Source organism: Cryptomeria japonica, chromosome 10 (genome assembly GCF_030272615.1).
Source record: "Cryptomeria japonica chromosome 10, Sugi_1.0, whole genome shotgun sequence".
In the NCBI taxonomy this organism is placed as follows: domain Eukaryota; kingdom Viridiplantae; phylum Streptophyta; class Pinopsida; order Cupressales; family Cupressaceae; genus Cryptomeria; species Cryptomeria japonica.
In genome coordinates, this window is record NC_081414.1 from 855,082,135 (window position 1) to 855,226,313 (window position 144,179).

General features: G+C 37.3%; 1 protein-coding gene across 5 annotated transcripts; it reads left to right on the forward strand.

Moving 5' to 3' along the window:
• The first annotated feature begins 53,795 nt into the window (after window positions 1-53,795).
• On the forward strand, window positions 53,796-115,222 carry LOC131065184 (putative pentatricopeptide repeat-containing protein At1g13630). 5 transcript variants are annotated; one of them, XM_057999631.2, is made up of 8 exons: window positions 53,796-54,297; window positions 55,999-57,987; window positions 58,083-58,202; window positions 58,637-58,744; window positions 97,848-98,452; window positions 98,557-98,855; window positions 98,953-99,349; window positions 114,611-115,222. In XM_057999631.2, exons 1-3 carry the CDS (start codon window positions 53,889-53,891, stop codon window positions 58,100-58,102), a joined length of 2,418 nt encoding a protein of 805 aa, XP_057855614.2. In that variant the 5' UTR covers window positions 53,796-53,888; the 3' UTR covers window positions 58,103-58,202; window positions 58,637-58,744; window positions 97,848-98,452; window positions 98,557-98,855; window positions 98,953-99,349; window positions 114,611-115,222. The 5 variants fall into 5 exon arrangements, with proteins under 5 accessions (XP_057855614.2, XP_059069091.1, XP_057855615.2 ...); XM_059213108.1 differs by having other exon boundaries at window positions 98,574-98,855; XM_057999632.2 differs by lacking the exon at window positions 98,953-99,349.
• The last annotated feature ends 28,957 nt before the right edge of the window (window positions 115,223-144,179 follow it).

A 144,179-nucleotide genomic window follows, 5' to 3' on the forward strand; every position in this document is an offset into this window, starting at 1 on the left:
CTCCTTCAATCTTCAAATAAATATTGTTGTCCTCACTGATTCTTTGAAATCCTATCTTTATCAAATATGCATAACTTTCAAACCATTCCCTTGGTGCTTGTTTTAATCCATATAATGCTTTATGCGGTTTGCATACCATATCCTTATCTTTTGACAATGCAAACCCATCTAGTTGTTCAATATACACCTCTTCTTCAAGAATACCATTTAGAAATGTTGACTTTGCATCCATTTGATAAACTTTTAAACCTTTAAATGTTGTAAATACAAGTAGTATCCTAACTCCTTCAAGTCTAGCAATTGGTGCAAAGGTCTCTCCATAATCTTCACCTTCTTTTTGTGCATACCCTTTGCAAACTAGTATTGAATTGTTTCTAACCACTTCACCATTTTCATTAAGTTTGTTTCTAAATACCCACTTTGTGCCAATCACATTTTTATCATCAGGTCTATGAACAAGTGACCAAGTGTTTTTTTCCTCAATCTGATCAAGTTCTTTATTCATTTCCTTTATCCAATCATCATCCTTAAGATCTTCTCTCACTGTCTTCGGTTCAACACTGGAAATCAAACAAGAGCTTTCTCTGATTTTTCTTCTAGTCTGCACTCCAACATTCTTGTCACCTATTATCTGGTCTTCAAAATTATTTAACCTTACATGCCTAGGTATAACATGTTCTGGTACAATAACCTCTTATTGTTCTTCATCTTCTTCCAGTTGAGCATCTTCATCTGCACTATTTTGCTCAACATCTTTCTGTACTTCCAGTTCAATAATCACAAGTTTTTGTTCATCATCTGTTGGATCATATTTGCTGGTATCATTAGGTTTATCAAAGAACTCATCAAATTTTACATTCACACTCTCCACAATCTTCTTTGTCCTTTTGTTAAAACACTTGAAAGCTTTGCTCTTAGTAGAGTGGCCAAGGAATGTTCCTTCATCACTTTTAGGGTCAAAGTTACTAGTATATTCATCTCTTGTTATAAAACACATGTTGCCAAAAACTTTGAAGTAACTGACATTAGGAGTTTTACCATACCATAACTCATAGGGTGTCTTTTTTAGGTCCCAGAGAAAACTGAGAGGTGGGGGGGAGGGGGTGTGAATCAATTGTCAAATAAATTCAAACCAAAACAACTTAACCAAGTTCAATATGTCGGTAGACAGATTTAACAGTTAATTGCTATACCGGTAAGGATTAGTGCATGAAACATAAAGACAAAGTCATCCACAACACATAACACCAATATTTGTACGTGGAAACCCTATAAGGGGAAAAACCATGGTGGGAAACCTTACCCACAATCAGATGATACTACTGCAAATAGTAAGTGTACATAAATGGGTCTGCACATGCTGAAAGGCCAAGCGCCTAAAGCTCACTACTCAATCACAAAATGGGAGTCACATTGACTACAGTTGGATGGTTAAATCCAATAAGAATGTATTGCACAAAATAGCATCTTCATATGCTGGATTCAATACCGGTGTAGTTCTGATTGTCTTCACAAAAACCCTCCTTCAATCTTCAAATGATGTCTGCATGTATAGATCTGCTTATTCTCGCATATACCTTCACACAATCCTTTTTCGCATTTTTTTTATCTTACAAATAAGATCTTACATTTATACCATAACCTAAGACCAATTTTAGTAGGTCAGCTCTACAAGATATTTACAATAAAAACATTTTACAAACAAAACAATATCCGATGCAATAACCAATTGAACATGTCGGCTTAATGCATTTACAACAATAATTAATCATCTCCAAAGCATGCCATACTAATCTGGAAAAGATAAACCTACCGGTGTATACCCTGGACTTATTTGCCGGTAATAGGAAATATGCAAATGTGAATATACCAATAACCAATTCTCCAAAATAAGATGTCAAAATGATGTTTTCAACATTACCAAGTGTTTTCCACGCCATTCCAAGTGCCGATGATCATTATATCCTGTCGGTGTACCATATACCGGTGACTGAGCAAAAGTTACTTGCTTGCCCGTGAATGTTGCTGGATCTCCAAAGTGTTAGAGTTTTAGTAGGTGTTGACATCAATGACAAAACCATACCAAAATACAAACAGTCTTGTCATTACCTTTCTTTACTAGCACCCAATTCAATGTGTATACTCAATGCTGACTACTTCTCTCCAAAACATCTTAGGTGCATCTCCCTGTATCATCATAGTCCTTGTTGTTTCAACAATGGTTTTTTTTCTCCTTTTTGCAATTCCATTCTGTTGTGGTGTCCTTGGAGTAGATAACTGCCTCTTTATTCCATTTTCATCACAATATCTCACAAACTCATCTAATGTAAACTCTCCACCCAGGTCATATCTCGAGCACTTAAGATTCTTACCAGTTTCCTTTTCTATTAAGGCCTTGAATGCCTTGAACTTGCTGAAAGCTTCTGTCTTTTCCTTTAGAAAAGTAACCCACATCATTATAGAAAAATCATCAGTAAATAACATGAAATACTTGTCACCATAAAAACTTCTAGTCCTCATAGGACCACATAAGTCAGTGTGCACCAAATCTAGAACATGCTCAGAAGAAAAATATTTTCTCTTAAAAGAAGATGTAGTCATCTTACCCAACTAACATTCTTTACACATCACATTGTCTGGTTTAACAAGCTATGGCATACCTCTCACCATACTAGACCTGCTAACCTTAAACACATTATCAAAGTTCACATGATAAAACCTTCTATGTCATAACCAACTATCTTCAACCTTAGCAACCAAACAATTGTTTACACTATTGATCAGATGGAATAAGTTACCTTTAGTTTGTTTACCAGTAGCAATTAATTCTCCTTTGCATCCTAAGATCCTGCACACTCTATTCTTAAACTCAAGATGATAACCTTTGTCATTCAACCAAACAACACTCAACAAGTTATGTTTCCACTCAACAAGTTATGTTTCAAACCTTCAACCCAACATACATCATCAGCATTACTTTTACCATTCAAAGAGATAGAACCTTTACCTTTTACCATAAAAGGTGAATTGTTCCCGTAGTCACATAAATTTGTCCACCTAATTAAATAAATATTTACTATTTATTTGATTATTTAACCATCAATAACTAGTTAATTAAATTGAATATTTAATTGATTTATCCTCAAACTCTTCTTCTATTAACTAAATAGATTATTCAATTTATTTAAAATAATTCATTAAACCACACTCTAAAAATCAATTAAATGAATTAAACATATTTATTTAATTTAACCCTCTTTCCTCATTTAAATAAACAATCAAATATTTATTTAAATCCCTAAACCCCCCCACTTACATTCTCCTACAAATGCAAGTTGCACCTATTTGATTGAAATAAATGAATTTTATTTTAATTAAAATCCTATTTTCTCTCACCCACCAAACCCACTTGTTCTTCTAATCCCTTTCTAGACTCTTCTAATCCCCTTTTGGACTCTTATAACCATTCCTAATTAGCCTAACCCATCCCCTAATTATTGTCACATTCCTAAGCAACTTGAAGTCGCATCTCAAAGCCTCCAAAACCTTTGAAAAGCATTAAATGCTTTATGTCTCCAACAAGTTAACCCCTAAAGTCTTCCAAACCACTTATGGCTCTTACATAACCATTAATGGTTAATTCCACTTCCCACATGGTTAGAGACTTTCCCTCTAACTCAACCCCCATCTAACTCATGTGCCTCCTCAAGAATTCATTGCTTTGACCATGGTTATCCCCACTAACTCTTGCACATGAGTTTGTCCATTGGATAAAGGCATTATTCATTGGATAAAGGCTTTATTCATTCAACTCAAGCCTAACCTTACCTCCCAAGCTAACCTTCATGTCATCTCAAGCATTTAATGCTTCTTCCCTCTCCTCTCAAGCCATCTCATGATGACATTTGTCACTCTGAGATTGGGTTGAAAACCCTCACATGGATCATAAACCCATCAATCCTGGCCCTTGTTGAGATTACTCAATCTCAACCATCCATTTCTCTATTTTTCCTATAAATAGAGCCCATTTCCTTCATATCCAGATCCAGAAATTTTGTATGCATCTAACTTATAGTGAAATTTGAGAGAGCATTTAGGAGCAAATAATCTTTGTTATTTTGGTTAATATTTACATAGATTAATTAAGTACTTTCTCTTATTTAGCTTATTTGCATTTGCATATCTTTTTAGTTTCATTATTCATAATCTTGAATCTCCATAAGACTTCCATAGTAGTGCAAAAAGATGAGGGCTACACTCATGTGGAACTTGGAGAGGAGAGGAACAAGGGAGGAGCAACTATGAGCATGTTGGCAAGCATTTGGGAGTGTTTTGTGTCTTTTCTTCGTTTTTGTATGCTTTCCATAATATGTTTGATATCTCTCTTGATATGCATGCTTAGGATTGTACTTTCATTTCTATTTCGTTTATGATTGATACTACTAACACTAATGAATGATTTGTCTTGTGTGTTCCTAACAACATCCTTTTTGCAGTGCATCATTTGGTGAACCCAACGTGATCGAATGTTAGAGAGTGATTCAAAGACAAACTCACATGACTAGGAATTTGATTCAGTGAATCTAAATACTTCAAACGAGGAAGACACATCACCTCCACCACCTCATAAAGATATACCTGTACATGGATAAGCATAGATAAAAACTTTCTAGAAACTCGAGCTAGCAGACACTTCCATGGGCTCTACATCGAATCCCACACCCGCATCTGACAAGGAGAGTACCATCGACGAACTTCACTCATCTATATTAATCGTCAATGATGCCTCCTCTGAACTCAACTTAATCGATGAGGTCATTCCCATCATCCACCCCGAACTCATCGACTGGAACCAACCCAATCCCCCATGCCTTGTTCACTTCCAAAACGATGAGGCGCTCATAGACTTTTTAGAAAGATGAGATCATATACCAAGTGGGGATCATAAAGATGGATTTTCCATCGAACTTAATAGCGCAGCGTACTTTGGGGCAGATACCAAACCTTTCAGCTGCAAAAACATCACAATAAAACATGGATCTTCTAGTGAAAACCACACAGTGGCACTTATTGATCCCCAAAAAGTAAAAATAAAGAGTGTATCCAATGGTGAAAACCTCTCTGAGGCGCCTATGAATGAAAGGTTTGGCATCCTCCCCTCTAGTACAAATTAGGAGAGATCAATCATCCTAATCAAAGAAACAAAAGAATTCAATGTGGGGACCCCTGAGACTCCTTTACATTTGGCATCTCTATTAACTCTAGAGGAACAACCAAAATTTGCAAAATTCTTCCATAAGCATCAAATCAACTTTGCATGGTCTTATGCAAACATGCCTGGCTTAGATCCTGATTTGGTCATGCATCACCTAATCGTGGTAGAAGGAGCTAAACCTGTTAAACAAAAGCTCAGAAAGATGCACCCGCAGATTGCTATTCTCGTCAAAGCTTAACTCAAAAAGCTCTTGGATGTTGGTTTCATTAAACCGATCGATTATGCAGATTGGATCTCCAATATTGTACCTATCGGCAAACCTAATAGGGGCATTCGTATATGTACAGACTTCAGAGATTTGAACAAAGCATGCCCTAAAGATGACTTCCCATTGCCAAACATCACCATGATTGTTGATATAACGATGGTCATGCAATGCTTTCTCTTATGGATGACTTTTCAGGGTACAACAAGATCAAGATTGCTCCAGAGCATCAACACAAAACTGCTTTCACATGCCCGTGGGGAACATACTGTTGGAATGTGATGCCTTTTGGTCTAAAGAATGTGGGGGCAACCTATCAAAGAGCTATGACTACCATATTTCATGATATGATACGTACCATAATGGAAGATTATGTCAATGATTTACTAGCTAAATCCTTAACAAGAGAAGGTCATCTTGAAATGTTGGGTCAAATCTTTGATAGATTAGAGCAATATCATGTCCGTCTTAATCCAAAGAAACGTGTCTTTGGAGTAACCTCTGGGAAGCTCCTAGGATAAATTCTCTCAAGCAAAGGCATTGAAGTAGATCTGATGAAAGTCAAAACAATCATGGACATGTCACCTCCCAAGAACATCAGTTAGTTAAGGACTCTACAAGGGCTTCTACAATCAATTCAGAGATTCATTGCATAATTGGCTGATAAGTGTCATCCCTTCACACATCTGTTGCACAAGAATATCCCCTTTCAATGGGATACAAAGTGCCAGCAAACATTCTAAATGCTTAAAGACTACCTAATGAATACACCCTTGTTGATCCCACCAGATCCAAGTTGACCTCTATTGATATGAACTCAATTACACACCTATTGAGTGAGCTTGCCTAGCAGTTATCTTGGCAGCCACCAAATTGAGGCACTACATGTTAACACATGAGGTACAACTCATTGCTAAAATCGATCCACTCAAGTACCTACTTAGCAAGGCAGCATTGACAGGCCGCTTGGCCAAATGGGTTATGATTCTGAGTGAATTTGACATTGAGTAAGTGGATCACAAGGCTATCAAAGGGCAAGTTATTGCAGATCAGTTGGTTGATGCACCACTCACAGGTGACCATCCTCTTGTTTCTAAATTTTCAGATGAAGAACTCTTCATGATTACAACCACACAACCCTGGAAGTTTTATATTTTGATGGCTCCTACACTAGACACGGCTCGGGGGTAGGTATTCTTTTCATCACACCTCAAGGTGACAGCATCCCAAAGTCATACAGGCTCACTTTTCCATGTATCAATAATATAGCAGAATATGAGGCCTTAATCACAGGACTCAGATTGGCTATACAATGGCATCTTAAAGAGCTACAGGCATATGGATATTCCCAGCTGCTCATCCGACAAGTCATCAATGAATACCAGACAAAGGATGACAAACTCATACCATATAAAAGGATGGTAGATAGTTACAAAGCATTATTTACAACTATCACATTTGAGAAAGTACCTAGAGATCATAATTGAGTTACCGATGCAATGGCTACAATTGCATCTCTCCTGGATCTTCCACAAAATTCAACACGCTACGAGTTCTTGGTAGAACAACTTTGGATCCCTGCTTATGATATCCCCAAAATAGAAATGATATTTTGCCTCGTTGGTTCTGAATCCCCATGGTATGGTGAGTTCTTTACTTACCTCCATGATCACACACTTCCTCCCAACCAATCCAATAACCAACGCAAAAGCTTTATCTGCCAAACTGCTCGATACACCATCATTGTCGACACCCTATACTGGCAAAGTCTTGATGGTACTCTCCTTCGATGTTTGGAACAAGATGAGATAACAAAGGCCTTGGAAGAGGTACACGAAGGAATTTGTGGGGCTCACTCAAGCGGTCCTTCGCTAGCAAAGAAAATCATGCGAGTCAGATACTATTGGCCCACCATGGAAAAATACTCCTACTATTTTGTCAGAAAATGCAAGAAGTGTCAAGTTCACGGAGACCTAATACATGCACCAGCACAAGAATTACAACCAATCACAACACCATGGCCCTTTTGTCAATGGGGACTTGACCTTGTGGGTAAAATCCATCCATCTTCATCCAACGACCACAAATTTATCATTATCGCCACCAAATACTTCACAAAGTGGATCGAAGTCGTTCCACTTACCCAAGTCATCGACAAGAAAATCACCTAATTCATCCTTAATTACATCATCTGTCGGTATGGTGTAGCCATGTCCATCATCACAGATAACGACCTTCCTTTAAAAAATAAGGATGTTCATGAGCTCTGTGAGATTTCATATCCAACATCGCTTTTCCACCCCTATTACCCACAAGGTAATGGTCGGGACAAAGCATCAAATGATAACATATTAAGGATCCTTAAAAAGACAATCAATGATGTTGGTCGTGAATGACACATTCCATTAAATCCAACACTATGGGCGTATCGAACTAGCATTCAAACCCTTACAGGGGCAACTCCCTACTCACTGGTTTATGGAGCAGAAGCTATATTGCCTACTGAGGTTGAGATACCATCTCTATGGGTTTCCTTGCATAATCTGATAGATGGTGAAGCATATCGAGTCTCACATCTTCAAGACTTGGAACTACTTGATGAAAGGTGACAAGCTGCATACAACCACCTAAAAGCCTATCAGCAGAGCATGAGCAGAAGCTATAATCATCGGGTTAAACCTCATACATTTGAGGTAGGTGATCTTGTTCTCAAAGAGAATCCTCGTAATCAACCAAACAAAGAACATCAGGGGAAGTTTGAATCAAATTGGTTGGGTCTGTATGTCATCACTGCTATCTTCGGGTCTAGGGCATATCAGTTGGCAACTTCAGAAGGAGAACCACTAGCAGATCCGATCAACAACATGCACCTCAAACGGTTTCATACATAAGTTGTACAAAGCATCAAGCTCCACCATATACCAAAAAAACACGAAAAACATTCAAAAAAATATCCTGAAGAAAATACAAAAAATCAAAATGGTAAAGAAAAATCATACATCCAAATGGTGAAAATCACTCTAGTGGCACCTTGGGTAAGTACGATGGTGAAAACCTGGCAAAAAGGAACCATTTGTAAAAGGCTATGGCTCCATTGTCTTTCAATCTCATTGCGATCACATCCATTGCATCCATTACATCCATTTAGTTATCATTCAAACCATGGCTTGTTATTGATCTGTAACTAGGGTTATTACTTCATGTGTACTGCATCCCACTTTCATAGCGACATCTAACTGGGGACAATGCTCTTAAAACTACTAATGGAAGTAGATTCTACATTGCGTGTGATTCATTGAGTTCCTTATTCAAAAATGTCTTAAAATAAATACCCAAAAACATTCATAAAAACTCAGAAAATACCCAAAACATCCAAAAACATTCATAAAAATCCAAAAAACATGATAAACATAAAAAATCAATCAAAAACATTACAACATATAATATTCTTTGTACATACGCATTGCAACAGACATGAAAACAAATATTTTGAGCTACTCAAACGATGATCACCTAACAAATCAACCAATCAAAACATTTACACACAAATTGTCTTCACAAGGATGCATCCTTCCTTACAAAACAAAGACATGGTAACATTTTCTTTGACAAGAAAATTTTGTTTAAGCTGATAAGCACTTGGTCGATTTGTTATTTCTTTGTTTATTTATTCATATCAGGTTCTTACGCTACTCCAGGATATCCACAAGTGATTATAGTAGTCGAGATGGTTCCTAATATCTTTTTCTTTGTTTGTTGTCTGCAGATTGTTCCAATGGTGTTTATTGACTACAACGTATACCTCGACCATTTTCACATGAACCACAATGGAGGGTGACTTTCCTTGTCTATGATGCTTGCTTACAAGTGAAATTCTCAAACTTGGTTCTTTCTACCTTGGCCAAGAATGATACTACCATGCTCGATGATGAAAATAAAGCATTGTAAATAATCTATAGATCATCATTTCATCTCATATGTATATATTGCATTACGTTGCATTCCATCCATCCATAAATCCATATAGCTGCATATCATTCATACATAGTCATGACAATGCATACTCTCTTTTGTTGATCCTCTTCCACAGGAATGAATCCTAGGTCCTCCATACCTTCTATCTAACATTGAATCCCCCCTCCCCCTCCCCATCTTGATAATCAACATCACATACCCTATATTGTGTCCCATCAACCCAATCAAGCCACATTCATCGTCGTCCATCTCTAACAGGAGGGGTTGTGTTTCCCATCCTAAGTCATCCTATAAGAAAAGCAAGTTACTCTATCTGCACAGGTACATCGACTCACACACACCTAGACTATCAATGGATACTTTGATCAAGTATCTTCAGGTCTCAACAGGTAATCGATCATGGTAATCCTAGACCACATCAGGCATTTATCACAATGACCTTAGTCTCAACGGGGCTGCTATGATTCACCACAAACAACCTACAATGCAAACACTATCAATTGATTAACCAATCAAACACAATCAAAATGGGCAATTACATCAATTGTCTAAGTCTCAACAAGTATTTTTGCTTCAGATACCTTGACTTCATCGGGCAATTACATCAATTATCTAAGTCACAATAGGTCACTTTGATTCACTTACTCAGACTTTATCCTATCCAAACAAACAACTGACATTAACTGTCACGCTTTGACTCAACCGAGGCAATTTAATCGATTGCACTAGATTGTCCAAACCAAGTTTGATCAATTGTATAGCATCAATCAAAAGCACATACTACCTTTGCACTGTATCTCTTACATGACCTAAGGGTACTCGTTGGCTTGCCCTTTCTCTGTATTCACTCCATCTTCTCCCATTCTTTCGCCATTATTTCTTCTATTCTACCTACCCCCAACTTCTTTCTCTTTTTTGAGAGATCGCTCAATTTTTTTGAAATTTTTCGATACATCTATCGAGGGGGCATACCACCCACTAAATTAACATTTATGGGGCATATTTCTTCACACCTATTTTTCTTTCTTTGAAACGATTTGATAAACCGCACCATCTTAAGGAGAAGCAAATGTAGTCACATAAATCTATCCACCTAATTAAATGAATATTTACTATTTATTTGATTATTTAACCATCAATAAATAGTTAATTAAATTGAATATTTAATTAATTTATCCTCAAACTCTTCTTCTATTAACTAAATAATTTATTCAATTTATTTAAATTAATTCATTAAACCGCACTCTAAAAATCAATTAAATGAATTAAACATATTTATTTAATTTAACCCTCTTTCCTCATTTAAATAAACAATCAAATATTTATTTAAATCCCTAAACCCCCCCACTTGCATTCTCCTACAAATGCAAGTTGCACCTATTTGATTGAAATAAATGAATTTTATTTTAATTGAAATCCTATTTTCTCTCACCCACCAAACCCACTTGTTCTTTTAATCCCCTTCTAGACTCTTCTAACCATTCCTAATTAGCCTAACCCATCCCCTAATTATTGTCACATTGCTAAGCAACTTGAAGTTGCATCTCAAAGCCTCCAAAACCTTTGAAAAGCATTAAATGCTTTATGTCTCCAACAAGTTAACCCCTAAAGTCTTCCAAACCACTTATGGCTCTTACATAACCATTAATGGTTAATTCCACTTGCCCACATGGTTGGAGACTTTCCCTCTAACTCAACCCCCATCTAACTCATGTGCCTCCTCAATAATTCATTGCTTTGACCATGGTTAGCCCCACAAACTCTTGCACAAGAGTTTGTCCATTGGATAAAGGCATTATTCATTAGATAAAGGCTTTATTCATTCAACTCAAGCCTAACCTTACCTCCCAAGCTAACCTTTATGTCATCTCAAGCATTTAATGCTTCTTCCCTCTCCTCTCAAGCCATCTCATGATGACATTTGTCACTCTGAGATTGGGTTGAAAACCCTCGCATGGATCATAAACCCATCAATCCCGACCCTTGTTGAGATTACTCAATCTCAACCATCCATTTCTCTATTTTTCCTATAAATAGAGCCCATTTCCTTCATATCCAGATCCAAATTTTTTGTATGCATCTAACTTATAGTGAAATTTGAGAGAGCATTTAGGAGCAAATAATCTTTGTTATTTTGGTTAAAATTTACATAGATTAATTAAGTGCTTTCTCTTATTTAGCTTGTTTGCATTTGCATATCTTTTTAGCTTCATTATTCATAATCTTGAATCTCCATGAGACTTCCATAGTAGTGAAAAAGTTGAGGGCTACACTCATGTGGAACTTGGAGAGGAGAGGAACAAGGGAGGAGCAACTATGAGCATGTTGGCAAGCATTTGAGAGTATTTTGTGTCTTTTCTCCTTTTTTGTATGCTTTCCATAATATGTTTGATATCTCTCTTGATATGCATACTTAGGATTTTAGTTTCCTTTCTATTTTGTTTATGATTGATATTACTAACACTAATGAATGATTTGTCTTGTGTGTTCCTAACAACATCCTTTTTGCAGTGCATCAGTTCCCAAATCTTACTACACCACCATCAAATTCTTTAAGAGAAATAAACTTGCTCTTATCACCGGTCATGTGGTGTGAGCAACCACTGTCAATAATCCATTCATCATTGTTGTCAATGTGAGATACTAAAGCCTTCTTGTTAGACAGATCTTCCTTAACAACAACAAAAACAATCTCCTCATTGTCTTAATCCTCAGATTCTTCATCAGTAGCACCTTCATCCACTGCAACATAACATTGTTTCTTTCCTTTTCCCTTATATTTTCTAAACTTTTCCTTTTGATCACTATTATGACAGTTTGCAGCTATATGTCCTATCTTGTTACAAGAGAAACACTTAAGAGGAAGCTTGCCTTTGTACTTACCAGTGCCTCTAGGAAGTCTTTTTGCTAATAGAGCTTCAAATTCTATCAGATTATCTTCATCATCCACATCAACTTTTCTACCGACATGATTACTTGACCTCCATTCATGATTATGACAAATATATTTCCCTTTTCTCACTTGTACACTATATACAAATGCTTTGAAAGCAGATTTTGTCTTAGGTACATTGTTATCAAAACTATTCAACACAAAAGCAGTAAGCTTACCAATCAAAGAATCAACATTAACCTTATCATTACTGACTGAAATCAACTCTTGAATAACAAACACTCTAATGGCATAAGCAGGCAATAGGCTTCTAAGCATTTTACTCACCATAGTATATTCATATATAGTACCACCAGCACTTTTAATTCCACCGACAACTTTGTTTATCCTCTGTCCATACTAAGTGATATTTTCTCCTTCCATCATTATCATATCATCAAATTTTCCTCTAAGGCTTTCCTCTTTAGCCTTTTGCACGTGCTTATGACCACCATATATTAATTCTAACTTCTCCCAAACTTCAAAAGTAGTTTCTAAACCATGGACATCAATATATTTAGTATCAAAAAGTGTACCTACAATGGCTAACTATGCTTGAATGCTTTCCTATTGCTCCTTGAGTTGATCTGCTGTCAGAGGACCGGTAGGAGGTACATACTTAGTAATAGCATGCTGCCAAAACTGAGCACCCATACCTTTGATGTAAATCTTTATTCTATCACTCCATATTTTAGAGTTGTCCTTAATGAATTTGGGACCCTCCTTCTTCATCAGCTTCTTGGATCTTTACCTCGAGCGGTTAAGCTTCTCCACAAAGAGGAACTAATGCTCTGATACCAATTGTTATTGTGAGGATTTAGTTATTACTGAGAGGTGGGGGGGGGGGGGGGTGAATCAGTAATAGAAAGAAACTAAAATCTTTTATCAATCTGAAAACACTTCTCAAAAACAATTCATAACCAGTACCGGTAACTTCTCAATCAATCACTTAAAGCGGATTTACCAAACTACTCATTTATGTGTTCATCAACATGTAAGAAATGTAATGGTATCAAATCCACACATAAACAAATCAACCACCATATGAACACATAGATTTTTAACGTGGAAACCCAAATGGGAAAAACCAAGGTGGGAATTGGTAACCACAAAATTTGCACTCTTTCAGAATGCGCCTTGTTAAAGGCCTAGCCTAGTTAGGAGTTTTACAATAATGTCTGATTAAGAGTAGATCCTGTTAGGAGTCACTTGGTGAGGGGATTTTAACCTCAACCCTATTAGGAGCTCTACCCTGTTAGGAGTAACCTTGCCAAAGGATTTAAACCCAAATTAATGAGACACCCAGTGAAGGGATTTACAATATCAGGCCTATTAGGACCTACCCGGTTAAGGTATTTTAATACTATTATAACTGTTAGGAAATAATAGGTAAATGATCTGATCAATGTACTCTCTGCTTGCTAGTACAAATCCATTTCAGCTCCAATATGCTTCACACATGTAAACATCTCAATCTGGTTCGACACACTCTCCTTCTTTGATCAACGACACAAAATCTCTTCTCAAACTTGACCTAAATATATTTTTCAAGTAGGTCGGTTACATAACCCTAGAAAAATTCAAAATATATTGAATTTACATTTCATGTCATTACAACAAATTTCAAGACAATTACAACCGTTGAATGATCATAACACATCACCGCACATTCTGCTAAGCACTTCATTGTTTCCCAAGAAATTTGCTCCTTTATCATGCTCAAATAGCATCTTAAAGGATCATGAAAAGATTCACCGCCAAACCCTAAAACATCACTCGTTAAAGATCTTGTTACCGTTTCTCAAACCTACACTGAATATACAACAATCAATTACAAACATGACTTTCGATTCTCCAAACATAATGCAATTCCAGACATAGACTCATTATAATGTCATAAGCATACATTCCAAACTGCAACACCTAACACAACATGGGTCACTATCGCAATCATCTCCATCTATGTTCTTACTTATCGATTGACAGCAACTTAGATAATGTAGATGATATACCAAACATAAACAAACATGGTTGCCATCAATGACAATAAAAATAACTGATCATAAAGCATCATATCACAATTATATCGTCACCAACAATCCATCAATATCCTCATATTAACATCATCCTTTACCAGTACATCATCATCTCCATCAGTTATGCCAACATTCACTACTTCAAACATGTAAGCTAGGAATTGAACCCATTTCACAACATCGCATTGAGGTAAATGAGATTTGATAGTTCAATCTCAAAACCTATTAGGAAAGGGGATGAACACGGATCGGAATTCACTCACCGATTTGAGTTGAAAATGATTTTGGAATGATATGAATTGAATGCAAGAACTAGGGTTGATGATGAAAATTTGGCAATGATCAATGTACGCAAACAATTTCAAAACATATATGCAAACTTGAAGCATAGATATGTAAATGGGAAGTAGAGAGGAACCTGTGGCTAAAATCTAGGCTTGAAATTTGGGACAAAGATGCTAGGCGACCTTGACCCAACACAAATAGTTTTAGAATCAAGATGTCGCTTTGAGTATCTCCTTGAAATATTTTAGGAAAAGTATCGTCACTAATGCTAGGTAGCCTTGACCTAGTTTTTGTTGCTTCTTTGAAATTTGGTCATATATTTCTTAGCTTGCGCTTTTCAGATGTATATTCATTTTCTTCAAAACCTATCACCTACACATAAGAGGGAAAATTGTTGTCGGGTTTGCCTAGGTCAAACCCCGACTATGGAATTAACCATATGACGAATTGAATTATGAAGGAAATTGTGCCTTGATAAGGTAAAGGATAGATATGCAATTGAAATGTTATACCTTTATGAATATTATTTGTATTGTAGTCTTCATGAAAAGGTTGATCTTGTCATGTATGAATTCATGGATGTCTTCATAGGAACTTGATCGTGGATGTCATCATGAATGCTTGAAATCCAGATATTTGACCTCTCCTTCACTACTCTAATGTCGCTCGATTGCTTGCTTGCTTGAATTTTTCTTGATATGAATTGAATTTAAAAACTGAGAGATATGTTTCAAATGAGGGGATAAGACTTACTTTTACACCTATCCTCATGAAATGTATTGAAAAATACAAAGAAGGTCAACTTAGGAAATAGGTTCCTACTGAAAGTGTTTCAGTCGTTAGAGGGTTCAAAAATGGGCCCTTTGGTTTGGACAAGGTTACTAGGCATCCTTGACTAGGAGGTCAAGGACGTTAGGTTCCCTTGACTAGTTCATTCGGGTTGAATCAAAAGTAAATAATTAGAGCAGAGAATGAGGGGTGTAGATTTGTAACTAGTGTGAGTAAAATCAAGCATAATTAGGGCATATAAGGTAGAAAAACAAAAGTGAGGCCCAAGTGAGTATGAAATTATATAAAGATACAATTTATGATACTACAATCATATGCAAAAAAAATTTGCATGATCTCGAGGAAGTCTATTCCTTCTCCTTGTGTGCAATTTGTGTGGCAATATAGATCCAAAAAGAGTTTCACATTCATGTCGTAAGATTTTTCCTTATGTTGTTTATCATTATAATTTTTATTTATTTTGTCTTTTTCCCTCGAGAGCACACACTCTTTGTCATCACCATTGTTGTTATGGAGGTGAGAACACTAATATGGAGTGTGATGGAGACAAGCTCCTAAATAATGCAACTATTTTTCCGATTGCCATTTTTGTAGGTGTCTTGGTTGTTGTTGTGGAAGGAGGATTTTACATTCCAAGCCTTTTAGAGACTCTTAAATCCTATTTCTGGTCTTTCCTTGTTTATCACAAAGAGATTAGGTTATTCTAATTATTCATGTATATTCATATGTTGACTACTTACATGTGTTTAGTACATGTAAAATCCATACACGAAAACAACCCTAATTTCTACATCTTCAAGACTATAATGCAACGCATTAGTCTTAATACAACACTCTAGTATCCTCAATAGGTTTCCTTGATTGTTGATGTTATGTTCTTCTCTATGTCATCTTTTCAAATATGTTTTATGTTTCTGTGTATTTGCTCTATATTGTCTACATTTTGTTAGTTTAGTCAAATGTTTATTATTAATCTACTTCATTGCATTGTCCACCAATCCTTGTCATTACAAGAAAGGAACAAAACCAACTAAAACCATGATTAGCTCTTTCTCGAGGATTGTAGACAAGCACAAACCCCTTGGTTGATTTTGTGTGTTCCAATGTTTGATGTTAAAGATTGACTTAGATTAGTCTATTAGCCTATACCCCACCCTTTCATTTCCCATCCATCATAAAAACCTTCAATATATGAACCATAATTTAAAACTCCCTAGCAATGATGTCATTCATTCACACTAAATCATATATCTCCATAAATCCTAAAGACTTGCACCAAAAACTAAGGTTAGGGGGATAATATTGGTAGAGGTAATGAGAAAGACTTATGCTTAGATAGGGACATGAATGGACTGATTATTATGACTGGATAGGATCACCTTTATCTTTGATCATAGCTAAATTTATGAGGGTATTTCCTCAGTATACTATTAGTATAACATATAACAAACAATGGTGGATAAGTATATGTGAATTCTAATTCTGAAAGTGTCTCTCTCAATGAGATTCAAGTAGCCTTTTATTAGGTTTTCATCTATTTCTTGAAGGAGCAAAAATTCTTCTCTCTCATGGTGTCATTCGTCTGGTAGGGCAGCGTCTTACTACTTTTATTCTCAAAGACAAGGGAGGCCCTGTGACTTGGCTACAATGGCTAAGGTTGATTCAATCAAGGAGGGTTTGCAATGCAAGGGCTCACTACAACTCCTTTGTTCAATGATGACTTGTTCAAGTGAAAATGTTGTGTGGGTGGAAGAGTGGGATATTAGGTGAACAGAACAAGGAGAGGTGAAGTAGAGGAGCATGCAACTTGCATGGGGCTAAAAGAATGAGGGCAAAATCTTAGAGGAATCAATATTTATTAGGCCCATAGTATGTTTTGATCAATATATAGCAAATGAAGTTATAGCTAATGAAAAGCATTTTGCCTCTTTGGGTTTGATAGAAATATTCAAAGGTTTTTGGCCAAGCTCAGGAGAGCTCAACAAATGGATTACTAAGTTACGGTGCCCTATTCTAGAAGGGGATGCTCAATTTTTTTATGGGGCTCAAGGTTTTTTGTTATAGTTTTTGAAAATATTCAAAATAAAAATAATATTCTATGTGAATATCAATGGAGCTAGGAGGATAAGCATTTTCAATATTTGAAACAATGGCATCCAGCTTTTAATCCTATTTCAAAATCCTTCAAAAAGATTCTAATGTGGGTAAGACTCCCAAATCTCCCATTGCAATATTGGTTTGAATCTTGTTTTGAGGCCTTAGGAGATATATTGGGCAAATTTTTGGGGCTAGATGAGGACTCTTTAGGTTTTCTTCACACCACATATACTCGGATTTTGGTTGAGATGGATACGAAGAAAAGATTTCCTGCAATTTTTTGTTTGAAGGCTACGATAGGTTTTTGGGTGCAATATGTGGATTATGAAAGCATACATTTCAGATGTCATATATGTTTTCAAACATGGCATACTATTGCAAAATGTGCTAAGAGAAAGATGAACAAACATGCCACTTGGTGGAAGGAATTTTCCCCTCAGCATTATTTGGTTGAAAAGGGAGAAAAGAGTCAAGATGACTCCTTAAAGGACACTAGAAAAGAATCTGAAAAGGAAAAGAAGGGTAAAGTTTCAACTATGGGAAGAGTGGAACCTTCAAAGAAGGATAGTGGTAATATTGCCGAAATATCCCTAGCCAAATTTGGTCCAATTTTTCTGATTTTTGGTAATTTTCATTTTCACTTCTAGATTGTCTTTAACCAACAAATGAAGGAATTTACATTTGTTTGTTTTTGTGTTTTCTAATTTTTAATATGTTTCGTTTGATTTTCAATGCTTGTTGTTTGATTTTCAATGCTCAATGAATTGAATGCAAATAGATATATGACTAGAAATTATTGAAAATAATAATTAGGAACCAACAACTCAAACTTATATATTTTATTTATGATCAAGGGTCGGTTACATACCCTTTTATCACCATACAATGTAATTTTAAAGTTAATCCAAAAATCTCAGATTATTAATAGTGTAATCTGCCCCTCTAATGGCCCCAAAACCCTAACACCAAGAAGAGAGTGACTGCCATGAGATGGAAAGTGGTACGAAAAGGGTATGGGTAGGAGACTATGATAAAAATGTTGTCCACAACTCCTAATATGCAATCTAGTAATACAAATATGCTCCTAGAAGATCTTTCCCAAGAAACCCTACCCAAGAATTGATGCAAACTAAGATTTATAGCTGATCTATGATTCAATATGTCACCAAGAGAGTTGGAATAAGGCTGGAAATGTGTCAAATGGTGCCTAGTCCTATTGTCCACTTCCAGGCATACCATGAACCACTGCTAATGACTGAGAATAAGCCACCCAAGGACCTAAATTCAACTTTTCCTACATTCCATGATGAAAAAATGATGCAGAAAGATTGGGGTTTTGTCCAATCTCCATTTTCCAAGGGAGTTTTCATTCCCAAGACTTGATTTCTACTACAACTCATGCTCCAGAGATCTGATTTATAATTTATAGTTAAAAGAAATGAATCATGAATGAGCAAATGGTTACCCCCATGTTACTTTATTCTCTCAAACCCTAATTTGATTTTAGGGCTGTCTTTCCATTATTATCATTCTTTAATGTCTTTATTTCATTTTTAATCAAATTATTTCCTCCTCTAGGTTGATCGTACCTTTTATCCTAGGCTTCATTTTATTATTTTAAGTTGTTTAAAAACAACTTAAGTCATGTCCTCTAGCCATCATAGCCCAAGGTGGTCCCCTATATTATAATATTAAGATAATTTATTAAATCATTGTAAAGTGATATTATAAGAACTTAACTTTATTTCTTTTATTAAATATTAAATTCAAACTATAACATTTAATTTATGCAAATTCCATCACTTGGCCTCCCCCAAACTAAAAATTGATAAGGCACGTGCCATCCTAGTGATGTCCAAATATAGTAGGTGAAATGGCAATGTCCTCCTAGGAAATAAGGATTCTCCTAAAAGTTAGGAGACTGCCTCCAATCAATTGAAAATACACACAAGGGCTCCTGCTCCTCTCCCCAATCCTCTAGGTGGTCAACCAGTCAACTGGCAGCCCCCCTTAAAAAATGGGAGCCCTCCTAAAAAATAGGAGATGGTCTCAAATCATTTGAAATGGTTTGTATACACACCAAAACCAACTCTTAGTCATTCCCTAAAAAATAGGGATCCCTCCTAAAAAATAGGAACTGCCTTTGAACATCCAAAATGACTTATAAAGCCCTTGTGCAACTCCACAAGCGTCAGAATGGGTTCCCTCTTCACTCTATTGGTCTATAGAAACATGATGATAGGCCAATCCCTACTCAACTATTTGTCATTTAGGAAAGGGACATTACAGTCCTCCCTTCCTCGAATTGCTTGCCCACAAGTAATACATCACTGTATCACTAGGATCCTACACTAACCATAGGTAGAAAACTGTATGCTTCCGCTGCTTTGTTCTAATATAAATGCCATATAACCTCAATACCTGAAGCAATTCACCATGATCTTGAAGTGCTAATGCATCATTGAAGCCAATTCTTGAATCCCAAACCAAAATATTGAACTTACAGAATGAGATGAGGTAGAAATATGTAAACCAAACACCATGAAACAACCACCCATGGGAGTAGACCAATAAGAGAATGTGAGCATGAACTCCCACAATCCAATAAACCAATACAATTGGCCACCTAACATCATTGTTGTAACTCAAACCAACAATCTGAATTATATCATGTGTCATGATACCAATGCAAACCTCAAAAAACCCATCTCATACTCCATGTCCATGCAATAAACATATTTCCATACACTCCCAAGTAACTGAATAGCTTATGTGTAGTATCTATGAAGAATAAATCACCACTCAACAAGTAGATCACTACCATATCATTAGAAATTAGTGTCATGACCAAAGATGAGTTATGGATGTATCCAATGTCTATTATAGACAACTCTTGAGTGGTTGATCCACTATGAGTGTCATCAAAACAATAGTGAAAGAATATTCACAATAATTGTGAAAATGATCAACAACAATGAGGAAATGTTCAACAAGGAAAGTGTGATGGAAACCTCTCCAAAACCTCTGATCTGTGGCTGCAACTTGTCCAATTTCTCCACAAGTTAGTATGTCTTCATTAGAGGATGATAAGTAAATATTTTTTTTAGCCATGCACCAAATGAAGTCCCTTACATGTTGATCTTCATAGCCCACTATCAAATCTAAGAAAACTAAGTCACCAATCAATAAGTACATCATTGCCCTATCATATGAAAGAGGTGACAAGTCCATGAATGGATAGTAGATATTTATATTTTGCATCATAGACAAGCCTTTAGCGGTTGGTCCATCATGAATGCCACCCAATATCTCATTGAATCTAGGTAGGAAGGAATCAAGTTCACACCTCCATCCCTACTTGGATGTTCTCAATGCAAGGTTTCAAATTTGACTCATGAGATGAAAGAGAATTGTTGATCAAATTCAGAAAATCAGACTCATGCTTATACCTCTACAATACATCTTTGTTGTCCTCTTCTTTCCTCTGAAGAAATACAGACCTAATGGATGATTCTCTTTGTTTCCTTGCATCATCTAGTTGATTGCAATGTTATTGGACTCTTTGGAGGTGTTTTCTTGCTTGGGTAGCTCTATGTAACCAATCTTCATTCAACTTTTGTCAATGCTTTATATCTACTGCCTCAAAGTACACAAAATTTGATTTATGATGGGTTGTATCATTCACATCATCATAACCCATGCTTGCACCATGTGCACCCTCAAATTTAGAATGAAAATTATTGTTCTCTTATTGAATAAAGGCTGCCATATCTTGAGGAAGAGAAGTTATGTCATTGTTGTTATGAACCTCGAAATTATGGTCATACCTTGGTGACATATCTTCAATTAATGCAAGCACCTTTTTCTTGTAAACTTCATGCCCAACCTTTATATCTTGAATGACAATTCTAGAGGTCTCTTCTTTATTGATTAACCCATGTGTCAAATCTACAGACTCGTGAAAACGAGGAAAGGAACCTCTATTGTCTAAATTCAGAACTTGGGACTTTTCTCCCCTGCTATCTTCAGATTCACTACACACCACTAAATTTCAATTTTCCTCATAGTATTCCCAATTGAGAAGAAGAGGTAGTGTGTCAAATGAATCCAAGCTCTCACTATCCATATCAACCTCATGTTCTTCATCAATTGTTGATTCAAAATCAGTCTTTGAGCAATCTGAATACTCATCCAACCTCTCATGAATGACCTCACTAAAAGGTCCATGTGATGACAAAGAACTGTTGTTCAAACTCATAAAATAAAAATCGTGTTCAACAATAATCTCTCCATGGGTTGTTGCACCTTGCATATTGCTTGAAGTTACAAACTCTTCCTTCACATATTCCTCCATGAATGATGGGACAGTGTTGTCACCAACCAAAGAGACACCAATTGGACCTATGCCTCCATTGATCAAGATCTCTAGTTCACCCACCAAAATTCTTTTGCATTCCTTGCCACTAGGGTGAAGTGGTAGAGAGGTAATCCTATGCTCAAGTAATGGATCATTACAAGAATTCATACCTTCACGTGGCTGATTACCAAGAAGCAATTCTTCATTTAACCCCTGGACATCTTCAACATGCTTTCCTTCAAGGGCAGTTTTAGAACTTTGTTCTCCTATAGAATCCACTTGTGAAACTTCTTGAAAAGATGGGGAAGCCTCATGTGAGTCACTCCTTAATGTTATCCATTTGTCCTCATAACCTGAATATGCTCGTTTATCAAATTCTTCATATAGATTTTTGCAAACCTTACTTGTAGCCTTCATATCTTCTACTTTTCCAATGTTTTCCTTGCTATATTCTGATTTTTCTTTCAGCAAATATGAACTAGTGGATACCAAATCATCATCTTCACTTGGTATACCCATAAATTGTGCGAAGGAAAGGAGGTCACATATCTCCTTACGAAGGGTGCAATACTTATGGTGGTTGTTCATAATTGCATCATTGAATGCCTTGGCATGAAGCCTCTAACTTGTACTTGTTGATGGAGATGAAATGTTAGAGTGCCCAGTTTTTCTTGAATGCAAAATATCCAAACGTTGCAGTTCCTGATTGTTCTGAGGTTGAGTTTCTCTTAACTTTGTAGGATCCTCCATTATTTTTTCCCATCTAGGTACCTTTTCATTAATTAGTGGATGAAGGATGGTAGGTAATAATCTTCCACCTTTAATTTTGGCCATTGATGTACTAAAAAACTGAAGCAAACTAATTTCTACCCCCAGGATGGCAGAATCAAGGCTCTGATACCACTGAAAGATCCCTAGGCAAATCTGGTCCAATTTTTCTGATTTTTGGTAATTTTGATCTTTATTTCCAAATTGTCTTTGACCAATGAATGAAGGAATTTGTAATTATTTGTTTTTTTGTTTTCTAAATTTAAATATGTTTGTTTGATTTTCAATGCTTGTTGTTTGATTTTCAATGCTTGTTGTTTGATTTTCAATCCTTGATGAATTGAATGCAAACAAACATATGACTGGAAATAGATGAAAATTAAAAATTAAGAACCAACAGTTGAATCTTATATATTTTTTTAATGATCAATGGTTGGTTACATACCCTTTTATTAGCATACAACATAATTTTGAAGTCTGATTTGGATATCTTAGACTATAAACAGTCTGATTTACACCTCTAATGACCCCAAAACCCTAACGCCAAGAAGAGAGTAGTTGCTATGCATTGGAAGTTGTTACGACAAGGGTAGGTAGGGGAGTATGATAAAAATATTGTCCACAACCCATCTAGAACCTGATAATACAAATCTGCTCCTAGAAGATCTCTCCCAAGAAACCCTACCCAAGAATCAATGCAAATTGAGATTTCTAGCTAATCTATGATTCAATATGTCACTGAGAGAGCTGGAACAAGGATGGAAATGTGTCAAATAGTGTCCAGATCTGCTATCCACTTCCAGACATACCCTAAACCACTACTAATCATTGAGAATAAGCCACCCAATGATCTGAATTCAACTTTCTTTGCATTCCATGATTACAAAATAATGTAGAAAGATTGGGGTTTTGTCTAATCTCCAATTTCCAAGGGAATTTCCATTCCCTAGGCTTGATCTCTGTTGCAATTCATGTTCCAGAGCTTTGATTTGCAATTTGTTGTTGAAAGAAATGAGTCATGAATGAGCAAATGGTTGCACCCCATGTTACCTTATTCTCTCAAAACCCAAATTTGATTTTAGGGTTGCCTTTCCATTATTAACATTCTTTGATAAAGTCTTTATTTGATTTTTAATCAAATTATTTCCTCCTTTAGGCTGACTAGACCTTTTCTCATAGGTTTCATTTTATTATTTTAAGTTGTTCAAAAACAACTTAAGACATGTCCCCTAGCCATCATGTCCCAAGGTGGTCCCCTTTATTATAATATTAAGATACTTTATTAAATCACTATAAAGTGATATTATAATCACTTAACTTTATTTCTTTTATTAAATATTAAATTCAAACTGTAATATTTAATTTAGTGCAACCACGAATATGAGGATCCCCAAAGAGGAAGTCAGGTCCGTGCAACACGATCAAAATAACACAATACAACACAAAAGATAGAGAGAATGCTAGATCGGGCGTGGATCAATTCACTGGTTGAAATGCAACTGTCGATAACATTCAGCTTACATGCAGACAACTGCTTTATTACAAAAATACATCCATATGCATCAATCCGAAAGCAAACATCAGATTCAAATTACAATCTATTGTTCTATATCTTGAATGTTGAATTTGCTACGATCAAATACATCATTATATAGCATCCGAGAAGATTTAGGTCGACCATGAAAGTACACATTCCCCAAAGAAAGGAAAAATGAAACGTGTAGATAGGTTAGCCCAAAGATGAGATGAAAATCCTTCGAAAAAAAGTCACCACGAAGCATGGACCAACAAGAGGGTCAGCCAGGCATCGAAGATCATCCCACACATGATAAGTCAGCTCCACAAATTAGGTAACCGCTTCACAAGATATGGGAACACCAACTAGTTGTTAAGCTCAAGCATCCAAAGAAACAAAAAATTGCCAGCCAATCCAGAAGCGATAACTTGTCAGAAAGAGATCCAAATGAAATGCAAATCCAGAATAAGAAAAATGAATAAGTATGAAGTTAAAATCCAGCTCCGCAAGAGAAATGATCAATGCCAAGGTATTCAGTAACTCTTAGAAACAAAACTGCTAAAAAGAACAAGAAGTTGAAAGGATTTTTTTTACTTTTTTGGGGGTGATGCAAGATTGCTAAGAACCAGGGATGCTCTTGTATCATAATTTATTCAAATTCCATCACTTAGCCTCTCCCAAACTAAAAATTGATGATGCAACTGCCATCTTGGTGATGTCCAAATATTGCAGGTGAATTGATAGTGTCCTCCTAGGAAATAGGGATTCTCCTAAAAGTTAGGAGACTATCTCCAATCAACTAAAAATGCACGTAAGGGCTCCTGCTCCGCTCCCTAGTCCTCAAGATGGTCAACCAGTTAACTGGTAGTCCCCACTAAAAATAGGAGCCCTCCTTAAAAATAGGGGATGGTCGTTGATGAGTCTTAGTTATGACTTTATTTGCAGTTGTTTTATGATACTTAAGATTTTTATATAATATGTTATACTTTAACTGTCTTTTTGAGCCTAGGTACTAGTCATGTTATCCTAAGTCTGAGACCTTTTGTTGTGATGAAATCGTAAGCTTTATGAATGCAAATATAAGTATTAATATTATCTTTGTGTAATGATGAATATGTTGCAATGAATGATCATGAATGTGAATAGATGCCTTTGTGCCAACCCTAGTGATGCAATCATGCAATAAGACTTTTATTATAAAACATGGCTTGATTATGAGAAGGATGGCAATCATGGATAGGACTGGACAACGAGGCAAGAAACGGTCAAAGATTGTTATAACTTGGACACCGGATATCCAAGGATGTTAAAGAGCCTTCAAGACCAGTCATAAGCTATTGATGTCTTTTATTAATGACCATGCTTGATGTTAGAGCAAATCTAAGAAAGATTGTACAAGTGTTAAAGGATGGAACATAGTCTTATTTTTCTTAGCCTTCTTAGACTTTATATTTTAAATAAAGCCTTTACCTAGATAGTAGGAGTGGATCGGTTATTATGGAAAACTGTTATGGGGATGAATATTATAAATCCTTCTCAAGTTTCTTGATTTAGTTAGTTGCTATTATAATATTAGACTATGTTATGTTGTCGAGTCATTTCTAAATAAAGAAGCAGACTTACTGTTTGAGCAATTTATGGTGTTTGAATTAGTTATGTGACTTTTGTAGTTAATCTCTGTTGTAGCTTGTCATCTAGAAGACTCACTCAAGGGGGCCCACTTGGTGAGGATTCTATACATTTACTTTTACACATAATTACTTTTCAAAGTTGTTTAATTATGTTATGTTAAACTATTCGTTTCTTGCTCTTGCAACCACTAGATTGTTATTCTGTGTCTATTCCTACAGCCAGGGCAAAACAAAACAATTATTTATGTATAGGTTAGATAAGATTATATTTTGTTGATATAAGTTAGCATAGCTTTCCTGTGTTATAATTTGGAAGCAAGTTATTTCTTTATAAATGTTTATTCAACATTTCATTTGTTTAGAGTTAGGATATACTTGTTCCTCAAAAGCTCTTAGTGCATATATTTTATTGTCCCAATTCAAGATGTACGTCCTCGAGTTGATAAGATAAATGAACCAAGATAATGGGGATTTTAATAGTTTCTCAGTTAGGAACTCTTGCCTCTAAGCTTGAGTATAATGTTGTGTTTAACACCTATTGTTTTGGACCAACATTTTTGGCGTCATTGCTAGGGATGGTGTCAAACTGAGAGTTTATAGGAATATAGAATTTGCTTTGTCAGCCATTGTTATAACAGTTTTACTTCTTGCAATAGATTAAGTTATTTTTGTCATTCATGTAGGTTTAATTTTAGTTTCCAAATACCTGTATGCATAGAAGAAGAGATCCCCTTGGAAGATTCCTTCCTAACCACAATCAACTTGAAAAACCAAAATATCGAGCCAGAAATAAATCCTTTTGCACAACTCTTTGCAGATGAAGATAATAACGGCCTAGACAATCTCATTCCTCCACCAAAGCCACCTTTTATAGAAAATCCCTTTGCTATATTGGTAGTTTACCAAGGCAATATGGTAGGCCTTAATGGTGGTGGTGGTGGAGGTGGTGGTAACAATCCACCCCCATCTCCTGAATTGACCTTTAAGTTTCATATTCTAGCACAAAGAGCCAATGCTAATCTAAAGAACATTCCTCCTATGACTCTTCCTTATTTTTATGGCCTTGTTACAAAGGACCCAAATACCTTCCTTTTTTGAGTTTGATGTGCTATGCAAAAGTTATGATTATACCACAGATGCACACAAAATTAAGTTGTTTCCCTCCACCCTGAAGCATTCTACTCTCCATTGGTTTGTCCTTAGAAGAAGATTATATAGCTGATTGGGACACCATGAAGGAAGAGTTCCTTAAAAAATCTAAGGAATATTGCAGAGGAAGTGATATGAGGGGAGATGATATATTTTCACATGCAACATAAAGATGAGGAATCTCTAGAAGACTATACAAAAAGGTTTCTCTTTGGCTTAAAGAAGTCAAAGCATAATCAGTTAAGTGCAGATTCTCAAAAGCTAGTCTTTTTTAGAGGAATCAATGGGGAATGTATTGATGCTCTAAACCTCATGGGAGGTGGTGACATTACTCAAGAAACTTGGAATGATATACAAGAACTCTGCCAAAATTATTCTAGAGTTGCATTAAAGAGGCTGAGAGGATACAAGTACACACCAAACAAATTCAACTCTTGGTTATCAAGTACATAGTTCACTACTTTGTTCAAGGATCTTCAACGGGATATTATTAATAACATGGTAACACAAATAGATACTCTTTAGGCAAAACAAAAACATGAGGCTGTAGGGGGCATGCTTGCTGGATTTTTTCCTCATAGTAGATAGAGGAAGAATAACTATAGATGCAAGAAGTTGGCAAGTATTGAAAGCAAATCTAATCAACTAGATTTTCATCTAGTAGAAGATGATGATGGCCAATTTTTTTGTGTAGCACAAAGGAAACCATGGGTTCTAAGACAAGGTATGCCACCCGATCCTTTATCTTTCAATGGTCAATATTCTTATGCACCTAATAATCTATGGCAACCACAATATCCACAAAATTTTGGTAATTATATCAATTGACAATGGAACTATCAACCAAATTCTTGATCTGGACCTCAAGCTTAATGGCATCCACCTCTTGGCAATTGGAAGCCACAACAACCCAATTGGCCACAATCACAACCATGGAGAGGATAACAATGGCCTAACCATCCAATTGGATACCTCCAACCCAACCAATATGCTATCCAGCCGACTACTATGCCACCTGCATCTACCAATGTGCCACCAAGACCTACTCAATTATCAACTCATCTTGCTCCTAATCCCAATAATAAACCACAACCACAACAATAACCAATGTATTCAGTAGAGTTTAATCAATACCCTACATATGCAGTCAACATTAGTGATGTACACCTTCGGTCAGGAAAAACCTTACCTCCTCCTGTTACTCTTGTTATAACAGAACTATCTAGTGAAAAAGAGGAACATGTAAATACTAATCATGCCTTACCAAATGCAGATCTTAAAAACCCAGATCCTCCATTTCCTTGAAGATTAGGTCAATCAAATCCAATATCTGAACCAACATTTGATTTGCATATGCACCTTAAGCTAACAAGAATATAATATCCCAAAAATGGACTTAGTTAACAATTTGTACACAAGTATAGGGTGGAGGAACGTGTGACATGATTCTATAACAATCTTAACATTTTGTACTCACTTGGAATAATCTTTAAGTAATGTAGGACACTAATCTATTCATAAATTATAAAGGAAATAGATGATTAGAAGAAAGATGTTTGTCCTCTCACTAATTTGATAAGCACCCACTCAATAAGCAATAGAGTTATCATCTATAATGAAAAAGGTGATACACCTATAAAGAATAAATGAAAATAGATGTGTACATGCATATAAATAAAAAAATAATATACTTTATGTAACTAGACATGCCCAATAATCCATCATATTATTTCAAATACCCACATGAAAACAAGGATATATAATTACAAATGATTTGAAATGTATTAGAAGTTCTCACACATTCCTCTAACCCCTATTACATTCGTACCAATGATTGTGACAAGAGAAGATCCACAACTAGGTTTGAGAACCCCCCTAAACAATTACAAATTGCCATGTAGACATTTATTCTAACATCCTTCCCATGATTTAGAAAGTATATTATATCCCCTTACAAAACATACTTGCATTGCTTGATTCCCTCAAACATGATGAAGACACTAGTAGTAATTTTTTTGGCCTGATAACCAATTATTACAATATTTCATATTTGTAATTTGTTTATCTAGGTAGCTTTTTGAGGTTGTAATATTTCTTTTCTAGTTAAAGAATATCACATCTAGCATAATAATCTACATGAAAAATATTCCTTGGATCTTGTGCTAGATATTTTAGGGTAGCCAAAATATTTTTTCTTGCACTTAGAAGAGTAGCCTAGTTGCATTATCTTGGACATGCCTATAAGAAGAGTTTGTATTTATGGTGTTAAAACTTATACCCATTGTTGTCATACTTACACAACTTTGTGACTAGACATGTGTTGGCATATGCACACTCCAATGAGACATTGTATGTGATTGAAGGTTTTGTCATTGATGGCAACCTTACAATCCTATTACATCGTCAATGCATTACACCGACAAGATAGTTCACCGACATCAATAGTTCACACTCTACATCGGCACAGAGAAAGGAAACATACCAACACAGAGGCCGACAGGATTTTTGTTATATTATATTTTGTTTATTATTGTAAAAACTTTGTAAGTTGACTTGGCAAGTTGTAAGATGACTCTTATATACAAGAGAGATCATTGTAGACATTTTGTAAGTGAGAGAAGCGAAGAAAAAGAAGATATTAGGCAGACCTATTATGCGAAATATAGGTTAAAGGTTTTATGTAAAGAACAGAGCAAACCGGTACTAGATCAGGCATTATAGATGCTATTGTAAAGCAGTACAAGATATTGGATTTGTATAATCCACATTGTAAGTCAGTGAGACTTCCCATTGAGCAGTGAGCTCTAGGCAATTGGCCTTCTTGCATGTGCAGGCCCCTCTTGTAAGTAATATTCTCTTATTGGCTAGTAAGTGGATATTGTGGGTCACAAATCCCACTGAGGTTTTTCCCACACCGGGTTTCCTCGTTAAATCCTTGTGTCATGGTGTGCTTTTCATGTGGATGTTTTTAATTCTGTTTATTACATTATTTCTTGCATACCGGTACACTGTTATAATATGTTCTGCATGTTTTAAATTGAGAAATTCTAATTACTAGTTAGATACTAATTCACCCCCCTCTCAATATCTGTGGGATTCCTAACAATTGGTATCAGAGCTTGGTCCTCTATTTTGAGAAGCCTAACAACTTGAGGAAGATCTTGACACCGGTAAAGATGGAAAATCTGATGAAGCAACTTGAAGCAGCTCTCTCAAACTATGATACAGAAAAATTGAAAAATATCAAACTAGAAGATGATCTAAAAGTAGCTCAGGATATCATTCAAGCATTTCAAGAGAATCTTACTATTGCAAGAAACAAGAGAAGAGAACTATGTGAAAAGATGCAAAATGAGAATGATGAAAAGGAATCACTTAATGATATGTTAAGTAAGTTGAAACTAGAGAACATAACTACAAAGAATGAGATGCATGATATGACTATGAGATTTTGTAAAGAGATTGAAGATAGGAAGAAGAATGAAGAAGAATTGACCAGAAGACTAAGTGATGCAGCAAATGAGAACACAAGACTTAGCTATGAAAATAATTTATTAAAGACAGAAAAAGGTATTTATCATCATGGCATCCACCTCTGCACTTGAATATATAGCAAACCCTACTGTAGTCGAGGTGATAAAATGCCCTAGGCCCGTATTTCAACTAGTTCCCAAAGTAGCAAAGAAAGATGAAAATATAGGTTCTTTCTCACTAATACCAAAAGGAGTTGTTTATGCTGAAGACCCCAGAATTTACATTCACTGCAACATAGAGGAATTGGGAGATGAAGAGATCAAAACTATGTATAAAACTATCATATGTGATAATTCCAAAAATTTGAAACCGGAACATAAAATCATTGAAACCCTAGGATTTAATGAAATCCTTTGCATTCCTGAATTTCCCAAGGATGTGATTAGGATAGTCTTAAGCAGGGTACACGGTGAATTTTTCTGGTTAGACGCAATTCACAAAATCACCAAGGAAGCTGTGAAAGCTGTCACAGGGTTACTGACCACTAGTAAAAGCGCAGATAAAACCAAGAAGGTCTCAAATGACCTAGTTACTAAGCTAACCGGTGCTACATCTGATAAAAGGTCCTTAAGAGTCAATGATGTAACCGACATCAATGTAAGGTTTATCAACATGATATTAGGGTATAAGGCAACTCATGCAATTAGACTCAATTCAATTTCAAGTTTATGCATTAAGAGTGCTTATGACATGATCATAGATAATGTAAAGATTGATATATGTGAGTGGTTGAAGGATGAGTTAATTAACAACCTAGGCAAGATTAAGAAGGATGAGAAAGGAACTTTTAGGTTTGAAAATTTGCTAGTATGTTTGATGCTACATATAACCAAACAAGTTCCCGGTATAGGCTACAAAGAACTTGGATTTGATATACTTGTAGGTAAAGAACTAACAGAACTATTCAACAGTATGGGAGAAGATAAGGAAAACAATATCCATGATTACTTTCAAGCACTTAAGACCAAAATGAAGAAGAGAATCAGATTATCACAAAAGATTGTTGATAAATATAAGGATGAAATATGTTTTGTAATAAAAAAGGATGAAATTTGGATGGAAGCAGTCATCCCAAGAACAATCTGGGTAACAGAGATGGGGTATGAGACAGATGATGATATAATTGAGACTTATGCTAAAGCACTTCTGGAAGAACCAAACGAACCAAAGGAATAAGTATTTGGTAGTGCTGAGACTATAGAAAAACAAATACAATCTAAGAAGAGAGTGAAAAAGGTTGAGGCAGTTGTGAGAAGAGGCTCTAGACAGGCAAAGGCTATTAAAGAAGATGTGTTAAAGCAAACCGGTATCACTAAGGATGAGCTAGGAACTCTACAGCCTGAGACTCATCTATCACCGATAGGCACTTCTTCAAAAAGTGACATGCCTGCAACTTTCAAAAGAGTTGTAAGGAAAAGAGATCCCCCACCGGCAACCACACCCTCACCTAGGAGGACAAGACAGAAACAACAAGCAATGAGATCTCTGGTTAAGAAGACTACACCAAAGAAGAGACTAACACCCAAGAAGAGGAAGAGAACAAAAAAAAACCTGGCTCCTCTTGACATACTATTGAATGAAATTACAAAGGAAGGGAAAATGAAGAATATAGAGAAATTGTATAACACTCTGACTACAGATGAAAAAGAACAAGTAGAAAATAGTGTTATATTGCATATGGACATGTATAAGAAATTTTTGATGGAAGTTGTAGATGAAGTACCAGATGAACTATTCAAAAGACTGGAAGCAAGGAGACAAGCAGTAATAGAACTTGACAAGAAAATCAAGATAGAAAAGCTACTTGTTGTGTACCTAGTGAACTCACCTAAAGAAATTGATGATTTAATTGTTGAAGCAAACCGGTCAGTATTCTCTACTGCACATTAGCACATTGCATTAATGGTTGGAAGAGTTGATGAGGTGACTAAAGAAACAAAAAATGGATGGGATATATTCCTAGTTGAAAAAGAAAAATAGGAAGAATATAGGAACCCCAAACCAATAAAGGTATATCAGAAAGAAAGAGACAAAGGAAAAGGAAAGGTTGGTGGACCTCCGAGTATCAAAGTAAAAGACAACTTACCCCCACCTCCTTTTAAATCACCGGTAACAACAACTATAGAAGATCAACCGACAGTTGAAAGTATGGATGTAGAGGATGTCAATCCTAATCCTGAAGTCTTATACACAGTAGATGTTGATACACAAAAGATCAACATTATGGTAGACAAAGATACAACTGATAAGACTGAAATGGCTAGTGAGCCACTGGTAGCTGAGCAAACTGATAAAACACAAGAGAAACCGACAGATGATAAAGAACAACAGACTGAGATAGTGCAACAAGAAGAGCAACGACAACAGGAACAGGCTCCGGAATAGAAACAGGAATAGGTTCATGAGGAAATAGTGCAACTAGCAACTGGAGAAGTACACAAACCATTGCTTAAAGAAATGCAAACACAAGCAGACCTACCAAAGGTCACAACAAGCTTGGTTACTTCTTCCACCAACATAATTCAGAATGTTGGTTCCTCCTCAGCAGGCCACAAATCAACAAATGTAACTGAAGTACTTTTGGATTCAATCAAAAGGATAACAGATTGTAGTTCACAGGCTTATAAAGCCATAGATGACACAATCCCAATTTTGAAGGTAATTGCTCCTAACTGTAATATAGACAATAAATATTCTTTAGGACAACTTGATACTTTGTGTAAATACATCACTAAGAACATTGAGAAAATAAAGGAAGAGACATTGAAGGGCAAGGTAGAAATTGAAAAGCAAAAATTCTTTGAAGATCAAATAAAGAAGATACTGGAACTGTGCAACTTATTAAAGGAATACAAAACTCTGTACAAAGACACTTGCAAGACAAACTTTTTGACAGTAGACATAGATAAGAAAATAAGCAAGGTATAGGATGAAATCAATAAACTTGCTGATAATTTTGTTAACTCACCTGATACATTATCAGTTTTTGAGCAAAGGATAACAAATTTTGAGGAAGAGTTACTTAAATTAGAAAGAGAAAAGGAGAGAATAGTGAATAAGGCAAAGCATTTGAGATTAAAACTAAGTCCAAGATTGGATTATCTAGCATCATTGCGGAAGGAAATATCTGAGGCACTGATACAGGGACAGAAAACACCGGAAGAGCACATGCAACACCTCATCGGTATAGTTAGAAGAACAGAGACAACAATAAGAGAAAATAAAAAGTTTATGGAGAGTATAAACTTGATTTTGGCAGATCTATTTCAAATTGTAACTACCCAGTTACAAGGTTGAAACTACAAACTCTACTAACATCTTGACAACCTTTGTCATTGATGCCAAAGGGGGAGTAGTGGTATGAGAAAATTCAATATCACAAGAATCATATGCTCAGGGGGAGCATACATTTTTGGTAACATTTTTGACTTCACATTTTTGGATACACTTTTGAAATTTCTCATGAGTGCTGCCATCAATGCCAAAGGGGGAGATTGTTGGCATATGCACACTCCAATGAGACATTGTATGTGATTGAAGGTTTTTTCATTGATGGCAACCTTATAATCCTATTACACCGGCAAGTCATTACACCGACAAGATAGTTCACTAGCATCAACAGATCACACTCTACACCGACACTCAGACCACTGACACCGGCACAGAGAAAGGAAGCATACCGGCACAGAGGCCGACAAGATTTTTGTTATATTATATTTTGTTTCTTATTGTAAAAACTTTGTAAGCTGACTTGGCAAGAAGTAAGATGACTCTTATATAAGAGAGATCATTGAAGACATTTTGTAAGTGAGAGAAGAGAAGAAAAATAAGATATTAGGCAGACCTATTATGCGAAATATAGGTTAAAGGTTTTATGTAAAGAACAGAGTAGAAACCGGTACTAGATCAGGCATTATAGATGCTATTGTAAAGCAATACAAGATATTGGATTTGTATAATCCACATTGTAAGTCAGCGAGACTTCCCATTGAGCAGTGAGCTCTAGGCAATTGGCCTTCCTGCATGTGCAGGCCCCTCTTATAAGTAATATTCTCTTATTGGCTAGTAAGTGGATATTGTGGGTCATAAATCCCACCGAGGTTTTTCCCACACCGAGTTCCCTCGTTAAATCCTTGTGTCATGGTGTGCTTTTCATGTGGATGTTTTTAATTCTATTTATTACATTATTTCTTGCATACCGGTACACTGTTATAATATGTTCTGCATGTTTTAAATTGAAAAATTCTAATTACCGGTTAGATACTGATTCACCCCCCCTCTTAGTATCTGTGGGATTCCTAACAACATGTCCCTTGAGGAGTAGATGAAATTTTATTGGGATCCAAGTGATTGTACAACTCTATCATAGTTAATACTACAAATTAATGGCAAACTAAGAATTACAAGAACTACTAGGTGGATACTAGCATCCAAACGGTAAGAGTTAGGGGAATCATATGTCTAAAGGATGAGTAATTGTGGAAGGGGGTTGAAGAATTGAGAGTTACAATATTGTGATGCTAGATTAATGAGGAAGCAAAGGTATGTAATTAAAAATTATAGAGGTTTGAGAGAGGGAGGCATGATAGGAGGTGGGAGTCTAGAAAATGGCATAGTAAGTATTAAAAGAGGGAGAATGAGGAGGGAAGGGAAGTTTTAAAAACTTTCAAGGAAAAGGCAGCAAGAAAGTGAGGAAGTAGACGTTGGGATGCCAAGATGTAGGGATGTAAAGTAAAAAAGTTTGAAAACTTGCTTAAGTGTTTATGTTGAGAGGGTTTAGGGTTTTAGGACAATCACTACTATTGTCATCTCATTCTCCCACTAGTTCCCATTGATTATAGCTGATATGAGAAGATGTTAATGGGTCCTTCCTTAGTGATGCAAGAGCATCCTCGGTTCTTGGCAATCTTCCATCAACCCCAAAAATATTTCTTTTTTGTTTGTTTTTTGTTTTGCAGTTTCAACATTTCTTTCTGTATTCTCTTACATTGGCTCACTGGATCTTGCAGAGTTGGATTTTGCTTGAGGACATGATCATCTTCCTTATTCCTAAACCGCGAAGCATTTGGATCATTTTCTGGCAAGTTATCGATTCTGGATTCCGAGACAACTTTCTGGCACTGGAACCACTTGGACCTATTTGCATTGGTGAATCTACCGAATCCTTTTCGTAGCTTGTAGAGCCCAGTTCGTTGATTTTGATGTTCCTTGGCATGTGGCCGACCTTCCCTTTGATCCACACTTCATCCTTTGGATTTTCTGGAGGAATCTCTTTAGTGGAAGTTGACTTGTTGATTTTACACGTTTGATCTTGTTCTTCGACATTTGATCCCTTTAGACTGACCGGATCCCCTTGGACCATATAAATCATTATAATTTAGCATTAGAATTCATTCTAGAAAGAAAATTCAGATAGAATATAAAGGATATATCTTAGATTTAGAGATCTGAAGTTGACATGTTATGTAATTGAGCATGTATGTGGTAGGCCAGTGACCCAAATATTGTAACCCAGATGTTTTCTTGTAATCAGTTTTCATGATCTAATTCATTCAGTTCTACATTGCCTCCATCATATCCTCCCATTTCCGTTGTGTTTAGTCTTGCTGCTTGATTCAAATTGATCTCTTTGAGGTCCCTCCTAAATGGTGACTACCCCAAGTGGTATTAGAGCGAGATTTCATTCTAGAGATTGCGTTGTCCTGAAATTTTTGTTGTGGGGTGGTGGATTGTGGATCCAATTTGTAGCTGCAAAGGACTGGCGTAAAGATGGCATAAAGATGGCGCAGAGAGGAAATAGGAATGGTGGAGCGTGTGGGAATGCAAACCCTGCTGTGATGGAAATCCCAGTTTGAAGCTGTTGAGATAGCCTAAAGAAGAGGCTGACATATTGAATATGTGAGCGAAGATGAAGAAGAAGAAGCACCTATAGAACAAGTACAAAATCCACTGACGATCAATCCAGAAGAAGAAAGGTTCTCGAGGGCTATGAATAGGGCAAACGCTAAACCACATTGTACCCCACCAAAGTATAATGGAAAGTTGGATTCAGATGAATTAATGGATTGGATCTCATATATGGAGAAATATTTTGATTTTGAGAACACTGCAGAAGAAAGAAAGGTGAAATATGCTTATACCCAGTTGAAAGGTCATGCATCTATTTGGTGGGAACATTTGTAGGTTGATAGACAGAGAAGAGGTAAATAGAAGATCAAAACATGGGAGCGGATGGTTGCCAAGTTAAAATCAAATTTTATGTCAGTTGATTATCAAGTAAATTTGTTTCGGAAGTTGCAGAACTTGAAGCATAAGGAATCTAGTGTGAAGGAGTATACCGAAGCATTCTACAAGTTGGATATCAGATCCAGACATGTCGATGATGAGTTTGAACAAGTTGCGAGATATTTGAATGGAATGCGGATGTCTATACAAGATGAACTCAGTTTGATCAAGTTGCAGAGTGTTGAAGAAGCTTATCAGTATGCCTTGAAAGCAGAAGAGAAGTTGAACAAAAGACATGATCAGAGACAAAGAAGTAGAGGTGGAAGGTTTTTTGGAGTAAGATGAACCTGTATGAATCAGAACAAGGACAAGGAAGTAAGAAAAGAAGGTAATCCATACCGGAAGGATGACATAAATTTCTATTGAATGAGAGAACTTGATGACTACCGAAATGAAAATTTTGGAAAAGATGATAGAAGAAAAGACAAGAGAGTGTTTATAGGTACTTTATTTAAGTGTGGAGGAGAAGGACATCATGCTTTCGAATGTAAGAAGACAAAGAACACTGGGAGAACAATATTGGTAGAAGAAAGCCCCACTGGATCAGCTAACAAACCGAAAGATGGAGAACTATTGATGATGAGGAGAGCTTTGTGTCATATTGAAGAAGATGAAGAACCCTTGCAGAGGAGAAATTTGTTCAAGACCAGATGTAAGGTATTTGGTAAGTGATGTAAAGTTGTTATTGATAGTGGTAGTTTGGATAATCTTGTTTCAGAAGAAATAGTGAATAAATTGAAGTTGGAAAGATTGAAACACCCTAAGCCTTATCAAATAGCATGGATTAAGGATGATCATAAGTTGTTAGTAAGTGATTAGTGTTTGGTAAAACTAAAAATTGGGAATTATCATGATGAAGTCTTGTGTGATATTATGCCTATGGACATTTGTCACCTTTTGTTGGGTAGACCTTGGCAGTTTGATAGATAGGCATTACATGATGGGAGAAAGAACATATACACTATTGTAGCAAATGGGATGAGAAAAACCTTGTTACCCTTGGAGGAGCCTTTGAAGAGTGAAGTCTGTATGAATTATAGAATATGTTTGGTGGATGGATGGAAGTTCTTGGATGGAATGAGACACGAGAATGTGTGTTTTGCCTTAGTTCCTAATAAGATTGAGAACCTAGAGCACGAAGAAGAACAACCGAAGAGATAAAGGAGTTGTTGACAGAGTATGAAGACATCATTTCAGATAATGTGCCTGATGGATTACCACCTATGAGGAGCATCAGTCATTGCATGGACCTGATTCCTAGAGCTAGTTTTCCTAACAAAGCTGCACACCAGATGACACTAACAGAGAATGAAGAGGTGAATAGACAAGTGCAGGAATTGCTGAAGAAAGGTTTGATCAGAGAAAGTCCGAGTCCTTGTACAATGCTAGCCGTGTTAGCACCTAAAAAGAATGGAGAATGGAGGATGTGTACCAATTCTAGAGCAATAAACAAGATCATAGTAAAATAACCATTTCCTTTACATAGGATGATGACATAATGGACTGTTAAAGTGGAGCCAAATACTACACAAAGATAGACTTGAAGAGTGGATATCATCATATCAGAATCAGGGAAGGAGATGAGTGGAAGACAAAATTCAAGACAAATAAAGGATTGTATGAATGATTGGTAATGCCTTTTGGGTTGACTAATGCACCAAGTACTTTCATGAGGTTGATGAACGAGGTATTGAAGAAATTATTGGGTAAGTTTGTTATTGTATATTTGGATTACATTCTAATTTTCAATGAGACAAAAGAGGAGCATTTGTTGCATTTAAGACAAGTTTTACAGAAGTTGAGGGAAGAAAAGTTGTTGATAAATCTTAAGAAGAGTACTTTCACGAAGGAAGAGTTGGTCTATTTGAAATTTGTAATATCTACGGATGGATTAAAGATGGACCCTGAAAAGGTAAAAGCAATTGTTGAATGGGCTACACCGGAAAGCATTGGAGAGGTAAGATCATTTCACGGATTGGCTAGTTTCTACCAGAAGTTTATCAGAAATTTCAGTTCACTTTGTAACCCTATGACTGAGACAATGAGAGGGGATAGGAAAGAATTCTAGTGGACAACTAGAGCAAACAAAAGTTTTGAATTATTGAAGCAGAAAGTGACTGAGCAGCCTGTGTTAGCTTTACCAGATTTCAACAAAGTATTTCAAGTAGATTGTGATGCAAGTGGAACTGTAATTGGAGCCGTATTGAGTCAGGAAGGGAGATCAATAGCTTATTTTAGTGAGAAGTTGAATGATTCCAAGAGGAGATATTCAATGTATGACCAGGAATTTTATGTCATAGTTCAAGCCTTGAAGAAATGGAGACATTACCTGTTGCCTAAGGAGTTTGTGTTGTATAATGATTGTCAAGCCTTGCAGTATTTGAATAGTCGGAGTAAGTTGAATAAGAGACATATGAGATGGGTATAATTCCAGCATAGTTATACCTTTGTGTTGAAGCATAGAAGTGGGAAATCTAACAAAGTTTTTGATGCATTGAGCAGGGGGAGGAATTTGCTGACAGAGATGAGAGTGACAATATTAGGATTTGAGGAATTGAAGAACTTGTATGATGATGACTCGGATTTTGTAGAACATTGGAGAGAATGTAGAGAACCGATTATGATAGATAGAAGAAAATGGTTGGATTAATTCATATAGGATGGGATGTTATTCAAAGGAGTTCAGTTGTGTATACCTAAGAGTTCTATGAGGGAGAATCTGATAAAAGAGAAGCATAGTGGAGGATTAGCCAGGCACTTTGGTGTTGACAAATAGTGTAGTGTCCTAAAATTGCGACACTTGCAATTTCGACCGCATTTGGGTCTTCACGACAACGATGCAACACTGAACCTGAATGGAGACCCCGAAACTTGTTCACGACATCAAAAATTGCATTTTTCAGCACCCTGGCCTGATCCTCCTTGCACCCTGTTTTCCCTGGAGGTGGGACCATGGCGCCCAGCTCCCCCAGGACCATGGCGCCCAGCGCCCTGGTCCCTGGCCCTATTTTTGGGCCCAGTCTCTTTTGGGTCTCGGGTCTTTATGTTTGCAAATTGGAAAATAATCTTCCTAGGTCGGCCTAAGGTCGGAAAAATCAGTCTTTTAACCCTTATTGACAAGTATATAAACTACATTTCCTCTCCCATTTTGGTAGATGGAAAAAAGGCGGAAACAACATTCAAGCATTCCTTCAAGCAATTGATCATTCTAAGTCTCCATTCAAGGCTAAGTGTTGCATTCAAGACAAGGATTCAACCATTGAAGAGGAGATCACATACAACGTACAACATACAACAACATTTACACCTTCGCATGTAAGAATACAAACATTCTTACAACAAGGTATTGGTACTTTATTACATTACAATCATTTACATTTACAGCATTTCTCATTTCTTGGTTAATTCCAAAATCGGGGTTTGACCTAAGGGCAAACCCCTAATCCCTAACCCCCCAATCATCCTCTCTTTTCTGTGTGTAGGTTGTAGGTACGCGGCTGTAATTGAAGATTTGGAATCCTTGTGCAGAGACGAACAGATCCCCCTTCGTTTCGCGGATTTTCCGGAGGACCGTGTGCACGTCGGGTGCCATCGTCCCGTCAACTTTCACTCAAATTTGCAGGACAACACCATCTCGACATTTTACTGCTAATTCCAGGTCTGCAGCTTCATCCTATATTCCTATCTCTGTTTATAGGTGAATCTTTCTCACTTTACATGCATTCCTAGTTCAATCTTTCTATCTACATTCTTTACAAAAGAGGGTAGCCTTGCTGTCACAACCCTTGAAACTCATTTAGAATCCAATCTTGCATTGTGTGGGATTGGATCTCGTGGGTTTCAACCCCTCTTTTGAATGTAAAGTCTCCCCTAAGTGAAAATCGTCAACCCTAGTGACCTCCCTTCTCTCTCCTTGGAGTGGTGGGGGGAACACTTAGGGTTCGCTCGCGATTTTCCGCTTTACATTTTGGTGAACCCGACGTGAACATCCTTTCTGTTTATTCATGGTTAGATCTGAAAATTGGATGCCTTGATTACATTTCCATGTTTGATATTTTGCAAATTTTAGAGGTTGATTGCATAAAAACCCTAAATTTTCTTTTTAGTAATTGAGCTTGTGAAATGTTTAATGGTTAATGCTTGTTTCAGATCTACCCTTCTATTACAAACTATCAATTCATATTTGTGCTTTAATTCTGAAAATTAAGTGGTTAAGTGTCAAAACCCTAATTTTTAAAACCCTCTTGATTCAACCTTTGACCGATGATTTCACTGATCAGAACATCTCCAAATAAGCTGTAACTTTGGATTCCGCAATAAAATCACAATATCTTTCATCCCTGAAAATTTGGAAAAAAGTTGCGAGGACCGTGTGCACCCCGAGCGCCATCGTCCCCAACATTTTTTTTGAAATTTCGGGAGCTAGATCTTACTGTATTTTTCTGCTAAAATCCAGAATTTTGGCTGATTTTATCAATTACAACACTTTCAAAATTAAGGTGAAAGTTGGTCTTGTCATTGCTTGGATTAAGGCTTCTAATCATTCAAAAATTGTTGAAATTGAAATTTTGTGTCGAAATTGTGTTCTTACTGTCCTCAATCTAAAAAGTGTGTTGGCATTCATTCGAAATTTCAGTGCTTTATTCAAATTTTTGCAATTTCTGACTTTTGAAATTAAATGTTTAATTGCGACAACTTTGATTTCCGCTTTCAAAATTGAATTTTGCGTGAAATTGAGTCAACTTTTAAAATTCAAAACTTGCATTGCTTTTGGTACTCCCTCTAAAATCATAAAATCCAAAATTTCAGTTTCCCTCTCTTTTTCAAAATTCAAATTTTGCATTTTTCAACAATTTGGGTAGGGTTCAATTTTGAGATTGCAACTTTAATTTGGCCTATCTACAGATCGTAAAATCACTCAATTTTTTTAGATTAGCTTTAAAATCATCATAACTGTCATCCCTGCAAATTTCGAAAAAAGTTGCGAGGACCGTGTGCACTCCGTTCCCCACGGTCCCTGACATTTTTTCCGAAATTCCGGGAGATTGTCTTGATTGCATTTAACAGCTTAAATCTAGGAGATTGGCTGATTTTATTGAAATTTGCTAACTCTAAATTCAAAATCTTCTCTCTCTCTCTAGTGCATGAGTTTTACAACAATAAGCCCTATTTACACTATTCCCGTTAGACGAAGCCTTAGAATTAAGTCTTTCCAAGGTTTAATTACCGAGGAGATGGAACCTAATTTGAATGGCCTTTTTAATGAGGACACGGGTAATTCCTCTAATCCTCCTAATGATGAAGAAGCTCTCCATGAGGTTTCTGTAGAACAACTTTAAAAATAGGATAACCAATTTGATGATTTTTAGCAATGGATGTCTCAAGAGTATCCCGATAGTCAAGCTCTTTCATTAATTGAGGGTCTAAAATGTATGGTTCAAAGTGATAAGAATGGAATTGATATTTTGTGTGGTATTGCACACATTGTGGATTTGAATGTGATGCCTATGAAGAGTTGTGCTGAAACTTTAGGTTATACACAACCTCCCACTCAAGTCAATCATTCTGTTCCTTTAACAACTTCTATTGCTAGCATACCTACCTTTACATCAAACATAATGACTACTTCTATACAAGGCATTCCGCCTATGATCACCAGTCATGGGGGCAATCCTTCTTCTTCAATTGATCCTCTTCCTTCATTCAATCCTTCTTCTTCATTCATTCCTTCAATAAGTCTTCCTATTACATCTCCACAAATGAACCTGGCGCAAGGGGGCAATTCATTTAACCATTCCATTCCTCCTTGTAGTGTTCCTCCATTCCAATCATCTCCTATGACTAACTATCATAGTGTCCCACCACCTTACTCTCAATCAATACCTTCTTTCAATAACATGATACCTCCATCTCAATCTAACACGTCTAATATGAACTCTTCGACTGAAGTGACCATTAACAATCTTGCACAAACTGTCTCTTCTTTACAGCAACAAATTGTCTCTATGAATCAATCTAAGTTTAGTGTGCCCACATTTGATGTTGTGAGCCCACTTTCTCTTGACATTGTTCGAGCTGTCCCTCCTAAGCATGTTGAAATCCCGCATTTGGAGCTTTATAATGGTAAAGGTGATCCTCTAACACATGTTAAGACTTTTCAAACAATATGTACCGATTTTGTTTATGACCAAAGGTTGCTTGCAAAACTGTTTACTAGGACATTAAGAGATAAAGCCCTACAATGGTATTGCTCGTTGCCTTCTTATTCTATTACTTCTTTCGAACAACTTGCAAATGCTTTTATTCAACAATTTCAAAACAATATAAGTCCTAAAGTTACTTTGATCCATTTAATGCATTGTAAACAAGGTGTTAAAGAAAAAGTGACTGATTTAATTGGTAGATATAAGCATTTGTATGCTCAAATCTCTTTTCCAGTGCCTGACAATGATATTCAAAGAATATTTATTTCTAATTTACAAAAAGATATTAGAGAAAAACTTCTGTTTTCTGAGTTTACTTCTTTCCAACAGTTGTGTGCAACTCTTCACAATTATCAACTGACCGTGAGTCAAATGGAACAAGCAAATCCTATGGCTCCAAGTGATAAGGGTGATAGTAGTCAACAACCATTTGGAAAGTTTAAACCGAACAGAGAGTTTGTTAAGTTCAATGAAAACATCATCAACAACAATGTGAATGCAGCATCAGGTGTGCCTCCTATTTCTAAGTTTTTCAAGAAATAAAGAAAGTTTACTCCTTTGCATGAATCATTACATAGTATTATGAATAAGTTATTGGAACAAAATGTGCTTACGCTCCCTCCTATAAAGCAAATAGATCCTGCAAAGATTAATTCACCCTATTTTGATAACAAATCTTTTTGTCAATTTCATCGTCAACTTGGGCATGATATTGAAAAATGTTTTGCTTTAAAGGGTAGAATTCAAGATTTGATTGATAATAATACTATCTCTGTTTCAGGAGTGAATGATAAAGGCAACACATCTGTAGCTCCTCCTAACCAAAATCTTAAGATTTTTACTGATCCATTACCTTCTCATACCTCTAATGCGATTGAGACTAATGATTCCTCTTTCTCATCTGATGGTCTTGTGTCTATGACTCCGAATGTGATTAACTTTGTAGAGCAGCAAGAAAACCCTAAAGAACCTTCCATCACATTTGATTCTAGTGAAACTATCAGGGCACCTGATGGTCCTTTATATATAGTTGCAAAAGTCAAGAATACACCTTGTCGTGGAGTGCTTATTGATCCTGCTTGCATGGTTAATGTTATTACTGAAGAATTTCTCTTTACTTTACAATTGAATCAAGTGATTTATGACAAAACAGATGTGATTGTTAAATTATTTGATGCATTTTCTTCTCCTGCAATTGGTTCTATTACATTACCTATTGAAGTCCATAACAAATCCCTTGATGTGAACTTTGCTATTATTCCTTCATTCGAACAATTTCGTGTGAAGCTTGGCTATCCTTGGCTATCTTCCATGAAAGCTATTGCTTCTCCTATTCATAAATGTTTGAAATTTCCCCATAATGGTGAAGTTGTTACTGTCAATCATAGTCTCTTTAAAACAGCTGAAAGAACTTCTAGCGTTCCCATTGATTATTTTTGGCCTAAACAATTCCAACCTCTTCCACCGCGAAGTGATCATCTTTTCAAATCTTATCAAAAGTGGAAAACAGATATGATCCTATCTTTAAGTGAACCTAGAACACCCAAACTTGATATTCCTATCGTTCTTGAGAAGGAATTTCTTCCTTTGAAAGATAAAACTAATGTCTTTCCTCAAAAATATTCCCAACCCATTCCTATGGATGTGACTATGTCCATGTCTAATAAACTTTCTAAAAGTAGGCCTATACCTCCTTGTCATGATGGACTTGGTCTCCTTCCTAAACCAAATATTCCTCCTTTATATGGAGCAGTTCCTCCTCCTTCCTCTTATGGAGAGAAGAGACCTTCCTCTTCTCCTATTATCCAGCCTAAGAGACCACAACCTAAACACCCAAGTGATAAGGATGAGAACATTCCTCCTCCTCAATCTTCTCCACTTCCTACTAAGACTAGATGAAATCGTTCTGCGCATGAACGCCGACGAAAGCGTCGTCTTAGAGCTCAAGCAGCTGCTTCTCAAACTTTGCAATCCCTAAAAACACCTTCAACAAGCATTATTCCATTTTCTCCAAAATCTCCTAAACATAAGATGCATGATGGTCTTGATCCTGTGCAAGTTAAAGATCCTATTTTTATAAATCTTGATGATGATATAGATGAAAATGTTATTCATGATGAAAATGTTACTTCTCTTGCTTCTGATAGTGAATATGAATATGTTGATGTTGATAACCATTTATCTAACGAATTTTCTAAAGCACTTATCCTAGCTCCTAGACAAGAACAACGTGGCTTGGAACATGAACATAGCCCTTGTTTGGATCTTATGATAGCTCCATCTGCTGTGTTGAATGTTCCTCCTCTAGCATGTTCCCTGCCTTCCCGAAACATTGATCAGCAAGATCAAGGGGTAGATGACGTGCTAGACTAGTTTCATTAGCATAGCAGATTCTCTCCTCCTCTCTTTCTTTTGTTACTTCTTCTATGTGTTATTCTCATGCTTCTATTTGTTGTCTTTAGTGTTGTCTACTTGAGGATGATGCAAAGCATTGAGATCTTTTTTGGTCTCTCTCATGTTGACTCAAAAGACACATGTGTTCCCTTCTTCTAGGTGGCCTTCCTTGATTGGGGAATGAAGAACAATCATGCATACATACATATGATATACATGAATTATCATATAGCATACTGACCCTGAGGAAAGCGAAGTCACCTCGTGATTCATGTTTTGTGTCTATTATCCTTGGGTTTATCTCACACTTGGGGGCTAAATATTTGTGATAACGTGCTCCTTTTCCTTCTTATTTCTTATGTGTATCACTACCTTAAAGTAATCACCCCCATTGAGGCGTGTGCGATCGCTTTAACGAAGGGGGGCATACACCTCGTCTATCCCTTCAGGATACTTGAAAATTTTTGGTATTTTTCTTGCATGACTCATAGTGAGGGAACCTTACTACTGACAATCATGGTTCTCCCTCATGATCTTCCCTGTTACTTTGTCAATCGAAGTCGTAAGATCCTTAGTCCACTGGGGGCTTGGTGTGTCTTGCTTCCTTGATGTGGTGAAAGTCTTTCAATGTTGTTTCCTTGTACTTTACCAGAAGTATGGGCGTACGCTTATACTCCCGCTAAAGTGGGGACTAAATGTAGCATCCTAAAATTGCGACACTTGTAATTTTGACCGCATTTGGGTCTTCACGACGACGACGCAACACTGAACCTGAATGGAGACCCCGAAACTTGTTCATGACATCAAAAATTGCATTTTTCAACACCCTGGCCTGATCCTCCTTGCACCCTGTTGTCCCCTGGAGGTGGGACCATGGCGCCCAGCGCCCTGGTCCTTTAGGACTAGGGCACCCAGCGCCCTGGTCCCCCAGGACCATGGCGCCCAGCGCCCTGGTCCCTGGCCCTATTTTTGGGCCCGGTCTCTTTTGGGTCTCGGGTCTTTATGTTTGCAAATTGGAAAATAATCTTCCCAGGTCGGCCTAAGGTCGGAAAAATCAGTCTTTTAACCCTAATTGACAAGTATATAAACTACATTTCCTCTCCCATTTTGGTAGATGGAAAAACGACGGAAACAACATTCAAGCATTCAAGCATTCCTTCAAGCAATTGATCATTCTAAGTCTCCATTCAAGGCTAAGTGTTGCATTCAAGACAAGGATTCAACCATTGAAGAGGAGATCACATACAACATACAACATACAACAACATTTACACCTTCGCATGTAAGAATACAAACATTCTTACAACAAGGTATTGGTACTTTATTACATTACAATCATTTACATTTACAACATTTCTCATTTGTTGGTTAATTCCAAAATCGGGGTTTGACCTAAGGGCAAACCCCTAATCCCTAACCCCCCAATCATCCTCTCTTTTCTGTGTGTAGGTTGCAGGTACGCGGCTGTAATTGAAGATCTGGAATCCTTGTGCAGAGACGAACAGATCCCCCTTTGTTTCGCGGATTTTTCGAAGGACCGTGTGCACGCCAGGTGCCATCGTCCCGTCAACTTTCGCTCAAATTTGCAGGACAGCACCGTCTCGACATTTTACTGCTAATTCCAGGTCCGCAGCTTCATCCTATATTCCTATCTCTGTTTATAGGCGAATCTTTCTCACTTTACATGCATTCCTAGTTCAATCTTTCTATCTACATTCTTTACAAAAGAGGGTAGCCTTGCTGTCACAACCCTTGAAACTCATTTAGAATCCAATATTGCATTGTGTGGGATTGGATCTTGTGGGTTTCAACCCCTGTTTTGAATGTAAAGTCTCCCCTAAGTGAAAACCGTCAACCCTAGTGACCTCCCTTCTCTCTCCTTGGAGTGGTGGGGGGAACACTTAGGGTTCGCTCGCGATTTTCCGCTTTACAAATAGTAGCATTGGTGAGTGAACATTACTTTTGGCCTCAGATTCATAAGGATGTTAGGAGAGTTGTATAGAGCTGTAGAGTTTGTCAAGTTGCAAAAGGTAGTAGTCAGAATGTGGGATTGTATAAACCTTTGATAGTACCGAATAAACCTTGGGAAGACATAAGCATGGATTTCATACTTGAATTGCCTAAGACACATAGAGGAAATGGTTCTATATATGTGGTGGTGGATAGATTCTCGAAGATGGCTCATTTCATACCTTGCAAGAAAACATCAGATGTAGTTCATGTAGCTGACTTATTTTTCAAGGAGATAGTAAGATTGCATGGATTACCTAAGAGCATAGTTTCAAACAAAGACACTAAGTTTGTTGATTATTTTTGGAGAACACTTTGGAAGAAGATGAAGATAGATTTGAAGTTCAGTTCTACTTTCCACCCATAGACTGATGGACAAATAGAGGTAGTAAACAGGAGTTTGGGAAATTTGTTGAGATGCCTAGTCAGAGATAAAACCAGAAGTTGGGATTTGATTCTTGCACAAGCAGAGTTTGCCTACAATAATTCAGTTTACAGGAGCATCAAAAGAACACTTTTTGAGATTGTTATCAGAGTACACCCTAAAGGCATATCAGAATTGAGAGATATCAGTAATGAAGACAAGAGGAGTGCAACGATAGAAGAATTTGCAGATCACATGAAGGCCTTGCATATTCAGGTTAAACAACATTTGGAGGATATGAACAACAAGTATAAGGAGAAAGAGGATGAGAAAACATAAGGAATTTGAAGTTGGTGATGAAGTGATGGTGTATCTGAGAAAAGAAGGATTTCCATTTGGAACCTAGAACAAGTTGCAGATGAAAAAGTTTGCTCATTGTAAGATCTCGAGGAAGTTTAGTTCTGGAAATGCATATGAAGTGGAGTTACTGGATAATTTGAGTATTTCACTTGTATTCAACATTGCAGATCTATATTAGTATCATGAATTAGAATTTAGTGAAGACAATATTGTAGAACTAGAGAGATAGTTGCCTCGGAAGGAGCCAGAGCAGATTGAAGACATTTTGGACAGTAGAATTGGGCGTAGTACCTGGAGCAGTCAGTACAAAGAGTATCTTGTGAAGTGGAAGGACAAACCTGTTGAAGATTTATCTTGGATTTATCAGACAGAGGTGGACCACCTTGGTTTTCCTCTGGTCCTAGCAAAGTGAGAGACTCATTTTTTCAACAACCTCAGATGTCTGATGCAAGAGCATCCTCGGTTCTTGGCAATCTTGCATCAACCAAAACAATATTTCTTTTCTGTTTGTTTTCTCTATTTTGTAGTTTCAACATTTTTTTCGGTATTCTCTTGCATTGGCTCACCGGATCTTGCGGAGTTGGATTTTGCTTAAGGACATGATCATATTCCTTATTCCTAAACCACAAAGCATTTGGATCATTTTTCGACAAGTTATCGATTCTAGATTCTGAGACAGCTTTCTGACATCTATTTGCATTGGTGAATCTACTGGATCCTTTTCGTAGCTTGTGAAGCCCAGTTGATTATGATGTTCCTTGGCATGTGGCCAACCTTCCCTTTGGTTTGCACTTCATCCTTTGGATTTTCCAGAGGAATCTCTTTGGCGGAGGCCAACTTGTTGGTTTTACACGTTTGATCTTGTTTTTCGGCATTTGATCCCTTTTGGCCGGTTGGATCCCCTTGGATCGTATAAATCATTGTAACTGAGCATTAGAATTCATTCTAGAAGGAAAATTTAGATAGAACATAGAGGATAGATCTTGGATTTAGAGGTCCAGAGTTGACCTGTTATGTAATTGAGCATGTATGTGGCAGGCCAGTGAGTCGAATCTTGTAACCCAAATGTTACCGGTTGCTTGTAATTAGTTTTCATGATCTAATACATTTAGTTTTGCATTGCCTCCATCACATCCTTGTGTTTCCGTTGTGTTTACTCTTTCTGCCCGATCCAGACTGATCTCTTTGAGGTCCCTCCTAACTAGTGTCTACCCCACTTAGTCGTTTGCAAAAAGGCCCTACTCAAAAAGGTAAAAAATTCACAAAGTTATGGTAAGTTAGAGTTTTGACTTGATTTCAAAACATGACTAAAAACATTATCACGTCTCAAAATGGTTTTTGCAACCTCTCTTTGTGTTCATATTTTTCCTTCCCTTTCAACCTTTCTCATTTTTGGCTAAGTCTAGGTCTTGTCAAAATTCTTAATTTAATTCAAAACCTTTGTCAAGTTCTGACAAAGTTCTCAAAACCTATTTTTTCATTGACAAGTCTTCTTTTCCTTTTGAAGTTGCATTTATTCATCCTTTAGCCTTTTTAATTGGTTTTGAAACTCTTGTAGGACCTTAACTCGAGGTTCTCACGACCTCATTGAAACTCGACAAGGTTTTCAAAATTTAGTAAACCCCCGCCCCTTTCTTAAGTCCTCAAAATTGCCCCTTCCTTTGCATCAACCTTTGTTTATTTTTCAAAGCTCCAAGCTTTTAAAAGTTCAAGTCTCCTTCTTTCAAAGATTCTCAATGGTTTTGAAACCATTGTTGCCAACCATTTTGAAGCCTAACATGGTTTCCAAACTAGTTCAAGTGTCGAAAAGGGGCCTAATAGATGAGACAACGAGTTCCATGTAGCTTCTTTGTGCAAGTTCATAGGAACAAAGGATGGGACGAACCATTCAAGAACAATGGTGCACTTTGATGACATATGTCATCCCTAAAACATTGGTGATTCCTCTTCAGCCAATTGACTTTTCAACTTGGCTATTTTAGCAACATGATGGTTGTTGATCCATTTAATCAATGACCCATTTTAAACCAATTTAGTGCCCTTTATGTCATTCAGTAGCCCACGCAAATATTTTGATAGACATCTCATATTCAAATCTATCAATAGTCTTAGTTGTGACATATTTGATACAGGAGTCGAGCATAATGAAAGAAAATTAATGCTCTTAGTTTCCCCAACTGCCATTTTGGGGCTCAACATTGTAGAGTGGTGCCATTTGTTCTCCATGCCTTGTAGGAATAATTACACATCAACCATGCTTCTTTATGGCCTACATGTGTCGTTTTGCCTATCAGGATACATCATGAAGGATCTTAGAGCCACACGAATTGTGTGGCTCCTCTTCTCAACTATATTTACATTAATTTTATTCCATCGAGTCCTTTCAAAAGGATCAAATTATACATGCCAATTTTGATATGATTGACACCTGATCATCCCAGTGGCTAAACCTAACATAGTTAGGGTTAAAACTCATATTGTAATATCTTAGTTATGCCTGATTTATAAAGGTAATTTTATTTTCTTTCAAGGGGTTCTTTCTTCAATTCTTTATAGTGCTCTATATTGTGCATCTCTACTATTGTAACTTAGCCTATGCCTTCATGTTAATGTCAAATTATCTTTTGTGTTATTCTCCCATTCATATCTTCTGTGCAAAATTTGTCTTGCCTCCATGTTTGGATGCATTGTTCATTTTCCATGACCACGTACCATGTCAAATCATGTTTGTGGTTGTTGGCTGTGAATATTTCCTTTCCTTCTAGCATTTATTCAAAACTCTAACCTCCATATGTGTCTCTAGGAACTAACAAAAAAATAGAGAATTGTGAAAGCCTTCTAATTATTTTTATTGATGTTATGTGCTATTGTGGGCAGAAAGAAACAAATTCGCATCCTAGTGTATCACCTCCCATTTTCTTTCACACATTCCCTTCTCCACTCTTCCTCTACGAGTTGGTCTATTAAGTTAGAGTATGATTTTTAAGTGTTGGGTTGGTTCAATACTCTGAACTTAGATAAAAAAGAAAGTCAACCTTCTCCAGAGTTTCAACCCTTTGTGCAAGGTTCCACACTTCAGGGTTGTTTCCATGTTTCACAAGGTTGTTGAGTGGATAACTCATCAAGGGTGCAAAATTTTGTGACAAGAGCTACCAAATTTCCTTGGAAGTAGAGACACTTTTGAAGTCTATTACACTAGTGGGGTTCAAGGATCAATGATACCTTATAAAGTTAGAGAGGGGGATGGAGAAGTTTGAAAGTTTATGAGTTACTTTGAAGAGGAAACATGGACTAGTAATGTTTGGAAATACTCAATGTAAGCAAAGGATTGTAATTTAGGCACATCTAGTACCATGTTTCTAAGCTAAAGAGAAACTTGGAAGCCTATCAAGGTGGTGAGGACTGAGATACTAAGGTTGTTAGCCAAGGTTCGTCGTTGCACCAAAAGATCGACTTGTTAATGCTCCATACAAACACCAGAGATAAACTAACCATGGGAGTCGGTTAAGCCATGTCGCGAATCCCCAAGGGAGATGCTGAACAACCAAGGGGACAAAGGTCGCACACTTTCCAACAACTCCCCCAACACAACTGAGGGATTCAAACCCATAACTTGAGCTCCAATACTATTTGTTAGCCAAGGTTTGCCGTTGTGCTAAAAGATTGACTTGTCAATGCCTAATACAAATACCAAAGATAGACAAACCACATAAGACGGTTAAGCCATGTCACAGATCCCTAAGGGCGACACTGAACAACCAAGGGGATGAAGGCCACACACCTTCCAACAAAGATATTGAGTTGCATCCAGAAGTGGGGAATGAAAAGGTTTGAGTGCCCACAAACAATCTTCTAAAGACAAGTGAGGATTGAGACTTTGAATTACTTAATATCAATTCATAGAGGAAGAAGAAAACTTGAAAGTCTAGTGAAATTCAAGGATTGGGGAATCATCCATGGTATGATATCCTTTAAGTGTGGTGATAGGGAAAAGTGTAGGAACTTGCTAAATAGTGAAGATTAAGACTCATGAATATTCATAGTTGCAAGGATCAAGGATCATTGTGATCACAATTCCCTTAGATTCAAAGTGCAAGGAGGGAAGTAGAATGTTGAAAGTCCACATGAAAACAAGAGATAAGATGCAAGGGCACAGGGAAATGAGGGAGGGGGATGTTAGAAAGACAAAACTTGAAAGCCTAAAATCTTGGGGAATCGAAGACTTAGTGACTTAGAGAAAAATGATGAAAAGGATTTTGGTAGGATAAAAGTCAAAATTTTGATGGATAAGTTAAGGCAGGGATTTAGGAGGTGGGGTTTAGAGGAAAAGACATAAAATTTAGGTGGCATGAGAAACCTAGGATTTGGAAGCATGGGGAACTAGGGAATCAAGGAAATGAAGGTTACAATTATTAAGGTGAAAAATATTGGAAACCCACTTGAGGCTAGAAAATGATCAAGACATTCCCACACTTAGAAAAGTTTGACATTTTTGGCATTTAGGTGCATGAAAAAGGTATGATAGGAGGAAAAATACATCACTAAAGCATAACTTGACTAAGAGGGCCCATTGAAGGAATTCTCTAAATATAAATCAATGAGGGGTAAAGTAAGGCCGAGGCACCACATGTGATACTATACTTGGATTTTTTTAGCATTTTTGGGTGGGTCCCAACAAGTTTAAACATCTTCATCTTCAATATATAACTAGTTAGAGATTGGTTTAGGTTTACACTCAATTGAGGGATGGTCTTTAATTTTATGATTAGAGGCTTGACACTAAGATTAAATGTTAGGTGATTTGATAGATAAAACATGTTGTGCATGGTGCATGCCACCAATCTATATATGACTTTTTAAAAAAAAGTTTGTTGGAGAAATCTATCTCCAAAAGGATTTGATCTTAACATTGAGTTGAGTAAAACCTATTGGAATCAACTTAGACTGCCCTCTTAATGGAAGAGGCAATATAGTGGAGGAATGGTTAGCAATATGAAGATAACATAGAAAACTTGACCCGCATAGGAATTTTGAGAGTTTGTTGATCAAACATCCTTTGTCTATGGGAAAATTACTAACAAAGAACCATAAACATAACATAGACATGGTAGAGGACAATGTCCCCATGGTTAGATTTTGCAAAGTTGAAGAGGAAAATGCCCTTAGTTAAGTTCTAGATAACATCTACCACAATCCTATGCAAAATCTGTACAATTTAACGCTAATGACAAAACAAACTTTCAAATAATATGTGATCTACAAAATAGCCAATGCAAGTAAACCACTCACACCATTTACAAACATTATCACATTTAAAAATTATAAGAATATCACAAAGATGATTAATATAATCTTTATCTCATAAAATAAAAAACACACTTGTAAAATTGTTTTGTTGAAAGTGCCATTGTTCACGGCAATTCCCACCACTTCTAATTGAAAAGAAAGAATTTGAATAACATTAAAAGAACTAACCACCTTAAATACAAAATACCTTAGAGAACTCATGTAATATATGTAACAAACAAAGATTAATAAAATCGTTTAAAATTTTTCCTACAAGGACTGGAAACGTGAACCCTATCTGATTTTATAAACCAATGAATTAAATAAAAAATTAAACGCGGTACGTTGTTTTTCTCTGCTGTTTAGGGATAGCCAAGGTTTGGGTTTTGGGTTCACACAGTTCTCTGCATTATTCAGTCCGATGCAATGAATCAAATATGCTGTTGTCAGCTATCCGTCTCTGTAAACTACAACACTCTCTTCCTCTTCATCTGAGAAAAACCCTTATGTACAGTAGCAGAATAACAATATCTACTGCATTAGCTGTAGAAAGGGAAGAAGACTGGAACCCCGACGAAAATTTAGTACAGACAGTAATTGAGTCTCTTCTCAAGCAAAAAAGTTCCAGTCTGAATCTGCCTCCATTGAAAACAGAACATGTAGATCAGATTCTCATGAAAATACGCACAAACACACAGTTGGCTCTAGAATTCTTTGAAAGGGCAGACAGGCAAAGCGCATTTCGACATTCCCTCTTCTCAGTTTTGATGATTATTCACATTCTTGCTCGTGACAGACGGTATCCCGAGCTCTGCATAATAATGGAAAAACTTCTGCTAGACCAGGGTGCAAACTCTTGTCCTCAAACCTTTCAAATTTGCTACATAAGTTGTTTTATTTAGAACGTTGATTTTATTTTATGAACTTACAGTCTTTGAAATCAATGGGTATATGATGGAAAGAATGCTTCTGATAACTATGTGATGAAACAGACCATGGAAACTTAAAAACACTAATTGGTATAAGTTTCGGCCCTAATTCGTTGCTAGTGGGACTGATTTTCAATGTGGAGAAAAAAACTATCCATGCCCCGGACTGTAAAGCGATGAGTATCTTAGTGGCACAGCAGCCCAGCAGCAAGTGAGAGGTCTTATGTGAGTCTTAGATGGTCCATGGAAATTTAAAATGCTGGATTTTTGAACCCTTGAAAACAAAACTAGACTATTCAAATCATTATATTTTTATAACTACATTGAACTATCTGACAATTTAAATTCTATGTGGAATCTCCAGTTTCAAATAAAGTATTAGGAAGCCACAGCTGGAAGATATAAACAGAACACGTAATTCCAGTTTGTATTTCTTTTAAAAAATCAGCTGTATCTTATCATGAGAGCCCGAAGATCGAAGAATTTCTATGTGCCCATCTGCTTAGAGATTTTAATTCGTGTATGTTAGGGAAGAACTTATTTAATTCCATGGGTGGTTCAAGACTTTGGAATTGTTATACGTTAATAACGTGTCTTCATAGTGATCAAAGAAAAGCAAACCATTACACACATGCTTATATCCTAGAAAGTATCAACACACAGTAATGGAACGAAAGATGCAAATCTTATATAACACTGCTATCCCTTTCAGTCAATGACAACATATAACTAAATGCGAAAGAATCTCTTTACATCTCATATTCATAACACAACGCAGATGTGGTAGGATTGACGGAAGCATTACATGTGATTATCAGTCATCCGTAATGGCATCAAGTCCATTCTCTTTTTATACACTGAAAACATACATCTCTACTAACTGTAATCTCCATTACATCTATTTTATTGCTCTTTCCAAGGCACAACTCTAATTAGCCAGAATTCAGATAGACAGACCGTCTAAAGTGACACAACAATTTTGCAGTCAAAAGGTATTCACGATGAGAAGATTGATGAACCTGATGGATCCAAGATTAATATTCTGGAAAGTTATAATTTTCTTCATAAATACATCCTTCTTCTCCCGCTACAGGTAATATCATGTCTGCTAAATTACATAGTATGCTTAGCCACAAATAGAAAATCAATATAGACAAGAAATCAGTTCCATTTATCTCACAGCTGCAAGCAACGGATATATAATGCAATAAGACCATGAGTATTTGCTCTAAACGAGGAAACAATGTTTATAAATATAGTGCTTTATAATATAGAATCATGAGAACAAAAATTTCCCCAAATCATAAAACAACTCAACTGCAATCAATAAGATTCTGGAAGGAGAATATGCTATAAGTGTCATCTATGCTATGTATAGTTAAGGAATCCATCATTAGTTTGCTGGCGAGTGCGTAAAGGCCCTGGATTTTGTAGGGTTTATAAAATTGAGTGGTCCACTAGCACTTATCCTTCTCTCTCTAAATTATTAAGTCAGGAAAGTGCCCTCTACTTTTTAGCAGTGGTTGTAACAGTATTATTTGTTATTGTGCAAGTTTTGTCTCACTGTTTTTTTCTCTTTGATTATTCATACAAGACAACTAACTCGATTTTTTTGTAGGATGCTTCTCCCTCTGTTCAATCTGTAAATTGCTGAGCAGTAAATTCAAAGAGTGGAAAGTGACATCTTTGGTGTTAGTTTTGATGGTCAGTACTTATTCTCAAGCTGGACTGATCAGGGATGCTCTTTTTGTTCTTCGTTTTATGAAATATCTTGGACTGAAAGCTCCAGTCCGCTCATATAATGGGGTTCTTAGCAAGGTGGAATGCACGGATACAATCAGTGACATCATTGAGGAGATGCGCCAATGCAAAGTTTCTTCAGATCTATATACATATAATATTATTATTACTCATTTTTGTAAGCAACAAAAGTTGAAAGAAGCTCTTGAGGTATTTTTTGAATTGGGACAAAGTGGTCTGAACCCTAATATTATTTCTTACAATATAATTATTAGTGCCCTTTGCAAGAATAGTCACTTAGAAGCTGCAAAGAGTTTATTTCAAGGGATTTATCAAGTAGGATTGCTTCCTGACAGGTTTAGCTATAATTCTATAATCGATGGGCATTCTAAGATGGGTAATATGTCTGAAGCTTTTAGACTTTTCAATGAGATGATGGAAAAATCTATTGAACCTGATATAGTCACTTACAACACACTTATCAATGGGTGTTGTCTACAAGGTAGAATGCGGGAAGCAAATAATGTGTTCAAAAAAATGGTGGCTAAGAACATCTGTCCTAATCTTATCACTTATGCTACACTTATTAGAAGCTACTGCAGCATTGGCAACGTACAGGAGGCTCTTCAGTTGCGTTTGGAAATTATCGAAAGAGGTATTAAACTAAATTTAATCACTTATAGCACAATCATGAATAGCCTGTGCAAAGAAGGGAGGCTAAATGAAGCAGAGGAATTGCTCTTGGAAATGCAAGAAACAGGCTTGGTTCCTGATGTATTTAATTACACTATTTTGATCAATGAACATTGCAATGAGGGAAACATGTTGAAGGCCAAGCAGTTATACGATGAAATGCTAGGAAGAGGCATTGTGCCTAATCGTGTTGCTTATACAGCAATGAGTAATGGGTTCTGCAAGAGCGGGAGCCTTATGGGAGCAAGACAGATTTTGAATCATTTTATCAAACAAGGTTACACTCTGGACTGTATCATGTACAATGGACTCATTGATGGATACATCAAAAAAGGCAGCTTAGATGAGGCTTTTTGGTTGTGTGATAATATGGAGCAAAGTGGCATTGCACTCAATATTGTCACATATAATTCTCTTGTCAATGGCCTTTGCAAGCTTAACAGGTTGCAAGAAGCAAAAGAACTATTGAATGAAATTTCATGCAAGCATTTGGTGCTTAATGAAGTCACTTATAGCACTCTGATAGATGCACATTGCAATGCAGGTGATATCAATTATGCGCTCAATGTATGTGATGAAATGATTGGAAAAGGTGTTCTGCCCAATGTTGTTACTTATACCACTCTTATAAAAGGATTTTGCAAAATTGGCAAAGCACAAAAGGCTTTGGATCTCTTGGATGAAATGTTTAAACAGGGTGTAGATCCTGATCATGTGACGTACAACACACTTATTCATGGATTTTGTCAACAGGGCAATATGGAGATGGCTTTTGAACTGCACGATGAGATGTCACAGATCCATTTGAAACCTACAATTGTTACATATAACTCACTCATATATGGACTTTGCAGAAAAGGTAGATTCAAACATGCCAAGGAACTAATGGTTTACATTTCACAGAAAGGTATTGAATTGAATGAAATAACATATGACACAGTAATCAGTGCTCATTGCAATTGGGGTAATCTAGTTGAGGTTAGTTACTTCCTTGATGAGATGGCTAAAAAGGGACTTCTTCCTACTGTCTATACTTACACTGCTCTTATGAGTAAATTCTGCAAAGTGGGGCAGTTAGAGGAAGCAAAGGAGATCTGGAATGAAATGTTAGAAAATGGTATATCACCTGACAGGAGAGCTTATGACACACTAATCACAGGATTGCACCAAAAAGGTGAGAGTGATGAAGCTTTCAATTGCATGCTAATATGGTTGAAAATGGTTAATGCTCATAGCCAATTTATCGGATTGAAAAATGACATGTCACAGGAAGCAGATGGGACCCCTGAACAAGTTACATGAGGATTGGTCTTTGAGTTGTTTGCAAAACCCAAAGGATGCTACTATGGGATATGCATTTGAGTGTATAAACACCGGCATCTCTTGTTAGTGAGTATACCTTCTGTTATAGGTGTTACACTGTTAGGTGTTTGATTGTGTCCCTCTACCTTTCTAATGTTCATATTTTAAAATTAATATACATATTTCTATGTTTCAAACTTTCAAGTGTCAGTCTACTATAAACAAGTGAAGATATAATACTCCGAAATAGTTTATTAAGAAATATAGGTACGATTGTCATTGGACACTTTAATTAAAGAGTAACTTCTAGATTAATGACCTTTCATAATTGCCAAGTTCATGTTTACAGACCCAAATATATTGTTGTAAATAAATTTGGTTTTTATTGTTATAAATAAGAATGAGGAAATGAACATAAATAAAACCTGGTTGAAAATGAAGTACAACTACATTTTGTTATAAGGTTTTTGAGGAACTGATGAAAGACGTCCTGAAAAGCTATAAATTTTCTTGTCTTCCAGGATATGTGACTGCCTATTATGGCATTGGCCTTTCTAGGTGGCACTCCCTTTGCCTAACCAGGCTGGGAGATATTGGACGAAGTTGTATCCTAGGTTCAGCTCTAAGTGGTACGACTCCAGTTCATTTGTGATTTTTTAACTGTTTTTACTTCTTAATTTATTTTTGACAAAATAAGTCTTGTAGTTTAGAGATCCTTTCAATAATATTAGAGGAAGAAAAAGCTGATTAAGGTTTGCAGGATAAGTATTTATACTGAAATAAGATCTTAAACTGTGTCTACTCGTCTGAAAATATAAAATTTGCATGCTCAAATGACAGAGATCAACCCATATAAAATAGAACAGACATAAACTCTGTTTTGAGATTAGATTATTTGCAGTATATATATATGTGATTTTTTGGATGAAACTACTAGAATCTCTTATAGAATTATAGAATATCTTCTGGCAGTCTCATCCAGAAAGCTCACATAATATAAATGTTAATTTTCGTAGTAGTTTAATAAAATATCATGATAATATGCGTGTTAGGTGTTTATAGTAGTTGATGAAAATATCAAGACAATATACACCATAGAGCCAAAAACCAAGCCCTTGAGGAATGTACTAAGACTCAAGAAAGGATACAGTTTTGTATTAATATTTTGATATATATATATATATATACATGTTTGTAATATATATATATATATATATATATATATATATATATATATATATATATATATATATATATACATGTTATATATATATATATATACATGTTTGTAATGTGTCCCTTTTGACAACTGTGGTGTGTGGGGTCCATTTCTCTTATCTGCAGCTATTTAGTGAATGGACTGTCATCATAGGAGTAGCAAGTCTGTGGTTACTTTCAGTTTTCAGTTAGTAATGTTTTTGTTTGGGATAAGGAGGGTGTGTAGTCTTTAGTTCGGATTGTAGTTACTTCCAGTTAGGATTAGTTAAATGAGGGAATGAATTTGACGTTTGACTGCTTTAATTTGAGGGACTGATTTGTCAGTTAATTGTTCAGTTTGAGGAGCTAGATTAGTCAGTCAACTTTCCCAGTTCGAGGAGCCAATGTTGAAGGAGTGATTTGACAGTTGACTGCTCAGTTACTGCGAATGTTTGAGGGATGTCTTGCCTCTGATTGAGGTGCTATGGGAAAGGAGAGGTTGAGTTATATAATTTGCTAGGCAGAGGAAAAGGGATACTCTTAAGAAATTTGAAAATAAAAATCATTTCTTTTCCTGGGCTGGATGTTATGTTTCAGCAGCTGTAGCTTGGAGGCAAAACCATTCAGGCACAGAGATTAGGCTTCTTGAGGACAGAAACCCTTGAAGAGAAGACCTGCTTTCAGACTGATATTGAGAATACCAGTAGCAAGCAGCTGCGGCTTGGAGACAAAACCCTTCAGGCACAGGGATCAGGCTTCTTGAGGACAGAAACCCTTGAGGAGCAGACCTGCATTCAGACTGATATTGAGAATACAGTAACATCTAGTTCTGCATGTGGGTGTGTTTATTAGGCTTTATCAGTTTGAGGGAACTTCGATCTGCTTGTGTACTGTATTGAAGAGATATTAATAAAATACAAAAATATCTGTTGATTAGAATAATTCTGGGTTTGTTGTCTGGTTGCAGATGTTTTCCTGGTTTATTTCCTGCATGTTATTATCAGCGGTCATCACAACCATTAATATTATCACCAAATCCTATTCTCCCTGCTTGAAAATTTGGGAGAAAACCATCTAATACTATGAACAAAACTCTTTAGAAATTAAAACATACTATTCTATATCTTTAGGAGCTGGTACACTAGACTCTAGAGTGACTAGCTCCCTCGTCTGACTGCAGCAGATCAGCCATTTGTATGGGATACTTAATAGCATTGTTTGCTCTCTTAGCCCTGCAACTGCCCTAAAGTTGTGGTGACATTTTGAATGGAGCTTTTAACTTTGCCAAGTTGATTCCTGGGCAGTAATACCCTTCACCTTTGACCATATGATACTGCATCCTTTCAACTTCATCAACCAGTGTTGTGAAACATGGCTCCAGCTCCCTGAAGGAGAGCCCATGGATGCTAGGCCCTGGATTTCACTCCCAGACCCTTGAAGCTCATGCCCTAGGAAGAAGGCTGCAGCATCAGGGGCTTTGTTGAGACCACTCTTGTATTTCTTCCATAGGAAATGGATAGAAAATGCACAAACCAAATTTTTATCCTTCGTGAAATCCAGCAGATTCAAAGCAAGCAAGGAGTACACATCTGTATTTACCCTCTTCATAACGACTAAATCCAGGAAATCTGAATTCAACACCTCTTTAATTGGCTTCTCGACTGTGCCATTTTGAATCAAAAATAATTTTCTGAGGTGCAAATTAGTTGTCACTCCCCTGAAAGACATTTACCTCTTATCTGTGTATAGATGGAATTCAGGTTCCAATCTATGCAAAGGTAGTGTAAACACTTACAACAGCAAATTCAGAATATAAAACCTCGAGTGGATACTGTTGATGTGTGAAAAGTACGCTCATCTTTTGGTCAACATAGAATAGAATGCCGAGTATCCTATCCTCTCTTGAATAAGGAAATCCCTAATGCTGTTTGGAATGATCAAAGAGGATAGCCTCAAGATTCCAACTGTCAGGTCTTGACTGCTTAGGATAACTCAGCAGTTGATGTGTTTTTCTGGTAAACACGAGGGGACTTGCGAATGTAACAAGTTGGTTTTCATCTAGCGATGCTTTGATTCTCAAGCCAGGAAAAAATAAAAGCAAAAGGATAGGGTTTAGGAATCCTAAGGACAATGATAGCAAAGTTTGGTGCTGCGGGTAAACAGATTTCAAATAAACTAACTCCTACTTAGCCAGAGATATACTCACAACTCCACAAGAATTGTGCAAGCTCCTAGGAAATAAAAGATTTTCAGACTATGGATATTCATTCAGGCACCCAATTCTGGTGCAGCCTGAGACAAACACCCACAGTTGAACTAAGAACAGTATTGGGTTCAGACTAACCATACACGAATACCTACAATCAGTAAGCCTCCAATGGTATGAACCTAAAATCAAATCAGATATCCCCCACACTTCACCATTAAAATCATTGAACACTAACTAATTAGATGAAGAGAAACCATGCGAACAAATTAGGACAAACAGCAAAACACCATGCTTCAATGTTCCATTTATTTGTTGTAACTGCCATTACAACAATTTCTGTCCAATGGCTTTCTTCTCTATTCTACTTCTACTCGTAATCTGCTACTTCTCTAACTCTAAAAATTCTAACCATCTAACCCTTTTCTAACCCTTTACAAAGAGAGAGGCACTGGCCTTTTATAGTTCTTACATTTTGAATCAGTGGCCAAGATTAAATTTATTCGATGGCTCTAATCTGCCTTCTAGAAGCCCTGACAACTTTAACCTGTACCTAGTAATTCTTATAACTCCCCAACTGCCCCTTTTCACCCATTTCCAACTACCTCTTGAGCTCCCTGAAACTGTTCACAATTAATTATGCTAGAAGACAAAGTTTTTTTGGTCTCGAGGCATAGAAAGAGTAATCAGGGTAGTTGGGAAATAACTGACTTGTGTCCTCCTTTTTGAATTGCATTAAACAGGGCCCACAAGTAGTTATTTTACAATAAAGACATTGTTTAAACATAATCATTTTATGTTGTTTCTAACTGTTTATTCTCTGTTCTTACATGCTTCAATAGTATTTTGTGTGTTCTGCTGTGTTCTAGAGACTCGGAACAACACAAATCAACACCTTGTTCTGTGACTCTTTCTTCAATCCCTCGCCCTGGCTTTCAACTTGTTGCCGGTGGTGGTACTAAGGGTCCTTGCTTGCTGACACCTTCAGGCCTTGTCACAGTCCCATCTTCGATTGGTGCTCTGGACTTCCCTTTGAATCCAGCACCACGTTGTTGCCTCTTGGTGCAACCTGATCCCCCCCTGGTGACATTCATCCTGTATAGACAAGCAAATCTAGGATCAATCACTCATTCATTTAGAACCTAGACTTAAGAAACCTTTGAAATCATAGTTGCAACACTCGTAGAGTTTTTATGCTCTGTGATTTTTAATGACTTTAACTCGAAGCAAAAACTTGGTGCGTCCGTAAAAAAAATTCGGCCTCTTGTGTGCATAAGCTGAAAACGGCCAAAAGTGAATTTATTTCATCATTTTGAGTTGGGCGTTTTGCTGAGAAGGGGGAAAACACACTCCAACACTCTTGCAAGGTGATTTCCACTGATTCTTGCCAATTCCAAGTGGATTTGAGGTGGGTTTTCAAGAAAAATCAGATTCCCAGGTAGGTTTTCTTATTTTTTTCCTATGCTTTTTAAAAACATTTTATTTATTTTTTGTTGTATCTAGATGAATAGTGTTTATGGTGAAAATGAATAATGGAACAATAATATTGAAAGACTAAATGAATTCAACCACAAACCCTAGCCTAACAACAACAAAGATCCACCATAACATATGAAGATTACCTAAGACTATGCAAATCAAATGAAATCACCAAGATTATACCATCACATGTCCAATAGGGTTTGGATCTCCATTCTTCCTATCTCCATTGATCTTGCTTGATATATTTGCTCTCAGATTTTATGTGTGCACAAGAGCTCAACAAAGAACATAAATGTGGTTGATTAGCTTGATCACGTATGAAAGTTCGAATGCTAGAATGCTTGAAGGATTAATTAGTTGATTGAATGATTAGGGTTGATAATGAAGGAAACATTTCCTTATATAGAAGACACTATAAAAAATGGAGGGATAAGATTAAGAGGTGCAAGAGATAAATGGTCGGCTAAGATTAGAGGGTAGGTAAAGGAAATAAGCAAATAATGAGAGGGTAGGTAGTGTAGGAATTAAGAGATGAATGACATGTGTCATGGGTAGAAAAGGCTAATGAATTAATTAAATAAATAAAGATTTATTTAATTAATAGAGGAAGTGTGATTGATTAAATAAATAAAAGAATTTATTTAATTTAGGAAAAGGATAATTTAAATAAATAAAAGTATTTATTTAAATAAAAAATAAGGCTAGAAGAAGATAAATGAATTAATTAAATAAATAAAGATTTATTTAATTAATAGAAGAATTAGGCTTAAATTAGACATGACAATTTTAGGTGTCTACATTTTGCCCTTCTTTGAGACAATGCAGCTTGTCGTGTTGTTTCAAAGAAGATAAGATGAACTGATACAAAGTTGCCTCAAGATGGGAATGATATGCCCCCTCGAGAGATTGGATGAAAAAATGTCTGAAAAGATCGTAGACAATCTCTCGATAAGAAAGAAAGGCTAGAGAGGACTGACAAGATAGGATAGAGTGACAGAGTCACGAGATAAAAAAGACTGACTCGGGAGACTAGGGCTAGCATAGCGTAGTCTATCTTATAGACTACGAGGGAAAACATACTCATTGTTATCCACACATCTAAGAGATCAGAGTGCAGAGAGCAGTCAATAGCGATGGCATTGGTGCATAGATTCGATCGCGTTCACTGATATCAGAGGCCAGTAGATGTAGGAGAGCTGGTAAGTACCACAAAACCTCCTTGTACTTTTGTTGCATTAATTGTTGTCATAAATGCATGCTAGGTAGGGTAATGAATGTGCTTTAGGTAGGTTGCAAAAAAAAATGTCAAGCGGGGTAAAAAAAGCTAAGGCGTGTTTGCGTTGGTGCCAGACACGTCTGCGTTGGCTAGGCGTGTCTATGTCAAGTCTAAGTGCGTCTATGGTTTTAAAAGCGTCTATGTCAAATGCGAGCGTGCCTATGAAATGCAGGCGCGCTTGTGCAGGACAGGCACGTTTGTGTTATTCAGGCGCATCTATGTAGGGCAAAAACGTCTGTGAAGTATGCAAGCGCGTTTGTGTCATGAATGCGCGTTTATGTCTTTAAGGACAAATCGACAGTTCTGTGATAAACATACGTTGTCGATTGGATAAGCTGCTGAGAGGATACACTCAAGCAAGTCCTCTAGGGAAGACTAGGATAACAGATAGGCCTAGGATTGACAATTCTGTGATAGAACATACGTTGCCAATCAGGAAACTATTCAAGAGGATACACTCAAGCAGAGGCTCTAGGATAGGATAGAGCAAGACACTTTGTGATGAATAGTGAGTACTAAAGAAATTGACAATTATGTGATAGAACATACGTTGTCAATTGGATTAGGCTGAAATTGACAATTATGTGATAGAACATACGTTGTCAATTGGAGAAGCTACTCAAGAGGATGCACTCAAGTAGGTGCCCTAAAAGATAAAAGTAACACTTTGTGATGAACAAGGAGTACTACTAGGATAGAGTGCCATATGATAGATATAAGCACTAGGATTAAAAAACAACACTTTGTGATGAACATGGAGTACTGCTAGGATAGAGTGCCATATGATAGATATAAGCACTAGGATAAAAGAGCAACACTTTGTGATGAACAGGGAGTACCACTAGGATAAAAGAGCAACACTTTGTGATGAACAAAGAATGCTACTAGGATAGAGTGCCATATGATAGATACAAGCACTAAGATAAAAAAGAAGCATTTTGTGATGAACAGGGAGTACTACTAGGATTGACACAGTTGATTTGCTTGACTGCAGGAGGACTTACCTATGCTGGAGTCACACGAGAGATTCCTTTCGACTCAGAGTTTACGAGCAGAGCTGAAATTCAAGGATAAAACAACAGTTGAGGTCATGGGACTGCGATATATTCTGTATGTGCCTGAGTTTTGGGAGAACATGGGATTGCTGACTGCATTAGCTGAGAGATGGCACTTAGAGACTTGCACTTTTCATTTGCCGATGGGTGAGATGACAGTCACTTAGAGGATGTGTATAGGATACTGAGGATACCGATCATTGGGGAGTTAGTTCCTTATGATCGAGATGGAGATAGGGATGCATTGAGACGAGTGTTTCAAGATCCAGGACTGGAGATGAGGGTTGGACATGTGGCTTGGGACACCATGACAACGACAGGATTGATGCTACCGACAGGAGTTATCAGTGGTTTCCTTTGTCCGGATAGGTCGACACGAGGGTTGGCAGTGGGATGGGGGAGGACACTGGAGACATTGGTGACGGAGTACACCAGGTTTGCATGGGGACCGTGTCTGCTGGCACACTTGTATTACGAGCTGCATCAGTTTGTGTATCATGGATCAGCTAGATTAGGGTGTGTAGTGACCTTGTTGCAGGTATGGGCATATGAGCATCTTCCGGTTACACAATCGAGACACTTCAGAGGCAGGGGACATGAGCATGGTTTTGTTCATTTGTATGATATGATTACTTCTCATCCATGGATTGGGGGACTGGAGTATTGTTGACGTGTATTTTGTACACAATCATACACAGAATAAAATACCAATAGGCATCTTATCCTCTCTTGAGAAAAAGTCTCTAACTGCTGAAGATTCGCATAAAGGATCAGTTAGGATGACTCCAAGGTTTTGGTTAGTAGGGTCTCTACGTGTGGACAAGCTTCCAGCGGTATGATGTGATTTGCTGTTTCCTTCAAGGGGTCTTACGCATTCCGAAAGTTCAAGATTTGCTAAACTAAGAAACTATTCAAAAATAACAAAAGAGTAGGGTTTGAAAGAGGTCTAATCTAATCTAACCCTGAGAATGACTTTGTGTAGACAAGACTTGGCAAGATTCAACCAACTTCAATTTTGCCATAAGATAACAACTCAATTGAAATTAGTGCGATTTTCTAAGTTAACAAAATGATATTCAATACATCAAAGATCAAAGACACTACCACGAAGGTACATATCCAAGATACAATAATGATTGAAGATTAAGGGACTCAAAGTATTCTCCAGTCGACCACGCAAGGCGTTCCTACAATCAGCAAGAAGCTAGTGGTTTGGATTACGAATCCTACCAAAGATCAAGTCTCACACAATGTCCTTCAAATTAACACACTACTTTGATTGAGCATGATTCAAGTAGATTAAACAACCATGAAGATAACCAAGAAAGTTGCAACAAAACACCATAACTTCAATATTTTATTGATTTCCAAGTCATCATGTACAACAATTGCTTGAATTCCTCTCTTCAAAACTCAATCTTGCTACAAAATAAAATTGCTTCTAGCTCTAATCTCTCTAATACAATAAACTCTCTGATATTTAACTATTGACTATTACCAAATGAAATGAAAAATAGGGGTATAAATAGCATCCCCAATTACAATGAAAGGTCCAGATCGAAAGTAGATCAACGGTCAAGATCATGACACCTAAACCCTAATTAGGGTTTGTTACAAATGGCCTCCTTTTTACTGAACAATATTAAATACATAGCCAAATATTAAATTTGGCACAAAAACCTAGGAGACATAAACCAATGACAAATAAGATGCCATGTCATCTATAACAACCTTTCATCTAGAATCTTATTCCCTTTCCAATGTTCTTTTTTGGCATATGCAATGAATCTCGTCACGATTCCTTCGATTTCTGCAATTGGAATCTCGGGAAGATTCTTCATACTCTCTTCCAAGTGGATGACCTGATCGAATGCATCTAGAAGAGCTGCGTCCCAAGTAGATTCAAGTTCCTTCGTTCTTTCAATCAGGAGCATGGTGGCAAACATTTGATCATATTGCTCATCTGTAACATTTGCGTCCTTGCAAAAGATGACCTTGATTCTATCCTCCAATTCCTGCATATCCACATCTGTCTCGACCTCGATCCTTCTGCCAAGAATGGTACGAAGTACCTCAAATACTCTGTCCTGGATCGGATTGATCACCTCCTCAACTTGGCCACATCTAACACTGATGTCCTCGAAGAAAACACTCTTCATATGGAGCAAGGTTGACCACTGAAACAAACTGTGAGATTCTCCATCCAAGATCTTCTCTTGCGCTAAAACTTTCCTTGATGTGTGTCTAATTACCTTCAAGACAGGAATGATGACATCTTTGTTATGGGCAAATGCAGCTACTGTTATCATCAAATTGTGGATTATCTCAAGAACTTGGATAGCTTGATGAATAATTTTCATCATCCTTGTTACAAATTCTATGGCCACTGTATGAGATTTATCCATCCAAGTACTTGTACGTTGGACCATGTTCCTGAATCTTTCTGCCTCATTGATTGATTGAAGTGGAAGTGCTTGCACTGGTGATCTAGTTGGATCCTGACGTCCCAAAGGTTCATTGATGTGACTGAAATATGTCCTCCATGCACCGACCTCCCTCTCAAGCTTTCTATTCTTCTCCATTTCTTCTCTAAGCTTGTCTTTCAATGCCTCAAATGAATCGGTGGCATCATCTAAAGTCTGCTCTGCTGTAGATGGTCCTAGCTCAAATGTCTGTATATCATATTCCTCTGCTAAGATCTCACCTTCATATTTGTCTACTGCCGGTGTAGCTATCTGCAGTTTTCTGGATCCAGTCTCATCTCGAATCATCTTGGACATCTTGGTAGCCTTCCTCTTTTCTGTTACTTCGTGTGAACGTCCAACAAGGCTCTCTAAATCAATTGCATTGTCCTCGTCTTCTACTACGATCACCCTGGTTAATCTTTCCTTCAACCAATCTGGGATAGCTGACCTTGTCTCTTGAACTTGAATTTCCTTATGTACTATTTCTTCTTGTCTGGGAGGAGATGATATTTCATTGTCCTCTTTATCTTCATCCAACTCATAATCTTGGAGAGATCCATCTGGTGACCCTTGCTGTGCCTGTCCTTCTTCCTGCCTATCGTTCTGTACCTAAGTTGCCGGTTCGGGTTCGGGTTCCGGTTCGGGTTCGAAGAACCCGGTACGCCGGTACGGCAAAATTTTGAAAAGGGGTTTGGGTTCGTTTGGGTTCGTTAGTACAAAAACATGTAAATTTATATATATATATATATTATATATATATATATCAAAGCCTATAAGCATGAATTAAAATATGCATGTCACATAGCATCATATGAACAACAAAACAAACATAAACTTGTAATCATAGCATCATGATCATACCATAATTGATAATAGCATCATATACATCAAGTTTAATATCAAAATGACAAAATATTCAAGTATCATTGTTTCAACTTTCAAAAATATAAACTTAAAAGTTTAATCATCAAATGGATCATCTAATTCTTCATCCTCCTCCTCCTCCTCCTCCTCATCCTCATTGACATTGACATTACATGAGCCAATGCCACTTGCACTTGCACTATAAGTTGGCTCAATTTCCGAGTCATCAAGTGTCAATGCAAGAAGCTGAGAACCAGGAGCATCCAAATCAGTATGCTCTGGCTCTATATCCCACATCTTTGTTTCCCCTTGTGTGTAGTCATGTTGTTTGTGTGAAAGAAGACGTAGGTTGGAATGCACATATACTAAATTCTCCGCTCTTTTTGATAGCAGCCTATTGCGCTTTACTGAGTGGATGAAAGAGTATGTGCTCCAATTTCTTTCTGAAGCAGATGAACTAGCAACCTATGAAGACAAAGTAAACAATTAAAGTTATACATTAATAAAAATAAAATTACTAGCAACCTATGAAGACAAAGTAAACTATAAATAAACTAAAACTTGTAAATTAAAAATTTTAATTAATTAAACTTACTTGTGATAAAACTTTTATAGCGAGGGGTTGTAGGTGTTGGAAGCATGTGCCATGGAAGTACCACCAGCTATGAGCATCTTTCTTGGATCTATGACGAAGTGCATCAACACTTAGACCATTCCCATTTGCGAATTCTATGAACTCATTTGTAACAACATCTCGCAAATCATCATCGGGATATAGTCTAAGAAATGCTGCCTTATACCCATCAGATACTTCTAGATCTCTCCATGGTGGAATCCTTCCTGGTTTATCAAGAAACTGATTGCTATAGTACTTAGGTGTCAAGGCATAGGCAAGAAGGTGCAAAGGAGTGGTCATCTTATTCCACCTCTCTACAATAATTAATTCCAGTTCTTTGAAGAATTTCTCCTGAGGATCATTCTCTTTTTCATTTATAGTGAACTTTATTTTTTCAAGCATTGAATCAATGCCATCATAAATCTCACCTATGCAAGGCCTATCCATGTCTGTATAGCGAATCATGCTCATGATGGGCTCAGTGATACTTAGGAGATATGTAACAAGATCCCACCATTTCTCATCCAATATTCTATCCCTAATTTTTCCTGCCCTCTCAGTGCTACTTTGCTTCCATACAGTCCAATTGGTGCTGATCACCATATTGCATAGTGCCACTCTAACTTTCACAAGTCGTCTTAAGACGATTGTGTTTGATGCAAAACGGGTCTCAGCAACCTATAACACAAATTAATGCCAAATTATTAAAAAATAAAGCCAAACTTTAAAGAAGAATACACAATATAGCTTACACAATGATATTATTAACATTGAAAATTCAAAAAAATCAGAAAATGTAAAATTAAATTACTATTTCACTTACCTTCAATAGCTCCAAATTCGAATAGGTTCTAAAAATCCCTTGAGACATGTGGTGGTTTGTGATGAACATCTGGATGTCCTCAGCCTCTGCATACACATCTCTGATCCATTTTATTTTTTGCCCAATCCTTTGTAGCATAAGATTGAGCGAATGTACCGCACAAGGTGTCCAAAAGATGTGATCATAGCGTTGCTCAACCAACAAACCAGCAGCTCTACAATTTTTTGCATTGTCCGTTATGACTTGGACAACATTGCGGGGTCCCACAGACTCAATGGCAGAGATGAGAATTTCTGCAATAAATTCGCCATCTTTTATTTGGCCCTCACAATCCACAGCTCTCAAAAACATTGCCCCTTTAGGGGACACCGCTATGACATTGATCAAGGGACGGTTTTTAGCATCTTTCCACCCATCTGAAACAATTGTTACACCTGTCTCAACCCACGAATCCCTTATGGGTTTCAATGCATCTTCAACCCTCTTCACCTCTTTCTCCAATAATGTTCCACGTACCTTCTCATAACCGGGGCCCTTATACCCTCTTGGTGCCTCATTAACACTTTTTATCATTTGCTTCCAATATGGGGAGCGAACAACATTGAATGACAAACCATTTGCATAAATGCACCTTACTATATCTTGATCAGCATTGTCTCTACTCTCATTTTGGAATGCGGTTTCTAAAGGCCCTTTTGTTCTTTTACGTGTCAAGGGTGGTTCACTTTGAGGTTCATTTGTGGCAAAGAAGGGGTGGTCTTCTACTACAATACTGGGATTAGAAGGGCCTTGCATTCCCCTTGTTTTCTTTGATGCGGTTTGGTTCAATCTACGGGCTTCCCTCTCTTCTGCTGCCTCATGCTCCCTAATATATTTCATCACTATCTCATCTGGTATAGGTTTACCATTTTTGCCAGGGCATTTTTTGATGCCTCTTCCTTTTATTCCACACAAATGGCCTACCACTCGATAATATGAACTATTACGTTCAATATCACATCCATGGCATTTCCAACGGAATCCCCCACCTCCCGGAAGTTGTTTTATAATGTCCACATATTTCCATAAGGGAGAATTTGGATCATTTCTTTGTTTTGCAATTATTTGTTCATTGCCAATGGAGGAAGATGTAGATGCCATTCTAGTTCCTATGGCAAGAAATAAAATAAACATATTCAAAAACAAAAACTAAATAATGAAAAAAAATTCAAGTTTCATGTTTGACAATTTGTGAAACAAAAATAGTTGGAAAAAAATGTTTAAAAACCTACCTCTTGCTGCCAATGGAAGCTTGAAAATGTATGGAAATGATGCTGCAACACTTGTTGAAGCTTCTAAAATCAGTCTTCAACTCCTCCTCTTTGATCTTGGAAGCCAAATTTTGTTCAACCTCTCTTCAACCTGCTCTCATAAAAAATTTGTTTGCAACACAAATGAGGTGAAATGTGTCAATAAGATGTTTTAGAAGTGTTTTTTAGGTTATAATTTTCGCTTTTTTAAAGGCGGAATTGAAAAAAAAAAAAAATTTGGTTTGTTTTTTAACTTATTGGGCCGCCCAGCCACGCGGGTTCGACTGGGTCCGCCCGGGTTCGACTGGGTTCGACCCCGGGTTCGACTGGGTTCGACCCGGGTCGAACCCACCCTGGGTTTTACGAACCCTGGTCGAACCCGGGTCGAACCGGACCCGTACCACGGACCCGGTCGAACCCGGACCCGTACCAGGGCTTCCCAGGGGCGAACCCTGCAACTTAGTTCTGTACCATAGACTCCATGGATTCTTCCACTTGAATTGTTCTCTTCTCAGGTCTAGAAGAAGTACCGGATGATCGATCTCTGTTAGCCTCTTGTTTCTTCTTGGAAGATTCTCTCTTTCCAGGTCTCTCTTTCCTCTTCGAACCTCTTGGATGGAGATTGCCCTCACTGGCATATTGAAGGTTACCTTCACCTGAATTTCTAGGATTAGGATTGCCTTCACTCACACTAGCTCCACCTTCGGCTGGTTTCTCTTCCAAAGTGAAAGTCATAGCTATGCCTTGTTCTCTCAACTTCTGATGCTGTATGTCAACCCGTCTGCGAGTATAAGACAAGACTGGTGCCATCAAAGTATCTAGATCCATGACCTCGGGCTCATTCCAATCTAACCTTATTGTTTTGCTTTCTCGATCATAGGAAGACTGGATATGTCTGCCACTGTCCTGAGCTTGGTCGGCCACTCTGTAAATCCTGCATTTCCTGATGAAATCCAAAGGCAATCTAGAATGCATTTTCCGTTTCACTTCAAGATCATCTAAGAGATTCATCATAAAATCTTCTATTTGGTACTCATGCCTAAACCTTCTGCCGACTGTCTCCTCTAAATGTCCATGTGGATCAAAGCTTTCTCTCAAAGCAAAAGATGAAAAAGAATACAAGGCTAACTCCTTCTCTGCGTCATCCATGGCTAAAGCATTAGGACATACCTCAACTGAATTACCCAAAATGATAGGTACTGGAACTCCATTCTGATGTCTGTGTCTGAATGCCCTTGCATATGCTGCCAACTGTCTTGTTACTTCAAGTAACACAATTCTGTCTGTCGGATATCTCGGCAACATGTATGGAGGTAAAGGACATCCATGCACCCTAATATAAGTGAACTTGGGAAACTGAATGAACCAAGCACCGTACCTCTTTATGAATTCCTGTGCATCCTGAGATAATCTGTTGTGAATCCCACCTTGCAACGTCCTTGTGATGTGCATCGTGAAAGTATCATTAACTAACTTATAGTTGCTCCCTGGCGGATGATGCAAGTAGGCATAGGAATCGCAAGCTCTGACCTCGCCGGGTCCTCTTCCAATCATTCCTCTGTGAGGTAGTCCTGCGTATTCAACACTCCTAATCAAGGCATAGATGACATATGAACTCATGTGGAAGGACTTAGTAGCCTTGAGTCTCCTCAACTGTACGTCCAAGCAATGGCTAATCATCCTAGCCCAATGTATCGTACCCTTTCCCTGAACAATCACCTGGATGAAGTAAAACATCCACTTCTCAAAATAGAAGGCATGAGGGGCTCTTGTAACTCAGTTGAGCATGGTAATCAAATCTCTGTATTCCTCCTGGAAATCAATCCTGTGCGGTGTGTTCGGGACCTTGCTTAGACGGGGACGACTCTTAAGTAACCAGTTCTTATTGATTATGCTTAGACAAGCATCTGGATCATCTTCGTACATTGATCTGGCTCCTTCTATGCTCTTATATATCATGTCCCTGTGCTCTGGAAGATGGAAAGCTTCACTTATAGCTTCCTCTGAAAGGTACGCCAAAGTGTTTCCCTCTTTGGACACGATCGTTTTGGACTGTGGATCATAGTGACGAGCACACTCGATCATCAACTCATGGCACTGAACAGCTGGAGGAAAGCCGGCCGCCTTAATGATGCTACTCTCGATTATTCTCCGGGCGACAGGTGATGGCTTGCCAATGTAAGGGACCTCTCGAAACTTCTTCGTGCTGAAGTTGCCTAAGTTTGTATCTCCAATGTTGCTCCACTTGGACACGATCTTAGTCTCCACTTCTTCGGTCTTCTGATCTTCTTTCATGAGAGCTGAACGACTGGTGGATGCTCCCGCCTTCGGGGTTGCCATACCTACACAACATTTCATAATGAGAAGCTAGATTTTGCAATAAATAACATAGATTAGAGAGATAAATTTTTAGGAAACTTCATGATAAGTCTTTGAGTTATCATTTCCTAAAATAAAACGATTGAGCTAGGAATTCAAAATTCAAAATTTCAAAATTCAAAATTTAAGCTATGACGATCTAAAATTAAAACAATAAAACCAATATCGCCATACCTCAATAGAGAGTTAACTCTAGAATGCAAAATGAATAAAAATTCGCCTAGGCAAAATTGACGTTAGATAGCTTCGATGTGATCTTCAAATCAACGTTCCTCTTATCAACTTCGCCACCCTTCAAGTATTTGACGTGATCTCTAATGCATTTGACAAATTCGCCACCTTTGGTATGTCCTTGACGTGATCTCCTCTAAATGATCGATCCTTTATCAATTCGCTCAAGTGAAAACTAAGTTCGCACTCCTCAAACACAATTCGCAATTTCTCCTTCAAGATCGCATGTAAGAGATGATAAATGATGATGTGAAAATGACGATCTTCATCCCCCCTTTATAGGCGCTTCTCACCATAATTACCTTAGGCCGACTTGTGTAAAAATAAGGCAATTTAAATGATTTTTAAATAAATAATAAAGGCCGACCTCTAAAATACCAAGCGCTCCTTTTGATTTTTTATTAATTTAATAATTAATTATTAAATGCCTTCATTATTATTTAATAAATTCGATTTTTCTCACAAGGCAAAAAAAAACAATTAATTAATTAATACCATGCGCTATTTTAAATGCTTTTAATTGAATTTTTTAATTTATTGATTTTCCTAGCATTTAAAATAAATTCAAAGAAATGTGTTTGAGCGCCAAAATTTGAAAATGAAATATACATACCTCATCGCCCTGGTCCCTGACTGAGGGACAGGAGCGATTCATCAATTTGGTCTTGATCTTTGCACTTTTGACGTCCAAAGTCTTCATCTCCACGTTCAAATAGACATTTTAGCTAGGTCCTTCGAGTTTGATTGACTTGTTTGTGCGAAGGAATGTCTTTAAATGTGATATCGCCCTGGTCCCTTGGAGAGGGACAGGAGCGATCCTCATAATTTCTCCTTGACCTTTGTAAATTCGAGCCTCAATCGTCTTTGTGAAGGACAAACAATGCTATTCTTTCATTCCACTTTCATTTCGCTTGAATTCCATAAGACATTTAAACGTTGGAAGGATCATCGCCCTTGTCCCTTGGAGAGGGACAGGAGCGATCTTGAAGCTCTAGCTAAAACGCATCATCCTTCAACCTTGGTTCCTTGTTCATTGCCTTTTAAAGGACGTCCTTGATCTTGCGTGAACTTGCCTTGAGATGCATTTGAAGGAAAATGAAGGATCCTATGCAAATCGCTCTGGTCCCTTCCTGAGGGACAGGAGCGATATAGCCTCTTTGTTCAATTTGATGATCATTTAACGTTTAACCCTCTTGCATATCACCTTGTTATGATGCCTTAGACCTTGTGTGATCCGCAAAAACCTTGACCTCACGTGATTTTTGAGAGATTTAGCCAATATGAATAATATCGCTCTGGTCCCTTGGAGAGGGATAGGAGCGATCCTTGTGTCCTTGGTCAAATTTGCAAACTTTTGATCTTGGTTCTTTGTTCATCACGTTCCAAATAGCATCTTTGACGTTGCCTATCCTTGCCTTGTCTTGGTTTTGAGGGAACATGGGTATTTTAGTAAAAATCGCTTTGGTCCTTGTCCAAAGGACAGGAGCGATATAGACCTTTTGTACAAATTGGTAGCATTTTAACGTGCAACACTTTGGTATATGACCTTCAAAAGACGCCTTGAACCTTGTATGTCCTTGCAAAACATTAACTTGATTTTTGCATGAATTGGTCAATATATTCAATATCGCTCTGGTCCCTTCCTGAGGGACAGGAGCGAACTTCAAGTTTTTGGGTTCATGCTTGCGTTCTCCAACTTGCAATCGTCTTCCTTGGGTAAAACGTAGTCCCTTGATCCTTCTTGGTCACTTGATGCTTGTTTAACTTTCGAAATCTATGCCTTTATGCAAATTTCGCTCTGGTCCCTTCCTGGGGAACAGGAGCGAAGTAGGGTATTTTGTACAAATCTTTCAATGTTGACGACCCTTGATGCTTTGTGCTTGATGGAGATACCTCGAAACGCCCTTGCCACCTTGTTCTTCGCCTTGGAGTGTCTTGAATTTGAAGAGGAGGCAATGTAATCATTATATCGCCCTGGTCCCTTGGAGAGGGACAGGAGCGATACTGGCCTTGTGGGCTTCATTTCACTTTATCATCTTCGAAAACTATCTTCAACGGATTCGTAATGTTCCATTCCATTCACCCATGCCTTGGGGTCCATTCAAATTGAGCAAGAAAATCATCTAAAGTAAAAATCGCTCTGGTCCCTCCCTGAGGGACAGGAGCGAACTTAGGTATTTAGGTCCCTTGTTGACGTTTCATAATCGTCAATTTGTCTTCAACGGGTTAAAGTCACATCATTTCTTGCCTTCAAACTTATAACTTGCTTGATTTTCGTCCAGGACATGCCCTATGAAGGATTTCGCTCTGGTCCCTGGGAGAGGGACGGGAGCTACAAAGAACTTCGCCCTGGTCTTTGGCTGAGGGACAGGAGCGAACTTTACATCTTGGGTCATTCTCCTTCACGACGGCACCTCAAGTTATATTCATTTGGTAAAACATATCTCCTTGGACCTCTTCAAATCGTCAAATCATTAAAATCCTGCAAGTACGAGGCAAAATTTGATTTGTAGCTCTGGTCCTTCACTGAGGGACAGGAGCGATTTTGCTCTTACAGGTCAAAATAACATGATTTCACAAGTTTAATCACTTCACAAGGCGAAAACAAATCATTCCCCATGCCCGGGATCAAAAATCAAAAAAGTCAAAATTTGGTCAAAATTACTCAATTGGACAAAAATTCACACTTCATCTTCAACACTTAGACAAATTTAAGCTCTGCACTCAAAATTCCAATTGAAAATAGACCATTTTGGCGAAATCATTGCATTCAAAATTGCATCCTACAAAAGGAAGCTCAAAAGCTCTCAAAACTGACTGGATTCTGGCCTGAAAAGACGGCAATTAAAACCCTAAGGCTTGACCCTAAATCCAGACAATTGACTGACTAACAAAACCCTAAAAGCGAAGCGAAAAGCGAGCGAAACGAGCAAAAAGAGGGGGTCCCCATTTCAAATGGGGCGATGTGTGAAATGGTCACAACAAGTATTGGCACCGGGTTATGGACGAGATAGACAGTGTGGTATGGAGGCCGTTCGACAGGATACAATGGATGCCACGGGGTTCAGGGATGTATGCTTGAATAGTGAGGGATCGGGTGCATTTGGGTCTGTTATTATCTAATGATCAGGCAATGACACAGCTGCAGGATATGGTTCCCATGCCTTGGGATATATGGGCAGATGTAGAGGATGTAGGGATGGATGCAAAGTACATTGCATATTGGGCAGAGCATCCATTTCCACGGTTGATGGATCCAGGGGAGCCGATAGATGGAGACGGTGGAGGTGATGGAGATGATAGTGGAGATGGTGGAGGTAGAGGCCGACGACGGAGGGGGGGCGCAGTGGTAGAGAGGAGAGTGGCTCTGAGGAGAGAGGGCGAAGAGGAGAGATAGATGCATGTAGTCAAGGGTAGAGGTGGATTGCCTTTACAGGTGCCAACAACACAGGGACAGGTAGATGAGATCCAGGATTTGGAAAGGGATACGGTTAGGCTCAGGAGATAGCTAAGGGACACTGAGCGGGAGAGGGATCAGGCTATTCAGTGCTATACGGAGGCTGAGACAGCACTGAGGGTAGGGAGGCAGGTAGTAGAGGGCACAGGGGCCGGATACGCCTATGTTTTGTGGGTGGGGGAGGAGATAGCTTACTGGTGCAACCTGTACTGTGGAGTGGTGCCACCAGATCAACGGGCTAGGAGCTTCTGGAGACCATTGCGGACTGCAACGCCAATTGGAGGGAGAGACAGGAGACAGGCGTCTAGCGGTGGGGTCATGGGTCCTCCACCATCACCAGATAGAAGGGGCAGGAGAGATGATCCTGGGGCGTGTCCTTCCAGGGCTCAGATTTTGTCGAGGCCAGCCGGCTCCGAGGGAGGGAGTTCATCATAGCCTTAGAGGGCTCCCTATGTATCAGTTTTGTACCATTGTTGTATGATGATGCAAGACAACTTCGGGTGATTCTAGCCATATGTATTTTGACATCATTGTATCAGGACACTTGTTTTTTGAGATATATATATATATATATATATATATATATATGAGATGATTCATCTTTGCGACAACTATATGCCTGTGTGCCTATGTGATGCATGTTTCTATGTGATGCTTATGATGTGAATGCAAATATGCACATGATAAAATGCAATGTATTTTTGTTCTTTTATGTTTTATATGACATGCATGATACAAATGTGAATGTATGAAATGTCGATGAATATGATAATGCAAATAACTTATTACATGTTGAGAATATAAAATGTGCTAACATGAGTTGTGTGCAGGATGTGATGTAATTGTGATATCTATATGTATATATGAAATGAGATATGCTAACATGTGATGATGCATGTGCAAACTCCATGAAATGCAAATATTTCTGGTGTGTCATTATACTTAATCATGTGATAGCGGGCTACACGGACTCAAGAAGGATGATGGAGATCAATCAAGAAAGGGGGATGGAAGATAGAAGATATGGAAGTGAAAGAGCTTCTTGTGCGTTTATCATCATTGAACTTTTATAATGGCAAGTAGGTTATGACGATCCAGATATATGTTCGACCCAGAAAGTCATTGTACCCGTTTGCATGGAGGTCACACAGTCGCAAATAAGGAATGCCCCAGTTCACACTAGACTCACAGTGTTCTCATATCCTTGTACAAGTCATAGAATTACTAAGAGACAATCCACAGACAGTAAAGAAAAATAGTTGACGATACCCCATCCTTGCCTTTCTAGTCAAAGACATCCTAGAGATAAAATCTCTAGTCAGAGACATCCCAGAAAAGCTAAAAGACATGTCACCAAAATATAAAAGCAAAAGAAAACCAAGACTTGACACCAACATCCACTCTAGTCCTCAAGTTTAGTGTCTCTTGTCACTTGTATAAGTCTATTTGATTTTGGTCACAATGTTTACTTTCACAAAAGGATAGATAGCACTGAACCATAATGTTGTCTAAGTCTGTTGAAAGATTTGATTTGTTGAAGCCCACTGTTGCTGCTGTGTCTCATCTGAAATTGACCGAATCCATGAAACTGATACTTTATTGCGGAGAAAATGGAACTTTATTGCGGATTGGCGATGCAAATGTTGCTTTATTGTGGATTGTGCGCGGATAGACTGAAGAAAATTGGAAGAAACTATACTCCTCGGAACGTGTGATGCTCTTAGTTCCACACCCATCACTAGACGTAGGATTTGCCTTAGCCATAGATAGGAGCTGATTTATTATGGATGGAAAGGGGTGAAAAGGAAGGATTATTATGAATGGCTAACCAATCTTAGATAGATCAATAACAAGCCATGATGGAAGTGGGTCAGGTTATTATGGACGGATAGGCTGTGAGTGTGTGCAAAGTGAAAGGATGAGATTGAATCTCGAAGGAGGGAGGAGCAATGTCTTTACACATGGCGTCGGTGACCCGGTTTTCACCATAGTACTTGCCCAGGGCGTCACCGAAGTGGTTTTCACCATTGGACGAATTTATTTTTCTTTACTTTTTTTCGTTTTTTCAATTTTTGTGTCGCAAAGCGCCTGTTTGCCAAGTTTTCACCAAGTAACAATTTTTTTTTCTTTTTTATGATTTTTTTTTATTTTTTTATTTTTTTTATTTTTGTATTTTTGAATTTTTTTGTATTTTTGAATTAGGATACTCTGAAGAGCTGTGTGTAAAACCCGCGAAGGTGCATGTTGTTGATAGGATCCTCCAAAGGTTCGCCCTCTGGGTTTGAGAGTTGATATGCACCGGATGCATAGGCCACTGTGATGATGTAAGTAGCAAGCCAATTTGGTTCGAACTTTCCCTTCTTCTCTCTGTATTGGTGATTTCTAGGATTCTCCTTGAGAACTAAGTCACCCACCTGAAATGTGTGAGGCTTTATCTTATGATTGTAGTTGCGTTGTTCCTTGATTGAATGATGTGTAGCTCGAGTGGCTGTCTTACTTGATAAAGGAATTGAGATTTAATTACTAATGTGTGGACTACGTTTGCCCATATGCGTGTCACCTAAAGAAGTTTGGGCATCCTTGACAACAAAGTCCCTCGAGGAAGCTCCATTAAAGGTCCATGATGTATCGCCAGAAGGGAATGGATGTGTGGAACAAGTGGATGAGTTATGAAGGCTTATGATTGCAAAAAGAAGTCAAAGTAAGATGGCATGATGGAGACTTAGGATCAACAAGTACTCTTTTTGACTTGAAATTGTAGAACTTTTGCCCCCAGTTATTTTGATATTAGGGGAGATCAACTCTTGTTCTTTTTTCTTCATAGGAGTTTTATCCTTGACCTTGATTTTTGCAGAGTCCAATAGCTTTTGATTTTGATTTGAACTAAAGGACTTCTCTTTATTTTTGACTTTTATATTTTTCTTTTCAAAGCATGATTTTTGATCCCCAATGAGTAAGGGCTTTTCTAATTCTTGTTGATCCAAGTCTGGGAGAGGAGTGGAAATGGAATGAACAGATGAAATGGTAAAGCTATGTGAGTTCTCAAGAGGTCTGGCGATACACTCAATAGATTGTTCGCTGGAACCACTCTTAGGACTATTGAAATCAAGAGCTGCTTGCACCACTAGAGGAGATTTGCATTCAGACTCAGTAGCCACAACTCTAGGTGGTTCACACCCAATTCCTTGGCATTGCAAATTGTTTGTAGATTGTTCCTGTCGACTGAATACCTTAGGAGATAGTGGGAGTTGATCAACATGAAAGATATACTCACCACATCCCATGTCTTTAATCTTGAACCTTTCTTTGATCTCTGTTTGCTTTGATGTAGAAGCTTTTAAGGATTTAGGATCAACATACGCTGAAGATGGAACAACTTCTTGATTCGTTGGAATTGTTATTTCTGATATAGGTCATAGATTGTTGCAATATATGAACAGATTTGGATCAACTTTGACGATCACTTCAACTCCATTGTGTGGAAACTTGATACATCGATGATATGTTGAGGGAATAGCTCTCATTTCATGAATCCATGGACGCCCTAGCAATATGTTGTATGTGAGATCGAGGTCTAGGACTTGACAAACCACATCCTTTGTAACCGGCCCTACTCTGAGAGGTAAGGTGACTGTGCCTTTGGATGAATGCTCTTCATCATCATATGCCTTGATGGTAATTTTGTTTGTAGCATTCACAACTTTATCTGAATATCCCAATTGTATTATTGTGTTCAAAGTACATATATTAAGACCAGCTCCTCCATCTATCAGGACTTGTTTTATTCGATGTTTGTGTAGGAAGGCTTCAATGTGTAAAGGTGCATTATGTGGTTGCCTTACAGAGGCGTCGTCAGCTTCGGTGAATGTGGAATGGAAAGGTATCCCACCATGACTTGAAACTGGTCCACGTTCAGATCAGTGGGGACAAAAGTGTCTCTCAAAGTTTTGTCAAGAATAGACTTATGTGCGAGGGATATGCGTAAAAGGTGAAGGATGGAGATAAGTGTGGGCATCTTCCTTAACTGTTCTACTAGATCATACTCAGGTTTGGTTGATGAGGAAGCGGTTTTTTTAGCTGGAGCACCTTACAAAGTGAATTTACCTCGATGAGTTGTAACATTACATTCAGAGGTAGGTTCAGAAGAAGATCCAATTCCTTTTAGGACAATTTTGGTTCTTTGGGTAGAACTTTCAGGCGTTCTGTCCTTTATGATAATGGTAGAGACATAATTGTCCATCAAAATGTGATTAACAGTTGATTCATAGTTATAGGATGCTCTGGTATAGTTGGCTTGCTCATCTGTGGCTTTGGCTTTTCCCCTATCATGTTTAGGGGATGGTTCCTTAAACATCTCATGTTCTTGATTGGATGAATGTCCTTCGATCTCAATATCACCTCTATCAATAAGATCTTGTATAATGTTCTTCAGGCGATGGCAATTTCCTGTTTTATGTCCCTTGCTCTTGTGATATTCACAGTATTCATCATCATTCCACCAATTTGGTTTGACCTTTGGCTCATATGGAGGATTGTCTGGAATTGTTATGATCTTGTTTGCCACTAGCTTCTTGAAAGCTGATTCAAGTGGTTCTCCCAATGGGGTGTATTTCCTTCGTGGTTTGCAAGTTGTTTGAGTATTCACTTGGTTGTTTGTAGAACTTGATCCAGAAAGAATGATTTTGGGTCTTACTGTGTTAGCATCAACAACACCATCATTTACTGTGTTGTTGTTTTTGTTCCAAAATCGTGGCTTGTCTTTTCCTTTAAAGTCCTCTTTGTTTTCTTTGAATAGCTTAATTACTCCTTGTTTGATGAAGACCTTCTCTGTCGCTAAGCCTTTTTCAATGACTTCCTTGAAAGTGGACAAGCAAGCTTTCCTTAAATCATAACCAATGTCTTTGTTGACATTCTGGGTGAACATCTCTACCATTTGTTTTTGTGGAATTTCACAAGAGCATCTGCTGGCTAGATTTCTCCATCTTTGTAAAAATGATGAAAAAGATTCTCCATCCTTTTGTTTGGTGTTGCACAAAGTGGTGACTGATATATCTGTCTCTATGTTGTATGAGAAATGTTGGATAAAAACTTCTGCTAGATCACCCCATGACTTGATTCCGGGTGGAAGTTGAGAGAACCATTCCATAGCTTGATCACCTAATCTTTGTGGGAACAGTCTCATCAAGTATGTCTCTTCTGATGCTACCTCAATGCAAGCTGTGAAAAACTGTCTTATATGTGCCTTAGGATCCCCTTTTCCTCTGTACTTATCAAACTTAGGTGTCACAAAGTGTGTAGGAAATGGAGGCATTGAAATGCTTTTGTCAAATGGATAGGGACATATGTCCCTCATTGTATAAGTTGGCTTTGGTGTATTTATGTCCTCCATTTTCTTTTGTAAGTCCTTAATTTGCTGTTCCAAATTGTTCTTAGGTGGAGATCGACTTCTTGGACCATACCCCATGCCTGAACCACCGGGTGGAGGAGCATATTGCATATATGGATGGTATTGATCATACACATGTTCATATGGAGGAGGTCTATAGTGATGTTGTGTATAGGGACCACTTGGTATAGGGTCGTGATGAGGAATAGAATATCTGTTTTGTCCATGTATACCATACTCTACAGGTATGTCATGAGTTTGTTCTAGTGTGTTGCCCCCAAATTTGATGCGGGGTTTCCTTGTGTCCAAATTTTGAACATGCCTTTGGATATCCAATTGCTTTGGTGGTTGGTCCTTAGCACTGGTATGTGATTGAGTATATTTTTCTGCATAAGACTTCCATAATGGTTTGCGAAGGTGAGCATCATATGTTTGACCATGTGTATGTGGGACCTCAGGTTTTTGAAACAAAGATGATGGTGATTCAGGAACAATATGTGGTCCTCTATTGCCTCCACTATTAGGCCTCCTTTGATCCATGTTGAGTTGAGGTTCTTGCAAAGGTCGATTTTCCATTATTTGAGACATGTCAAAATCATGAGGGATCTTGGCTCCACTTTGTGCCATCACTTGTAAGAAATATTGTCTATCTCTCCTCTTTATTTCCTCAACCAATCGATTGAAACGGGGATCCATAATGGAGTCTTCCACTTCTGTTGAATGTATGGAAAAGTTGTCCATATTGTCATTGTGCGTATCATTGTTGTTTGTGTTATCCATGTTCTCAACATTTTGAATATTTCTATAAGTGTCCATGTCAAGTAATGTAGTATGATCAGAATTGAAAAAGACATCATTGTCATACTCATAGGCACTCATGTTTGCGAACTCTTTAGCCTCTTTAACTTCTCTCCTAGATTTTTGGGAACAGGTTTCAACCATGAACTAGGTCTTGACCAAGATGTTTGAAACTAGATGAAAATGGAAAGAGTATGGAAGACCAAGAGTTGGATGGAATGTAAATGAATCCGAAGTTTACTTGCAATGTCCAAAGTGTAAGACCAAGTATGTATGTAGTAAAGTAGGTGTGGCTTCCAAAGAAATGATAGTTTCTCTTGATGAGGTAAGTTGACCTTGACTCTAAGTAAGACCAAATGAGACCCAAAGGTGATAGACCTTGATGAGGGACCACTTAGCAAAATGTTGTTGTATGTAGTGTGTTGACAAACTAAGATGAGGACAAGCAAGTGACCTTTTGACTCAAGTTTAGACAAATGTGAATGTAATGCAATGATGGACTTTGTGAGACCCATAAATAGGTTGAATTCTAGATGAAAATCTGGAGAGATAACCTAGTGTTGTAACGTATTCACACATCGCCCCATTTCAAGTGGGGACCCCTACTTTTTTGCTTTCTAGGTTTTTAGGGTTTGTCTGTTAGCTTTTGCATGCTGAGTGTTGCCAGAGGGATCACTAGGATGGCAGGCTCTGCTTGAGCCAGGGTGAGTCCATGGGGCCCCAGAATTAGGGTTTCTTTGAGAGTCTTCCTTAGGGCTTGGTTTTGCTCTTGTTGCTAATTGTGTCTTGCTTGGTGAGTGAGTATCATCCTTGAAGGTCTGAGCTAGGTCAAGTTGGTGAGTGATGAAGTCTGGAATGTCATCCCGATCTTCAAACTCCTTGAAATTTGGCTAAGTTTGGAATGTCTTCCTGATCCTGAAATTTGACTAAGTCTGGAAAACTGAAGAATCCTCCAAAAACTAGATTTGGCATTATAACTCCTGAAGGTCCGAAACCACTCTCAAACATCCTGACAGTATATATGGAATATAACTTAAAGTATAAGATGTCACTTATACTTAAATGTTATATTCCATACATGAATCCTGACGGAGAGACCAAAATGTCAAATTTCGCTCCTGACCCTTCCAAAGGGTCTAGAGCAAAAATTCTTGTAAACCTCATTTTCTTCCTTGGTTTGGTTAACTTTTGGCGTTCTGGCATTGAAAGGTGGTTGGACGCATGAAAAAATGAAGATTTTTTGCCTAAAGGATGAATTTCGCTCCTGACCCTTCCAAAGGGTCCTGAGTGAAATCCTTATTTTGACCCTCTATTTTGCCTTGAGCACTAGGACCTTGTTTTGAGCTTATTTGGTGGTGGATTGCCTTGATTATGGTGAAAGGAGGTTGGATAAATCAAGTTTGAAGGAGAATTGAAAAAATGGAATGTGAAATCAACTTAAATTGGAAATTTCACTCCTAACCCTTCCAAAGGGTCCAGAGCGAAATTCCTAGATGACATCCATTTCTTCCTTGTTTAGACTAGGATCTTATTTTCTAAGGCATATTGTGAAAGTTTGGACATGTTCTTGCCTAAGGAAGTGATTGAAAGCATTGAAATGTGAGGGTTTTTGTCCAAGAGTGAAATTTCGCTCCTGACTCTTCCAAAGGGTCCAAAGCGAAATTCTTTATTAACCTTATTTTTTACCGTGTTTGGGCTTAAAACCTTGTTCCTTGGTCTTGGAGGTGAATTGGAGTTGAAAGAATGAAGGAATATGCTAAAAACAAGAATTTCGCTCCTGACCCTTCCGGAGGGTCCAGAGCGAAATTCCTAAAATCCACCTTTTCCTTTCATTTTGTGTCAAGCTAAGCATGGATAAAGATGAATAGAGCTTAGAAGGATCCCTAGGCATGCCTTGGAGTTGATTTTTTGCCATCAACAATGATGATTTTGAGCTAGGACATGAATTTCGCTCGACCCTTCCAAAGGGTCCAGAGGGAAATCCAAATAGGTCCTGTCCTTGGCCATGGTCTTGAGCGAATTTCTCCTTCCAGGCCTTCTTGGGGGTCAAACAAGTGTTGTCTTCATGAGGAAGGAGTCCAAAGGTGAGAATCATGGCATAACAAGGGAAGAAGGAGATGGAATTGTGTCCTAATCTTGAATTTCGCTCCTGACCCTTCCAGAGGGTCCAGAGTGAAATTCCCCAAAACCACCCTTTTTTTCTCAATTTTATGCTAAGTCAAGTGTGGGTCAGGATGGGATAAGATTGGAGAAGTCCTTGAGCAAAACTTTGAGTTGCTAGTGATCCATGAACATGAAGGAATTGAGCCAAATCAAGAATTTCGCTCTTGACCCTTCCAAAGGGTCCAGAGCGAAATTCCTAGGATCACCTATTTTCCTTGCAAATCAAGTTAAGTTTTTTGGTTTTTATGGCCTAGATAGGAGTGAGGCGATATATCCTTGGTCTTGGAGGTGGATTGGAGTTGAGAGAATGAGAAAATAAGCTCAAATCATGAATTTCGCTCTTGACCCTTCCAAAGGGTCTCAAGCGAAATTCCTAAAAACCACCTATTCCTTTCATATTTGTGCCAAGCCAGGCCTAGACCAAGGTGATATAAGTCCTTGTGATTGCCCTCGAATGGATTGTTGTCTCCAAAAATGATGATTTTGGGATGGTGGAAGAAATTCGCTCCTAACCCTTCCAAAAGGTCCAAGGTGAAATCCATTATAGGCATTGTCCCTGGCCATGATTTCTAGCGAAATTCTCTTTTGTGTTCATTTTGAAGTCAAACAAAATGTTGCAAACATGGGAGAAGGATCCAAGGATAAGAGTCCAAGTATAGAAAGTGAAAAAGATAGACCTTGGTGAAGGAAAACAAGCAAATCATGAATTTCGCTCTTGACCCTTCCAAAGGGTCCAGGGCGAAATTCACCAAATGTCCTTTTTCTTCCAAATTTGTGCTAGACCAAGACAATGATCAAGGTAGATTGGGCTTAAAGATTGCCACAAGCATGTCTTAGAAGGGGTTGTGAGTGAAAGAAGCGAGTGTTTTGTCCATGATCAAGAAATTTGCTCCTGACCCTTCCAAAGGGTCCAGGGCGAAATTCTCAATTTCACCTAACTTGCTCATGATAAAGGTCAAAGCATGGATCCCTAGGTTTTGAAGGAAGGAAAGCTATCATATGTTTGCCTTGGGAGGAATTTTGGAGTAACAAGTGATAGAATTATCTTGGAATGCAAAATTCGCTCCTGACTCTTCCAAAGGGTCCAGGGCGAAATTCTTATAGGTGCTGTCCCTGGGAAGGATTTTGAGCGAACTTTATTTTGAAGTCTTCTTGTTGATGATTTAAGGTGGAAAATGCTTTTTTGAAATGAACATGTCATATGTACTTAATCACCTTTTGGTCTATTTTGCAGATGGAGAAAACCAACCAGGGCAAGGACGACCACTTCCAGTCCAGCATCATCAAGGACAACCATTTCCAGTCCAGCATCATCAAGGATGACCAATTCCAGTTCATCATCGTCAAGGACGTTCCACAAGCAAAAGGGAAGACTCAAGGTGTTCAAGGAATTGCCAGCTACCTCCAGAACCTTCACTTTGCCACACTAAGGAACCATAAGATGACAATGAAAGGCATTGCCAACATTTCAAGGAAAGGTACACCACCCATCCATCACGTCAAAGACAAAGGAGAATCAAATATGGTTAGTGCAAGGGTCCGTTGAAGAAGTAGATAGTCGTAGAAGAGTTAATCAAAGTTAGCTTCTTAATATCATCAAATTCAACATCAACCAAGTTACAAGTGTCAGACAAGGTGGCATCCTGGTCATCATTCCTCCAGTTGGATTGGTCCACCTCAGCGTGTCCAGATTCAATGTACTTGACTCATTGGGGACGACACAAACTTCGAGGCACCTACCCCTGCTTCCTATTGGTCCTCACCCTTGGAATGTAATTTTCTAATTGGCTAAGGAAGTTTGTTGTAACAAACCCTAATTAGGGTTTCTATCTTGTAATCCTAGCCATTGATTCTAAATCAATCAGAGCCGTCTATTTGTAAAGGCTTTCTCTATATAAGCCCTGGCTCCTCATTTGTAAAGGTTAATAGTTGGTAGATAGAGAATAGATAATAGTGAATAGTCAGAGAATAGGAAATAGTTAGAGTAGAGTATAAAGAGAAGGCAAAGATTGTTGCCAAGATGTTGTTGTAAAGGACTTGTAAATTTCATTGAGGAAATGGTGAATTCTATGGGTCGATTCAACAATTTGCATGGTCTATACTTCTCAAATTTGATTTCATGTTATTAGATGAGTGGAAGAAATGTGTATGATCGATGGTGAAATATGTATATCCATACTACTAGCAGTTTGTTGATTGCAGACTTGCCTTGTGTAGTCAATTGGAATCATTCAGCTTAAGCTTAACTTCAATTGTCGCTTCTTCACTGATATGCATCAGCCTGATGGTGTCCATGTTTGTAGCAGTGATCTGAACATCATAAAGCTTTCCTCAGAAGATCGCACTAACCTTGTGGAGATGTTCCTAGGATGTCAAAGCAAGACTTAGTTAGAATTTCATCAAAGGTCGTTCATTGCTCTTACATTCTTAGTATTAGAAATAGATCCCGTTTCAACCTTTCTCCTTTTTTCTTTTTTTTCAAAATCAACGGCCAGTAAAATCTCACGTTCCAGCAATATCCAAAGCAAATCAAACGTTCAGGCAGTCAAACGTAAGTCCCCTTGTGATTCCAACAAAATCACATCATACCACGAGAAGCTTATCCACACGTAGAGAACCTACATACAAGAACCTTGGAGTTGCCTCGATTGATCCTTCGGCGAAATCTTCAACAGTCGGGAAACTTTGTTCAAGAGAGGATAAGGTACCTTTAGGTATTTTATTCTGTGTTCGTATGTGTACAAAAGACACATCAACACCTAGGAAGCTCAATAAGTCTGAAACTGACTGCTCTTGTTTGCTGGACTATAAATTTTTCCAATTCTGAACACAAACGTGCTTGTATACTTCACAGACGCGGTTAAATGACACAGAGGTGGTTGAACATTGCACAGACGCATTTATGAGATTTTGTGAATGCAATTTTCTTTAGGATAACACAAACGCGTTTTTGTACTTCACAGACGCAGTTAAATGACACAGACGCGTTTCTGGAAATTGAGTGCAATTTTTCCAATTTGTAAAGTTGTTTGTTGTGACCAAATCTGAATTTTTTGACTGTTTTTCCATGACAATAGGACACAATGTTGATGAAGACTCAATGTTTGTAAGTGTTTAGACTCAAAATGACTCAAAGAAAAGTGTGTTGTTTGATGTAAAAATGTTTTGCATACACTTGAAGACACAAAAGACACAATGTTATGATGTTTGATTTTGAATGTTTGAATGTCTAAAAGAAGACAAGCACAATTCTTATGGTTGGTCAGGACAATAGTTGTTGATCCCACATGGGGTTTCCCCCGAGTCTACGCTATTCAAAGCGGATACTTAAATGATAGATTCAAAGATCTGATTTTCCATGAGTTATTTTGCATCATAAAAAACATACCACCTGTAAAATTTCAAGACATTTCCAGAAATGTAAGAAAATCAAAAAAAGTTTATAATTTGCTCCAAAAATTGATTTTTTAAGAAAAATCATAAAAAATTCATAGAAAATGCAAAATGATCCAAAAAACTTGAAATTTTTACTGGAAACTCCGGATAGCATTCCAAATCTACATTAAAAAATTCCTACAAAAATTCTTAGCAGTCTGTGAGATATGAGCAAAATAATGCAAAACCCTAATTTTTTACAATCCAATTTTTAAGGAATTATTTTGAATCAAGATTAAAATCACAAAGAACAGATCCTGTGTATAATTCTGAGGGCTTTCCAAAAATGTAACAAAATCCGAAAAATTCGCTAATTTTCTCTCAAAATTATTTTTTTATGAAAATGTATAAAAAATTCATAGAGAATTCAAATATGATCCAAAAAATTTGATTTTTTTACTGAAAATTTCTAATACTGTTCTTGACCTGCAAAAAAAATTGGATGTCAAAATTCAAAGTAGTTTGTGAGCTCTGATCAAAATAATGAAAAACCCTAATTTTTAAGATCCAATTTTTGAAGAAATATTTTGCATCAAAATTAAAATCACAAAGAATAGAACATGTGTATAAATTAGAGAGCTTTCCAAAAATATAAGGAAATTCGAAAAAGTCGCTCATTTGCTCTCAAAATTATTTTTTTAAGAAAAATAAAAAAAAAATTCATAGAAAATTCAAATATGCCCCAAAAAAACTGAAATTTGGATTGCGAGCTTTTGATATTGTCCCAAACCTGCAAACAAAATTTGATGCAAAAATTCGATGTCATTTGTGAGATCGGATCAAATCTCTCCAAGATCTTGATTTTGTGTCCATAACCCTAGTTGCACAAGGTTATTCTCCAAATTGTTTTACAAAACAACAATATAGGGTTAGAAAAATCTGTAAAAAACATAGATCTAACAAAAATCCATGTCCCACTGGGGGTGCCAAAGAGTTTATGGTGAAAATGAATAATGGAACAATAATATTGAAAGACTAAATGAATTCAACCACAAAACCCTAGCCTAACAACAACAAAGATCCACCATAACATATGAAGATTACCTAAGACAATGCAAATCAAATAAAATCACGAAGATTATATCATCACATGTCCAATAGGGTTTGGATCTCCATTCTTTCTATCTCCATTGATTTTGCTTGATATATTTGCTCTTAGATTTTATGTGTGCACAAGAGCTCAACAAAGAACAGAAATGTGCTTGATTAGCTTGATCGCGTATGAAAGTTCGAATGGTAGAATGCTTGAAGGATTGATTAGCTAATTGAATGATTAGGGTTGATAATGAAGGAAGCATCTCCTCATATAAAAGACACTATAAGAAATGGAAGGATAAGATTAAGATGTGTAAGAAATAAATGGTCGGCTAAGATTAGAGGGTAGGTAAAGGAAATAAGAAAATAATGAGAGGGTAGTGTTGACGTGTATTTTGTACACAATCAAACACAGAATAAAATACCCAAGGGTACCTTATCCTCTCTTGAATAAAGCCTCTGATTGCTGAAGATATCGCGAAAAAGGATCAATCAGGATGACTCCAAGGTTCTTGTATGTAGGGTCTCTACGTGTGGATAAGCACCAGTGGTCATTGTGATTGCTGTTTCATCAAGGGGCCTTACGTCAATCCGAGCTGCAGGAACAAGATTTCCTAATACTAACAAGTTCTCAAAAAAGATCAAAAGGGTAGGGCTTGCAAGAGATAAATTCTAATCTAATCCTAAGAACGACTCAATGTAGGCTAGACTTGGCAAGGTTCTACCAACTTCAGTATCGCCAAGGAATTACAACTTTACTGAAACTGATGCGATCTTCTAAGGTGAGTAATGATTTTTCAAATCATCAAGAATCATAGGTACTACCATGAAGGTACATATCAATGACTGAATGATGAATGAAGGTTTATGCAATCCAAAAATTTCCAGTCGACCACACAAGGCGTCCTTACAATCAGTAAGAAGCTAGTGGTTTGGAGTATGAATCTCACCAAAGATCAAACCCAACACTTAGTCCCTCAAATTTAAATACTACTTTGACTGAGAATGATTCAAGAAAGTAAACAACCATGAAGATAACCACAAGAATTGCAATAAAACACCATAACTTCAATATTTTATTGATCTCAAAGCCATCATAAACAACAATTATTTGAAATTCCTTCTTCAAAGCTCAATCTTGCTACAAAATACTTGCTTCTCAAAACTCTAACTATTTCTTATTGCTCTCTCTTAACTCTATCTCTATATCTATCTATATCAAAATGAAAATGAATGAGGGTATATATAGCATCCTCAATTACAATGAACGGTCCAGATCAAAAGAAGATCAATGGCCAAGATTATGACACCTAAACCCTAATTAGGGTTTATTACAAATAGTCCCCTTTTTATTGAACAATATTAAATGCATAGCCAAATATTAAATTTTGGCACAAAAATCTAGGAGACAGACCAATGACAATTAAGGTGCCACAAAGCTTTTCCTTAAGTGCCTCAAATGAATCAGTGGCCTCATCCAGTGTCTGCTCGGCTGTGAGTGGACCAAGCTCAAATGTTTCTACATCATACTCCTCTGCAAGGATTTCACCTTCATACTTGTCCACTGCTAGTGTAGCTATCTGCAATTTCTGGATCCTGTCTCATCTTTGATCATCTTGGACATCTTAGTGGCCTTCCTCTTTTCTGTCACTTCCTGAGAATTTTCGACAAGGCTCTCCAAATCAATCACATTATCTTCATCCTCAATCACAATCACCCTTGTCAGTCTCTCCTTTAACCAATCTGGAATGGCAGATCTTGTTTCTCTAACCTGTATCTCCTTAGGCAATGTTTCTTCTTCTCTGAGAGGAGATGTCGCTTCGTCATCATTCTTGTCTTCATGTAGCTCATTGACTTGGAGAGATCGACTCGATGAACGTTGAGGTGCCTGTCCTTCTTCCTGTTTATCGTTCTGTACCATTGATTCCATAGATTCCTCCATTTCAAGTGTCCTCTTTCTCTTGTCGAGAAGATGTGCCGGATGAACGATCTCAATTGGCCTCTTGCTTCTTCTTGGAGGATTCTCTTTTCTCAGGTCTCTCTTTTCTCTTTGAGCCTCTAGGATGGGGATTGCCTTCACTTGCGCTTCGAAGGTTGCCTTCGCCTGTGCTTCTGGTATTAAGATTTCCTTCGCTTACACTTGCTCCTCCTTCTCCTGGCCTTTCCTCCAAAGTAAAAGTCATAGATATGCCCTGCTCTCTCAACTTTTGATGTTGCACATCAACCCATCTGCGAGTACAAGACAAAAATGGAGCCATCAAAACATCTAGATCCAAAATTTCAAGTTCATTCCAATCTAGCCTCACTGTTTTGCTTTCTCGGTCATAAGATGATTGGAGATGTCTGCCATTGTCCTGAGCTTGGTCGGCCACTCTGTAAATTTTGCATTTCCTGATGAAGTCTAAAGGCAATCTGGAATGCATTTTTCTTTTCACTTCAAGATCATCTGAGAGATTCATCATAAAGTCCTCTATCTGAAACTCATGCTTGTATTTTCTTCCGACTGTCTCCTCTATATACCCATAAGGATCAAAACTCTCTCTCAAAGCAAAGGATGAAAATGAATATAAGGTCAACTCCTTTTTTGCATCATCCATGGCTAGAGCATTAGGACATACCTCAACTGAATTTCCTAGTATGATGGGCACAGGAACTCCATTTCCATGCCTGTGTCTGAATGCCTTCGCATAAGCTGCCAACTGTCTAGTTACCTCAAGTAACACTATTCTGTCTGTCGGATACCTCGGCAACATGTAGGGAGGTGAAGGACATCCATGAACTCTAATATATGTAAATTTCTGGAATTGGATGAACCAAGCACCGTACCTCTTTACAAGCTCTTGTGCATCTTGAGATAGCCGATTGTGAATCCCGCCTTGCAATGTCCTGGTGATGTTCATCGTGAAGGTATCATTGACTAACTTGTAGTTGCTTCCTGGAGGATGATGCAAATGAACATAGGAATCACAAACTCTGACTTCCCCGGGCCCTCTTCCGATCACTCCTCTGTGAGATAATCCTGCATATTCAAAACTCCTGATCAAGGCATACATGATGTATGAACTCATGTGGAAGGACTTGGTAGCCTTCAGTCTTCTTAACTGCACGTCCAAGCAATGGCTAATCATTCTAGCCCAATGAATTGTTCCTTTTCCTTGAACTATCACTTGGATGAAGTAGAACATCCACTTCTCAAAATAGAAGGCTTGAGGAGCTCCTGTAACTCGGTTGAGTAATGTTATCAAATCTCTGTACTCCTCCTGGAAATCGATCCTATGTGGTGTGTTCGGAATCTTGCTCAGGCGAGGACGACTCTTGAGTAACCAATTCTTGTTGATGATGCTTAAGCAAGTGTCTGGATCATCTTCGTACATGGACCTGGCTCCTTCTAAGCTTTTATAGATCATATCTCTGTGCTCCGGAAGATGGAAAGCCTCACTTATAGCCTCCTCTGAAAGGTAAGCCAAAGTATTTCCTTCCTTGGACACGATCGATCTGGACTGTGGATCATAATGGCGAGCACACTCGATCATCAACTCATGGCACTGGATTGCTGGAGGGAAGCCGGCCGCCTTGATAATGCCACTTTCAATTATTCTTCTTGCGACAGGTGATGGCTTGCCAATGTAAGGGACCTCTCGAAACTTCTTCGTACTGAAGTTTCCCAAGTTGGTATCTCCAATGTTGCTCCACTTCGACACGATCTTAGTCTCCAATTCTTCGTTCTTCTGATCTTCCTTCATGAGGGCTGGACGACTGGTGGATGCCCCTGCCTTCGGGGTCGCCATCGTGACACCTACACAACATTTCATAATGAGAAATAGATTTTGCAATATAGAAATATAGATTAAAATTAAAGATTGATTTTAGGAAACTTCATGATAAATCCTTGAATTATCATTTCCTAGATATAACAATGCAATTTTGGAATTCAAGATTCAAAATTGAAAATTCAAGATTGAGGCTAGGACGTTTCAAAATTCAAAATTTGGACAAGGGAGATCTTGCCATACCTTTCTTGAGAACTAACTCTAAAAAGATGCAAAATTAGGAAATTCGCCTAGGCAAAATGGAGATTGGAGTCTTCAACGTGAGCTTCTCCTAGCCAATGCGCCTCCCTTATCAAATTCACCACCCTTGGGGTCTTCAACGCCTTGAAGGAAAATTCGCTCCGACTCTATCCTCCAACAAAGTTCGCACTCCTCCTTGGATGGAAATTTCGCTCTTCTCCTTGGATCAAAATTCGCTCCCTCTATTGCTCTTCCAAATTCGCATGTAACAATGATTGAATGATGGTTTAAAATGTTTCAAAATACCCTTCTTATATAGGCGCTCACCTCCTTAATTGCACATAGGCCGACTTTTGGAAATAAGGCAAATAATAAATAAGATTTAAAAAAAAATGGAGGCCGACCTTTATAAAAATATGGAAATATAATCCAAGCGCTCTCCCTTTTTTTATTTAATTTAATAATTAATTAATTTAAATGCCTTTGTATTTAATAATTTCGATTTTTTAAAAGGCCAAATCAATTATTAAATGCCTTATGCGCTAGTTTAAATGCCAACTTAATTAAATAACTCAAAGTTTTTATCGAATTTTTAGCATTTAATGTAATTCAAAATTTATTGGCGCCAAAACATGAGAGATGTAAGGGATACTAACCACATCGCTCTGGTCCTTGGGAGAGGGACAGGAGCGATCATGCATTTTGGATTGATTTTCACGTTCAAAGTCACTTCCTTTACGTCCAAACTGGGATCTTCATTCGTAACTTGGAGTTTGATCTATTCAATTTTTGAAATGAATGCCTCTTAGACCATTTTCGCCCTGGTCCCTTGGTGAGGGACAGGAGCGATTTTTGCTTTTACTCCATGGTCCTTGTCTTTTGAATCGCCAAATCAACTTGCGAGGTAGGCAATGATCATCCTTGTTTGTTCTACGCATGCCAATCTTGTCCTTTGCAAAGCAAACTTGATTTTTGGAGATTTTCACCCTGGTCCTTGACTGAGGGACAGGAGCGAACTTTATATTTGAGCTCAAAATTGTCGAGTCTTGGGGTCAGTTCCTTGTTTATGACCATCGAGAGGCATTCCTTACTTTGCAAAATTCTTGCCTTGGCGTGATTCTGGAGGGAGATGTTGGATTTCATAGAAATCGCTCTAGTCCTTGACTGAAGGACAGGAGCGAACTTGCATTTATGGCACAAAATTGTTGATTTTTGATGTTAACTCCTTGTTCATCATCTTCCTAAAGACATTTGGGATCCCGCATGACCTTGCCTTGACGTAGCTTTTGAAGGGAATGGTCGACTTTAGTGAAATCGCTTTGGTCCTTGACTGAAGGACAGGAGCACCATTTTGTTCTTTGTGCAAACCCTTGATCATATCGACTTCAAATTGTCTTCAAAGCGAAAAACGTTGTTTCTTATTCCTTCTTAAGTCTTGCAAATGATAGTAGTACTCCAAAATTAGGCACACTTGAAGAGTTCGCTTTGGTCCCTGGGAGAGGGACAGGAGCGCCTTAGGCAATTTAAGCAAGTTTCATGGTCCTTTGCAACTTCGTTCTTCTTTGAGACATTCCAAACATCATTTTGACTTAGTATCTTGGCTTGGACTCGACCAAATTCGGAAGGGAATGCTAGATAATGCATATTTCGCCCTGGTCCTTGACTGAGGGACAGGAGCGAACCTTCATTTGTAAGCTCATTTGTGTTTTGCCAACCTTCAAGATTATCTTCAACGGATTGGTTGGGTTGCCTTTCCTTCATCCCAAACTTGACATTCGCTTTTCTTTGGTCCAAAACTTGTCCTTTGAGAAAATCGCTCTGGTCCCTGGGAGAGGGACAGAGGGACAGGAGCGAACTTTACATTTTGGGTAGATTTTCTTCTTCATGGTCCATTCAAGTTATATTCAACGGGCAAAACGTACTCTACTTGATCTCTTCCAAATCGCAAAATCATTTAATCTTGCAAGAATAAGGCAAACTTGGTGTTCAAGCTCCAGTCCTTCAGTGAGGGACAGGAGCGATTTTGTCATTTTAGCATATTTCCTTGCTTGCAAATTACTTCAAATTATATTCAATAGACAAAGCATGTCCTCCTTGATCTCTTCTAGTCAAAAAAATTGTCTTGGCCCTGCAAGGACAGTGCAACTTTGAGAAACAAGCTCCGGTCCTTCAGTGAGGGACATGAGCGATTTTTGTCCTTGAGGTCAAAACTCAACTTCTCATGGCAGACGACTAAGTCTAGATACTCCATCATGTTGATTTCATCCCTTATTGCGTCCCTGACACTTCAATTTGATCAAGTAAGGCCAAAAATGCCCTAAGTAAGCTATTTCGCTCTGGTCCCTGGGAGAGGGACAGGAGCTATTTGGCCTTTATCTTTAAAAATTTGCCCTTTTAAGTCTCAAAAAATCTTCCAAATCTTCAATTCATGTTCGATTGCATCTCCTGGCGACCCTGCACAAGACAAATGAAATAAGTCAATAACCAAGATGCATAAAATACCAATTTCGCCCTGGTCCCTGACAGAGGGACAGGAGCGATTTTGGCTCTATAGGCCAAAATATCAAGAATTTAGGCTTTCAATCACTTCACAAGGCATTATTAGGTCATCTTCAAGGCCAGGGGTCAATTATCAAACTTTCCAAAATTTGGTCAAAATTCACCCGGACAAGATTGCACAATTCCATTACTAACACTTAGGCAAAATTTGAACTTGCTTTCAAAATCCTGACTGGACCTAGACAGGCACACCTGACATCCTGACAGACTCATCCTATTTCAAATTTGCAATCCACGCGAGGATGCTCAATAATCTTTCAAAATTGAGTGGACTTTGGCTTGAAAATATTAAAAGGAAACCCTAAGGCTTAGCCCTAGTCCAGACGACTCACTCACTTACCCAAAACCCTAAAAGCAGAGAGAGAAACAGGCAAAACTGAGCAAAAAAGAGGGGGTCCCCATTTAATGGGGCGATGTGTGAAATGGTCACAACAGGTAGGTAGTGTAGGAATTAAGAGATGAATGACATGTGTCATGGGTAGAAATGCTAATGAATTAATTAAATAAATAAAGATTTATTTAATTAAGAGAGGAAGTGTGATCGATTAAATAAATAAAAGTATTTATTTAATTTAGGAAAAGGATAATTTAAATAAATAAAAGTATTTATTTAAATAAGAAATAAGGCTAGAAGAGGATAAATGAATTAATTAAATAAATAAAGATCTATTTAATTAATAGAAGAATTAGGCTTAAATAATTAAATAAATAAAAATATTTATTTAATTAGACATGAGAATTTTAGGTGTTTACAATTATAAAATCATTCCAAAGTAGTCAAAAATCTTTTTGAGTCGTTGGAAAAAGATTTAACACTATTTTTGACAAGTTTTGTTAAATTTTTCACTATTTTTTTTTGAAGATCTAGTTTTGAAAAAAAAATCAAACCCCAATAATTTCTTTTTAAAACTTTGAATGATGTTTAAAATTATTTCAATTATTTTAGATAGTTTGCTAAATTGTTTAACTAAAATATTAACTTTCTTTTTTCACTTTGTATGTGTAGGTTAACTAAGCTTTAATTATGGCAAACTCTAGTTGGCCACTAGAACCGTGCCCATTTGGATATGTAGGCACTTGCCTAAAGGTGCTAGAGATAGGGCTTGGAGGTATGCCTATGAAGGACCGGATCCTGGGACAGTGATTTGCATAAAATGTGAAAAAATACTTCATGGAGGCATAAACTACCTCAAATACCACCTTGTAGGCATAGACACACATGATGCTAGAGAATGCATTGGGACCAATGATGAAATAAAAAGAGAAATGAATGCCCTACTTTCAGCTGGGGAAGAGAAGAAATTGTAAAGGGAGAGGGAAGAGAATGCATTGGGACCAATGATGAAATAAAAAGAGAAATGAATGCCCTACTACAATCCATAGGTAGTTATTTTGTGCCCAGGAACACACTTGGAGCACAACCATCATTAGAGGCCATTGGATGGAATAGGGAGGCACATGAGAAAACAGATATTGCATGTGCTGATTTTTTGTACTTCAACAACATCCCATTCAATGTGGCATACAATCCTTATTGGTTGAATTTGGTGACCGCAATGACAGTTTCAGAAAAGGGGTACAAGCCCCTTCTCGCAAGGATTTGAGTGGGAGGTTAGTAAATAGTCCACTTGATTTCATTTTTAATTGTTTTTTATATTTTTTCTTTATTAAATCAAAATTGTGTACTAAGACCTAATTTCACTTTGTTCTTGTAGGTTGCTCACAAATGCAGTTGATAGGGCAAAAGAAGAGGTGGATGACCAAAGAAATGAATGGAGAAAATATGGCTGCACCATTCTTTTTTATGGGTGGACAGATGGCAAAAACCGCACTATCATTACTTTTTTGGTTGCTTACAAGGACAATATTGTGTTCTTGAAATCGGTTGATGCCTCCAGTAAGGTGAAAAATGCAGAAACATTGGCTGGAATGTTGGAGCACAATGTCATGGAGGCGGGAGTAGAGAATGTGGTGCAAATCATCACAAATAATGCAGCAACATATTTGGCAGCAGGTAGAATCCTTTTGAATTATCACCTTTAGCAATATTTTCATTTGTTGTGGCTTTGTTTTGGTTGTAGCTTTCTTAAGAATATCTTCTTCTTTTGTAGGTAGAATCCTCCAAGATAGGCACCCCACTCTTTTTTGGACACTTTGTGCAACACATGTCCTTGACCTTATTTTGGAGGACATAGGAAAACTTGATTAGGTGACTCAAGTTGTGGAAGATGCAAGGAGAATCACGAAATATATTTACAATCACCCTTGGGTTCTCCATTTGATGAGAGAGCACACCCAAGGGAGAGATTTGGTGAAAGTTGGTGTCACAAGGTTTGCAACGATTTTCTTGACGTTGCAAAGCATTCTTGCTGCATTGACTTCTTTGAAACAAATGTTTGTGAGTCAAGCATGGCTAGACTCACCTTATTCAAAGAAGGCTGAAGGAGAGGGTGTCGCATGCATATCTTCGACAATCATTTTGTACAAAGGGCTGTAGACATTATGAAGGTAACTTCAAAACTTGAATTTTTAACTATTCTTGATTCAAGTCTCTCTTTACTAATTTGTAACTTCATTAATTAATCTTTTTGTAATTTTTATTTTTCAATTGTAGGTGTCAGAGCCCTTGGTTAGAGTTCTCTGCTTGGTAGATGGGGATAAAACCCCAATGGGGTATATTTATGAGGCCATGGATAGGGCCAAGGAGTCTATAAAAAATTACTTAAAGGGGGATAGACTCAAATTTGATCCCATTTGGGAAATTATTGATAAGAGGTGGAACAATTAGCTCCACCAACCCATTCATGCAATAGGGTATTTCCTCAACTCTAGTTTAAGTTTGGGGGTTCTTACTCAGATCCTAATGGAGAGGTCATGGAGGGCCTCACTTTAGAGGATGATACCCGAGGTTGAGGTGAGGGGTAAGCTATTCTCTTCAGAGTTGGCCATAAGAGGAAGAACCACTCAAACCCTGGGTATAACATTTGCCATTTGGATTTTGGGATCTAAAGTGATTGATAAATTGATAGATTATGTTTTTGCTTTTCTCTTTGCTTTTTAACTTTTCAATTTTTTTTATTTTGCAGATGCTTGATGGCAAAGTTGGGGTGGAAATACCCCAAATCTCAAAAAATTTGCCCTCAGAATCTTATGTTAGCCCTGTAGTTCATCCAATTGTGAGCGCAATTGGAGCTTGTTTGAAGCCATCCACACAAAGAAGAGGAGCAAGTTAGCGCAAAAACGCCTCAATGACCTTGTCTTTGTGCAATATAATCTTCGATTGCGCGTAAGGAAGGTAGAGGAAGCAATAGGTGGTCCAATTGACTTGGATGATATAGATTCTTACAGTGAGTGGACATCACAGGAGCAACCTCCATTGTTTACAGAGGATGACATCACTGATTTGGAGAGGCAGGCTATGGAGGAGGGGAGTGGATTTGGTTTCACGTTGAATGACATTGAGGAGGAGGGGGGTGGATTTGGTTTCACGTTGAATGACGTTGAGGAGGATGAGGAGTCATTGCCAGTGCTAGGAGCAGGTAGAGACATAGCTTCATCCAGGATGGAGGACAAGCCACAGCCTGAGCCTGACATACTGAGCGAGGAGGCACAGTCACACTCACAAGTCACGCCATGCCCACAACAGACTTATAGGACTAGACCCTCTAGTTCTACCTCTCCCCTAGTTTGTACTAGAGCTGGGAAGAGGAAGATATAATTGTAATGATGTATTTACTTTTAGTTTTACAAAAAACTATTTACTATTTTGCTTCCAGCCATCAACATTCCTCATGAGGATGCGATTTTGTACCCACTTTGTAATGATGTATTTACTTTTAGTTTTACAAAAAACTATTTACTATTTTGCTTCCAGCCATCAACATTCCTCATGAGGATGCGATTTTGTACCCACTTTGCATTTAAATATATCTAGACTCAGCTTGTTTCTTTTGTGTTCTCATTTATTGACTCATTGGATGCTTCTTCTCATTGAATTTTGCAAAAAAATTGCATTTCTAATTAAATTTAAGCAATTTTTTAAGTTCCCGAGTTTTTTGCCGAGTACTGGTCGAGTTTTTCCCGAGATTTTTTTCTCAGGCCTTGGCGAGTAGTTCAACTATGTTTGAAATAGATCCAATTACTCATGCAGTGCCATTTTTGGTGAGCAAAATCCAAACCTTGGGTTGAAGTTCGCAAGGGAAAGCCCCTAAGTAATAAGGCTAATTTCCAACCTTGATGCTACCACTGATTTGGAAGATTTACGATTTTGTGCTTGTGCGAATTTGAGATTTTTTGGGGGTCTTTTCGGAATTGAAGGGGCATAAAGATGGTACGCACTATGACTTCACCTCCCTTTTAGATAAAAGACCGAACTTTAATTGATTGCTTTGTTCATTAGTTCTTGGCTTTTAGTATTTGAAAGGATATCGAGAGACGTATTTTTGCTATATTTCTTACGTTGGTGCTTAGTGATACTCGCACATGCCTATGTAAGCTTCGACATTTAGAAAGATGTTCGAAAAACTTGGTCCACATGCCACAAAATTATCTCAAATTCGGGCTAAAACTCGGTAGATGGAGGCTCTTTATGCTTATTCCCACTTTTAAGGTCAGCCACACGCCAAAGAACATTGGAATCAACGCCCAAGGCTCCGCAAGTTTCGGAAAGGGGTTCCGGTAGATCACCAAAATAGGTCCAGACAACCGGTAACAAGAACTACCAACCGGTAACAGGAACTACCAACCGGTAACAGGAAATTGTCAAGGAAACCGATAGCGATATCTTGCTGGAAAGTGATTGAAATGCAATGCGGTCTGGAAGCAAGAAAGATGATCAAGTCTTCCAGTAGAATCCAACTCCATGGGTTCCGGTGAGCCAAAACCGGGACACACAGAAAGGAAAACTAAAACTGCAAATAGAAAGCAAAACAAAAAGGAAAATGTTTTTGGTTGATGCAAGATTGCTATGAACCGGGGATGCTCCTACATCAGTTATGGATCACATACCATTGATCTTGTCCAAAGTTGGTGGTAGAGCAAGCCTATAGGCAACTAGGTCCATGACTTTAAGGATCTTAAATAGCCCTACAAATTGAGGTGCAAGTTTGGATGATTTCCCGAAATTCATAAAATGTTTTTTAGGTGCAACCCTTAGAAAGACTTTCTTTGCCTCTGTACATTGTCTAGGGGTTATCTTCCTACCTATATAGCTTTTTTGTCCATCTGCAGCTCCTTTTGATCTTTGTCTAGTCAGCTTGATTTGATCTTCCATGGCATGTTGAGTCTGTTCAAGATTTTGTCTTCTATACTAGTTCAAATTATGGAAGTATGACATTTCCTTCTGTCTAGAGCTTCAAAAGGTGCCATGCCAAATGTAGAGTGGTAGGTGTTATTGTAAGAAACATAGAAAAATTTACTGCGAGCAAGTTTCTCCGTTGTATTGCTGATCCATGCATTGAATATTCCATATTCTACAAAACTTGGTTTATTTTGTCTTACGGCTTACCATATATCTGGGGATGACAAGAGGAACTGAAGTTCGACTTCATCCCACAAGCTGAAGCTCTTGAACTAATTTATCAATTGAGATTGGGGAATCCTTTGTATCATTTCTAGGAATTAAGTGTGCAAACTTAGTTAATTTGTTGACCACTACCAAAAACATACTGTGATTAAACTTAGACAATGACAACCTCTCAATAAACTTCATGATGATGACTTACCATCTATACTCAGGAATCTTGTGCAGATGTATAAGTTTTGAGCCCTGATTTGCTGGCATTCCAAACATCTTGCCAAAAAATCAATGGCATCCTCTTAATACATGGCTAGAGATGTATTGGCTTTAAATCAGCTATAAACTTCATTGCTTTAGGGTGACCTTAATAAGAAGCATTAGTGCTTTCTCCAATACTCCATATCTAAAGTTCCCTTGATTTGGGACATAAATCTTTCCTTGATGTCTAAGTAACCCATCTGAATTAAACTGGTATCTGTCATATCAATGGTCCTAAGCGTTGACCTTCAAGGCATATTTCATTCTCAAATGGTGTCCGTTTGCACCCAGTTGCTTTATAGTCAATTGTTTAAAGGTAGTTCTCACTGTGGTTATTGCTGAAATATGAGTGATAAATAAAAACATCTGTTGCTCTATTACCTTTACCCATGATGTAGTTGAACTCAAATTCACACTCACTTTGAAAGTTGAGCCATATATGCTAGATATATTCAGATTTGGTTAGGTGAAGATATACTTGAATTTTAAATGATCAATTTTCAGCTAAAATGACCTCCCAAGCAAAAAAGTATTACCACTTCTGCAATGTGTGCATAATTACCTACTGTAGGTCTTGTGGTGCATGATTTATCTTGTGAATTTGAGTTTCCAAGACTCATAGGTTACCACTATTCCATTTTGGATTAAATTTCTACCAACCCCTTTCATAAATGTATCAATGATCATAACAGCATAAATGTCTTTGGCACTCTTAGAATAGGTGTTGTGATGAGCTTCTTCTTAAGTGACTATAACACTATTTCAAATTTCTTACCTTCGTACTAAAGAGAGGTAATTAGATTTGCAATCTTTGAAAACTCTGTCACAGACCTCCTGTAGTATGCTGCTAAGCCTATAGAACTTCAGATCACTGATATTTTTAGATGCTGGCCATTTCATAATTACCTGATGTTTTGCTTGATCAACTGCGATCCTTTTGATGGAGATATGATTTGGCCTAAATAAACATACCTTGAGCTTAAAGAAAACACATATAGACAATGTTTTCTGAATCTTCACAATACCAATCTCAAATGCTAAGGATGCTTTTCTTCATTATATGAGTATATTAAAATATCATTCAAAAAGGCCACAACAAACTTGTCCAAGTAATTGTGGAACACAACATTCATTAGGTCCACAAATTTTGTAGGAGCTTTATTGGTACAGTCCAGATTAGGGGTTTTAATTAAAAACTACTCAATCTTGTAGGCTACACAATCTCAAACACATCCATATGCACAACAGAAGCCATTACAAAATAAAATTTAAAAACTTCTTTCATTTGTTGGCTTCTTGTAGCAGAATTTAACTTGCATTACAATTTTTTTATGCTACAGCTGATAGCGATACAACTCCTCTTGTAGCTTATAACTCCTCTCACAATGAGGCTTCTTACACAATCTCTCTCTCATTACAATCTCCTATTTATGTTCAATGATCTTCATACTGTAATGTCCTGGTTTGAATTTCTTTTTAATTTTAATTTTCACAATGAACAAGCATGGAAGCTGATCACCTTTTAGTCACCAAGATGTTGATGTGGGCAAGGTGAGAGCATATGATAAAGAGTGTAAGTGATATTATAATAAAATGTTTATCTATCACTTTTTTTCTTGCTAATTCCATAACGATTTCCTCTCTTATGTACTTTCTTATATTTATCATATTCTTGTTATCTATAATCAAATGGTGATATTTGTGTATTAATATATTTTCTTCCTGTTGTATTAATATATTTCATTATTTTATATTTGTTTATGTTTTCTCACACACATACGCATATATACTCTCCTCTTTTTATATTTGTGCTTATATATTTATTCTTTTTGTTTTTAAGCTTTATACATCTTATCCTTTTTATTCGTTTCTTGCATTATTTATCTGCTTATTCATTCTCATATTTATGCTTTTGTCCTTCCTGTGCGCATTCAGCATATGCTTTTTCACACACACACATATATATAAAAGGACACACACATAGTTTTATGCACACTAATACTCATTTGTCTATATTTCTGTTTGCTCTTTTATGCACGTTTCTTGGTATGCGTATTCATTTTGCTATAGCATTACTTTTTCTGTCATCCCTTCCCTTTGCTTGATTCATCTATATATTTTTTTCCATTGTCCTCCATCTTTGTCTATGATTCTTCAGACAATCATTCATTTGCTTATAACCTTACTTTCACTTACTCTTATATATTCATATGGTTACACTTGTGCTCTTTTACTCTTTCATGCTTTTTTATTTGTTTATATTTTCTTATATACTCCCATATTTGTTCTTATATCATTCAATATTTCTTATTTATGCCTATATTTAATTCCTTTGCCACATTGTCACTTGCCTTCATATTTACTTGTATTCTCACCTACCTTCGTGACACTTTAATTTGAATGCTTATTCCTTTTTTCATCTTCATTATGGTATAGACTACTTATGCTCCTGTTTCATGCTTATTCAAATTTCACATAGATTTGTCTTCATTAATATTCTTACAAATAGGCATATATATCTATGTATTTGTTCATACTTAGTTGCTCCATATGACTATAAAATAGGTTATATACTGCTATATATTCACATTGATGTATTTTTATATATCTATAGGCACTTATGCTTATTCTCATGTTGGCGTTTACTCTTATCGTTCATATGTTTTTATATATTTTCATATGCATACTTCTAATTTTGTATATTATCCCTATCTATAGCATTTACTTTTAATTTTATTGATATTTTTGCATCTGATATTTACTCCGTTCATATGTTTATATATCATATACTTAAAAGCCACATTCATTCATTTACATGCATTTAGTCACTCTCATACATACACTTTGATACACAGTTGCACACACCTATATACATGCTTGTAGAGTTTTATATGCCATATATTTGTATATACGCACATTGATAAGTGCGATTATATATATATATATATATATTTATGCATCCTTCTTTGCTCATCTATTTTGTTAGTTTTATAGTATTTACTCATTTTATATTTATCACACACATTTATCTACTTATATGGATCTTCCTATTTGTAATATATACTTCCATTCTTTTACAATTATACACATTCATATATTCTTTCTTACACATATATAACTAGATAATTTATAGTCTTACTCATTTATTCATTATTTATTACTATGATTATATATATATACTAAGTTAACAATTCGGGTACATGTATGGATACGGAATTGGCAATTTTTTTTCCTTGGGTACGGGTACAGGTATGTCCGTACACACACACATACGTTTTGATTTTTTTTTTTTATATATATATACACACACATATATTATATATATGTTCAAACATCAAAATTATAAAATATAAACTATCACTACCATAATTACAATGATACAATCCATACAATGTAACTTTCCATACATAAATGATAAATCCATAATTGCCAATAAATATTCATATATCGTAAATGTAAATATCATATTTATAATTTGCAAAAATGATAATATTCAACTTTCAAGCCTCAAAATGTCAGGGCACAATGAAAATTCAAATTACAAGCCATATGGCCTATGGGATTTAATCTCCATATTCATCTCCATTTGAAGCATCAAGCCCAAACCAAGGTCATCATTTGGTTCAAATTCAGCATCATTTGAACCACAATCCATTGGAATGCCACTCCCACTAACTATGTCTCCCTCGAGTTCCATAGCTGCCTCGTCTATAGAGACTTGGGCAAGCTGTGCAACTATAGCATCTAAATCAGCACACTCAGGGGCTAGATCCCAATTCCTTGTAGCACCCGCATTATATTCAGGTTTCTTATGTGACAATAGATGAAGGTTGGAATGTATGTAGACCAAATCCTCTGCTTTCTTTGCACCTAAACGATTTTGTTTGACTGAGTGTATGAAGGAGTATGCACTCTGATTCCGCTCAGCTGAAGAACTTGCAACCTGTTAAAAGTTAAAACATAATTAGAAATTTATAAATTATAAAATAAAAATATTTTAATATGATAGCTTTGAATGGAATTGGAAAACTATAAAAATAAAAAATAAAAAGATAAATACTTGGGAGAGAAGTTTAATTGCAATAGGCTGCAAGAAAATGGAGCCTTGAACATGCACATACCACCACTTGTCAGCTTCCATACCATATTTGGCTTGAAGAGCTATGACATCATGATATTTTGTAGATACAAATTGGCCATACTCCCTGAAGATTGCAAGCATTGTTGCGCTATAAAATTTTGGCCTCAAAGCAAATGTTAAGAGATGTAAGGGGGTGGTCATCTTGTTCCAACGATCGACAACAATTTGTTGCACAAGTTTGAAAAATGTTTCCATTGGGTCATTTTCCTTTTTCTGTATTACTTCTCTCATTTTCTCCACCATGCAATCCATGGCATCATAAATTTCACCCAAACATGGGTGATCAGTATCAGCATACCCAATCATGTTCATGATGGGCTCAGTGAAATCCAAAACATATTCCACATTATCCCACCCATAGTTGGACTACTCGCGACTCGACTTGACTCACCAAGCCCTTGGGAAAAAAACTTGGGAAAAACTCAGGAAAAACTCGGCAACTTAAAAACACACTTAAATTTAATAAAAAATGCATTCTTTTGGAAAATTTAATGAGAAGATGCATCCAATGAGTCAATAAATGATAACACAAAAGAAACAAGCTGATTCTAGATATATATAAATGCAAAGTGTCTACAAAATCGCATCCTCAAGAGGAATGCTGATGTCGGGAAGCCTGGAAGCAAAATAGTAAATAGTTTTTGTAAAACCAAAAGTAAATACATCATTACAAATTACAATTACAACTTCCTCTTCCCAGCTCTAGCAAAAACAGGGGGAGAGGTAAAACTAGAGGGTCTAGTCCTAGAAGTCTGCAGTGGGCGTGACTATGCCTCCTCGCTCGGTATGGCTGGCTCATCCTCCATCCTGGATGAAGCTATATCTCCACTTGCTTGTGGCACTGGCAATGACTCCTCATCCTCATTGTCTTCCTCCTCAATGTCATCTAGCGTGAAACCAAATCCACTACCCTCCTCCATAGCCTACCTCTCCAAATCAGTGATGTCATCCTCGGAAAACAATGAAGGCTGCTCTTGTGATGTCCAATCACTGTAAGGATCTATATCATCCAAGTCAAGTGGACCACCTGCTACTTTCTCTACCGTATGCACAATTGAAGATTATATTGCACAAAGACAAGCTCATTAAGGTGTTTTTGAGCTAACTTGCTCCTCTTCTTCGTGTCGATGGCTTCAAACAAGCTCTAATTGTGCTCACAATTGGATGAACTACAAGGTTGACATAAGATTTTGAGGGCAAATTTTTTGAGATTTGGGGTATTTCCACCCCAACTTTGCCACCAAGCATCTGCAAATTAAAATTAGGTTGAGAGTAGCACCCCTTGCCAGGGTCTGAGGGTGAGAAAAAGAGGGGTAGAGAGACAGGTCTAGATCTTGGGGGACAGAGGAGAGAGTGAGATGGAGTGTGGTAGAGAGGGGTATAGAGGAAGAGTGATAGGGAGACAAATAGGTCGAAAATTCGAGGCAGATAAAGTGAGTGAGATAGAGAGAGCGAGAGAATGTTGATAGGAGCATAATGATTACTAAAATTTGATTGTCTGAAAAATTAAAAGATCTTCTAAAACCTAGAATTCACATTATAACTCCTGGAGATCTGAAACCACTCTCAAACATCCTGCCAATATATAAATGTTATATTTCATGTATATATTCTGATGAAGAGAATGAAATTGACCTAAGAAAACAAAAATTGATAATTTTTTGACATTTTTGGGCCTCTTTTTTTAGTCTAGCCGAGTTTTTGTAAAAAACTCGGACTCTGCAAGTGTTCCATCTATGATCCCACCATTTCTCATCAAGGATTAATGCTCTTACTTTTTGAGCTCTTTCTATGTTGGACTGCTTCCATACACTCCACAAGGTGTTGATGACCATAGAACTCAAGCCCTCTCGCACCTACACAAGTCGTCTTAAGACGGGCATGTGAGATGCAAATCGTGTTTCAGCAACCTAACATGACATGAAAAAATACACATCATATATCAATTGTAAAAAATAAAATTTAAATTAGTAATTACCTTCAACGACTCCAACTTGGAGAAGGTTTTGAAAATGGCTTGTGCCATATGATGATTAGTCACAAACATTTGAATCTCCTCGCCCTTCGTGTACACTTGTTTCACCCAATCGATTTGTGTGCCGATCTTTTGCATGATTAAATTGAGTTTGTGGACTGCACATGGTGTCCAAAAGATGTGACCATATGTAGCCTCCACTATAGACCTAGCTGCCCTACAATTTTTAGCATTGTCTGTTATGACTTGGACAATATTTCTAGGCCCCACCATGTCAGTGGATTCTATGAGGATATTGGCAATGAAACTTGCATCTTACACTTGCCCCTCACAATTCATTGCTTTCAAAAACATTGCCCCTTTAGGGCACACTGCTATAACATTGATCAATGGCCTATTTTTATGATCTTCCATCAGAAATGGACACACCTGTTTCCAGCCATGTATCTTTGATGACTTTCAATTGTGTCTCTATTGAAGCTTTCTCTTTTGCCAATAAGGTGGTTCATACCTTTTCATACCCTGGACAAACATAGTTAGGAGGTGTATCGCAAATGGTATGCACCATGTCTTGAAAGTAAGGTGATCTAACAATGTTGAAAGGAAGCCCATTGCCATGAATGCAATGACCAATGCTTTGATCTGCAACCTCTCTCATTTCATTTTTGAAGGCAATATCCAATGGGCCTCTTTTCCGTGTAACCACAACATCCTTTGGTGCAGAAGGTGGTGGTATTGGCATGAAAGAATGTGGGCCAGCTGGTCTGGTGTAGCCACTACTACTAGAAGGCCTCTTCGAGCTTGCCTTGGCAAGAGGATGATCAGTTTTGGTTTGTTGCTTCTCCTATCAGCTTCCTCTTGTTCTCTAATATATTCCATAACTAGAGCTTTTGGCAGCCCATTGCCATTTGATCCTATACAAAATTTTATTCCACGTCCAAGGATGAAGCAAAGGTGACATTTCACTCAATAGTGTGAGCTGGTGTACTCAATGCCACAATGGCTACACTACCAAATAAAACTCCCACCACCAGACATTTGCTTGATCATTGTTGTATAATGCCAAAGTGGTGAATCGACATCAATTTTAAAGGGATCTGTTGAGTTTGGGCTTGAGCAACTGAACTAGAGCTTGCACCTGCACTTCCAATTTGAGCCATTATGTATGATTATATGAATAATGCACCTAAAATAAAAATAGAAAACTCAACATTATCGAAAAAATTTGAAAAGATTTTGGCTTTCTAACCACATATTATGCATATGAAGTGTAAAAAAATATACAATACTTCTTTAAAAAAGATTTAAAAAACTCAATTTAAAAAAAAAAACTTGAAAAAATTCAGATTCACTCACCTTAGATGGCTAAATATTCCGTCTCCAATGATTCCTACACCTTCGATGCATGTCTCACACCTCCGTAGCCTTCACTTTCGAAGAAAAATGCAATCAACTTCAAAACTTGCTTGGAGAGAACAAAACTTAAAAGATGCAAATGCAATGAGAAGAATGAGTGCATAGAGGAGAAAAATACACAATAAGGGCAAAATTAGGGTTGGAAGCAAAAGAAATATACTAAAAAACTGTTTTTAATGAAAAAATAACACTTTTTGACCCATGGGCCCTGTTTTTGGGAACCCATGGGCTTGGGTTCTCCCGAGTTTGCCCTAGGTTCTCCCTAGGTGTGACCCAGGTGGCTAGGTCCTCTGTGTCTGGCACACAAAGGACCCAGCTGCCTGGGTCGCACCCGGGGAGAACCCAGGGGAGGATGTCATAACCCCTCTTTGGACATTGGATTAAATAAATACGATAATTAAAACATTTATTAATTAACATTTAATAATATTAAAAAATCGTCTCATTTATGAGACTTCACGATTTTCCTCTAATATATAATTATTATTAATGTTTATTATTATTTGTTATGATTATTATTTATGTTATATATGATCATTATTTATTAATAACAAATAAGATTTAATATTTAATTTATATTGTTTAGTATATAATTCATATTTATCAAATAATAATAATATAAGTAATATAAATAAATAAATAAGCAATAATAAAATATAATATTTATCAACAAAATCGGTGACAAACAGTTCATAATTCCTGAGATATATAGTAACAAACAGTTCATAATTCCTGAGATATATAGTATAAATCTATTGGTAATAATTTAGTGTTCAGGAAATAAGATATACAATACTACAGTGCATAATGTTGTGGAATTCTCACTCTGTATAACTGGAACAGTCAATATAAATCACGTACAACTGATACTAATAATAATTTAATAAGATACCAAGACTAAGGAACTTCATGAGAATAGTTTCTTTCTACGTCGCACTACCATATAGTCGACAAAGATACAAACAAAGTCTGGCATATTATTACTGCATCGACAAGAATATTTGTTCCAGAGTAGAGACGGTAGGATGGTAGCAAACATGGTAATAGTGGTAAGAAGGTCAATGGCTCAGCAGAGTTAATAATCACCAATTATTTAAGAAGTTAATTAGTCATGCCTATCATGGACAATAATCGGTATTAATAAATTATTAATAATCGACTAAGAGGAACAATGACATGAAGAATTACGTAACCACAAGACTACGTACCCATCAAGCAAATAATACGAGTGGAGTAGTCAATATCACTACGCTACCCGCAATATCAGTAAAGAAAATATTTATATCACGTTGAACAATCATTAGAAAGGCTAAGGTATCATGTCGGGAATTAGATTTTGACCGACCAAATTTATGTATATATGTTAGAAAGAAACAAATAGTAACAAGGCAACAGCAATTAAGTATATAACAAAGCAGCGCTTAGTTATGGAAAGATGACATTAAAGCATAGTGTAATATTAATAAAAAGACATGTCCATTGGGAAGGAATGCCTCCCTTCAGTGAATCGCAAACCTTCTTGAGTGACATAAAGATATAAAAGATAGTATTTTTAATTGCCGCTGGGGGGGGGAGATAGATAATGGGTGCTCATTAAAATGAAATTATTATCGATCAATTCAGATCAGAACTGTTATCTAGTTACAGGCATAACATCCTTGTTTCTAGTGGTATGCATGTTGATGTGCTTAATATGCATGCTTAGTATATGAAGCTCGATAATGTCTTTATGTGTAATTTTAACAATAATACTAACATAGTTTAAAATATGTATTATAGTAACACATAGTTTCATGACAGTGGCAGACCATGTCTGACATGCATCAGATCTGTCTACCATTCCCAGCCACTAAATATATTCATAACTAACAATGTTTTGCAGTGGCAGTGTTAATAATAGGTTCTTAGCAAATATATAAATTATTGGTAACATTATTATATATATATATATATATACTCAAATCACAATAAGGAATAATATAAGGGTTATAAATATGGATACTGATATAATAACAAATATTAATACAATAAATATAATTAATGTAGTATCTTTTAGTAACGACTCTATAATAATATATAATAATTCATAAAATTGGTAATTTAATAAATGTAAATGATTTATAAATGAATCGGAATAAGATTAAATTATCTAGTACTTGATCGACTAAAGAAAGAATGTCTCAGATTTGTTTTCATGTTAAGATAGCCTTGACTCTTGATCAAGTTAGTTTAAGTCGTAAGCACTTGAAAGTAGATTAATTATGGTTTAATTAGACCAAATCCTAGTAGGGGACATTACAAATGGTATCAAATCCTAGTAGGGGACATTACAGAGGACCAGGCTTGGAACCGGCTCCAATTCCGGGGATCCAGCAGAGAATCCGGTATCTTAGTGCGTGTATATATATATATATATATATATATATATATATATATATATATATATATATATATATTTCTTTTACTTTTCTCCTCTATCTGTGACTTTACCCCCTCTCCTGTCACGTTATTTGTTTTCCGGTTTTCCTCATTTACATTTGCTTCTTTTTAAGGTGTTGTCTACAATCTAATCCTTCATTATTCTCTTGCTGATGATGGATCATTGAGTGTGATCTAAAATGTCAAATGAAAAAATTATAAACAGTGAATCTAGAAGTGATCTTTTTTTTTGATCGGTAAAGGCAGGGCTAGATTTATATTAATTATGCTAAAAATTACAGAGCTGACATAGCTAGTAGATAATTAACAAAATTCATGTTGGAAGCATCTGTGTGCCTTCAGAGAAATCAAGAAGGAAAGCAACCAGGCAAGTAGACCATAGTAAACATATAGTGTCCTTCCGAGTATAACATATGAAGTCTTAAGATTTTTTAAAAAACTATAAGAGTCTGAATGGTAGATGCTTTACTGCCCTATTAACAGAGATTATACTTATTAAAGCCAAAATTACTTGCTCGAGAGTCTAAAATAGTAAAAACTTTAAGCAGAACGGAGTGAGAAACCTAGCTTGTAGTTTCATTGTTGGCATCAGATTGAGGGGTCGCGTTCATCGCTATCCCACGGCCTCTGCTCGGAGGGCGGCCCCTGCCATGGCCACATCTAGACCCGCAACGACCCCTGCTAGCTCCGCCCCTGCATGCCTGCTCCGCCTGAGGATTCTCATCTTCTGCTTTCATAGGCAGAATGCCGTTGAGTCTAGCAAATTGAATTAGGTCATCCTCTCTGTCCTGGTCTTCTGAATTTTCCCCCAGAAACCGCCATTTAAGGTAACCAAGGCCAACTCTAGCAAATACCCTGTGCCTATCCAGATCCTTTCCTTTCAAGTTGAGCAAGAAAGGATAGTAGTTAATTAGTTCGCCATGAGCATTGAATAAGATTCTGTCGCCTGGCCGAGGAGCCCCAGAATCATGGATTGCCTTGTTTAGGATTTCTTGGAGCTTTTGGGTAACCTCTTCTGGGAATAGCTTCTTCGTAAGGCTCCAAACTGCCTGCTTTGCAAGTTTTAAATCCAGCAATGAGGCAACAAACCTGGAGGAAATGCTAGTGTTGTCCCGTGGATACTCATCTTAATATCAATTCTTTGTCTTAAATTTCAATGAACCACAGTTGTAGATTTCACTATAAACTAATATCCTTTTGAATAATCAGAAAATCCAGACAAGAATCTATTTGCTATAATATTATAAGATGTTGGATGTCTTGAGGTAAACTGTCATCTGAGCTGATCTTAATATCAATTCTTTGTCTTAAATTTCAATGAACCACAGTTGTAGATTTCACTATAAACTAATATCCTTTTGAATAATCAGAAAATCCAGACAAGAATCTATTTGCTATAATATTATAAGATGTTGGATGTCTTGAGGTAAACTGTCATCTGAGCTGTTCTTATCTTTTCAATTGTAAGACATATTTTCTAAGATGTGTTTTTTTCATTTTTCATGAGGCTGTAGGAGTTGTCTTTTTTAGATGGCTATTGGTTAATTTCAAGCTCGACTGGTCAGAGATACTTGTTTTATCCTTTGTTGTATGAAAATTTTCATATTCAAATTCTAGTTTGTTTATCGTTTAGACTTGAAATGCATGGATGTTGACTATGACAAGTTATGAGGTACATAAATACAAAGTTTTTGCACAAGTGGCTGTATCCTTAATGGTGTTACAATATGATTAATGATGAAGTTATGAACTCTACAAGGAGCGTAAAAACTGCCAAGGATTTATTAGAAGGAATGGTCTTAGCGTCTTAGGAGAAGACTATAATAGTATAATTGATGGACACTCTAGAACAGAGAGTATGCTGGAAGCTCTTAGTATTTAGGCTTTAGTTACATAATTAATAAATTATTTTAATGGATTTTTCTACATGATACAACAAAGGAAGCAATTTCACTTTTGATGGAAATTTACTGGGTAAAACTTTACACCTGAACTGCATTATTTGTATACTCTTGTTTGTAGGTGCTTGGCTTCAGCATTGGCAAAATACAAGAGCCTTCCAGCTGCAGAGAGTAACGATTTAAAAGGGTAGACTTAATTTGATGACATATGGTCTTCACAAAAATGGGAGGAAGTAAAGCAGTTTATCTATGAAATGCAACAGACATGTTTGGTTCCAGATGCAATCCGCTACATAACTCTTTATCAATCTGTATGAGCTGAGGGAGATTGAAAGCCAGTCATTTGCACGAGGAAGTGCTACCATGAAGCATTGGTGTGCATTGTTTCGTGTATAAAGCTTTGTTGGGTTCCACAAGAGTACACATTTGTTGAAGTGTTGCCAATTTTTGAACGTTTGGGACAATGTATTGACTGTGGATGCTACCATCTATGAGTCTCTTGTTAGATGGTTTCATTGAAAGTGCAATATAGACAAGGCTTTTATTTTGCAAGCCAACACGGTGCAAAGTAGTTTCATGTCCAGTATTTTTTCATATAATTTCTTGGCCAAATTAGCAAGATGCAAGAGGCCAAGAAACTGTTGAATAAATTTTCATGCAAGAGTTTGGGTCCCAGTGAAAGTACTTATACCTCTGATAGATGCACATTGCAATGTAGGTAATGATTATTGTACTTCTAGTTTATTAAGTTTTTGAAAACTGTTATGTGCTTGATTCCATTACATACAAATTTATACTGTAGTCACAAAGGAACTTTGTAAAACAGGTAAGATGCTAAAGACAATGAATCTCTCACAGAAATGTTTTAAAAGGGTGTAGTTTGCAATTGTGTCTCAAATAACACATTCATCAATGGATTTTGTGACGATGGAAATGTAGAGATGGCTTTTGAGCTGTGTAATGAAAACTTGTGGAAAAGCTTGAAGCCTAATGTAAATTGAATTTTGGTAAGTAGGCAGATTTTAGCAAGCCAAGGAATTAACGGACAGAACCTTATAATTCATCTTTGTAAAACAGGTAAGATGCTAAAGACAATGAATCTCTGACAGAAATGTTTTAAAATGGTGTAGTTTGCGATTGTGTCACAAACAACACATTCAACAATGGATTTTGTGAAGATGGAAATATAGAGATGGCCTTTGAGTTGTGTAATGAAAACTTTTGGAAAAGCTTGAAGCCTAATGTAAATTGAATTTTTTAAGTAGGCAGATTTTAGCAAGCCAAGGAATTAACGGACAGAACTTTATAATTCATCTTTACTATTGTCTTTACTTAAGTGCTGTAATTAGTAGGTTTGGAAAATGAGGAAAAGTAATAGGACCAAAGAGTGTTGAAACTAAATGTCAAGCAACAATTTGTTACCCGATCTTTGTAATAAACTAGTTACAGGGTTCTGCCAAGAAGTTTCATATTGCCTGCTTAAACAATACAGCATGGTATTTTTCCTAATTTTATCACCCAATAATTTCAGACCACCAAAAAATGGATATTACAGTTAGCAGAGAATTCTCTTGAATAAAACTACTCAAGGATTTGTACTTAATTAATGAGCAACCCTAAGGATGCTGCTGCTGGATAATTCTCTCAACTATGTAATCATTCTCATATTCATGGCTAGTATACAAACATAAATGTTCACTTGCATTCGTAAATCTTACTCTCTTTTTAATGCTTACACGTTGAATTTATTAACATTTCAGTGCTATAATCCAAGGTTCAAGCTATAAATGCAGATATATATATATATATATATATATATATCAGTACAGCCAATGGACTTGACTAAAACTCCATGGAAAGTATAAATTAACAGAAAAATGTATTAACTGAGTGTCATTGTTAATAGGTTTGAATTCGGTATTGTCGTGATTAATAAATGGGAAAGAAAAAGTAAAAAGATTGAAAGTCTGGTAAATATGAAAATTGTAGTTCTCTAGAACATTTTATTGCTTTTTTCCACATTTGCATTCCGTAACTTGGTGCACATTATACATAAGCGTCTAGCTAGATTGCCCCCCCTTAACATGTTCTGGGACGTTGGGGGAAGAATCATATATGCGGTTCTTATTCATTGGTGAAATCCAGTCGCTTTATTAGATTTTATTATTTATATTCGTTTAGCTTTTTGTTATAAAATGTAATCCTTCAGTTTGCAGATTGCTGTACTGGAATACTATCAGATAAGAAGTGCTGATAAAGATGTTCAGGATTTGTGTTTTACCACATCAATATCCCAAAATTTAAATACTGACCTGAATTTCTAGAACAATCAAGTGCTTAACCTTGATACACACAAACAAGGATAATACAAAACATAAACTTCAAAATTATTCTTGATCTCGATGTTTCATGTCAAACAAGCAGAATGCTCATAACAGGTAAGAGAATCCTTAGGAGAATTAAAACTATATCGATGTCAAAGTGAGCACAAATGGAATAGACAAAGTATAAAATTGAAAAAGGTTCTGTGGTAGAAATTAGGCAATGTTAGCACCTTTTCTTGTACACATGAATCTGCTATCTGAGGTAGAAGTATGATGGACAGAAGCTGACAATTCAAGGATGGTGCAGGAGCACCCTTCCAGTCCCCTTCTCTTTCTTGTTTTTACTAGCACAGTTCTTTTTAGAAGCTTTTATGCATGTAATAATGAGCCATGTGCTCATAGGTCCTAGGTAGAGTCCTAGAGGGGTAAGTTGTCAAGTTTATGTTTTCTGTCAAAATGTAAGGTATGTGTGTACTGGAGGAGTTTAGGAGTGTTTGATCACCAGGTGGTGTACTTAGGTTGGCCCAATGGGGTCTAGAAGTCTTAGATAGCAACATGTCAAAGTTGCTCAAAGCGGCTCACAATGGCATGACAACTTTTAAAAGTTGTCAAGCAATTTTTGTTGCCAAAAAGGTAAGTTCTTTAGGTTGGCGGTGAAAAAAACCCTAGTGTGTGCACGTAGACCCAGGCAAGGTACTATAAGTACTCTAAAACCCTAAAATCTAGAGGTTGGAAGGACAGATATTGTACGGCTCTAACAGAAAATCAGATTGTGACTGTAGAATGTAATTACCAGTCAGTTTGACAGGAAGAAATAAGCAAGTGTACGGATTGATAAAGATCCAAACCTATGTGTTATGTTTGACATGGTGTAAATAGTTTCATTTTCAGGCATTAGTTTAGGTTTTTAATTGTAGATTGTGTGTGTTTTTGTAACCAGTTGTAAAACTGTGTTCTTCCTGCCCCGTTTTGGACAGGAACTGTGAAATGAGGTCTTGACTCCATTTCCCGTTGTGGAACCCTAATGAAACCACGGGAAATGGGTGTGGAGACCCTGTACAGTAGACACAAACAAGTAGGGCCCAGCAAGATGCAGGGTCACAAAACAACAGCCCATTCCTAGGCGAGACTAGCAGAACCCGGTTAGGAATGGACGTTGTAGCAGAGGTCTTGGAGAGCAGGTTGTGTAGTTGAGTGAACATCCTTTGGAGGAAGAGCAGAGGAGTGTTGGAGGCAGCATTGGGGTGAAGGAGAGGCTTCATCCACTCCATTCAAGGTAACAGACACTCAAGAAAACCTCACTGTGACCAGATAGTCCAGAAAACCCTCATTAAACCCTCAAGAACCCCAAGAACTGCCCTAAGTTTTGTACGGCCATTTGCAGGCCCAAACCCTAGGTAATCTTTGAGGCATTACCAATAGAAAAGCAAACAAATCTTGGAGTGTGGATAGTGAATGCACCGTGTGGGAGAGAAAACCCTTGTAGCAGACTGTTTTGAGAGCAAAACACCAAAATAGTGAAATCGGTAGAGAGCAAGAAGACAACAACTTCTTGATTGCACTTGGAGGGTTGAAACAAGGTTAAAGACTCAACACCAACTTGCTAGGACCTTGGAAAGCATGAAACAAGCCTTAAACCTTTACTAGCCATAGTAGGGGAATGTTATCTCATGAGCAGGTGAGACTGTAGCAGCAGCAAAGCAACTCATTGGTGAGTGGATTGGGCATGGTCAGGGGGTTTCCCAAGCAGAGGAAGCCCTAGAGACCCTAGGGTGTGAGAAGAACACCCGGAGATCCCAGGAGAGGATCCAGGAGCATAGATCAAGCTGGTCTATCCCAACACCATCTCATCAAAGGACAACAGAAACCACAACTAACTACTCATTTTTTAAGTTTTATTAGACAAAAGCAGCTCGATTACGATTAAAACTTGCAAGGCTGGAATAAGATGTTGAATAATATGCGGGAGGTAAGTGTGGATGAGATCCCTTCCTCGGTTTTAGAATTTTTGAAGTAAAGAAGGGCATAGTTGTTGTCTTCATCTACCTCCTTATTTGGTGTGGCTTTTCTTTGGTGTGGGTTCTGTTATGCTAGATCAGAATGTTTATTTTGATAGGGTGTTTGATTATGGTTTCATTTCTGTTATGTGGTATCATTCTAACTAGTGGTTGGAGAATTGTGTTTCATAGACAGGGGTGGTTCAGACTGGTGTTTTTTGGCAGCAATGGATATGCATCCTTCAATGATCATACTTTAATCTTCTTCTATATGCTTCTATTGGCGGCTTCCTTTATATCTAATGCGGCTTATGTAATTGGGATGGGTTTTTTGATGTACTATGCCAATGGGCATTTGGTATTGGGTAGAATAGGCTTGTGTTACTGAAGCAATACTAAAGGGTTTTCTTACTGGTTCTTTCCCTTCAGTGCTTTTTGAACCAGACACTGTCAATAAAAACTTTTAAAATTTAATATAATTCAGTGGTTCTATCCACTTCTATCAAAAAAAAAAAAAAAAAGATGTCGAAAAATGATCATTGCAAAATTTGTCTAGTTTGATGTGATAATATGATTTCTGGAGATCTTATTTTTTCTGTCAAATATCAATTCCTCTTGTTGGGGAACGATGTTTAGTATTATATAATTTATATGCTATTGTGCTTGGCCTTTAATGATTTGAGTGAACATTAGGACAAAGCAACACTCAAAATCTAAAATCCCCTCGTGAAAAACGAAATTGAAGGTTGTGATGACCTTTCCCAACTCTTGACATTTAACTTGACATATGACAATTCATCAACTCATGGGGCATGGCTGGTCATAAGCTATTGTCTGACAGTTAACTTTCATATTATGGCTGCAGTTATATGCAGGATGTTTCCAGTGAATGCATGTGCAATACTGCCATTGATTTTATGGTGCTCATATTAATGTTTTTTTTAAACAAAATTAGCAGGTCTACCTTTTTGTGTATCTGCATGTTCTGATTTTTGGCTTCCTCACTTGAGCAAGGAAGGGACACAATATATATGATATCTGCAGTATCAAAGAGCACAACTGAGCTGGAAAATTATTCTGTGAGATCATAAATATAATATATATGATATCTGCAGTATCAATGAGCACAACTGAGCTGGAAAATTATGCCGTGAGATTATAAATATAATATATATGATATCTGCAGTATCAAAGAGCACAGCGGAGCTGGAGAATTATGCCGTGAGATCATAAATATGAATAATAATCTATTATAAAAATGTAGGGATGAAATATTCAAAGATGGAATGGCTTTTATAAAGCCAGTCATTCCTAGGAACTACTTTACTCCTTGAGTACAACCAACTCACCTCTACATCTATTACAAAATGTTCCGACACTCAATACATGAAACATAAAAACCTTTCGATCATAAATGTAAGGTGACATGATAAAAATTTTCTTTTTGAAGACAAAATGCACATTATTGCAACGACACCCTTATTGCTTCTTACAAACAACTTTACAAATAATATTTTTTGGTATCTTTTTAGCCCCCCCCAAAATAAAAATAAAATTCTTGTGTTTACTCATTTATTTGATAAGAGTAGTGCATGGATGAATGAATATAAATAACAATACATACTAGATAGAGGAATACGAGTATATCTTTATTCATGTGAAGTTTTCGTCTAAAAGTAGACTAGGGGTGATCCGTGATACAGCGAAGGATTAGACTACTTTTCTTGACTATGATAAGTCCATTTAAGATACTTAGTGGTTGCCAAACAGAAGACAATAATTGACTACTATGAACAAAATACTCTTAACAAATACCCACAAGTCAAGTAAATAATACATATTCAGATACCATTGAAGTAATGGAACATTATAAAGGAATTTTATGCTAACTGCACCGTTCCCCCACAAAAAGAAAAGTCAAATTTTCAATTGACAAGTAGAGAACAAAACCATAGATCACGTAGTATTAGGTAAAGTTTTCCAAATCCATAATAACGTGATAGAAGAAGAACATTCGATTTGATGATTGTCTTATGTAACTAGAACTTGATAGTAACATAAACTCTACACAACCAATGAATGTTCAGCAATGAAATCTGGACAAAGATCTTGGAAATGTTGAGCTTTTAGCATGACTAGTTGAAAGTCTGTAGTAGTTGCTTTAGGTGGAAGTTGGAAGGAAAAATTATGAAGTATGCTATGATATCAACTCATTTAAAATGCTAGGTGTTGTACGGAGAATGTAGTCACCAACAGACATTATTTAATGAACTATGTTGAAGGACCAAACTGTTAAATTTTAGTAATCAGATTAGATAAATTATAATTCACACAATTGCACAGTTATTATCCGGGGAAAACCTTCCTCTTGAAGGTAGAAAAACCCAGCAACAAAGTATCTCAATTACTTTCAATAATATGGCGACTGTCTTTACAATGTATTGCTTCACACTTTGAAGCAATATGACTAAATGGATTCACCCTAGACTGCAATAAGCAATACAATCTGCTGTAGGAATATGAACTGCAGTAACTATCACACAGATAACTATCGATATGAGATATAGAGTGAATTTGATCTGCAATGGAGGATATATGATCTGCTGTAAGTCGATCTGCTTATATATGAGTACAATCTGCTGGAGGAATGAATTGGTCTGCTGTAGAAGTTAATTTGATCTGCTAGGGAATATATCGAAACTGCTGTAGAATGATGCTTCAATCTGACGTGATTGTCTTTTTTTTCGTATTGCCTTGAGCATGAGAAATGATCTGATCTTTATACCCAAACTGGGTGTGCATCCAAGCAACGTGAGTTTCCAATAGTCTGCCTCTTGTAAATCATCACGTCTCTTGGTTTATATTAGACATCGGTCATGATATAAATGATATGTCTTTTTTAAAGTTGGCAAAACATATATAGATTATTTAAACAAACCTTTTCATTAAATAAGAAACTCGAAAATATATAAAAGTCAAATATTAAATGTGTAAGGCCAAAGGCCCTTCACACATTTGATAGCAAAGTCGGTTTTTGAGGATCCGATCGAAGCTATTCATCAACACTCCCTCTTAGCTAGGGAGGAATCCTTTTCAACATTTGAGTTACATAGTCATGGCTACTCCCAGAGAGTGAGTGTACACAAATGCTAAGTCATAGAGTCTCTTCACATGACATTCACCATACGTACTTGCAAAGGGTGGAACAAGGGCTAGAACCTCAAACTTCTCTTGCAGAGAAGAATACAAAACAAGGGCTGATACCTCAAACTTGTAGCCCAGAGTAGAATGCAAAACAAGGGCCGATACCTCAAAATTCTCTCATAGAGAAGAATGCACAACAAGGGCTGACACTTCAAACTTCTCTCACAGAGAAGAATGCATGACAAGGGCTTGCACCTCAAACTTCTCTCACAGAGAAGAATTCATTATAATACATATCAAGTAATTACTGATGCTGAGACTCCCTCTTAGCAAGAGCTTCATTTTCCACAATTCCAAGCTTGTCTCGAAAATGCACAAATTTCACTTTCACAAGAGGCTTGGTGAAAATGCTAGCCGTCTGTTCCACGGTACAAATGTATCTCAACTGAACAACATTCCTTTGTAGCATATCTTTGATATAGTGGTACTGAATCTCTACATGCTTCGTTCTTTCATGAAATACTCGATTGACTGAAAGCTTCACACAACTTTGGTTATCACAATGTATGATGGTAGGCTCCAATGATTGACCAAACAATCCTACAAGGAGCTTATGAAGCCACACTGCTTCACGAGTTGCTACACATGCTGCAATGTATTCTGCCTTTGCAGTGCTCAGAGCTATTGAAGACTGCTTCCTGCTACACCATGAAATCATAGCAGATCCCAAATTGAAGCAACAACCAGAAGTGCTCTTCCGATTAGTAACACTCTTTGCCCAATCAAAATCAAAATATCCTTCAAGAATCAGGTCCATACTAGAAGAGTATTTCAAGCCATATCCAACTGTGCCACAAGGGTATCTCAAGATATGCTTGACTGCCACTGGATATATCTGTCTAGGTTCACTCATGAACTGACTAAGTGCACTTACTGGATAACAAATATCTGGTCTAGTGTTAACTAGATACATCAGGGACCCAATCAATTGCCTGCACATAGTAGGGTGCACAAGATCTGAACTAGCTGCTACTTCCCTTAATTTTTTCAAGTTAGTTTCCATGGGTGTGGACATAGATTTACAATATGTCATTCCAAATCTCTTCAAGATATTGATGGTGTATTTTCCTTGACTTAGGATAATCCCATTGGGCCTCTGTCAAACTTCCAACCTGTTGTGACGTTTTCACACATCGCCCCATTGCAAATGGGGACCCATGTTTTTTTTTGCTTTTTAGGGTTGGTTTTTTGAGTTTTTTGGGGTTTTGTTAGCTAGCCTTTGCATTTTGAACGTCGCCCAGGGGATCATAGGGTAGCAAGTCCGGCTTGAGTAAGGTCCTGATCCTGAAATTTGGCTAAGTCTGGAATGTCCTGATCCTGAAATTTGACTAAGTCTGGAAACTGAAAAACCTCCAAAAACTAGATTTTGCAATATAACTCCTGGAGGTCTGAAACTACTCTCAAACATCCTGAAAGTATATATGGAATATAACTTAAATTATAAGAACTTATACTTAAATGTTATATTCCATCAAATTTATCCTGATAGAGAGTTCGAAAAGTCAAATTTTGCTCATGTCCTTCTCCAAGGGTCCAGAGCGAAAAGTGCTCCTGTCCCTCTCCAAGGGACCAAGGCGAATCGCTCGTGTCCCTCACCAAGGGACCAGAGCGAAAATACTTATTTGAGCTATTCCTGACCGTGTTTGGGCGAATTGAGACATCAAAGGCATGGTGAAGGACGAAATGAGCCTGATAGAGCATCCAGACTTGATCAAAAACAATGAAATGATGAAGTTTTTGCCTAGAGGGTCAAATTCGCTCCTGTCCCTCACTGAAGGACCAGAGCGAAATTCTTCATAGGGTACGATCTGGGCAAAGATCAAGCAAGTTTTATGTTTGAAGGCAAGAAAGGAGATGAATTGAACCCATTGAAGACAAATTGAAGATTATCAAACGTCAACAAGGGACCCAAATGCCCAAGTTCGCTCCTGTCCCTCTCCAAGGGACCAGAGCGATTTTTGTCTTAGACAAATTTCTTGCCAAGTTACAATGAATTCCAAGGCATGGATGAATGAAAGGGGACATTACGAGACTGTTGAAGATAAATTTGGAAGCTGGCGAAGTGTGATGGAGACTACAAGTACAAATTCGCTCCTGTCCCTCTCCAAGGGACCAGGGCGATATCTTAGTTATGTTGCCTTTTCCTCAAATTCAAACCACTTCAAGGTGAAGTACAAGGTGGCAAAGATGTTTTAAGGTGTCTCAATCAAGCACAAAGTTACGAAGATCACCAAAGTGAAAGATTTGCATCAAGACACCTAATTCGCTCCTGTCCCTTAGGAAGGGACCAGAGCGATATTTCCATAAAGGCATAGATTTCAAAAGTTTCAAGCATCCAAGGTGTTCAAAGGGACTTCATTCTACGCAATGAAAGTGATGGCAAATTGGTCGAAACAAGGACAAACTCAAAACCTTGAAGTTCGCTCCTGTCCCTCAGGAAGGGACCAGAGCGATATCTATTATATTTGCCAATTCATGTAAAATTCATGCCAAGTCAAGGTTTTGCAAGGTGGTAAAAGGTCTAAGGCGTCCTTCGAAGGTGATATACCAAAGGCTTCAAACGTCAAACGATCACCAATTTGTATAAAGAGCCTATATCGCTCCTGTCCTTTGGACAAGGACCAAAGCGATTTTCATCAAAACACTCATGTCCCGTCAAAACCAAGACAAGGCAAGGATAGGCAAGGTCAAGGACGTCCTTTGGAAGGCAATGAACGAAGAACGAAGATCAAAAGTTTGCAAATTTGAGCCAGGACACTAGGATCGCTCCTGTCCCTCTCCAAGGGACCAGGGCGATATTTGCCAAGACACATGTTATCCTTTAAAGATCACGTTAAAATAAAGTTGTACAAGGTTTGAGACGTCTTCTAAAAGGTGATGAAGGAGGAGTTGATATCAAAAACGGAGAATTTCAAGTAAAAATTGATGGATCGCTCTTGTCCCTCTCCAAGGGACCAGGGCGATATCACCACAAAAGGACGTTCATTTGCAAGAACAAGTCAATCAAGCTCAAAGATCCTAGCAAAAATGTCTAATCCAACGTGGAGATAGAGATTTTGGACGTAAAAAATGCAAGAATCAAGACCGAATTGATGGATCGCTCCTGTCCCTCAGTCAGGGACCAGGGCGATGAGGTATGTATTATTTCATTTTCAAAAATTTGGCGCTCAAACACATTTCTTTAAATTTATTTTAAATGCTAAAATCGATGGATTGCAAATTTAATTAAGAATGACATTTAAAATTTGCGCTTGATATCTATTAATTATTTTTGCCTTTATAAAAATCAAAATTTATTAATTTAAATAATAAAGGCATTTAATAATTAATTATTAATTAATAAAAAATCAAATGGGGCACTTGATTTAAAATTTGTTTCATTTTACAAGGGTCAGCCTTTTAAGTTTATTTTAAATTTGTCTTATTTACCAAAGTCGGCCTAAGATCAATATGAAGGTAAGCGCCTATAAAGGGAAGGTGGTTTATTCATTTCAAATCATCATTTAACATCCTTCATTAGCATGCGATTTGGAGAATACAAAGGAGGTGCGAAATTGTCATTCAAGAGGAGGGCGCATACATCATCAAAGGAGTGCGAGCTTAGTCTCAAGTTGGGCGAGCTTGCCAAAGACCACGTCAAAGATATCCTCAAGGGTGATGAATTGATAAAGGGATTGTTCATTTAAAGGAGATCACGTTGAAGCCATCTAATTTTGATTTTGCCTAGGCGATTTCCTTGTTTTTGCATTCTAGAGTTAGCTCTCAAGTGAGGTATGGCGATATGGATTTATTGTTTTGATTTTGATTGTTGATCGTCATAGCTTAAATTTTGAATTTTGAAATTTTGAATTTCAATAAGCTCAGTCGTTTTTAGGAAATGATTAATAAAGGACTTATCATTAAGTTTCCTAAAATTTGCTCTCTAATTTATGTTATGTATTGCAAAATCATGGTACTAATTTTGAAATGTTGTGTAGGCATCAAATGGAGATCTCTTCAAGGAAAATCAAGCCGGATCCAGGACGGTCTTCGCCAGGACGATCAAGTAAGGACATGGGCAACCTCTTTCAATCCAACGTTCCAAGGCGAGGTACATCATCATCCTGCACATCAAGGACACAAGGAGTTAGGACAAGAGTTAATTAAAGATAGCCTCTCAATGACATCAAATTGAATATCTAGCAAGCTACAAGTGTCAGATGAGGTGGCATCCTAGTCATCACTCCTCCAGTCAGTGTGGTCCACCTCAGCATGTCCAGATTCAATGTACTTAACTCATGGAAGGTGGCACAAACTCCGATGTACCTACCCCGGCTATCCATTGGTCGATTTTTCTAGAAGGGACATGTGTCCAAGCAATACAATTTTATCATTGGTCAAGCATTAAATGTTATGTAATGGTTGTAACAAACCCTAATTAGGGTTTTCATTGTTGAATCTTGGCCATTGATCTTGAATTGATCTAAGCCATCAAATTGTATTGTGGGCACTATATAAGCCCAGACATTTCATTTGTAAAGGCTAATTAGCAATTGTTAGAGATAGTATGTAAATAGTTAGAATAGTTAGAGAATAGTTGGAAGCAATTAGAGTAGAATAGGAGGACAAGGCAAGAAATTGTTGCCATTGATTGTAAACAAACTCCATTTTCATTGAAGTAATGGTGAAATATGTCATTTTCTTGCAATTTGCATGGTTTCTCGTTGAGTCTTCAATCTTAGATGGTAGATGATTAGATGAATGGAGGAAATGTGATTGATTAATGGTGGAATTCGTATATCCATACTACTAGCAGTTTGTTGATTGCAGACTTGCCTTGTGTAGTCAACTGGAATCGTTCAGCTTAAGCTCAATTTCAATTTGTCGCTTCTTCATTGATATGCATCAACTTGGATGGTATCTATGCCTGCGGTGATGATTTGAACATCATAAAGCTTCCCTTAGAAGATCGCACTAGTTTTGTGTAGATGTTCCATTGATGTCAAAACAAGATCTAGTTAGAGTTTCATCAAAAATCAAGTCATTGCTCCTACATTCTTAATATTAGGATTAGATCCTCTCTTCGCCCTTATCCTTTTTTCATTTTTTTTTCAAATCTAAGTTAGTAAGAGCCTGTGTCCAGCAAAGCAGATCGGAAGTTCAATCATCACATGTAAGTCCCCTTGTGATCCCAGCAAATCACATCATGCCACTGGAGCTTATCCACACATAGAGACCCTACATCACAAAACCTTGGAGTCTTCCTAACTGATCCTTTACGCGAATCTTCAGCAGTTAGAGACTATTTTCTCAAGAGAGGATAAGATGCCTATTGGTATTTTATTCTGTGTATGATTGTGTACAAAAAACACGTCAACACAACCCTAGAAACAAGTGCATGAGTCCTAAGTCCTTCATCTCGAATTTGGAAGTCAACTCCTTACATCTATCAATGATATGATCTTCCCCGGTAACAAATAGGTCATCAACATAAAGTACCAAGATCAACATATCTCCACTGAATACTTTGAAGTAAAGGTTTGGATCAACATCATTCTTGCAGAAACCTAAACCCACTAAGTATCTGTCAATTCTTTCATACTAGACCCGAGGAGCTTGTTTAAGGCCATATAGGGATTTCTTCAATTTACACACATGAGACTCTTTCCCATGAATCACGAACCCCTCAGGTTTCTCGATGTAGACTTCTTCTTCAATCACACCATTGAGAAAGACAGTCTTCACATCCATCTGATGCAACTTCTATCCCTTAGTTGCTGCAATGTCAATTATGGTTCTAATGGAAGTATTGCGAGCAACATGAGCAAATGTTTCTTCGTAATCTATTCCCTCTTGTTGAGAGAAGCCACGAGCCACAAATCTAGCCTTGTACTTTTCAATGCTGCCATCAGTTGCATGTTTTATCTTGTACAACCACTTGGAAGATACAACAAACTTCCCTTTTGGTCTAGGCACAATATTCCACACATTATTCTTGAGAATGTATTGATACTCCTTATCCATTGCATCTTTCCAAACTTGTTGTTTTGCGGCTTCCTCTACACTAGAAGGTTCAAACTCAATAAGATTACACATTAATGCAACATAACCAAAAAATCTTTGTGGTCTTTTGCTTTCCTTGAATGTGCCTCTAGCGGCATCAAATTGTTCTGCTTCTTGCATAGTGTTTCGTGCCCAAAGAGGTCTCTTTCAAGACACAACAATATCTCTAGGCCCATCAATGGGATCCAAAGGTTCAATTGGGTCATTAGACATATCAAGTTTTGTAGTCTCCCTCTGAATCTCAGGAGCATGATCAACATCCATGTTTTGAGGAGTCTCGTCATCTATCTCCATGCATGAGCCCTTTGATTTCTTGAATGCAACATCTTCCTCAAACATGACGTCCTTGCTAACTTCTATTTGCTTCTGACTAGGAATGTAAATGCGGTAGGCTTTGGAGGTTTCACTGTAGCCCACAAATATTCCTCTCTTGCTAGAAGGCTCCAACTTGGTTCTCTTGTCCTTGGGAATATGAACATACACATGACAACCAAATATTCTCAGGTGGCTGATATGAGGTTTGATACCTGAGAAGGCTTCTTCAAGAGTCGTATTTTGTAATATTCGACAAGGACATCTATTTTGAACATACATTGCTGTTCTAGAGGCTTTTGCCCATAGAAAAATCTGAAGGTTTTGATCATGAATCATAGCTTTTGCAACTTCAACTATAGATCTGTTCTTCCTTTCAACAACCCCATTTTGTTGAGGGTTGTAAGGAACACAAAATTCCCTCTTGATTCATGTGTCAATACAGAAATCACGAAAGCTACCCGAGGTGTATTCACCTCCATTATCAGACCTTAAAGTTTTAATTTTCTTTCCAGATATATTTTCTACAAGAGCTTTAAACTCTTTAAACCTACCTAAGACTTCATCAGACTCTTTAGACCTTAAGAAATAAATCTAAGTCTTCCTAGAGTAGTCATCTATAAAAGTTACATAATACAAACATCCACTTAGGGATGAAATTGACATTGGACCACATAAATCTGAATGTACAAGATCTAGTATTTCTTGAGACCTACTTTCACTGCTATGAAAAGGACTTTTAACATTTTTACCCATAGCACAACCTTTACAAGTACCATCATTTACATGAATATGTTTAGGAATACCTTTTACCATCTTGTCCAAAGATGGAAGTGCCCTGAAGTGAAGATGCCCAAGTCTTCTGTGCCAGAGTTCGCTGGAATTGGAAGAATCATGAATAAGAGCTTGAACTGGGAGAGTGGAGAGTTTTTATAAACTCTCATGATGATTTTCCATTGCACAGGCAATCTTGATGTTGGAGTTCTTAGGCCAAGCAAGAACTCTTCCTTCAGAAAATGCAATTTGATAGCCCTTATCCTCCAAGGCTGAAATAGACACAAGGTTCCTCTTGATCTCTGGTACGAACAATACGTCACTTAGGTGTAGAGAAACTCCAGATTCAAGTTTTAGAGTTGTAGCACCAACTCCTCTTACAGCATAGTGAGCATCATCCCCAATAATGACTTGGAGATGTGACTCTTTCTCCACTATATCAAAAAGGCGCTCCCGATGACTAGTGATATGTCGAGAGGGTCCACTATCAATTAACCATGTATCACTATCCGTAGGAACATTGCTTGATAATGGTGATATGAAAAGAAAACCATTGGAGTTATCTTCAACCTCCTTCTGAGATGAGACTTCATTGATGTTTGCTCCTTGATGATTAGGTCTTGTCAAACAATCCTTTGCAAAGTGACCAAACTTGTCACACCTAAAACACTGGATGCGAGAGAGATCTTTTTTCTCTTCCTAGAATCAGGTGCAAAATCTGATTTGAAATCTCTATTCTTTTTGAAGTTTCCCTTCTTCCAATTCTTTCATTTGTTGGTAGATTGAGTGGCAAGAACATGCATATCTTCATTTTGAGAACTCTTGACAATTCCTCTAGTAGTCAATCTTGATTCTTCTTGAATACAATCTACATGGAGTCGATCAAACTTAGGTAATTTGGACATTCCACTTATGCTTTGGATAAGTGGCTCCCATGAATGAGGCAGACCATTCAAGGCTAGCATAACAAGGTCTTTATCTATCACTTGATCCCCAATTGCGCATAGTTGATCTCTCAATTCTGAAATTTTCATGAAGTAGGTGATGACTGAATTTCCTTTTGCCATCTTCACTTGGTGGAGTTGTTGTCTCAAGGTAAGAGCCCTACTTACGTTGTTAATCTCATATAAACCTTCCAACGTCTTGAACATATCTCTTGCAGTTGTCATCTTGGATATGAGAGGCACCAAGTGATCCCTCATGGAGTCGATTAATATCTTCTTTGCTTTGATGACATTTTTCTTGAATTGCACTTTCTCCTCATCATTTTCAGGTTCAAATAAATCCTTTTCCTCAATGAATTGAAGAAGATCATTTTATTCAAGTGCAATGAGCACTCTAAACTTCCATGAGGTGAAATTAGATGCGCCTTCAAGCCTATCTTCGACTTTAAGACCATTCACCATTTTTGAGACTTAGAGATACTGCTCGACGGGGAGAGAGAGGAGAGAATACTTAGAAGTTGTTTAGAATCTGATCACGATCTTCTTTCACCGTGGCTCTGATACCATGTTAAATTTTAGTAATTAGATTAGATAATTATAATTCACACAATTGCACAATTATTATCCTGGGAAAACCTTCCTCTTGAAGGTAGAAAAACCCAACAACAAAGTATCTCAATTACTTTCAATAATATGGCAACTGTCTTTACAATGAACTGCTTCACACTTTGAAGCTATATGACTAAATGGATTCACCCTAGACTGCAATAAGCAATAGAATCTGCTGTAGGAATATGAACTGCAATAACTATCACACAGATAACTATCGATCTAAGATATAGAGGAAATTTGATTTGCAATGGAGGATATATGATTTTCTGTAAGTCGATCTGCTTATATATGAGTACAATCTGATGGAGGAATGAATCGGTCTGCTGTAGAAGTTAACTCGATTTGCGGTAGAAGTTAACACGATTTGCTAGGGATATATCGAAAATGCTGTAGAATGATGCTTCGATATGACGTGATTGCCTTTTTGTTCGTATTGCCTTGAACATGAGAAATGATCCGATGTTTATACCCGTACTGGGTGTGCATCCAAGCAAGCGATTTTCTCAAGCGATTTTTGAATAAAGATTAGATTTTTTAAAGGGGGCAAAACATATATAGATTATTTAAACAAACCGTTTCATTAAATAAGAAACTCAAAAATATATAAAATTCGAATATTAAATGTGTAAGACCAAAGGCCCTTCACACATTTGATAGAAAAGTCGGTTTTTGAGGATCCGACCAAAGCTACTCATCAACACAAACAATCAAGGAATCAAGTTTTAAGGTGCTCTTAGACTCTAAAAATTCTTCAACAAGCTAATCATTTACCAAGGAGTTGCCTTCTTTCAATTTACCAACTTGGTAGAATAACTTCATGTTTGTGCCAATGCCAAATTTAAGAAAGGGCATACTTCAAAAGGTTGGAACTAGAATATAAGATTCAACAATTTTTTCAATACGATAACTAGGCAAGGGTCGTACAACAATCATATGTGATTCATTATATTCTAGAAATTTGTTATTGCATGAAAAGGGCCTTACAACATAAACACGAAGGTGGTGAAGAATAAGTTGTGTGATAGGAGCGAAGGGATGTAAGGAAACAATATTCACATGTTTTAGTGCAATAGAAAATGAAGCATAATCATATCACATGGTAGATGTTTTCCATGTAACTATAAGAAACTTATCCAATTGTATAGTGGATTTGAAAAACACAATGTGTCATATGGTGAATGTAGAATAAAGAAGTGGGGATGCTTATACAACACGGGAGGTTATTATATGGGTGCATGGTAAAAAATTCTTGTTGTATGATAGGTTGCAGAGAAGCATCTTCAAACTATTTTAGTGAAATTTGTTTTGGCCTAACATACAATGTAATCCTTTTTGTAAACCATACGATGGGCAACAAAATACTTGTTTGATTTTAACTCCTTCCTAATATGTCATATGATACATTTTGGATCCTTTCCCCATTTTTTAGAAGGTTGTACTATATAAATTCCTTGATGCAATTGTATGGTTAAAATTGTTAATGATTATAGCAACAAGAGTTCTCTTTCCTCTTGTCTACTGTGTCAAATTATAACAAGCACGTTACTTATTTTTTATTGCTTATCGTTGTATTATTTCTATCGATCTCTTATTTGCTAAATCCTTAGTTAGTATCTATTATTCCTAATGGATGATTAAGATTGGTTAACTATCGGGTTATCGGTTAAATCACACCCCTTGATTCATACGTGTTACTCTGATTGGAGTAATGTCCATTCACTCTCCTTGGACGGGTATTTAATTCCTTCATTCAGGGGCATTAGGGTGCGTTGTTCGTGGAATATATACTGTGCATATAGTATAACAATTTTTGCGTCTAATAAATTCAAACCATTAAATAAATCTACAACAAAATTAAGCGTGATCTCTATGTAAAGAACAAATTGTGTATATTGCTGTTTAAACTTACAATCGGATTTAAAATTGATATGGTATTAGAGCAGGTTTAAGCAAGATTGTGATAAGAATTGTTTAAGCAGTGAAATATCATTCTCTTCTTCTTAGGGCATCTATATTAGCACCGAAAATGGTGAACGAACTCAAGTTTGAAGATAGACTTGATGGTGCCTCTAACTTCACCTCTTGGAAGGTTAGAGTTCTTATTGCATTAGAAGAAAACAATATTCTCAAGTTCGTGGAGAGCGAGGTGCCCGAGCCTTCTGATGAGATTGAGAAAACACAATGGAGGAAGAATGACACGAAGGCCAAGAAGATATCGATTGATTCCGTGAAGGATCACCTTGTGCCTATTATCTCCAAGTTGAAGACAACTAGAGAAATGTTCAAAACTTTGGAGGGATTGTATGAGATCAATTATACCAGCAAAGTTCTTGCTTTAAGGCAACAACTTCATCACATCAAGATGGCTAAAGAAGATATAGTCATCTCCTTCTTCATGAAGATTACTGAATTGAAGGATCAACTATATGCCATTAGAGACAGTTGATGATAGGGACTTAGCAAGTTGGCACTTAACGATCTTCCTCAATCTTGGGAGTCTTAGCTACCAAAGTTTGATTGCCTTAGAGCATATTTGCATTCAAGAGGAACCCAAGTTGGCAGCAAGAGGTATTGGCCGCAACTCTCACAATGAAGGCAATTATGTTCTTGCTGCTCAAACTTCAAAGAGGAAAATAAGAGAAGGGAGAAAAGGAAATTTCAAAAGGAATAGAAACGGGAAATCAGATGCTTCTCTTGAATCAAAGAAGGATCTCTCCCATATTCAATGCTTCAAATGTGACAAGTATGGTCACTATGCTAAAGATTGTCCAACAAGACCATAACATCATGCCTCTACTACGGATGTGGATGATGTCTCTCCTCTGAAGGAATCAAGAGATAACTCAAGTGGATTTCTATTCATCTATGCCCTATCAAGCAATGTTCCAACCAATAGTAGCACATATTTGTTTGATAGTGGCGCCTCACTTTACATTACAGGTTATAGAGAACATCTTTCAGATTTAGTAGAAAGAGAAACTCACCTTGAAGTGATAATTAGAGATGATGCTTGCTATTCTGTAAAAGATGCTGGAGACAACTCTCTTCACCTAGATTCTGACATCCCTCTTCATTTGAGTGATGTCTTGTTCGTGCCAAGAATAAAGAGGAATCTTGTATCAATTAAAACTTTAAAAGACAAAGGATATCAAGTTGCATTTTCTGAGGGAAAAGTCCTTGCTTGGCCAAAGAACTCTAGCATCAAAACAACTCGAGTGATTGGTGTAGTCACATAAATCTGTCCACTTAATTAAATGAATACTTAGTATTTATTTGATTATTTAACCATCAATTAATAATTAATTAAATTAATATTTAATTAATTCATCTTAACGCTCTTCTCCTATTAATTAAATAAATTATTCAATTTATTTGATTTAATTCACTTAACCAAATTCATACCATTAATTAAATAAATAAATCATATTTGTTTAATTAAATCTTCTCTCACATTTAAATAAATTAATATTTATTTAAATCCCCCAAAATCCCACCTCTCACATTTAAATAAATTAATATTTATTTAAATCCCCCAAAATCCCACCTCTCACATTTAAATAAATAAATCATTTATTTAAATCACCTTTATCCTCCACCCACTTGCATTTTCCTACAAATGCAAGTTGCACAATTATTTTAAATAAATAATTTATTTAAATCACCTTTATCCTCCACCCACTTGTATTTTCCTACAAAAGCAAGTTGCACAACTATTTTAAATAAATAATTTATTTAAAATCCTATTTATCCTCACCCACTTGAAACCTTTAATGGTTTCCCTTAAAGTATTCAAACTTGATGGCTTTAAAGTCTTCAAACTTGATGGCTTCCTTCTATAGTCTTCTTAAGACTTTAATGGTTTTCCTTAAAGTCTTCAAGCCTTTAATGGTTTCCCTCAAAGTCTTCAAGCATTTTAATGCTTTATCTTCATTTTTCTCATTTAAATAAATTAATATTTATTTGAATATTTATCCAAATGCAAATTACACCATTTAATTGAAATAAATGATTTTATTTTAATTGAAAATACCAAAATTTCTCCCACTTGCATTTTCCTACAAAATCCACTTGTATGCCTAAACCCCTTCTAGATTCTTCTAAACCCTTCCTAATTAGCCTAAATCCATCCCTTAAATATTGTCACATTCCTAAGCAAATTGGAGTCACTTCTCAAAGACTCCAAAGTCTTTGAAAAGCAATTAATGCTTTGTGTGTTCAACAAATTAACCCTCAAAGTCTTGGATAACCTTTGAAAGCTTCCAACCTTCAACCACTAAATGGCTCAAAGTCTTTGATAACCATTGAAGGCTTTCAACCTTCAACCACTTAATCCCCAAAGTCTCCAATAACCATTAATGGTTAATTCAACCCTCCCACATGGTTAAAACATTTGTTTTGACTCAACCTCTACCCAACCCAAAGGTCTCATCAAGCCTTTAATGCTTTGACCATGATTATCTCTTAATCATTTGCACAAAGGTTTATCCTTGCATTAACTCCTAATCCAGTGGGTAATCCTAATTTAGACTTGACCCTTACCTTCTAGATAACCATGAGGTCTTCTCAGGCCTTTAATGCCTCCAACCTCTTCTCTCAACCCAATCCTATGTTGAAACTTGTCACCATTTTATTGGTGCCAATTGTGCACATGGATCCCCAACTTTCAATCCTAACCCTTGTTAAGATTGCTCAATCTTAACCCTTCATTTCCCTATTTCTTCTATAAATAGAACCCTTCTCCTCAAACAAAGAGGAGAAGCATTTTTAGAGTATTGTTGTTATACTGGCATTAGCATAGAGCTTTTTCATAGCATCACTATCTACTCTTGCATAGTATTTGCTTATCATATTCAACCATCTTGAATCTCCATATGGCATCCATGGCTAGTGCTAAAAGCTGAGAGCTACACTCATTTGGGACTTGGAGAGGAGAGGAACAAGGGAGGAGCAACTATGAGCATCTTGATTAGCTATTTCATTCTATGTTTATATGCTTTCTATTTCATGCTTAATATCTCTCTTGATATGCCTGTTTAGGATAATCTTTTGTTGCTAACACTAACGTTTGTTTCTTGTGCTCTTGTGTGTGTTGCCATCAAACAGATTTTCTAATCCTTTTTGCAGAGCATCAATTGGTGTTCGTCAAGAGAGTATATATACAATTTTCATTCGTCCAATTCAAGCTTTGATGCATGATTCCACCAATTCAAGTGAGCTATGCCATAGGAGACTTGCTCACCTTCACTTAAGAGTTCTTCCATCCATGGAAAAGATGGTTACTGGTCTTCCGAAACTTAGTTAGGAGAATAATGGTAATTGTAGAGGATGTGCAATGGTTAATAATACTAAGGGTCCTTTTCATAGTAGTGAAAGTAGATCAAAATGTATTCTAGATCTTGTTCATTTTGATTTGTGTGGTCCAATGTCTGTGGCATCCTTGAGTGGTTTTTGGTATTATGTAATTTTCATTGATGACTACTCTGTTGGCATTGAGTTGTCATTGATGTCAACCGGTATTGTAGGCTACTGGTAAAGGTATGTCACCTGGTATAAAGAAGATTGAACCAGTATAAGGAAGATTAACACGAAGGCTTGTCAACCGGTATGGTGGAAGACAAATAGGTATTGAGAAGATTAACATGAAGGCTTGTCAACCGGTATGGTGGAAGAAAAGTAGGTATTGAGACTATCAGTGACTTCACCAGTATAAGGTGAGATGCATGTGTGTGTTAGCATGTTGAGTGAAAACCGGTAGAGGATAAATCGGTTTGAAGGATGGTTGCCTAGTTGTGATGAAGAGGCAGGATGTTAAAATGATCACAAATCACCAGAGGTGAAGATGTGCTACGTGCACTACTGGATAGCAAAAGGAGAAGGTCTCACCGGTAAGGGCTTGTGCCGGTATGAGTTTGTTGAATGTTCAAGTGTAAACCGATCTTGTGTCGGTGAGCTGAGTGTATGACCGATGTGATGCCATGTGGAGCTGAGGCGACACACATGCAAAGGTTGGTGAAGTTTCCATCAACATGGTTGTTGGAACAGTCAGTCGACATTAATGAAACATCCACAAATCATGGGTCAATAACAGTTTGATGCGGCTCGAGAAAGAATGAATGACAAAGAAAGATCAGAGAGTTGTTGGTGCCTAGATCAAAGAAAAGAAATCAGATTGCAATAGGACCTTGAGAAGGAAACAACTGGGTCATAAATGAGTCGACAAATTTCAAGGCTGAAAATCATGGTTGGGATTGCTATCTTTAGCGAATATACATTGGATAATGGAAAACGCATATAGATGCATTCCTCCAATGCAGGTGATTGATCTAAGGCAGATTGGATCGGATCTGATGAAGATTTGACTGATGGAAGAAACCCTAACCGCCCTTAGTTTGAATTGATTTTTGGCGGGAAAGCTCAAGACTAAATATGATGACTTGAGACTGCGATCGATGCTGCTGTAGAGTGAAGGTAAGAGTGAAATTGTTGTTTGAGAGCCGAAGAGATAAACACTTGAAGTGCTTATGAGAGAAGATTGTACCGGTAAGGAGAGGTAGGGTAAACTGGTGTAAGAAATAAACCGACAGAGTTAGCATAGGATGTAGAGGTGAAAATTTTAAGGAAGCAACATCCAATAAAGAGTGATCGGTGTGAGTTGAATTGAAAAGACATTGTGAGAGGAGACTTAGCAAAGTTAGAATTAGCAGCAAAGAAAAGTTGCAAAGTGTGTGGAGGAAGCACAGACCGGTAAGGTTGAAACCGATAGAGTTGAATATTGTAAGGTTACAAAACTTCTTTTGTAACAAGGGTCTCATTTATATAACTGAGTCTTATATTGTTTTCATTGAGTTGGTGCTTAGTGCAGGGGTTGTAGCTTCTTTAGGTTGTGGCCTATAAATTGTGTAGGGGTTGGTGCTCATAAATCAGGGGTTGGTGCTTCTTGAGTTGGTGCCCTAAAATTGTAATCAAATCTTTTACATTGTGAGGCTGGATTGGAGTAGAAGATCTCCAACAACTATTCTCATCGATATTTTTCCCACATTGGGTTTTCTCGTATATCTGGTGTTGTGTGATGCATTCTTGTGTATGAGTTATGTTGATGTTATAGCAAATTATTTCACACATTTAGTTTTCACTGTTTGAGCTACTGGTTAGCACTCAGTTTGTTTTATATATTATTGGTATATCCCTGTTGAAAAAAAAGAGTGCTTAAATCACTAATTCACCCCTCTCAGTTATCCATTGTGTCCAACAATTGGTATCAGAGCCTAGGTACCCTATTTTGTTAAAGTGTTCTCTAGCTTGGGTAGATCCTGTCAAGTGTTCCCAATGGAAAGAAATGAATCCGCCTCATCAAAAGCCCCTATGTTTGATTGTGTCAACTATGCCTTTTGGAGTAGAAGAATGAAAACGTATTTGTCCTCTCTAGGTTGTGATGTATGGATGTCAGTTGTAAATGGGTATACAATTCCTAATAATCTCCCTACTGATCCAGATGCTAAGAAGGAATATCAGAACAATGCTAAAGCTAAAAATGCCATTCTTAGTGGGTTATCTGATAATGAGTTTGTTAAAGTCATGCACTGCTCCTTTGCAAATGAAACTTGGGATAAGTTGCAAAAGATATTTGAAGGCGATTCTAAAGTCAAGGAAGCCAAGTTGCAGACATTGAGAGCACAACTTGAGGATTTGAAGATGAGAGAAGAAGAGAAGATTGTTGTGTTGGCATTTTGATGATTATGTTGTGATTGTCATTGATGGACACACACTTGCATTAAGATCACTTTTTATATGTATGAGTTAAAGCTCAATCGAAATTTGTTGCAACTGGTATGATGTATTATAGTCTTTAGACTATCGGTGTTTTGCAAAATGTGTTTACCGGTCTGAAGCGGTATGAAGACCCCAAGCGGTTCGAGGATCTCAAGCGGTACGAGGGATCAAAGCGGCAAAACACATATTGCCCAGTCTTCATCTTTGTCAAACCGGCAACCGGTATTTTGTGTAAATCGGTATTTTGTATGAATCGGTAATACTCTGTGATGAGTTACCATCCACCGATTGTTTGATGGTGCCGACACTCTAGCAGTGCTTTTTGTGTCGTGTTACCAAGTATGTCTAGATTCATTGAACCGAGGAAATTGGATTGTAAACCTATTGGACCGACATGAAATCAAATTCCTTTATAAGGACATCATGTCTAGGGTTTTAGGTTGTTGCTAGGGTTTAAGGTGGTTGATGATTTTTTGCAAGTACAATCTTAACTGAGAAGATCAAGTTTTTGTGAGCTGTAACTAAGTATGAGTTACTAAAGATTGAAGTAATGCTGAAATGCATTAGCTATGAGCCATAGTGGATCCAACCAAGCAATCTGTTCTATTTGCTAGATCAATCACTTGTTGATTACTCACATCTTTGACAAGTCTGAAGCCCTTAACCGGGTAGGCCCATAAAACCTTTTTTAAATCCTCTAACAAGGTGGTTCACATCTGTGGATCTAAAATCCTCTAGCAAGGTAGTCTTTGATCAGACTTATCTCCTAATAGAGATTGAGATTCCTAACAGGATCTGTTCTGGTAAAGAACATTGTATGACCTTAACCGGTCTGGTTCCTATTCTACAGATAGTTACTTGTGAGTTTCATCTTACCGTGGTTTTTCCCATTTGGGTTTCCACGTCAAATATTTTGTGTTATGGTGTTATTGCTTCTGTGGGTGAATGTCTTATTTACATTTTGGGTTGCATGTGTGTTAACCGGTTTGTCTGCTAAACTGTTCTACCGGTTTATCACTAGACTGTTTAAGTGTTTAAATACAGTGTTTTTCGGTATACTAATTCACCCCCCCTCTTAGTATTCATCATGATGACTATCTACAAAGGATTGATGAAATAACAAACACCATTAGAGGGCTTGGAGAAGAAATAAAAGATGAGGTAGTGGTAAAGAAAGTACTTAGATCTCTTACATCTAAGTATGATACAAAGGTCTCAACAATAGAAGAAGTAAAAGATCTGAAAGTCTTTACAATGGATGAGTTGTATGGCTCCCTAACTACCTATGAGATGAGGACTGCTGGTACTGAGACTGTGAAGAAAGAGGCTGCATTGAAAACATCAAGAAAAAGAAAATAAGAGTCTTCTCATGATGCGAATGGTGAAGACTCTGATGACATCATGGCAAATTTTGTCAGAAGACTCAAGACGGGTTCAGGCAAATACAAAGCCAAGATGCCTTTGAAATATTTCAACAGTGGAAAGATTGTACATTTTGTTGCTAAATGTCCCTATGGTGATAAAAATGAAGATGATCAATCAAGTGGTAGCAGATCATACGGTAAGGATAGGAAGAAGAATGTCTACTGGCATGGCAGAAGAGGCTACTGAAAGCAGAGCAGTCTTTACACACATGAAAATGATACCACAGATGAGGAAAGTGCTTTAGATGACTGTTGTAGTGAAGATGAAGTCGGAGAAAACCTTTTCATGGCTTAAGAGGTTCTGGTACTTGAAGAAGAGGAAGAGAAAGAGCAAGAAGGATAAGTACATCTTGAAGGAGAGCTCATTAGTGCCTTGGATGAACTAAAGAAAACAAGAAGAGATTTGAAGAAGGTAAAAAGGGTTGTAGCTGAAGAACAAGAGTTGTTATAGCAATCTCATGAAGAGTCCAAGAAAACTATTGTAGATCTAAACTCCAACTAGAAGAAGCCAAAAGGATCTGTGAGGTTACTAGTACCGGTCTAAGTGAAAAGGAAAATGAGCATCAGAATCTGGAAGCAGAAATAGTGAAGCTTCGGAAGGAATTAGAGAAAAGTTAGGAAGTGATAAAATTGAGAAGCAAATATGAAGGCAACACTGAAGCCCTGGATAAGATGCTGAGCAAACAGAAGCAATCTAAATATACCAGTGGCTTAAGTTTTCAAGAAGGACAAAGTTCAAACAACAAATACACATCTGGTACAGAGATACAATTCACCTCCTTAAATGAAGGTGAAGAGAGGAAGACATTCACTATGAGCAAGGACGCCGACAAGAAGACATATGCAGATGTTGCTAGAAACCGCCACACATACCAGTTTACTCAATCAATGAACCGGAGACCATACTCAATGTACCGCCATGCAGATCCAAGGAGAAATGCAAGTGTTGATCATGAAGGATTCACTAGAGTTAGTAGCATGAAAGGAAGACCCCCTAGTGAGGCATCTGTTTGCAGGTTCAAGACAACCTAACCGATATGTTCCAAATTTTCATGATTATTGTCACAGGTGTAATAAGTTTGGTCATAGAATGACAGATTGTAGGAAAATGAATGTCAACCCTAGTTTTGAGAGTGGAAACCCATTTGCTGCATTACAAAGCACAAATGTTACATGTTATAATTGCAATGAGTTTGGCCACAAGAGTTATGAATGTAGGAGTAATATGCAAATGTCCTACAAGAATATTTTGAGTACTTCTTATAGTGTTAATGTGACATGTTATAAGTGTCAAAATTTTGGTCACATAGCAAAGTATTGTAAGCTAAGAATTGACAAGAAAAAGAAAATAGTACCGGATGAGAAGTTAGAAACAAAACCTAAACACAAAGTGACAGAAGAGGAAAAGAGAGAAGAGAAACATGTTTGGGTAGAGAAGGAGAAAAACAATATAGAGTCTAGCCCGATTGTGCAGACTTCTCTACATGCTGAAAGGAGGAATCTATGGGTAGTTGATAGTGGTTGCTCAAATCACATGACTAGAGACAAGAAAATGTTCATCAAACTTGATGATTGGAATGGTGTCTTAGTTCGGTTTGGTGACAACTCCTCCATCAAGATCAAAGGTCGGGGTACACTGAATATTGATGACAAGCTCAAGGCTCATGATGTGTACTATGTGGAAGGACTGAAGCATAACCTGATGAGTGTAAGTCAGATGTGTGACAAAGGGTACAAGTTTATATTTGACTCTACCGGTTGTCAGATAAGAAAGTAGAGTACCGATTAGGTTGTGGCAGAAGGAAAGAGGATATATGGTAATTGCTACAATCTGAAGGAATGCTATGAGTCCCAATGCATGATGGGACATGTTGATGAAAGGTGGTTGTGGCACCGAAGATTAGGCCATGTGAACTTTGATAATCTGGTTAAGATAAGCAAGAACTGGTGTGTGAGAAACATACGTCAGATCATAATACCGACAAGCACATTCTATGATGAATGTGTTAGAGGTAATCAAGCAAAGGTCAGCTTTAAAACAAAGGAATATAACACCTCAAGACCTTTGGCATTGATACATACAGACTTATGTGGGCCAACAAGGACAAGAGCATTGGCCGGTGAAAGGTATTTCATGTTGCTCATAGATGATTACTCAAGAATGACTCGGGTAACCTTCCTGCATGATAAGTCACAAGCATTTGAGAGATTCAATATTTTCAGGAAGATGGTAGAAAATGAAAGTGGGTACCGGGTAAAATGCTTAAGATCAGATCGGGGTTGAGAATTTTTTTTCAAAGAGTTCGTTAACTATTCTGAGAGACATGGAATTTGAAGACAATATTTAGCTGCACGGACACCTCAACAAAATGGGGTGGTAGAGAGGAAAAATAGGACAGTGAAGGAGATGGCTAGGACAATGTTAAATGAGGCCAACATACCGGATATATACTGGAAGGAGGCAGTTCATACTGCAGTCTACACATTAAATTGGGTACAATTCAGAGTGAACTGTAGAATGGCTCCTTATGAGTTATGGAATGAAAGGAAACCATCACTCAAGCACTTCAAAGTGTTTGGAAGTAAGTGTTTCATCAAGAGAGATGCTGATGGATAAGGAAGTTTTGATTCTAGGAGTGATGAAGGGATTTTCTTGGGATATTCAACCAACAACAAAGCCTACAAATGCTACAACAAGAGATTAAGAAAGGTGGTTGAGAGTGTAAATGTGAGAATAGATGAAGACTCACATAGAGGAAAATCTACACCGACACCTTACATTGATGATTCAGATGTTGAATATGAAGAACAATCTGACAATGGACCAGTAGAAGATGCACCAAACAAGATCCCCAACTGGCATGTGTAGAAGAATCATCTGGAAGAACAGATCATAGGAGATAGGAATGAAGGTGTGCAGACCAGAAGGAGATTAGCTCGAGAAAGTGAGCAGGTAAATTTCTGCCTCATGACTGAGGTAGAGCCCAAAACTTTTGATGATGCTAGCAAAAGTGAGAAGTGGGTAGATGCCATAGATGAAGAATTGAGACAAATTGAGAAAAGTCAAACCTGGGAACTTGTTGCTAGACCAACAGACAATAATTTCATAGGTACCAAATGGGTCTATCAGAACAAGATGAATGAAGAAGGTAAGATAGTCCGACATAAAGAAATGTTAGTTTGCAAAGGGTATGCTCAAGTGGAAGGTATTGATTTTGAAGAAACCTTCGCACTGGTTTCTAGGATAAAAGCAATAAGAATGTTTTTAGCCTTCTCAGCCTATAAGGGATATAAAGTGTATCGAATGGATGTAAAATCTACTTTTTGTCAATGGTAATCTTGAAGAAGAGGTGTATATGGAACAACCAGAAGGGTACTTGTTGCATAAAGATGAGATTTTTGTATGTTGATTGTAGAAAGCCTTGTATGGCTTGAAGCAGGCTCCCAGAGCATGGTATTCCCAGATAGACAAATACTTGAAGGAGCAAGGATTTCAGAAAGAGAATGCAAACAACAACTTGTATGTCAAGGTAAATGAAGATCATATGATTATAGTTGTTGTATATGTGGATGATATTATCTTTGGTGGAGACAAGGACATCATGTGCAAAGAATTTGCAGATCAGATGAAGACAAAATTTGAGATGTCCATGTTGGGTGAGTTGTCCTATTTTCTTGGCTTCCAAATCTCACAGTAGGATAAAGGATTTTTCATCTCCCAAACCAAGTATGTTAAAGACATGTTGAAGAAATTTCAGATGGAGGAGAACAAACTGATCAATACTCCCATGGTTACTGGTTGTAAGCTGAGTAAACTAGATGAGTCACCAAAAGTTGAGAAAATAATGTATAGGTCTATGATTGGTAGTCTATTATATCTAACAACATCTAGAATAGACATTGTACAAGCTGTTTGCATGGTAGCAAGATTCCAAGTTTCTCCTAAACAAACTCACTTAAATGCAGTTAGTAGACTCTTTAGGTATTTGCAAGGAACTATCAGTTATGGCTTGTGGTATCCAAGGAAAGGAGACTTTGCTTTACAGGCTTATAATGATGCAGATTGGGCAGGAAGTATAGATGACCGAAAAAGTACAAGTGAAGGTGCTTTCTACTTAGGAGACCGGTTAGTATCATGGAACAAGAAGAAGCAAGATTCAGTGTCATTATCTACTGTTGAGGCAGAGTATATAATAGCTACTACAAGTTGTTCACAGGTTTTATGGATGAAGCAGACACTAAAAGACATACAGGTGGAGATACCATAACCTATTCCAATCTAGTGTG

Bases quoted from the DNA above. Each gene is read 5' to 3' on its own strand.
- LOC131065184 (XM_057999631.2), top strand. From the start codon at position 53,889: ATGCTGTTGTCAGCTATCCGTCTCTGTAAACTACAACACTCTCTTCCT. The intron at 54,298-55,998 runs GTGCAAACTCTT...ATTTTTTTGTAG, and splicing joins AAAACTTCTGCTAGACCAGG to GATGCTTCTCCCTCTGTTCA. The intron at 57,988-58,082 runs GTGAGAGTGATG...GACATGTCACAG, and splicing joins CACAGGATTGCACCAAAAAG to GAAGCAGATGGGACCCCTGA.